Source organism: Mirounga leonina, unplaced genomic scaffold (genome assembly GCF_011800145.1).
Source record: "Mirounga leonina isolate KUSES-001 unplaced genomic scaffold, KU_Mleo_1.0 Mir_125, whole genome shotgun sequence".
NCBI lineage: Eukaryota > Metazoa > Chordata > Mammalia > Carnivora > Phocidae > Mirounga > Mirounga leonina.
Genome location: NW_023270305.1, coordinates 77,174,583 through 77,318,761, shown reverse-complemented (window position 1 = coordinate 77,318,761; position 144,179 = coordinate 77,174,583). Strand labels below are relative to the sequence as shown.

At 42.5% G+C, this 144,179-nt stretch overlaps 1 protein-coding gene across 1 annotated transcript; it reads left to right on the top strand.

Annotated features, from left to right (window-relative positions):
- The first annotated feature begins 43,957 nt into the window (after positions 1-43,957).
- Positions 43,958-122,681, top strand: ST6GAL2 (ST6 beta-galactoside alpha-2,6-sialyltransferase 2). Its single transcript, XM_035001899.1, has 6 exons — positions 43,958-44,319; positions 89,363-90,364; positions 99,497-99,594; positions 101,011-101,112; positions 103,434-103,608; positions 122,170-122,681. Exons 2-6 carry the CDS (start codon positions 89,419-89,421, stop codon positions 122,439-122,441), a joined length of 1,593 nt encoding a protein of 530 aa, XP_034857790.1. The 5' UTR covers positions 43,958-44,319; positions 89,363-89,418; the 3' UTR covers positions 122,442-122,681.
- The last annotated feature ends 21,498 nt before the right edge of the window (positions 122,682-144,179 follow it).

The window sequence follows — 144,179 nt, the reverse complement described above, 5'->3', positions numbered from 1 at the left end:
AAATAATAATAAATAATAAATAAATAAATAAATAAATAATTGTTTTAATTAAATGGAAATGCATCAGAGAGCACCTATGTGGGACATGACACTTGACCTGCCACTTACAGGATGCGTGAGAAGTTAACGAGCAGAGTAATACTGGGCTCAATGCAAAGAATGTGAGCCTATACCTTCTTGCATGGAGCTCTAAAGATGTCACAGTTACAAGAGAGTTACTGAACATGCAAATGATATTTCACCATAGAGCCAGAATCCCCTGCATCGACTTGCACCAGAATGTCCCTTCCTCCTTCTCTGCACCTTTCCATCCCACCCACCCTCAATTTCTTTTTTTTTTAAGATTTTATTTATTTATTTGACAGAGAGAGACACAGCGAGAGAGGGAACACAAGCAGAGGGCATGGGAGAGGGAGAAGCAGGCCCCCCGCTGAGCAGGGAGCCCGATGCGGGGCTCGATCCCAGGCCCCGGGGATCATGACCTGAGACGAAGGCAGATGCTTAACGACTGAGCCACCCAGGTGCCCCCCACCCTCAATTTCTACATAGCTTTAATACTCAGTATTCCTAGGCAGATTTAAATCACACTTCCTTTCAGGCAAATCCTACTATAACCCAATATCCTACTATATTATAATTGTTTCTTTCCATCTCCATCTGCTCTACTGGATTGTGCACTCATATTTTCCTTGCCCAAGTGCCTAGCTCTCCCCCATTCCAGTGCCTCACAGCCACTGAGTAGGTGGTTAAGGGGAAGCTTTGGTTCAGAATAGAGCCCAACCTCCTTCATGCTCAGAGAAGTTGAACTTGTCCTAAAACATGTCAGTAGTAAGAATCAGGGCTAGGATTTAGATCTTTAGCTCTCTGGCCTAGTTTTCTCTTCATCACAACATGCTGTCCCCAAATTGAGCAGAGAGTGCTTAACTGACCCATGAATACAGAGCTAATAATGTGAAGAATTGGAACTCTGATTCAAGTCTGTTGAGTCCAGATTTAATAATCATCACAGAAAATCAGCTAGGATTTCTTGGCAAAAATTTAAGGTTATATATTGCAGTGACAGTTGTTAGAGCATGATGTGGGGACATGCAGGAAGCAGCTAGCAGGGCAGGGATGACATTATCCGTGATCAAATTAAAAACCAGCTAGGGGCGCCTGGGTGGCCCAGTCGGTTAAGCATACAACTTTTTATTTCAGCTCAGGTCATGATCTCCGGGTGGTGGTATCGAACCCTGCATCAGGCTCCTTGCTGGGCGTGGAGCCTGTTTAAGATTTTCTCTCTCTCTTTCTCCCCCTGCCACTCCCCACTCCTTCTCCAAACAAACAAACAAACAAAACAAACAAACATCAAACAAACAAAAACCCTAAGAACCAGCTAGGTGATGGAAATCAAGGCATTATATGGGTGACTACTCCAGAAATCAAAGATCCATGACAGATCCTCATACTTGACTCTGCCTTCAAGCTCCCACATTTCTAGGTTAGTCTTGGCTGGTCTTTTCCTAAGCTAACAAAGCTCTTCTGTCTCTTAAAATCCTTACAGAGGAGCGGTACCTGGGTGGCTCAGTCCATTAAGCTTCTGCCTTCAGCTCAGGTCATGATCCCAGGGTCCTAGGTTCAAGTCCCGCAACAGGCTCCCTGCTCAGTGGGGAGCCTGCTTCTCCCTCTGCCTCTGCTCACTCACTCTCTCTCTCACATAAAGAAAAGAAAAGAAAAATCTTAAAAAAAAAAAAAAATCCTTACAGAGGCAACTTAAGATCTCAGCACCAAAAGAAGGTAAAGGAGTTTCCATGTCCTGGTCCAACATGTAAAGAGGTTGAAAGTTATCCCTCCCATTCACACAACAATGAAGAGCTACAAACTGAAAATCAACAACTCTTTTTAGATCCACCTCCCCAAAACTGGAGAGACAGACAAGGAAATACAGAGCCTCACAGCTTAGTGGAAGCAGAAGTTCCTGGAACCACAAAGTGATAGGAAAACTGAAACTGTAATTGATGAATTGTTACAGGCTCAGTGTGGACAAGCTTGAGAGATAAATGTGGAGGACCCGCGTGCATTTGTCAGTTCTAGTTCCAGAAACCTCATCAGATTCTCAGGGTGGAGATCAGAGAAAAATCTCCTCCTTCTTCTGGCAGGTGAAAGGGGAAAGTAACCATTATTTTGAACTATACCCAGAGCAATGTTATCCTTAATAAAGACCCAACTCAAGAGAAACTATTTTACCAGAGCCTAATATATTTCAGTTTTACTAGAATCCAAGAGAAGGAAAATACCCAAATCCAGCCCTCAGAAGACTTCTTGTCCCATCTAAGAGGGAAAGGATGCTGAGAAGTACTCATCATGAAAGCTACAGCCCAAGGGCACAAACTCACTAAAATACTGAGACCTGATCATAGGACTATAGAACACTTCCTCTCCTCTGGACATCTGCACCGTATCTATAGATGTTGAGAGTTTAGCATCCATGTAGTTTGGCCAAGTGGCCTGCAAGGACTTTAAACTGACACTAGCACCTTATGCAAGTGCATGCCCTAGAGAGTAGACCACAGAGTCACAAATAACTAGTCTTTGATATGATTTCCCCACAACCCTTGTGATCAAAAGTCTCCTCCACCTTATAGGGCCTTCCTCTTGTGCACCTCCTAGATAAGACCCCTAAGGGGCTTACCAATACCCTACTCCTTTGGTTTGAATTGACCAGTCCAGCCCTGGCCTAGGAACCACAAAGCACTCAGCCCAGGAACCCTAATAAAGGTATGCACTCCAGGTCCTACCACTCTGTCTGCACTGCACCTTGACCTTCCCATGTAGCCCCTCAAGGCATTCCCCATACTTCTTCCAGGACTCATGAGTGATAAACTTCTCTATTTCAGTTTCTCCTGTGGTTTGTCATTGAACTGTAGTCCACCATCCAGTACACTGTGCTTCCCTGACAAATGTTAACCTAACAAAGTCGAAACAATAGTATAACAATGGATACAGATAAGAGAACTGCAAGTCTCAGACCTTATTTAAGAAGAAGTTTCTAGGAGCGCGCCTGGGTGGCTCCATCGTTAAGCGTCTGCCTTCGGCTCAGGTCATGGTCCCAGGGTCCTGGGATCGAGCCCCACATCGGGCTCCCTGCTCTGCAGGAAGCCTGCTTCTCCTTCTCCCACTCCCCCTGCTTGTGTACCTCTCTCACTGCCTCTCTCTCTGTCAAATAAATAAATAAAATCTTTAAAAAAAAAAGTTTCTAGGAAGACAAAAAGACAATAGAGAAGACAAAAGCAAGGATACTAGAGGAAATTTTAGTCACTAACACTAGAGCTAGAACACAGAGTAAACACAATCAAACTCCCAGCCACAAACCATAAACCCTCACACTAAAGGCCTATTATCTCAGTTCCTTTCACCCAATACACCATTTCTCACATTCAACAACAAATTACAAAGCATGTTAACAAGCAAAACCATAGTTTGCAGAAACAGAGCAGACAACAGAACCAGTATGACAGTTGGGGCGTCTGGGTGGCTCAGTCCGTTGCACATCTGACTCTTAGCTCAGATCATGGTTTTGGGTGGTGACATCAAGCCCTGCTTTGGGCTCTACACTCTATGTGGAGTCTGGTTGGGATTGCCTCTCTCCCTCTCCCTCTGCCCCTCCCTCTGCTCTCTCTCTCTCTCTCAGAAAAAAAGAATCAGTATGACAAAGATTTTGGAATTATCAGATTAAGAATTTAAAATAACTATGATTGATATGCTAAGAATCAAATGGAAAAAAGTGGACATGTGAGGACAGAAAAGTAATATATCTGTTATCTATAACAGATGGAAACTTTAGAATCAAAAGGAAATCAAAAACACTAGAAGAGAAATAGAAAATGCCTTTAATAGGCTCTCAGTAAACTAGATACAGCTGACAAAAGAATCTGTGAACTTGAAGATATAGCAGTAGAAATTTTGCAAACTGAAACTTAAAGAGAAAAAAAAAATGAAATCAAATAAACAAAATATCCAAAAACTGAAGGACAATTACAAAAGGACTACATGTATAATGTATATGTATGATAGAAATATCAGAAGGAGGAGAAAGAAGGGAATATAGGAAATATTTGAATGACTGATGGTTGAGAATCATCTAAAATTAATGACAGGCAGGATACCACATCTCTAGGCTGCTTAGAGAACCCTGAATGGAATAAATAGCAAAAAATATACACCTAGGAATATCATATTCAAACTTACAAAAAATCAAAGAGAAAAAGAAAATCTTGAATAAATCTACAGGGGGAAAATATCTAAGCTGTAAAGAAACAAAAATGAAAATTACATTAGATTTCCCTTCAGAAACCATATAAGCAAGAAGAGAGGGAAATGAAATATTTAAAATGTTGGAATGAAACCACACCAACTTAGAATTCTGCCTTCAGCAAAATTATCTTGCAAAAACAAAGGAGAAATAGAGATTTTCACACACAAAAACTGAAGAAATTTGTCACCAGTAGACTTAACTTGCAAGAAATGTTAAAGCTCTTCAGAGAGAATGAAAATTATATAGATCAGAAACTCAGATATACATAAAGTTTGTTCAAAATAATAGCAGCAATGTATCAAGTGATTGTAACTTGTAGATGATGAAATGAATGACATCATTGTCATACAGGATGGGAGAGAGAAATTGAGAAGACTGAGTTATAAAGTACTTGCACTAACTGTGAAGTGGTATATTGTTATTTGAAAGTGAATTTAGTTGTAAGTGTATACTGCCAACTTTAGGCAGCCACTAACAAATTTTTAAAAGAACTATAATTGAAATCCAAAGAGAACAGAGGAAATGGAGTCAAATAAAATGCTCATTCAAAACAAGAGAGGGCAGAAAAACAGTGTAAGACCAAAAAAAGAAAGAAACAAGGAAACAAAGAGCAAGAGCAATAGAGTTAAAAATAGAGTAGATATTAATCCAGCTGTATTTATAATCACTTTAAAAGTGAATGGTCTAAATACATCAGTTAAAACACAGAGACTGACAAAGTATAAAAAAAAGCAAGACCCAAATATATGTTGTCTACAAGAAACTCATTTTAAACATAAAGGCACAGATAGATTAAAAGCAAAGGAATAAGACAGATACACTATGCTAACAGTAATCAAAACAAAGCTGGAGTAACTGTATTAATTTCAGACAAAGCAGACTTCAGAGTAAGAAAAATTATCAGGGATAAAAAGAAAGATAGCATAACGATAAAGACATTAACCCCAAGGAAAACATAACAGTCTTTAATACACTTAATGGAAAAGCATCAAAATACATGAGACAAAAAGTGATAGAACCACAAGAAGAAACAGACAAATCCACTATTAAAGTTGAAGCCTTCAACACATGTCTGTGAGTAATTGACAAATCCAGCAGACAAAAAAATCAGTAAGGATACCAATGACTTTAATAACACCATCAACTGGCTAGATTTAACTGGCATTTATACAATATTTCATCTAATGATAACAGAATATACTTTTTCTCAAACTCACATGGAACATTCCCCCAAACAGAATAGATCTTAGGACATAAAGTACACTTTTAAAAAATTTTTGTATTATGTTATGTTAGTCACTATACAGTACATCATTAGTTAATAAAGGGCACTTTAATAGCAAATTTTAAAGAATAGAAATTATACAAAGTATGCTCTCATAGCACAGTGGAATTAAACTAGAAATCAACAACAGAGAAATAGCTAGAAATCCCCAAAATATTTAGAAATCAACAGTCCACTTCTAAAAAATGCATAGGTCAAAAAATCCCAAAAGAAATTTAAAAACATTTTGAACTAAATGAAACGAAAATGCAACTCATCAAAATGTGTTGTATAAGGGGGTGGAGCAAGATGGCGGAGGAGTAGGAGACCTGGATTTCGTCTCCTCTCAGGAATTCAGCTGGATAGGGATCAAACCATTCTGAACACCTACAAACCCAACAGGAGATCGAAGAAAAGAAGAGCAACAACTCTCTCATCAGAAAAGCGACCACTTTCTGGAAGGTAGGACGTGCGGAGAAGTGAATCCGAGGTGATATTCGGGAGGATAGACAGCGGGGGAGGGGCCTCCGTCGGCCGCTTCTGGCAAGTGATAGAGCCGCGGAGCAGAAAATCAGAACTCTTAAAAGTCTGCTCCGCTGAGGGACGTCACTCTGGTGGCTAAGCGGGGGGTGGAACCCTCCGGGACAGTGTGGTCTCAGGACCCTCGGGGTCACAGAAAGACCGGGGGTGCCTGAGTGCGGCAGAGCTCCCAGGTATGGAGCAGGGAAGCCGGCTGCAGAGGCGGAGCCCAGGCGCGGGCTCTCAGCTCGGGGTGGCCATAAACCATGATCTGGGGCACAGTCGGGCCCCTGCTCCTCCAGCAGGGACCCAACAAGCGGCAGATCCGGGGAGACTCACCTTCCTCCCCCAGGAGGAGTGGCGCGGGAGTCCACCGCAGGGATCTGCTGGGTTTGGAGACTCCACCCGGGGTCGGGGGCCAGAGATAGAAACGCGCGGTCACAGGCCGGTTGAGCACGGAGTGCGGCCGGAGACCGGGGAGATGGGAGTGACTGACGGCTTTTCTCTGGGGGCTCACTGAGGAGCGGGGCCCCGAGTTCTCGGCTCCTCTGGGGTGGAGATTGGAGGCCGCCATTTTCACTCTCCGCCTCCAAAGCTGTAGGGAAAGCTCGCAGGGAACAAAAGCCGCGGAGAGCAAACCCGAGCAGATAACTTAGCCGGGAGGGGGCAAGGGCGGGGCAATTCCGCCTCCAGCAGAGACATTTGGAAACCACGGCAACAGGCCCCTCCCCAGAAGATCAGCGAGAACAGCCAGCCAAGACCAAGTTTACCGATCAATGAGAACGGCAGAACTCCAGCGCTAAGGGACTACTGCACATAGAATTCACGGCTTTTTTACCATGATTCCTTAGTCTTTTAAAGTTAATTTTTTTTTAACTGTCTTTTTGTCTTTTTATTTCTTTTTGAATTTTTCTTTTTCCCTTTTTCAACCAACATCTTATCAATCCCTTTTTTTAAAAAACACATTTTTATTTTTCATTTTTAGAGTCATATTCTATCCCTTCATAGTAGTTACCCATATTTTTGGCTTATATATATAAGTTGTTATCTCTTTAAAATTTTGAGATAGTTTCTTCTAACAGATTAAAATATACCCTAAATCTCTAGTATATGGTGTTTTCTATTCCCCTGCCTGATCACATCCTCTCCCTTTTTTTTTCCTTTTCTTTTTTCTTTTTTTAAATCCTCTTTCTTTTTTCAAACAACTTCTTATCAATTCCTTTTATAAAATTTTTTATAATTTCCATTTTTACAGTCATTTTCCATCCCTTCATCATATCAACCCTTATTTTTGTACATATATAAGTTTTTCTTTCTTTAAAATTTTGGGAGACACTTTCTTCTAAAAGACCAAAACACACCCCAAATCTAGTGTGTGGCACTGATCTATATACCATATAGATCATATTTGATCACATTCTGGTTTTTCTTTTGTTGTTGTTGTTTTGTTTTGTTTGTTTTTGTTTTTATCTTTATCTTTTTCTTTTTTTTTCTTTTTCTTTTTTCTCTCTTTCCCCTTCTTATCCCACTGCTTCAGGTCTTTTCTGATTTGTTTAGAGTATATTTTCTGGGGACATGGTTACTCTGCTAGCATTTTGTTCTCTCATTAATCTATTCTCCTCTGCACAAAATGACGAGACGGAAAAAATCACCTCAACAAAAAGAACAAGAGGCAGTACCGACTGCCAGGGACCTACTCAATACGGACATTAGTACGATGTCAGATCTAGAGTTCAGAATCATCACTTTAAAGATACTAGCTGGGCTTGAAAAAAATATGGAAGTTATTAGAGAAACTCTTTCTGGAGAAGTAAAAGAGCTAAAATCCAACCAAGTAGAAATCAAAAAGGCTATTAATGAGGTGCAATCAAAAATGGGGGCGCTAACTGCTAGAATAAATGAGGCAGAAGAGAGAATCAGTAATATAGAAGATGAAATGCTGGAAAATAAAGAAGCTGAGAAAAAGAGAGATAAACAACTACTGGATCATGAGGGCAGAATTCAAGAGATAAGCGATACCATAAGACGAAACAACATTAGAGTAATTGGGATCCCAGAAGAAGAAGAAAGAGAGAGAGGGGCAGAAGGTATAATGGAGCAAATTATAGCAGAGAACTTCCCTAATTTGGGGAAAGAAACAGGCATGAAAATCCAGGAAGCACAGAGAACCCCTCTCAAAATCAATAAAAATAGGTCAACTCCCCGACATCTAATAGTAAAACTTACGATACTCAGAGACAAAGAGAAAATCCTGAAAGCAGCTCGGGAGAAGAGATATGTAACCTAAAATGGTAGAAACATTAGATTGGCAACTGACCTATCCACAGAGACCTGGCAGGCCAGAAAGGACTGGCAGGATATATTCAGAGCACTAAATGAGAAAAATATGCAGCCAAGAATACTCTATCCAGCTAGGCTGTCATTGAAAATTGAAGGAGAGATAAAAAGCTTCCAGGACAAACAAAAACTAAAGGAATTTGCAAACACAAAACCAGCCCTACAGGAAATCTTGAAAGGGGTCCTCTAAGCAAAGAGAGAGCCTAAAAGCAACATAGACCAGAAAGGAACACAGACAATATACGGTAACAGTCACCTTACAGGCAATACAATGGCACTAAATTCATATCTTTCAATAGTTACCTTGAATGTAAATGGGCTAAATGCCCCAATCAAAAGACACAGGCTAACAGACTGGATTAAAAAACAAGATCCATCGATATGCTGTCCGCAAGAGACTCATTTTAGACCCAAAGACACCCCCAGATTGAAAGTGAGGGGGTGGAAAACCATTTACCATGCTAATGGACACCAAAAGAAAGCTGGGGTGGCAATCCTTATATCAGACAAATTAGATTTTAAACCAAAGACTGTAATAAGAGATGAGGAAGGACACTATATCATACTTAAAGGGTCTATCCAACAAGAAGATCTAACAATTGTAAATATCTATGCCCCTAACATGGGAGCAGCCAATTATATAAGGCTATTAATAACAAAAGCAAAGAAACACATCAACAACAATACAATAATAGTGGGGGACTTTAACATCCCCCTCACTGAAATGGAGAGATCGTCTAAGCAAAAGATCAACAAGGAAATAAAGACTTTAAATGACACACTGGACCAAATGGACTTCACAGACATATTCAGAACATTCCACCCCAAAGCAACGGAATACACATTCTTCTCTAGTGCCCATGGAACATTCTCCAGAATCGATCACATCCTAGGTCATAAATCAGGTCTCAACCGGTACCAAAAGATTGGGATCATTCCCTGCCTATTTTCAGACCACAATGCTTTGAAACTAGAACTCAATCCCAAGAGGAAAGTCAGAAAGAACTCAAATACATGGAGGCTAAAGAGCATCCTACTGAAGAATGAATGGGTCAACCAGGAAATTAAAGAAGAATTAAAAAAATACATGGAAACCAATGAAAATGAAAACACAACTGTTCAAAATCTTTGGGATGCAACAAAGGCAGTCCTAAGAGGAAAGTATAGAGCAATACAAGCCTTTCTCAAGAAACAAGAAAGGTCTCAAGTACACAACCTAACCCTCCACCTAAAGGAGCTGGAGAAAGAACAGCAAATAAAGCCTAAACCCAGCAGGAGAAGAGAAATCATAAAGATCAGAGCAGAAATCAATGAAATAGAAACTAAAAGAACAGTAGAACAGATCAACGAAACTAGGAGCTGGTTCTTTGAAAGAATTAACAAGATTGATAAACCCCTGGCCAGACTTATCAAAAAGAAAAGAGAAATGACCCAAATCAACAAAATCATGAATGAAAGAGGAGAGATCACAACCAACACCAAAGAAATACAAACAATTATAAGAACATATTATGAGCAACTCTATGCCAGCAAATTAGATAATCTGGAAGAGATGGATGCATTCCTAGAGATGTATCAACTACCAAAACTGAACCAGGATGAAATAGAAAACCTGAACAGACCTATAACCACTAAGGAAATTGAAGCAGTCATCAAAAATCTCCCAACAAACAAAAGCCCAGGGCCAGATGGCTTCCCAGGGGAATTCTACCAAACATTTCAAGAAGAATTAATACCTATTCTTCTGAAACTGTTCCAAAAAATCGAAACGGAAGGAAAACTTCCAAACTCATTTTATGAGGCCAGCATTACCTTGATCCCCAAACCAGACAAAGACCCCATCAAAAAGGAGAATTACAGACCAATATCCCTGATGAACATGGATGCAAAAATTCTCACCAAAATACTAGCCAATAGGATCCAACAGTACATTAAAAGGATTATTCACCATGACCAAGTGGGATTTATCCCTGGGCTGCAAGGTTGGTTCAACATCCGCTAATCAATCAATGTGATACAGTACATTAACAAAGGAAAGAACAAGAATCATATGATCCTCTCAATAGATGCAGAAAAAGCTTTTGACAAATTACAGCATCCTTTCTTGATCAAAACTCTTCAGAGTACAGGGATAGAGGGTACATACCTCAATATCATAAAAGCCATCTATGAAAAACCTACAGCAAATATTATTCTCAATGGGGAAAAACTGAGAGCTTTCCCCCTAAGGTCAGGAACGCGGCAGGGATGTCCACTATCACCACTGCTATTCAACATAGTATTGGAAGTCCTAGCCACAGCAATCAGACAACAAAAAGAAATCAAAGGCATCCAAATTGGCAAAGAAGAAGTCAAACTCTCACTCTTTGCAGATGATATGATACTTTATGTGGAAAACCCAAAAGACTCCACCCCAAAACTGCTAGAACTCATACAGGAATTCAGTCAAGTGGCAGGATATAAAATCAATGCACAGAAGTCAGTGGCATTCCTATACACCAACAACAAGACAGAAGAAAGAGAAATTAAGGAGTCGATCCCATTTACAATTGCACCCAAAACCATAAGATACCTAGGAATAAATCTAACCAAAGAGACAAAGGATCTGTACTCAGAAAACTATAAAATACTCATGAAAGAAATTGAGGAAGACACAAAGAAATGGAAAAACGTTCCATGCTCATGGATTGGAAGAACAAATATTGTGAAGATGTCAATGCTACCTAGAGCAATCTACACATTCAATGCAATCCCCATCAAAATTCCATCCACTTTTTTCAAAGAAATGGAACAAATAATCCTAAAATTTGTATGGAACCAGAAAAGACCCCGCATAGCCAGAGGAATATTGAAAAAGAAAAGCAAAGCCGGTGGCATCACAATTCCGGACTTCAAGCTCTATTACAAAGCTGTCATCATCAAGACAGCATGGTACTGGCACAAAAACAGACACATAGATCAATGGAACAGAATAGAGAGCCCAGAAATGGACCCTGAACTCTATGGCCAACTAATCTTCGACAAAGCAGGAAAGAATGTCCAATGGAACAAAGACAGTCTCTTCAACAAATGGTGTTGGGAAAATTGGATAGACACATGCAGAAGAATGAAACTGGACCACTTCCTTACACCACACACAAAAATAGACTCCAAATGGTTGAAAGACCTCAATGTGAGACAGGAGTCCATCAAAATCCTAAAGGAGAACACAGGCAACAACCTCTTTGACCTCAGCCGAAGCAACTTCTTCCTAGAAACATCGCCAAAGGCAAGGGAAGCAAGGGCAAAAATGAACTATTGGGACTTCATCAAGATAAAAAGCTTTTGCAAAGCAAAGGAAACAGTTAACAAAACCAAAAGACAACCGACAGAATGGTAGAAGATATTTGCAAATGACATATCAGATAAAGGGCTAGTATCCAAAATCTATAAAGAACTCATCAAACTCAACACCCAAAGAACAAAGAATCCAATTAAGAAATGGGCAGAAGACATGAACAGACATTTTTCCAAAGAAGACATCCAAATGGCCAACAGACACATGAAAAAGTGCTCAATATCGCTCGGCATCAGGGAAATCCAAATCAAAACCTCAATGAGATATCATCTCACACCAGTCAGAATGGCTAAAATTAACAAGTCAGGACACGACAGATGTTGGCGGGGATGCGGAGAAAGGGGAACCCTCCTACACTGTTGGTGGGAATGCAAACTGGTGCAGGCACTCTGGGAAACTGTATGGAGGTTCCTCAAAAAGTTGAAAATAGAGCTACCATATGATCCAGCAATTGCACTACTGGGTATTTACCCCAAAGATACAAAAGTAGGGATCCGAAGGGGTACGTGCACCCCAATGTTTATAGCAGCAATGTCCACAATAGCCAAACTGTGGAAAGAGTCAAGATGTCCATCAACAGATGAATGGATAAAGAAGAGGTGGTATATATATACAATGGAATATTATGCAGCCATCAAAAGGAATGAGATCTTGCCGTTTGCAACGACGTGGATGGAACTGGAGGGTTTTATGTTGAGTGAAATAAGTCAAACAGAGAAAGACATGTATCATATGATCTCACTGATATGAGGAATTCTTAATTGCAGGAAACAAACTGAGTGTTGTTGGAGTGGGGGGTGGGGTGGGAGGGATGGGGGGACTGGGTGATAGACACTGGGGAGTGTATGTGCTCTGGTAAGCGCTGTGAATTGTGCAAGACTGTTGAATCTCAGATCTGTACCTCTGAAACAAATAATGCAATATATGTTAAGAAAAAAAAAAAAGAAGAAGAAGAAGAAGAAGAAGAAGAAGGTAGCGGGACGGGAAGAATGAGGCGGGGGAAATCGGAGGGGTAGACGAACCATGAGAGACGATGGACTCTGAAAAACAAACAGGGTTCTAGAGGGGAGGGGGGTGGGAGGATGGGTCAGCCTGGTGGTGGGTATTTAGGAGGGCACATTCTGTATGGAGCACTGGGTGTTGTGCACAAACAATGAATCATGGAACACTTCATCTAAAACTAATGTTGTAATGTAAGGGGATTAACATAAGAATAAAAAAATTTAAAAAAAAATTTAAAAAAAAATTTAAAAAATTAAAAAAATAAAAAAAAGTAAACAAAAAAAAGACAAAAAATGTGTTGTATACACGAAAAGCAGTGCTTAAAGTGAAATTTATAGCATTTAATGCACATAAATGAAAAAACAAAGATACAAAATCAATAATCAAAGCTTCCATCTTACAATATAGGAAAGGAAGATCATGTCAAATCTAAACATGCAGAAGAAAAGAAATAATAAAAATTAGAGCAGAAATAGATGAAACTGAAAACAAGAAAACAATAGGAAAAAATCAATCAAATTGAAACCTGATTCTATGAAAAGATCAATAAAATTGATAAACTATCTAGCCAGGCTAACTATGAAAAAAAGAGAGAGAGAGAGAGGGAGGACATAAAATTCTAGTATCAGAAATGAACTAAAGGTGATATCCACCAATACCATGGACATTAAAAAGATAATAAAGGAATATTTTGAAAGCCTCTTTGCCTCAAAATCTGATTACTTAGATGAAGTAGAGCAATTCTTTGAAAGACAAAATATACCAAACTAACACAAGGAGAAACAGATCATCTAAATAGACTTATATCTGTTAAAGAAATTAAATCAATAATTAATTAATAACCTTAACCAATGAATAATTAATAATCTTCCAAACAACAAATGCCAGACCAAGATGGGTTCACTGATGGATTCTAGGAAATATTAAGGAAAGAATTGACATCAATATGTTGCTCATAATTAGAGAGAGAATGCTTCCTAAGTCATTCTATGAGGTCATCATTATCCTCAGACCAAAACCAGACAAAGAAGTTACAAGAAAGGAAAACTACAGATCAATACCTCTCATGGATGCAAAATTCCTATGAAACATGAGGAATGAAACATGAGAGAATTGAATCCAACAATGTATAAAGGTAATTATGCACTGTAAGCATAACTTATTCCAGGTATGGAAGCTGGCTCAGCATTTAAAAATCAATTAATGTGGGGTGCCTGGGTGGCTCAGTCTGTTAAGCATCTGCCTTTGGCTCAGGTCATGAACTCAGGGTCCTGGGATGGAGCCCTGCTTCTCCTGCTCCCGCTCCCCCTGCCTGTGTGCACGCTCTCTCTCTCTCTCTCTCTCTCTCTCTCTCTGTCAAATAAATAAAAAAAAAAAATCTTTAATAATATAAAATAAAAAATAAAAATCAATTAATGTAATCTATCACATCAACGTATTAAAAGAGAAAAAACATATACAAATAGGTGTAGAAAAGTATTTGACAAAATCCAACACACATTTATGATAAAAACCCTAAGCAAACTAGGAATAAAAGTGAATTTCCACAACTTGACAAAGTACATCAATGAAATGCCTACAGGTAACAACTTACTCAGTGGTGAGAAACTTTCCCCCAGAGATCAGGAATGAGTCAGGGATATCTCTTTTGCCACTTCCTATTGAAAGTCCTAGCTAATGCAATCAGATAAAAAAAAAAGAAAAGATATACAGATTGAGAAGGAATATATAAGCTTTGTACACAGACAAGATTGTTTTTGTAGAAAATCCCTAAGAACCAACAAAAAAAATCCTGGAACTAATAAGTGATTATAGCAAAATTTCAGGATACGAAGTTAACATACAAAAGTCAATTGTTCATATACCAACAATAAATTACTTTATTGTAATTTAAAATTAAATTTAAAATTAAAAACACAATACCATTTACAATAGTTGTCTCCTCATGGCTGCAAGGTGGCTGGAAAAGGTCTGAGCATCTCATCTTCATATAGCAATGTCCAAGACCTAGGGAAAGAACGGTCCTTATTTGCATCACTTTTTAATAAAGAAGAAAACCTTTTTAGAGACAAGAACCTACCCCCCTGCAACACACACACACACCACTACCACCAATGATGAATTCTGTTCAAATCTTTGACCCATTTTTTAATCGGATTCAGTGTTGTCTTATTATTGAATTTTTAAAGTTCTTTGAATATTTTGGATACCAATCCTTTATCAGACATGTTTTCGCAGAGATTTTCTCTCAGGCAGTGAATATCTTTACATTCTCTTTCACAAAGCTGAAGATTTAAATTTTAATGAAGTCCAACTTATTAATTTTTTTTTCTTTCACAGATCATGCTTTTAGTGTTGTATCTAAAAAAATCATTACCAGGGGTGTCTGGGTGGCTCAGTTGGTTAAGCATCTGTCTTTGGCTCAGGTCATGATCCTGGGATCCAGCCCCATCGGGCTCCCTGCTCAGCAGGGAGTCTGCTTCTCCCTCTTTCTCTGCTGCTCACCCTGCTTGTACTCTTTCTTGCTTACTCTCTCTCTCTCTCAGATAAATAAACAAAATATTTTTTAAAAAATAGAAAATAAAATAAAAAATAAAAAATCATCACCAAACCCATCTAGAATTTCTGCAGTCTTATCCTTGGGAAATTTTATAAGTTTGCATTTTGCAATTATTGTTATTCCATTCCTTCTACCAGTGATTGTTGCGGCAACAGGCAGAAGGACATTTGCATTCTTACAGCAATCTCTGCTAAGAGGAATGGAATAATTCTAATTGGTTTTGACTATTGATTTTCAAACTTCTTTCACCATTGGAATCATCTGGTATATTAGGCAAGTCAGGGTTCTCCAGAGAAACAAAACCAATGAGGGGTGTGTGTGTGTGTGTGTATGTGTGTGTGCGCACACGTGCACATGTGTGCATGTATGTGCATGTGTAATGAGGAATAGGGTCTCACATTTATGAAGGTAGGTGAGTGCAAAATCTGCAGTATGGGTTAGCAGGCTGGAGACCCAAGGTGGTACACTTCTAGGCCAAAGGCCTTCTGATGGAGAATTTCCCTAAGCAGTTCATTTGGTTCTATTCAAGCCTTCATCTGATTGGATGAGACCCATCCGCATTATGGGAAGCAATCTGCTTATTCAAATTTCACTGATTTAAAAGCTAATCTCATACCCAAACACCCTCCAACTTGACACATAAAATTAACCATCACGAGTTAGCCCCCTGTCAAATTGACACTCCTTAAACCATTGTTAATCTCCAAGTAGAGACACCAGCAAGGTCTTACTTCCACTTGACATTCCTGCAATAACCAAAAACTCACAAAAGTCTTTCCCCAGAGAGGATTCGAAGTCCTTGCATGATGTTTACTCTTCTCACTGATATGCCATAACTTAAACACTATGATATAAAGCTACAATATTTAAATAATGTTATATAAAATCAATATAACATAGTTACATACTGAAGGAATAAGAGAGGGAAGAAAAATTGTCAAAACTCATGACAATTACATCTCTCATTTCTCTAAGTGGTCACATGGTCTCAGTTGGTATCTATAACTACCTTCTTCCACCACTCAGTCTGTATTCTCTTTGCTTTCATCAAGCACTTTTTTATTTTTTTAAGATTTTATTTATTTATCTGACAGAGAGAGAGACAGTTTTTTAAGACTTTATTTATTTATTTGACAGAGAGAGAGACAGTGAGAGAGGGAACACAAGCAGGGGAGTGGGAGAGGGAGAAGCAGGCTTCCTGCCGAGCAGGAAGCCCGATGCAAGGCTCTCTCCCAGGACCCTGGGATCATGACCTGAGCCGAAGGTAGATATTTAATGACTGAGCCACCCAGGCACCCCTCATCAAGCACTTTAGCCAGTTGTGGTTCTTTACCCAATGGGATGACCCAAGCTGTCATCCCTAAAAAGTCCTGGCCATTATTAGTCCTGCCTGAATTGTGTTGTTGTAGTTATCCATGACTTCAATCACAGGGAATGGTGATATTTAGAGATGCCTGAAGGATCTCCCGTATTCCAGACATACTCTTCCTTACCTTTACTGTGGAATAGCAGTCCAATCTCCCAATCAAGATGAGTCACTGCAGCCTGCACTGTAACTCCCTTCTTTGCATGTTAAATCAGAAGCATGAGGATTTCCAATTGGCTGGGTAGCAGACTTAACTTCCAGTTCAAAGAAATCATTGCTGTGCCTCCTGGAGGAAACATTCCTCCCTTTAGAAATAAATCCTTTTGGGGGTGCCTGGCAGGCTTAGTCAGTAGACCATGTGACTCTTGATCTCGGGCTTGTTAGTTTGAGCCCCACGTTGGTTGTAGAGGTTACTTAAAAATAAGATCTTTGAAAAAAATTTAGAAATAAGTCCTCTAGGCCAGCAGAACCTAATATCACAGGGATAGGAAACAAAAATTTTGCTAGTGAGTCAATAAGAGTAACAGTGAGTGATACCACTCGCTTTTCCACCCCTCGATTCCTGGACCCATGGATCCTGGCTATGGACGAAACAGCACCATCTATTAGATGCTAATTTAGACCACACATAGCCTTCTAGAGAATCTTGTCCCAGCTTTGCTAGGTATTTCCACCTAGTTGGCACAGTAAACAAATTTTCAAAGGCCATTTCTCCATTTTATCTAGCCAGCTGTTTCAGGATGGTGGGGAGCATGGTAAGACCAGTAAATTTCATGAGCATGGGCCCATCGCCACGCTTCATTTGCTGTGTGATGAGTTCCTTGACCAGAAGTGATGCTGTGTGGAAAAGTATGATGATGGATAAGGCATTCTGTAAGTCCACAGATGATAGTTTTGGCAGAAACAATGCACACAGGGAAAGCAAATCCATACCCAGAGTAAATGTCTATTTCAGTAAGAACAAAATGCTGCCCCTTCCATGATGGAAGCAATCCAATGTAATCAGGTACTGGCTAATCACCCTGGGGAATGGTGCCATATCTGGGACTCGGGGCTGGTCTCTGCTGCTGGCAGATAGGGCATTCAGCAGTGGCCAAAGCCAGGTTGGACTTAGTGAGTGGAAGTCCATGTTGCTGAGCCCATGCATAACCTCCACCCTGCTACCATGGCCACTTTGTTCACCACTGGATAACAAGAGTGGCTGAGGAAAGAGGTTGACTATTATTTACAGAAAGTGTCATCCTGTCCATTCCATTATTAACATCCTCCTCTGCTGAGGTCACCTTTTGGTAAGCATTCTCATGGAACAAAAATATTGTCATATTGTTTTGTTTTCCATTCAGAGAGGTCTATACACATAAATCATCCCCAAATTTCTTTGTTATCAATTTTTCATTCATGTTCCTTCTAAGTCCCTGACCATCTAGTCAAACCATTGGCCAGAGCCTGTGAATCAGTATATATTCACATGCCTGGCCATTTCTCCCAAGCAAAGTGAACCACCAGGTGCACTGCTCAAATTTTTGGACACTGGGAGGATTTCCCTTCACCACTCCCCCAAGGATATCCCAGAAAAGGGCTAGGGCACTGCAGCTCTCCACTTTTGAATGGCACCTGTATATCATGCAGAGCCATCCATAAACCAGGTCTGAGTAGTCTTTTCTTTGTTAACTGATCATAAGGAAATCCCCATGAGATCATAGGCGCAGGCTGGGGAAGAGAGCGCAGTGTGCCACTTCTTCATGGACTTGCTTCGGCCTTAGGACCTACTTGGGCTTGATCATGTATATACCACCTCCATTTGATGATGGAGTGCTGCTGTGCCCCCCCAACTTTATAGTTTTGTGAATCAGGTAACACCCACTTCCTGTTGGGCAACTCAGACCACATGGTAACTTGGTGGCCCAGGTTTAAATATTCAGTCTCTGCTAAGGCCCAGTAGCAGACCAAGAGTTGTTTCTCAAAAGAAGAGTAGTTATCTAAGGAAAATGACTGGACTTTGCCCCAGATCCTAAAGGCCTGCTCCACAATTCACCTATAAGGACTGCCAAAGATTCCAAATAGCATCCTTTTCTGCCATTGACACTTCTAGCACCAGTGGATCTGCTGGATCAGACAACCCAAGGTGCCGAACAACTGGAAGGTAGCTTCAACCTATTGCAGAGCCTTCTCTTGCTCTAGACCCCAGGTGAAAGCAAATAATTCTGATGGTCTTTATGAACAGGTATGGAGAAAAAAGCATTTGCATGGTCAATAGCTGTATACCAGGTACCAGGCGATGTGTTAATTTGCTCAAGCAAGGAAACCACATCTGGTACAGCAGCTGCAATTAGAGTTAATAGCTGGTAGAATTTAAAATAATCCACTGTCATTCTCCAAGATCTATTTGTCTTCAGCACAGGCCAAATAGGAGAGTTGAATGGGGATGTTGTGGGAATCACCACCCCTGCATCCTTCCAGTTCTTAATGATAGCATTAATCTCTGCAGTGTCCCCAGGAATGTGATATTTCATTGGGTTTACTATTTTCCTGGGTAGAGGCAGTTCTAGTGGCTTCCACTTGGCCTTTACTACCATAATAGCCCTCACTCCATGGGTCAAGGAATGAATGTGAGATTCTGCTGGCTGCTGAGTATGTCTATCCTAATTATGCACTCCATAGCTGGGGAAATAGCCATAAGATATTTTCAGGGACACACTGGACCTACATTGAGATAGATCTGAGCTAAAACTCCATTGGTCACCTGACCTCCATTAGCCCCTACTCTGGTGAACTATAAAGACATTTTGGGTCTCTTGATACGCATATTATCTCAGAGACAGTATCCAGAGTTTCCCATCCCCCAAAGGTCTGACTATCTCCTTTTCCCCACTGCACAGTTACCCTGGTAAAAGGCATAGGTCCATTTGGGGAAAGCTATGAGAAAGATTTATAGTATAAATTTTCAGTAGTATGCCAGGAGTCTTTTCTCAAGAGCATGGCCTCCCTACGCTACATTCAAAGGGTTCTGTATCTGTAAATTGGCTCAAATCTGGGAATTATTGAGAGGCTGCTGATTCTCAGTTTTTATGATTCAGCTTAGGCTTTTTTTCATTTTACCTAGAAGTTTCCTGCTTAAATAAGGCGAGTAAAAATCTAGCAGTCTTCCTCTTTATTTCGCTTCTAGGAACACCATCATCAACTACTCACCACCAGAGGTCCGTGTGAGCCTGACTCTTCTGAGTGCTACAGTGATTCTGCTGAATGCTACAGTAGCTGTGCCCACTCTGCCTCTGATGGTTGATGCTGCCATTTGGATCCTCCCACACCCTAGAATGGGCCACCTTTTGGTTTATGTTTCAGTCAACTAACCGAACAAACTGTTGGAACCTTTTATAACCCCCAAGCTACAATATTAAAAGAAGAAATCTCTGTTTAATGGCCCCATATCTATAAATTCAGCCAAATTAATGTTCCCTTAACTATTATCCCACACCTGTATCCATCCCCACACATATTCCTTGGATTTTGTGTCTGCATAAATTAGATAAGTCAACCTTTAGAAGACAGCACACCTTCCCATGGGTCACAATTTGTACCTCACCTTTAGAGGCCTGCCACAACTCAAGTCTAGGTGCAGGTCTGGCTAGGGTCCTGAGGAAAATCAGCAGTGTCCTGGATGGCAACTGTCTCAAGGGAGGCCAGTGCAGTGTCCTTAAGCAAGGCAGGGTCAATCCACTCAGAGGGAGATGGAGAGCCTGCTTCTACTGACAAAGAAGATTCACCAGAATTTAAGGGCTCAATGTCTCCAACTTCATTTGGGTCTTCTCACATATCCCCATTCCAACTTTTAGGATCCAGTTCCTTCTCAATTAATGCTCTCACTTTAACCCTAGACATCCTGCAAGATTTTGTAACTCAGAAAACTTGCACAACGACATTCTGGGTTTGGTTTTCAGCAATGTGCCCAGTGGTTACAGGAAGTAACTTTCCTCCTTCAGCAAAGACATGGAAGCTCTTGGGTCATTGATGTCATGCATGAGCTGGGATCCAAGTCCTTGGGCTCATCTTTTTCTCTTCTCACTTTGTCCAGCAACATTAGAAGAAACCAGCTATACCATTATACTAATTCATTTGATGAAAGAAAATGTTTGAAAATAACATACGCATGGTCTCTCAGATCCTTTATTCTTACAACTGCTTGATTGGGGGTATCCAGTGGTGGTATTTTGAGTATCTCTACTGTCAGATCATACCATGGACTGTGTGCTCTCTTTAGGACTTGAAATCAAGTCATCGTTGTCTTTAAATCTAATCAGATTACAGAGCTAATTCCAGAAATCCCAGAATAAATTCTGAAGATTTATCCTTAAGATTCTGTTCCTTGAGAACCTCTCAGGACCAAAATCTGTATTAGTCAGTGTTCTCCAGAGATACAGCACCAAAAGGATGTTATTTGCATGAGATTGCAACTGACTCATGAGATTATGCAAGCTGGAAATTCAAATTCTGTAGTGTGGGCTGGCAGACTGGAGACCCAGAAGGACCAATGGTGCAGTTCCTGTTTGAAGGTGGTCTTCTGGAGAATTTTCTCTTGCTTGGAAAGCCAGTTTTTTGTTTTGTTTTATTTGGCCCTTCAACTGATTGGTGAGGCCCACCCACATAATGGAGAGCAATCTGCTTATTTGAAGTTTATCAATGTAAATGTTAATCTAATTGAAAAACACCCTCTAAGTTGACACATAAAATTTGCATATACTTGGGGAACTTTACAAAATATGATGCCTAAGTCTCATCCCCAGTGATTTTAATTTCACTGGTCTTGCATGAATTCTGAGCATCCAGATGCTTGGAAGTCCCCCAAGTGATTCTATTGTGCTGTCAAAGTTAAGAAACTCTGGATTAGATCAATTAAGATCTGTATTGCTGGGGCTAGAGAAGAGCCCTAGAAGCAGAGGACCTCTCAATGGCTGAACAAAATTAGAGTTAGCAAGAAATAAGCAGGTGGGAGTATTAGAACAACTAGTTTGGGATTAGGAGCCTATCATATCTGCCACAAAGTGTAAAAATGAATTATTTTTCTAATTGCCTTTATTATTCATTAATACCCTCTTTCCTTCTTGTTTTATATGTAGTCTTTCTTTTTTATTTTTTTTAAGACTTTATTTATTTATTTATTTGATAAGGAGAATCTCAAGCAGACTCCATGCTGAGCACAGTCCGATGTGGGGCTCAAGCTCATGACCCTGAGATCATGACCTGAACCCAAATCAAGAGTCAGACACTTAACCAACTGAGCCACCCAGGCACCCCTGTATGTGGCCATTTCAATTTCAATTTATATTAATTAAGAATAAATAAATAAAAAGTTTACTTCCATAATCACACTGGTCATTTCCCAAATATTCAGAAGCCACCAATGTCTAGTATCCAGGTCAGGCAGCACAGATAAAGGATATTTCTGTCTTTGCAGAAAGTTCTGTTGGGCATCACTTACCACTTATCTAGAATAACAAACTGAGCAAACTTAGTTGAGCTTTGTGTGTGCCAGAAACTAAAAACAGAGATTATTAAGACACAATCCTGCCCTCACAAAATTTACAGTGAAGTTGAAGAAGCATTGTATATGAATACATAATTATTATAAAATGTTATATTAACAATCATAACATATTCATTGCACAAATTTTTCAGAGGTAAAATGTATCATGAGCCACTGAATTTTTTTAACAATCCACTTTTTAAAATATTTCAGGCCATTTTTCCCTTTAGGTATTAAAACAGTACTTCCATATACTTCTTTTGAAAAAGGAATGTTTATAAGCATAAAAAATAGGAGTATGGAGGTAAAAGAGACAACTTTTAAGATATTTTCCCACCCCACAAAAAACTACCCCCCTGCCATCATTATTAGCGGGTATAGGAGTTGGCCCAGGGCAGCTGTGTCTGACTCTACACTCTCAGCCATCTTTGATAGAACCAGGAAGGACTCAAATTAAATTAATCCTCAAGAATTGTAAATGGAAGTAAGAAGCCTGACTTCTGAAATTCGACCAGAACTGGGGTTGTTGGTTCTCCCTTGAAAGCTCACAAGACACAGAAGCATGCAACCAGAAGGCCAGCTCTTACATTTACAGTCAAGCAGACCATAAAATTATTTCAGCCCTGCTGTTAAATTCTCTCCCAGTAGGCAAGCTACATGGGAAGCCCAGGCATCAAAAGTTTGTTTGTGCACATGGCATCAGAGTTATTCTATTTGAGCATGAAGTGGTAGCAACCCCAGGTGGCCTGGAGTGTCCATGGTCATAAAAAGGAATTACTCGTCAGGCTGTCTAGACATACCAAGGAAATACTTGGAAATGGGGAGCAGATCACTTTTGAAAGTTTAGTTTGGGATCAGCTAAGGAAATATTCTCTCATTCTTTCTCTAGTAACCACCCCCTTCCACTAGAATCTCTAACCGAGAACTGTTTTCAGAAATTGTGGTAATGCCATGCTTTTCCTTGCTTAGCATCCTTGCTCACTAGGCACTCCCTTGCAGAGTTGAGCGGGGGTAGTCATATGACCCTGGCAAATCAGAGTCCTTCTTCCTGACTGGTCTGAGGGAGGTGACCAGAGGTCTCTAACCTCTAAGATCATGGAGCTGACTGAAAGTGAAGTGGTTCAATTCCTGAAGCACTGTCACCTTGTGGAGAATCCTTCTTGTACCAACAGAGGATGGCAGGCATTTGGAGACCTTTAGAGGGATTTGTACACCTTTAAGTGGATTTGTAAACCTTTAAGTAATTTTGTCTTCTCAAAAAGCTGAAATGCTAGAAAGGAAACTGAATAAAGAATGAAAAGGTATTTGCTTTCCTGAGATAGTCCTAATTTTACTACAATTTTAATCCCACGAAAAACATTTTTAAAGAAGAAGATACTGGGGTACCTGGCTGGCTCAGTTGGTAGAACACGCAACTCTTGATCTCAGGCTCATCATAAGTTCGAGCCCCACGTTGGGCGTAGAGTTTACTTAAAAAAAATTAAAAATTAAAAAAGAGATACTCTAATGGATTATATAGTGGTTCCTAAAAGGATGTGTCCAAGTCCTAACCCCCCAAACCTACAAATGTGACTTTATGTGGACAAAAGGTCTTTGCAGATGTAATTAAATTAAGGATCTTCAGAGAAGATCATCCTGGATTCTCTGGGTGGGCCCTAAACCCAATGACGAGTGTCACACAGGAGACACACAGGGAATCAGGCCATGTGAAGGTGGAGGCAGAGATTGAGGTGATGCGGCCACAGATGAAGGAAAGCCTAGAGCTACCAGAAGCTGGGAGAGGTGAGGAAGGATTCTCCCCTAGAACCTTTAGTGGGAAGACAACCCTATCAAAACCTCAATTCTTGGCTTCTGGCGTCCAAAACTGTGAAAGAATACATTTCTTTTGTTGTAACCCACCATATTTATGGTAATTTGTTACAGCAGACCTAAGAAACTAATACAAATGCTAAATAAAAAACCTAGTTTGCTGACTCATTCAAAACTTTGGCTATAGGAGGTATACACCTAAAACCAATTTCTTGTTCATGTTAAATCTTGATCTGACATTAAAAGAATATTAAACAAAATGCTTTGGAGTTCATCCAAAAATATTTTCTTTCAAGCTAAGCCAAATTTGGGGAAAGTCCTGGCCTGATTTCACAGACCGGCTTTGAATCCTATTTCTTAAGTCAAAAGCAATGTCATTTTTGACTACCACAAAAGTGCCAGAGAAATATCATTCAAAAGGGAATCTTTATCTTCAAATAAATTTCATATTTCTTATGTGGGATGGGATGTTTCCAACCGTGTGAGTATTTTGACAGGTACATTTAAGGTATTTAAGAGGGTTTTCATTGTTTGATTCCATATTCTTACATTTTGAGCCTAGATAAAAACATGAAGAAAGGATAAAATTGCTATTATCCTTCAGGAAATAAGGGATATGGTCTCCTCCATACATTTAAATTGGTTTCTTCATATTTTTACATTTCTTTAAGGCTCGAAGCCTCCAAAGAGCAGAAGTGACACTTCCTTCTTATAAAACATCTTAGGGTCCCAGCAAGGAAAGCATCCTATGTGATTATAGGAAAAATTAAACAATTATATTTTCAATTGATTCTTACAATGCCCCACTGAGATAGTTCAATATTATTTCTAATTTCCTGACAGATGAAGAACGAAAGTACTAAATTATTTTCCCCCAAAGCATTTCGTGGCTCAGGAAATGGCAGACCTCTTCCTCCCAGACAGCTGCTTTAGAACACCAGGCCTAGTGTTAATTTACTCGTTCACGTGGCTCCCTTGCCAAACCAAACCTTCAGAGGGGTGCTCCTTGTCCTTAAGCTAAAGCCAGAGGTGAACTGGTTCCAGAAGAGCTGTAGGTGGCAAGCCGACTGCAGTGGCTATTGTGTCCTATCAAGGCCCAAGGAAAGGGCAGTTGGCATGGCCCTCCCACTCTCCCATAGGCAGCCTCTCTTAGAGGCTCAGGTGCCGCAATTGCCCATTAGAAGCTCATTCATTCCCCTGTTGGAGTGCAACTCAAGCTGCAGTGGCACCACCCTCAACTGCCGACCTCTCATCCTGGATTCGCCCAAAACTATCTTAGAGAGATGAGACTCGCAGTCACTAGAGAACACCGACGACTGCTTTTCAAGAAGGCTGGAATAGGGAAAGTTCTTTAAAAAAAGCAGTGAAGGGCGCCTGGGTGGCTCAGTCGTTAAGCGACTGCCTTCAGCTCAGGTCATGATCCCAGGGTCCTGGGATTGAGTCCCACATCGGGCTCCCGCTCAGCGGGGAGCCTGCTTCTCCCTCTGACCCTCTCCTCTCTCATGCTGTTTCTCTCTCGCTCGCTCTCCAATAAATAAATAAAATCTTTAAAAAAAAAATGAGTTTTAAAAAAATAAATAAATAAAATAATTTTAAAAATTAAAAAAAACAGTGAAGATGGTGAAACAAGACACAAGGAGGATAAGCTCCCCTCCTGAACAGTGTTCCTGCAACTTATAAAGAAAAAATCATGGAGAGAAGCCTCCAGCTAAAGGACCCTTTTTTTTTCATCCAGATACCCACCCAGATGTGCTAGTGGAGAATTACAGGCAACTTCCAGTTAACTGCTTAGTTAGTGTTGCTGATACTGTTGGTGCTCTGCCATTCTCCATCAAGCCTCGTCACACTAGCGCACCAGGCTGACTTCCAACTGTCATCATTTAATCTCTGCGCCTGGGGACTTTCTGTGACAGCTGGAGTCCTCTTAGCCGGCATCAAAAAATGAACACCCCCTCCCACCCCCTCCTACACTTCAGGCAGCCCTTGAGCAGAGACTAACAGGAACTAATGTATACAACCCCAGCTCCGTCATACTCTGAGCTGTGTGTCTTATGTTGGTGCCCACAGCACCCCAGCAGGACTGAGCTCTGAGTGCCCATGCTGGTTATTTGCTTCACAAGGCACTCTTTATTGGCTGCCACCACTTACAGTCCTTCTTTCCCCTCCTCCTCCTCCTGATGTTTCTTGGGAGCACCTTCAAACAAACTTGCCCTTATCTCAAGGTTTGCTTCTGGGAAAACCAAACTAAAACAATTTGCAAAGTTAGCAGTAACCAGAACTTTCCTCTGCCTAAATGACTGCTCGTTTTGCATTCACAAAGGCCTCTCCTGCCAGGGGTGCTACCTTATCCTCTCAAAATGAACTAGCCAGAACAGTTATCAGAGCTAAATACATAGTTTCCTTCTTGGCTTATGATTTGATTACTGACAGAGAATACTTTTAGATCTATCATTGTTAATATGTGAAGAAAAGAAAGTATGCCAGGGTGCCAAGGTGGAATCAGCAGAGGCCTAGGGGGCACCTACCCCCCAACCCAGCAATACAAGAGTCCCACCTATTCCCACAGAGGTCAAGTGGAGAACTAAGACTTTTACTGCCACCTGAGAGTAACAAGGCAGTACCCCCCCTTTCCCCCAATGGAGTTGTGTCAGAAGAGCCCTTCCAAAATGCAAGAGTTAAATGAGATTCTGACTCCTCTAATACCCAAAATATCCAGGTTTCAAAAAAAAATCACTTGTCATATAAAACATTAGGAATATCTTAAACTAAATGAGAAAATACAGTCAATAGACACCGAGAGGTTCGAATTATCTGACAAGTGTTTAAAACAGCCATGATAAAAAATGCTTCAGTGATCAAATATAAAAACTTGAAACAAAGTTAAAACTTAGAAAATCTTGGAAAATATATAGAGGATATAAGAAGAACCAAATAAAAAGTTTAGAACTAAAAACTACAATAGTCAAAATAAAAAGCTCAGTGATTGGCTCAATAGCGAAATGGAGAGGAAAGAAGAAAGAAGAAGTGAACTTAAGATGGAATAACAAAGATTACCAATCTGCAACAGAGAGAAAAAATACACACACACACACAAAGATTGAGCAGAATCCCAGGGACATGTGGGATTATAACAAAAGATCACACATTTATGTCATTAAAATCCCAGAAGGAGATCAGAAAAGGGATGAGAATGGAAAAATATTCAAAGAAATAATGACTGAAAACTTGCTAAAATTGGCAAAAGTATAAACCTACAATTCAAGAAATGAGCAATCTCCAAACAGAATAAAACCAAAGAAACCCATTCTAAGATACATAGGCAAACTTTTGAAAACTAAAAACGAATAAAAAAAATCTTAAATGCACTCAGAGAGAAATGACACATTACCAACAGGGTGCAAACAATTCAAACGACAGAATTTCTTTTCTTTTTTTTTTTTTCAGATGACAGAATTTCTGATCATCAGAAACCATGGAGGTCAGAGGGACATGGCACAACAATTTTTCAAATGCTTTAAAAAAAAGGAACTGTCAGCCTATAATTCTGTATCTAGTGAAAACTATTCTTCAGGAATGAAGGGGACATCCAGGCATTCTCAGATAAATGAAGGTGAAGAAAATTTGTCACCAGCATACTTACCCTGAAAAAAAAAAATGCTAACAGAAGTTCTCCAAATGGAAAGGAAATTATTTCAACAAACAAACAAAAGAATCTTGAACATCAGGACAAACAAAGGAAAATAGTAAAAGCAAAAATTTGGGTAACTACAACAAAATTTCCCTCTCCTCTTGAGGTTTCTAAACTATGTTTGATAGGGGAAGCAAAAATTATAACACTGCTTAGTGTTGTTTGCGATAGATGTAGAGGAAATATTTACTACACTTCACTTACACTAATAAAATACTGATACCAGTAGAATTTGATAAGTACCTGTAATATAACATCTAAAGCAACTACTAAATAAGTTATAAATGAGATACACTCAAGAACACTATACACAAATGAAAATAGAATTCTAAGAAAGTGTTGGTGGCTCACAGGAAGTAAGAAAATAGAACCAGAAGTGAAAAACAGAGATAATCAATAAAAAACAAAATATAAAATGTCAGACTTAAATTTTAACATGTAATAATTTCATTAAATGTAAATGAATTTTAAAAGTCAGAGATTGGCAGAGTGGATTAAAACATTACCCAAGAATATGTTTTCTTCAAGAAACTCACTTCAAATATAATGACATACATAGTTTGAAAGTAAAAGGATGAAATATTATATACTATGCAAATATTAATCAAAAGAAACTAAAGATGGCTATATTAATATCAGATAAGATGGCTTTCAGAGAAAAAATTATCAGGGACAGAGAAGGACATCACATAATAATAACAAGGTCAATCCATCAAGAAGACATAACAATCCTAAATGCGTGTGAACCAAACAACAGAGCTACAAAATGTGTGTGAGTGTAACTGAAAGGAGAAACAGAAATCCACTATTAAAGTTGGAAACTTAAGCACCTCTCTCCCGAATTGATGGAACAGTTAAAGAGAAAGTCAGCAAGGACACTGAAGAACTCAACTACTTCATCAACCAACAGAATGTAATTGATATTTTAGAACACTTTACCTAACAATAGCAGAAAACATTATTTTCAAACACCCAGGGAATATATACCAAGTTATACCATATCCTGGAATATAAAAACAACTGCAACAAACCTAAAAGAATTAAAATCATGAAGACCAGTTTCTCTGACTGCAATGGGATCAAACCAGAAATCAGTAACAGGAAGATAACAGAGATATCAACTGAAATTAAAAATTCAAAAATGGTGACAATCCCAAATGCTGGAAAGGATGTAAAAAAACTGGGTCACTCACACATTGCCGGTGGGTATGGTAGAGCAATCCTCAAATACCATGTATTCTTTTGTTTCTGAACTATTTCACTCAATACTGTTTGCAAGACTCAGCCATGTTGTTGCATGTAGCTACAGTTTGTTCAATTTCATTACTGTGTAATACTCCATAGTGAGTAAGACCACAATTTATGTATGTTTTATGGCTGAAGGACTTTGGAATGCTTCCAGATTGGGGTAATAGAAATGATACTGCTACACAAATTCTCTTTTTATTATTGGTATTGTCAGTCTTTTACTAATGTTAGTTATTCTGGGGTAGAGAATAATTACAGATTTAAGCTGTATTTCTCTGATTACTGTAAAAGTTGAACACATTTTCAGATTTATTGGTCATTTATATATCCTGTTTTATGTTCAATTCTGTTCAATTCTCTTTTTTTATTTTCTACAGGGTGCCTATCTATTTCTTGCTGATTTGTAAGTGTTGCAAGTGTTTTCTCCCATTTTGTGAATTTCCCTTTCATTCTCTAAATAATATCTTTGAATCGGGGTGCCTGGGTGGCTCAGTTGTTAAACGTCTGCCTTCGGCTCAGGTCATGATCCCAGGGTCCTGGGATCGAGCCCCGCATCGGGCTCCCTGCTCGGCGGGAAGCCTGCTTCTCCCTCTCCCACTCCCCCTGCTTGTGTTCCCTCTCTCACTGTGTCTCTCTCTGTCAAATAAATAAATAAAATCTTTTAAAAAAATAATATCTTTGAATGAACTTCTTTTAAAACAGAGAAATTTCCTATCCCAAGGTTAGAGAGAGGCCAATATGCTATCTTGTTCCCATGACAATGGCATCATCTGGGGAGAAGAAGGATGAGGTCCCCAAGATAAGGAAGGATGCTGCCACGGTGCTGCGTTGGCACTGGCCGCCTGAGGTATAGCCAGTGCCCAGCGAGGGCTGAAACACAGAAAAGATTTATTTTTGAGCACAAATGAGATCCTACTCCTTCCTTCCTCCATTCCTTCAAACCTAGGGAAACAAAATAAAATGTGAATGACTGTGAGACAATTCACAGTGTCTAGCAATGGAGAACTAGAAAAAGATCTGGCAAAATTCTATTTGTTATTGTTGGCAGAACCAGGACTTTATAGCCTGAGGGTAAAAAAAGGTGGGCAAAGAATGAAATACTTTCCCAGATTTTATAGTTACCAGTCTCATGACAGACACAGATCCTTTGTACTGTGATAAGTGGCATCATGGCACCACTTACCACTTGTGATATCAGAGCCAAAAGAGAAAGTGACTGATGCCAACTGAAGGCAGGGAGGAGTCAGGTAAGAAGAGAGCACCAAGTTGGGATAGGCAAGAAGATCGAACGTCAGTAACCTGGGGAGGGGAAAAGAAAAATAAAAACCAAAACTTCTCAAACTTTCTTAGTTTACAGTGCCCACGGTGTCTCAGAAATTTTTTTCTTTTCTTTTCTTTTAAAGATTTTATTTATTTATTTGAGAGAGAGAGCACCCGTGCAGGGAGAGGAACAGAGTGGGAGGGAGAGGAACAAGCAGACTGCGCTGAGTGCAGAGCCCAACGTGGGGCTCCATCCCAGGACCCCGGGATCAGGACCTGAGCTGAAACCAAGAGCCAGCAGCTCAACCGACTGTTCCAGCCAGGTGCCCCTCAGAAATTTTTCAAGATGCCTCTAGACCAAAAGAAATGTCTAATAGTTTTGATTCATGTATTCATTAATGAGGTACAAACAACTTTCAAAGTATATACAGTCTGACATCTTAGTACAGCCAATCCTCATTATTTGTGGCTTCCATATTTGCATTCACCTACTTGCTCAAATGTATTTGTAACACCCAAATCGATATGCATGGCACTGCCATGGTCATTTGCAGACATACACAGAGCACTGAAAATCTTGAGTCAAAATTTGGAGAATATGTTCCCAGTTTCGGTCAAACAAGGTGATGTTCTGCCTTCATGTTTCAGCTCTCATACTGTAAGCAAGAGTCCTTATCACGGTCTATTAAGTGCCATATTTCTCACAGTTCTGTGCTTTTTTGCTGCTGACATTCTGTTTAAAACACCCCAAGCATAGCACTAAATTTCCTAAGCACAGGAAGGTTCTGAGGTACCTTATGGAGAAAAGACGATGTGTGTTAGATAAACTTCCTTCAGGTATGTCTTATAATGCTGCCAGGTGTGAGTTCAATGTTAAGGACTCAACAATGCGTATTAAATAAGATGCCTTTATTTTTTTAAAAAGATTTTATTTATTTATTTGACAGAGAGAGAGACACAGCGAGAGAGGGAACACAAGCAGGGGGAACACAAGCAGGGGGAGTGGGAGAGGGAGCAGCAGGCTTCCCACCAAGCAGGGAGCCCAATGCGGGGCTCTATCCCAGGACCCTGGGATTATGACCTGAGCTGAAGGCAGATGCTCAACAACTGAGCCACCCAGGCGCCCCTAAAGAAGATGCCTTTAAACAAAAACACTAGTAAACAAGGTTATGAATTGATCAGTTGATGAAAATATTGTGGTCAGGAACTCGCAGCAACCAACCCTGTATTTCTTCTTGGAGCAATGATTCAGTATTTGCAAATTCACTGTTTGCGGGAACATTCTGGAACATAACTACCACAAATAATAAGAATCCACTATAGCTATTTGAAAAGTAATTCATATAAATGGAAGAAAAAACATATTTTTACTTCATTCTGAAATATCCAAAATTATTTAATAATGTGTGTTCCTGTTGAGCACTGCAGAACTTCTCAAACTTGGAATAAGACTGAATGCTGCAGCTTTGGTTTCTGGTTCCACCTTAGTTTTTACATGATACTTACTTTTAATCACAACAAGTGCTGGGAACACAATTTCAAATGATGTGATATCACCAGTAACAATAGAGCACAATCTAATGTCAAGACTGTCAAACTGCCTCATCCTACAGGTGTCAAGTATCACTGTGTTTCCCTTGAAAATCTAAAATATTCTGCAGCATCTAAGGGAGTTTGCTGTGGCATCCTGAGCACCTCTGCACACATTTTAGAACCGTGGGTCTAATTAAAGAAAGACTAAAGACTCAGTGAAATTGAATATTTTTTTCAGGAATAACCAATTTGGTTATTTTTCCAGTATGTATAAAAATTGTATACTTATGAGAAATGGTAGAAAATGAGGCTGGAAAATGAGATTCGAACTAGCAGAGGAAGACTACGAACACGACTTTAAAACTCTTTATCTGTTATTCTCAGGGCATTAGAGAGCCAAAGAAGATTTTAAAGAGGGGAAGGCAGATTGGCAAACCTGTATATAGATATGTTTAAATTATATGTAGATATAGCTATACATAGAGATAGATAAATTCATATATATATATATATATATATATATATACACACACACACATATATATATATGAGAAAGAGAGAGTGTGTGAGTGGGGGGAGGGGCAGGGACAGAAGGAGAGGGAGAAAGAAAAATCTTAAGCAGGCTCCACACTCAGCATGGAGCCCCATGTGGGACTTCATCTCAGGACTCTGAGATCATGACCTGAGCCAAAATCAAGGGTCGGATGCCCAACTGACTGAGCCACCCAGGCTCCCCTCACATATATATTATACATACTTAACATATATGAAAATGTAGGGGCGCCTGGGTGGCTCAGTTGGTTCAGCATCTGACTCTTGGTTTCAGCTCAGGTCATGATCTCAAGGTTGTGGGATGGAGCACCATGTCAGGGTCCACGCTTAGCAGGGAGTCTGCTTGAGACTCTCTCTCTCTCCCTCTGTCTCTGACCACTCCACCCCACCCCGCTTACTCTCTCTCTTAAATAAATAAATAAATCTTTAAAAATATATACATGAAAATATATATTATGTATGTAAATAAATCTAATTATAAAATTATATAAAATTTATGATACAAATAAATGAATAATTATATCATGTATAAATTATAAATATTACATTATAAATTAATAGATATATTTATATGTAATAAATGTATATAAATATATATATGAACACAATATGGTGACTATGAAGGATGTATTGAATTGGGGAGAAATTAAAGGTGGAAAGACCAGACTGTAAGCCTCTTTCAGCACAGGACCATAAGAATCAGACCCAAAGCAATGGAAAAGGAAAGGAACATTTTAATAGGTGATGCAAATTCAGGAGTTAAAGAAGCTAACTATTTATTAGGAATCAAGGGGTGTGTATGTTGTTTAACTTCCAGCTTCCTAGCTCAGGTAACCGGGTGGAGGGTGAGGCCATTAACCAAACTATGTTCAGACTTGAGTTTGCAGTTCTTTTCCCCAGTGTTAGATGAGAAGGATGAATAAACGCTCAGGTTTAGTCCACATACCAGTGATGTTGAACACTGCTGCTGGTCTCCATCACGGTTTCATTTTTCTGTCAATGTTAAATAGCAAGGATTGAGAGAAGGACCCACAGAGATTCCAGGAATAGCAACAGATTTCAGGAACAAGGGGACAGACAGCCTTGTGTTCGGGGGACCCATGGCGGCTGGGGCTGAAGGGTGGGTGGGGGTGAGGAGAGGCAGAGTTAGAACTGTTGATTCAACATACACCTGTCACACATTTGCAGAGCACGGAACACAACAGATGACATCCTTACTCTTACTTATTCAAACAGGGAAAAAGACTCCACAGAAATGAGATAATTGTACTTTAAAACTGTATACTTCCTTATAATATTTTAGAAATGAATAACATCTGTTATCATTGCTACTTGCTGCTCCCTCTTCTACCCTTCTGGAGACTTCTCCAGTTAGGTTTGCTCCTTCCTGTTCTCTGTGAGGCTTTCCCTGATTAGCCTTTTAAAAATAGCAACCCTCATATTCCCAGGATCCTCTATGTTCCTTCCCTGTTTTATTTTTCTCTAGAGCTCCTATTACCTGGCATACTATATAATTTCTGTATTTATTTGCTTATTGCCTGTCTCCTACCACCCTGCACCAGAACGTAAGTTCCTCAAGTCCTGGGACTCTTTTTTATGTCTTTCACTGATGTGTCTCAGCACCTAGAACAGGCCCTGGCATATAGAAGACATTTGATAAATATTTGTTGGATTTGAATGTGATTATAGTTTTGTTATGAGCAACAGAATTAAAGTACTGTGTGCCATGAAGTTGTATTTTATTAGTAAGTTTTTCCTGAGAAAATGAGATTGAAACTGAGATGTATAGGTTAAAAAGTGAGCAAGCAAAGGCCCAGGGGCCAGAAGACCGCTGAGGAGAGGGAGCCAGGAAAGTGTCATGCTAGGAAGAGGGATGTAGCTGGAGAACCAGGTAACGCAAGCCCTGAGGAAACAGCCCAAAGCTGACCGGCTTGGGCCTCACCACATGTCAGAGCATTTTCATGGGCAAATGTGCCCCAAATCTCTAGCTTAGAGGTTCTCGAACTCTTTCATCTCAGGACTTCTTTCCATTTTTAAAAACGACTGAGGACCCCAAAGGCCTTTTCTTTATGTGGGTTATATCTATTGCATAGTTACCAAAATTAAAACAGAAATTTTAAAAATATTGAGTTGATTTAAAAGTAACAATAATATAACTAAAATAAGAAACCCAAGAAACAAGCATTGGAGAGGATGTGGAGGAAAAGGAACACTTTTGCACTGTTGGTGGGAATGCAGACTGGTGCAGCCGCTGTGGCAGCCCTAGTGTCCATGTGTAGATGAGTGGATAAGAAGATTAAGAAGATACACACACACACACACACACGCGTGCACATGCACACACATACAGGAATATTACTCAGCCATAAAAAAGAATGAACTCTTGCCATTTGCAACAACATGGATGGGTCTAGAGAGTACATTGCTAAGCAAAATAAATCAGTCAGAGAAAGACAAATACCATATGCTTTCACTCATATGTAGAATTTAAGAACTGAAACAAACAAAGAAAAAAGAGACAAACCAAAAAACAGACTCGTAACTATAGAGAACAAACTGATAGTTACCAGAGGGGAGGTGGGGGGGGATGGGTTAAGTAGGTGATGGGGATTAAGAGTGCACTTATCATGATGAGCACTGAGTGATGTATGGAAATGCTGCATCACTCTATTGTACCCCTGAAGCTAATACAACACTGTATGTTTATATTGGAATTTTTTTTTTTAAGATTTTATTTATTTATTTGACAGAGAGAGACACAGCGAGAGAGGGAACACAAGCAGGGGAATGGAGGAGGGAGAAGCAGGCTTCCCGCCGAGCAGGGAGCCCGATGCGGGGCTCGATCCCAGGACCCTGGGATCAAGACCTGAACAGAAGGCAGATGCTTAACGACTGAGCCACCCAGGCGCCCCTGGAATTTTTTTTAAGTTAAAAAAGTAGCAATAATATAAAGCTATTACATGTTAACATAAATCACCTTTTGTGAAAAATTAACTGTACTTCTCAAAACAAAACAGAGTGAAATCTAGGAAGAAGAACCACATTGCTACACACTTTTGCAAACTGCTTTCATGTCTGACTGAAAATACAGGTGAATTCTCAGAGCTGCTTCTGCAATCAGTCTGTTGCAATATCACATGTCACACGGCCTCTAGAAAACTCCACTCCACAGTCATGACAGAATGAGAATGAAAAAGGACAATCATATCCAGTATTACTAGGAAAATAGTTTTGACCTCAGGAGCCCCTTCTGAGAGGGTCTTGACGCCCCTAGACCGCTGGCCACACTTAGAAGGGACTCATTCAGGAAGAAAACTGTAGAAGGCGACCCATCTTCGCACCCCCCCCCCCCCCGGGACAACCCCTGCTGACATCTTGGAACTCTGCCTTCAAGTGTGTTCTTAAGGAATTCTCAAAAAAAAAAAAGTAAAATCGTGAATGTGTATTTTTTCCTTTTACCATATCTCAGTCATTCCATAGATAGGAACATCTTCCAGAACCCATATAAACTAGAAAGGAAGGAAGGAAGGGAGGAAGGAAGGAAGGAAGGGAGGGAGGGAGGGAGGGAGGGAGGGAGGGAGGGAGGAAGGGAGGGAGGAAGGAAGTTAGTTGAGATTTCAAAAGGGCTAACCTTTTCAGAAGAATAAATTATTCATTGTATCTCATCAATACTGCCACCATAAGCTCCAACTGAAAGAATAGGGCAAAGGAGCTTTGATTGTTGTCCCTCTGATATTTTTACATGTATGGGATAATTGGTTCTCCTTAGCCAAGTCAATTAAAATGCTTTTAAAAAATTATTTCCTGCATGTAAGAGGATACAGTTTGCTTTGGTGATTCTTTTTTACTTTTGTTGCTTTTTGAATTGAGGAATGTAGGACTGTCTAAAATTGTGCTACTTAATATGTAACTTACAATCAATCCTGGTCATGTGAGAGTTCCTTTGGGAAGCACGCATTGATTTTTTAAGTACGTTAGATGAGAAATATGTTGGAGAGAATAACTTGAACCAAACAAGAGAACTATCAGACAACTTAGCACTTCTTTTGAAAACTAACAGGTAGGTTTTTTAAAAGAAAAATTTGGTCCAAAGTTTCTACTTTGTATTCATGATGTATTCATCAGAAGATGCCTCTTAAATTAGTGCCATTATTATCCATTAGTTTCTATAGCTGAAGCTATTTTGTACCATTTCTAGCATTGACTGAAAAAAATGTAAATTGCTGTAGGATTTAGGCTCTGAAATGGAATGGTGTTTTCAACTCTTTGTAATTGTATGTCGGGACAGGCTGCTTCACCCTAAAATGATTTGTGTTTTGTGAGAGACGTGTAACAAATTGCAAGGCTAATCAATGGGAAAATTACCCAGTAGTTGAGGTAGGTTTTAATTAATTATATTGCTAGTTTGTTAGAAGAGGGGACTTTGAACAGGTAATCAAGGAAACATTGCATATGGCGGTTTGTTCCTATATCACTATGTTTAAAAAGGAAGTTTCTTAGCTAGCCTTGGTCCATCTCCGTATCCTGCCAAGGACTGGGGATGGGATTAGGTGTCCTTCTGGCAACTTGCTGATAGGTCTTCCCTCTTCCTGTGTGCAAATAAATGAAGACCACCCAAATGAGAACCCCCAGTGCTATTTATTCAGAGTTGGCCCTTGCAAGGGAGTCAACCACCATCATATGCATTTGGCAAAGACTCCAAAGCAGGCAGAGGAAGGGGGAACTTTATAATGGAAGAAAAGGATGATTTCAGGTGTGCCCTGAGGGAGACTGTTGGCATGGGGAAGCTGCAGGTAGTGTGTTATCCTGCTAGGGCTACCATAACAAGATACCACAGGGTGGTTTAAACAACAGAAATTAATTTTCTCATAGTTCTGGGGGCTGGAAGTCCCAGATGAAGGTGTTGGTAGGAGCGATTCCTTTGAGGCCTCTCTGTCTGGCCTGCAGGCGGCTGGCTTCTGGCTGTGTTGTCATATGGTCTTTTCTCTGTGAGAGGGTACCCTGGTGTCTCTCTGTGTGTCCTACCTTCTTCTTATAAGGACACCAGTTGGATTGGATTAAGAGCTGCCCTAATGACTTCATTTTAATTTAATCACCCCTTGAAAGGCTCTATTTCTAAATACAGTCATATGCTGAGGTACAGGGTGTTAGGGCTTTAACATACGAATTTGGGGGGGACATAATATAGCCCATAACCATGGGGTAACAACTAGACATGGGACATTCCATGTGATCGGTTAGGGGAGTATATTTGGCTTTCTACATATGCTCTTAAATTGTAAGTGGGGACAAAATTTGAAGAAGATGGCAGTTATTACGCCCCGGTTGGGGTGGACTGTACAAAGGTTTGGCTTCCTGGTTTGGTTGCTGCTGATTGAGTCAGAGTTTCATTGTCATATATGATCTGGCTGTTGTTGGTTTATATGTTCAGTTTCACCTGGAAAAAAGAGAAGGTAGTGAGAGCAAGCAGCTGTTCTGTCATGGACTTCTCTAGCCATAACTCCTAGAACCAAACCTGGTGGATAGCTGGCACTCAAAAAATGGTTGCTGAAGTAGTGGATTCAGGGTCAGAATGTTCCTTGGTAACAAATACTCACGCATCTCTCTTACCCTCAATAAGAAAATCTACAAAATGGGCTTATTCCCATCATTTTAATGACAGTTATTGTTTACCAAATAATTACCATATGTTCAATTGGGGTAAGCACTTTGAGGTCACGATCTCATTTAATTCTCTGAATAACCCCATAATGTGGTTTATTGTTTTAATTTTATAGATGAGGAAAGAGATTCAGAAGCGCTATCTTGCCTGAGTGACAATTACTAGATGTGTGACATCCATCTGCTTCCCCTCTATTACCTGTCATTCCCTCTTCTTTAGAAAGAGGGGGACAAAAATATTCACATCAAAAGCTTGTTATAAAATCAATAATGGGAGAAAGGAAAAGATCTTCCTGTGGCAACATGACAACCACTAAGTGTAAAGAAAAAATGGCGCCATCATTGCCCATAAGAGTCATGAATGGTGGCTAACGCTGGTGAATACAAGTTTGAAGAGAAACAGAATATGTACATGGCCTCATAATATTTCCACACAAATTACTTTGTAATTATAAAGGAAGGAATGGTAACTTCACTGGGAGAAAGGTGGCAGGCACCACCTTAGCCAAGTAATGAAAGTTAAGCCCACCACTATTAGAACAAAGGCACAGAATGCATAACTTTGAAATGATGCTCTGAAAGAGACATTAACACTCTGGTATTCCTGGCCAAAAAGGGGGGAGAAAAAGCATAACCTGAGTCTAATCTTAATTTAATTGTAAGGAAACAATAGAGAAGCCTAAACTGAGGGCATTTGAGGAAATAAATAGTCTGAACTCTGCAAAAATGTTAAGGTTAAAGACACTCTAAGGAAATGTTCCAGATTAAAGAGACTAAAGAGACATAATAACTAAGTATAACAGATGATCCTGGATTGGATTCTGGGCACTATTATTATTATTATTATTATTATTATTATTATTATTATTATCATCATCATCATTCACAAATGCCCTGTGTAAGGGAGCAAGAATACCTTGCCCCCTTCACAGGGAGTAAGAATTTCCTGTCCCTTTCAAGGTCCTTCTAGCTGGACTAAAAATCAAGTCAATGGGAGTCAGATTAACAGAAGAAAATCAAATTTAATAGGCATACGTATGGGGACTCCACATAGACATAGAAATTCCAAAGAGAGTGCAGCAAAATGAGGGATATATGTCATTCTGAACTAAGGAGAATGGGATAGGGTTCTGGGACTTCAAAGGAAAGGAGTGTACTTCACAGGGCAATAAGAAGAGCAGATGTTTGGTAATTAGATGTTTGCCCTGTCATACAGACGGGTCACTCAGATAAAATTTATCTTTGCTAATAACCCTTATTCTGGTAACCTACTCCAATTTAGATTCTTCTGTGTAGTTAAGAAAGGGGCAACATTTTCTCTGGAGCCCGCAGGATCTCCATTGTCTTCGGCTCAAAATAATCCACATGCCAAAGTGGCACATTCTTGGGGGGGGGGGGGGCTGTCCCAAACCCCTTCACCTGTTATAAAGGACATTAGCAGACAATTGGGGAAATGTGGATAAAGTCTGAGATTAGACAACAGTATAACCGATTTTATTATCCTAATTATGATAGCTCTACTCTGGTTAACTAAGAGAATGTCCCTGTTCTTAGGAAAATAAAGGGAAGTATTTAGGTGTCAAAGAACCATGAGGTATGCAATGTACTCTTCAACAGCTCAGGAAAAAACAAGTAGAAGGTAAAGGAATGATAAAGCAAACACAGTAAAGTGTCAATATGTGGGGAATGGTGGGGGAGCGTATTATTTAGCCAATTTTCCTGTAAGTCTGAAATTGTTTCAAAATAAAAGGTTAAAAATGAAAAAAGGTTTTAAAACCCTTGCTATAAGGATTACATGAGTTAATACTTACAGAGAACATAGAACATAGGCTCTAAAATGTTTGTGACTACGTATTCTTACTACCACAGAATCAAGAAGTGACAGGGCCACCTCTCTGTGCGCCTTCATACCCTCCCTTCGTCATTCAGAGTTGTGGAAAATCCAATGAGATAACTGACAGGAAATCCTGCACATAAACTGTGAAGTGCTGTACCGTTGGGAATGTTTCTAAGCTTGTGACATGAGCTCCAATTCTTGTGGATAACTGTGAAATGGGTTAATCAGTCTTGTTGGTGAGGTAATTGAGGTACAGAAAGCTCAACCAACTTCACTAAGGTGACAAGGTCGGAAGTCAAGCCCTGGCTTTCAGTCTTTCCTTTAGATAGCAAGGAAAAGTTTAGGAAAAGGAAACTTTCCCACCCTGACATTTTTCATCCTGCTCTGTCTGAAAGGCTATGAGAGGTCAGGTTGTGACCCCTTGACCCCACCCTGAGGCCAGCTCAGTCACCTTGCCTGGAGCCCAAGGATGGGCTCAAAGTGGTGCGCACTGTGGATGGGGCAAACCTAAGGGCAACCAATTGCATTTGTGTCCTCCCTTCTCTATCTGATGCTGAAAAGACACCTTTCTTAAGCTAGCAAAGATTTTTCTTTTCTCTCCATCTGCAAATATTGAAGGAATGTTGTGTGTTGGGGGGTGAGGGGTGGTGGTGGTACTCCTGCATGCCCAGGATTCTGACCTTTACACGCATCCAAATACCCAAGGTTGTTTCTTCTTCATACTGGTCTGTTTCCTTATTAACATTTCTAAACAGTAAATTAATTAAATTAAAAAAAAATCTATAGGTTGGCTAGAAAACAAATGTTTCTTCCTGATCTTAGCATTGCATAATGGGCTCCAAATGAATGAGTATCTGAAATTCATTTTTTACGCTGACCACATACAGATTTGCTTCACTGATTAAATACGAAGAACGCATCTATAGGTGATTTTCCTCCTTGAGGTGCTCAATGCATTCTACAGAATGGCAATCACAAGTAAGTCAGAAGCAGAAGAGAAAATGCTTAGAGAAAACGGTCCTAAAAAAAAAAAAAAGGTCAACCTCAGTTTCCCCATCTGTAAAGGAATCAGTGGGTTTACTGTCACAGCTGAATGGCAAAATAAACAGGAGAGAAATATTTTCTATGAACAGTACTTAAGTTAAAACAAATACCCCAGATTCAGCAATGGTACAGTTAGGAAATATTTACTTTTCAGTTCCTACCCAATCTCAAATACTTCTCAGCTGGGAGATTCACTGAGCCTCCTGATTTGACTGCTAACCAATAAGAAGTTCCTGAAAACAGTCCTTCTGTTTTCCTTATGTCTCTTGTGAAACATAGCCCAGCATGGGTCAACAGTGGATGGGTCAGTGGGGGAGCCCTGAGTTTAAAAACAGAAAAGGAAATTGAAGTTATTATGAGCAAATGGATAAGAGCAAGCAGGTTTCTGATGCAGGAATTTTCTTATTTGGAGGAATACGTTTAGTTTTTTGTTGTTGTGGTGGTTTGTTTTGTTTAAGGAAAGGGATATTAAAGTGCCAGAACAGCCCAGGAATCTCTTACAAATTGGTAGACTCATAAAAAACATTAATATTCTGCTCCTATTTGGCATTCCTCTAAGCAATTAAACTAAAGGATGTCAAAATATTTTATTTACCATTACACTTCGACAGATATAATCATCGACTGATAGCTTTATGCACATCAACTGGCTTTCTGATTTCTTCAGGAAGCAATAGATTAAGCCACTTCAGTACCACTTCATTTACTACCCCCAATCATAAATAATAAACTCAATCCACTTACAATTTTACAACAATGATTTGCATATTTGCCTTCAGGTGGTAATTTTTCTACAAGCATCAAGTTAATTGTTATTTGGCCACTCTTATTTAACTTCTCATTAAGATTTCTTTAGGGTAGTCAACATGTCAACTTTTGCAGCATTCATGCAAAGAAACAAGAAGTATATAAAATACAAATACACTACAACAAGTATATACAAATTATTTTTTCATTCACCATTAAAGTGCTTTAACACTATTATTTATTAATTACTACAATTTATTAAGCATCAGATTCCAAGCACTAAGGGAGACACTTTTAACCCCTATCTCTACTTCTTACAAGGAACCTTGAAGGTAGGTACCATTATATGCCTTACACAGAAGAGAAAACCAAGGTCCACAGTTGGTGACTGCTCTGAGGCCTCTCAGTTGAAAGGGGGTTACTTTCCCCCTTGCATTTCTTCCTCCCCCCACCCCACAAGCCACTGGACTCTATCGTGTCCCCCCCCCCTTTTTAAACTTACTTTTAGCCCCACTATAATATTTCACATTAGTGGAATATAGTCTTCGTTGTTGTTAAATCCTGTGACACATTATCCCTTCATGCAGTTCTGGACAATTCCAGGTGTCAGAAACCATTAGCATAACAGGGGCAATACTGAGTAAGCTTTTTTGACCCATGCTTTTGATTGAGTACAATGCATTTTGCCCAGTTTTAGTTGGAAGGCCCGTGACGTTTTAAATTTCTGCAAGCCTTTTGAGGGTAGGAAAGAGATTTTATTCACCTTTACATGTCTGCTGCTGGACCCGGGGTCCCCAGCACACAGTAGGCACTTGAGAATACTGAATGAATTGGCTATCTAGGTAATTGTTTTATTCTAAAAATCCTTAATTAGTTAAATGAACGTAATACAAATTTTAAAATGGTATATTTAGTGAAGGCTTTGTGTCTTCAAAATGTTATTAGCCCCTGCAGGGACCTGGGATGGAGAGGACAGCGGGTAACTCGTCCCTCTGGGATGGATGGGCACTATGTGGTAATATCACCCACCTCAACCTAGTTCTACTTGGGGGCTTCCCCACACTTGTACCGCTGTCGGTCAGGGAGAGGAACCATGGAGGGGGCAGCGGGGACCCAGCGCCACCGCACGCACGCGGAGAGCCACGTTGAAGTTCAAAGGAGCGTTTTTATCAGCAAACAAAGGGCGGCGCCGTCTCGGGTCCCGGGACCAGCTGCGGCCGCCCGGGAAGGGCAAGAGGGCCGCGGTGACAAATGGACATTCCGCACGCGAGCAGACGGACACCCGATCTGCGGCTCCCGGCGGCCCCACCCACCGGCTCCAGCTGCCGGGCCCACAGTCGCCACCCGCTCCACGCGCCCAGCGAGCAGCCTGGGGGCGCCACGGTCCCGAGAACTTTCCCATCCTTCGGGGACAGGGGCCGGCGGTGGGGAGGGGCGGGTAGGTGGGGGCCTCTACGGAATTCCTTCCCCGGACTTGGTGGGCTGCCCTTCGCAAGTGGAAGGTGGCTGGTCTCCAAGTCCAATTCCGACCCCGGGGCGCCCCGGAGAAGCTCCCGGGAGCAAGGACCTGGCGGTCGCGCGGGAAGAACAAAGGGAGCCAGCGGGCCCGGGAGGATGTTGCGCTTCCCTGCGCCCCACCCGGCCGGCTCGCGGGCGCTGCCTCCTGCGCAGGTAGCCCGGCCTGCGGCGCGGCGGGAGGGTGTGTTCAAGCGGGGAACACAAAGACTCACTTCCGCGGGGCCAGGCGCCCAGACTCCCCTGCCCGCCACTCACAGCCTGTTCACATTTTTGCATCCCTGCCGCCCGCGGGACCTGCGTGCCCGCCGGCTGCCCCACTCGGTGCCGGTGCAGGTAACCCCCGGAGGAACTAGGGCTGGCGGCAGGCGGCGGCCGGGGAGAGGCATGCCTTTTTAGGCAGCCGCGCCGCCCGCGCCGCCCCACGCAGCCCGAGTCTGCAGTCGCTCTCTGCCAGAGGCCGGGTTCCGCGCGCAGCCAGGGAGCGCCCCGCCGTGCACCCCGCCTGGCGGGCCGGGGGCGCGGGGAGCGGATTGTGCAACTTCCCAGCTCCCGGCGCCCGGCCGCTAGGTGAGCCGAGGCCGGGAAGGGGGAGGACGGAGGCGCAGGCGGAGGGAGGGGGGCCCGAGGCGGGCGGAGGGGCGCGCGGAGCCCGGGGGCGGGGCGCGGCGCGAGCTCAGCGCGGGGGCCGGGAGCCACCGCCTAGCCCCGGGGCTCCGGGCTGCGGTCCCTCCCGCCGCCAGCGCCGCCGCCGCCGCGCTGCCGGGAACAATGAGGCGCGCGGCGCGGGGCTGAGCGCAGCGCAGCGCCGGCCCCGAGGCCGAGCCACCAGCCGCGCCTGCAGCTGCCGCCCGGCGCCGAGCGCCTCTGGCCCCGGGGAGGTGATCCCGCAGGCCTCCCGGGACGCGAGCGCGGGTCGTTCGGGGGTCCCGAGGTGGCGCGGGGAGGCTGCTCCGCGGAGGCGGGGGCGGCCACCAGCAGAAGGATCTGAGCCGCGCGCGCGGCGTCCGCAGCCCCTAAGTTCCGCGGCGCGCCTCCGGCGCCCCCGGCCCCAGGTCCCGGCTCCCGCGAGCGGCCAAGGGAGTGTGGGAGCGCGTGGCGCGCGCGCCCGAGCGGCTGCCGGGGAATAAAATGTGACACGCACGTCTCCGACTCCAGCGCCGCGCGGCCGGGGAGCGCCGAGCACAGCGGGATCGGACGCTGCGAGGCGCGGCGTCCGGAGAAGGTTGGTCCGAGAGGGCAGGGGCTCGGACGGTGGGGCGACGTCTGCCTCGGTGTCGCCGCAGCCTGTGCGCTGCCCTGTAGGGAGTTAGGCTCGCCGACCAGGAGCCAGACCTTTTGGGGGGCGGGGGAACGTTGAGGGTTTTGGGGGAGAAGCAAGACATTCTTCGAGAGGGTGAGCGAACAGGAGGGCTTGAGCTTTTGGGGACGGGCGGACACAGTTGTGCTCCTGTGGTTCAGTCAGTGAAACGGCGATCTTTTATTTTATTTAATTTGGCTCTGGGAGGGAATCGAGATTTTTAATTGCCTTCCTCGACCCCACCCCCATGCAAAACTGCACTTCTTAAAGCGTAAAGTGTGTTCTATTGATCTCTAGTTTGCTGTAGCTATAATGTTTAGGGACAGAAGGTATCCTTAGAATCCCAGATACCCGGGTGTTAATTCTTAACGCACTTGCACGGGGGAAACTCTAGCTTTTAAGTTGTACTTTTCACCATGTATAGAGAAGACCTTTGCTTTGGTTCCTTCTTTTGGGTAAGCAACGTTAACACCCATTTCTTTCGGATTTGACGGTGCTGGGGCACGGAGTGAAGTTAAACTTGTGGCTCGCAGCAAGTGATGCCTTACAAAGCGAGCTGAATAGCTGTGTTTGGAGAAGCCCTGCTTTCCAGGAATTTAAATGAGACTTTTTGTGGTTGCCTTCCAGGTCTCTCCTCCTAGTACCATATTTGTTTTGTCAGGCTGAACTTTCAAAGCTGTTTTATAATCCGAGAAGCACTTTAGGAGAAAAGTAATGCTTGGCTGGTTTTTTGTGAACTTATTTATACAGGGTCATGCTGAAAATTTGACGACAAGCAAACCATATTTGGTTGAAATCTTTGTTTTCTGTGCCTTTTGCGTTCTAACAGCGAAGGGGCTTGCTGATCCTCTGCGCGGGGCACTGGCTGCTTGGGTGAGGGTAATGTTGGAGCACTTGCCACAGATTTTGTGTTAAGTGCTTTGTGCATTGTGCATATTTTAAAAAGCCTCATGCAGGTTACTTGATAATTACTTTTTTTGGAATTGGGCTCAATATGTTTTGCCATTTTGAAGTAATTGTGACTAATGAAGAATTTCAAAAATTGAAATGCTGTATGTGATCATGTTGTTGCAAATTTAGGATTAACACTTCCTTTAAAAGATAAAATGATGTGTGGCCTTGAACTTATTTTTACCCACTTTCCTTCTCCCATTATTTTTCTGAAACTGACAGCCAGAATTTTTGCAGCACTCCAAGGCTTGCATTTCCTACTAAAGCTTGAGAAAAACTGTTGACAATGGTGAATGAATATTATGATCAAAATGGGGACCTAAAACCTATTTTAGGTTTCGCAACCTAAAATAATAGGTGAATTGCCTTGAATTTTACAAGTACGTTAAAAACAGGGGCACTCAAACATGTTGGAATCTTGATCCAGTTTTTATTGTGATTGATGTAAATTTTAGCATTTTACCTCTTTGTTTTGTGCAGTTGGAGCTTCTGGAGTTTTAAGTAAAATCTCTTGGCAAAATTGTGATGTGAGCCTCAGCTCTTAGTGGAATTCTGAGTCCCACAATTTAAACAGAAGGTGGAAACTGTTGGAGAGTGGTCAGAGCAGAGGCCAGCATTTGGTGGGTTTCTTAGGTGGTGCAGTCTATTTAGGAAGTAAAGATAATGAAATGAAGATATGCAGACTGGAGGGTTTAAGGCTGAGATAATTTAACGTCTAAAAATAAGTGAATGGGGGCACCTGGGTGGCACAGTGCGTTAAGCGTTCACTTGACTTTGGCTCAGGTCATGATCTCAGGGTCCTGGGATTGAGCTGTACTCACCGAGGAGTCTGCTTGTCCCTCTCCCTCTGCTCTTCTACCCTATCACACGCTTGCTTTCTCTCTCTCTCCCTCTAAAATAAGTAAATAAATCTTTTTCAAAAATGTATATGTATGAATGGATTTATTAGGCAGAGAAGGGCAATCAATCAACTATGCTCACTTTCTGGTGAGGACAGTTAAGAAAGAAAGGAAGGGTTTATGGGGCGCCTGGGTGGCTCAATCATTAAGTGTCTGCCTTCTGCTCAGGTCATGATCCCAGAACCCTGGGATTAAGCCCCGCATCGGGCTCCCTGCTCCGTGGGAAGCCTGCTTCTCCCTCTCCCACTCCCCCTGCTTGTGTTCCCTCTCTCGCTGTGTCTCTCTCTGTCAAATAAGTAAATAAAATCTTAAAAAAAAAAAAAAAAGAAAGGAAGGGTTTATTTACTCTGGGGGTGAAGACTTAAGTTGGGGCTAGGGGAGGATTTGTGATCAGCCAGCCACATATAGGTTAAATAATGAAGTGGTTGCTGAGAAAGTCCTGGAGGTGCTTGTTTCCAGAGATTTTTCCTGGGATTCTCCTCTTTCTGAGATGATTTAAATGTGTCTCTGATGTATTGCTTATACTAACTGCAGTTGTATACCGTAGGTCCAGAATGTACCCAAGCGTTTGTTTGCCAAGTGCTGCTTAAGTCTTTCCTAAGATGACAAACTCGTCCTGAGGTTTCTGTGTCTAGTGCCTAGATCAAATAAATGATGAGTTCCTTTCCACAAACTTGGAAATATTTGCCCTTTGAGAAACTTGAGTTGATTTTCAGATTTAATGCCTCATTCCCGATATTTCTGAATAAAAATATCTTATGCATTGATAATGGGGACAATCTTTTAAATATTCACCTTCTCTTTAATTGTAATGTGTTTTTCCCCCTCCTGGATCTTCTGTTATATGATCTTAAATTTTGATTGGTTAAGTTAAATGAAATACTTCATTCAACTTGCTTAAATGTCTAAGCATAAATAATAGGTGTATGTTAAGTTTTAAGTTTTTAAGCATTGAAAGCTCCTGCTCAAAAAAGAACTACGGGATGAAGTTTACCACTGACTGTAAGAGAAATAATTACATAGAATCAGATGCTAATTTTGGAATCAGGAAAGTGCAGGTGTACATTTACATAGCAATTTTCAATGTTCTCAACAGGTTGAGGTCAAGGTCAAGGACTGAGTATGCTTTGGAAGTTGACCAGCCACTGTCAGTGGATAAACTTCAGACTTCCAGTTTATTTATCTGCCATTTTTCTGAAAGCCCTCCTTCCTACTTTTGAAAGGTTTGTCTGTAAACATTATTAAGTACACAGGGCACAGACAGGAGTATCAGAGAAATATGGATTTGTTACCAAATCCCATCCTGATCTGAAATTCCATGTCCTCCCCCCACGCTGAATTGATGGGGAACCACTGTAATGCTTGGAACCCACCCAACCTGTGGGCGAAGTGGTGGATTTCAAGGGTATGAGGTGTGAACTGGCAGTCCTAAGGCCTTCCAGACAGCAGTGGTTTGGTCCAGCACTAGCGTGGATCCTAGACCTGCTGCTGGGTAAAAGCGGGTTACTAGCAGTTGCCTGGCCACTGTCTTCACTTGGCCAGTGGCAGGTTCCGGGCCATCTCACAGTGCCACGTCCCTTCTGATTTGGGGAGGAAATGCTCTCTGGATGGAAATGGCATCAGAGAAAGGCTACGCCCCCTCCTCTCCCCGGGATTCCTCTGCACAGAACTGCTCTGTGTCCCTTCTGGGTTCTGCTGCCTCCTGTGGTCTTCCCTAGGAAAGGATTCTGAATTTGAAGTAGACATGGGCTCTAACAAGCTCCTTGGAAGGGTGTGTGGGTTAGGTTTGCAGTTTTGCACTGGACTTTCTCAGAGAGCGAAGAAGCAGCAAGGAAATCTCTTAGCCAGCGCCCCCAAACCTGAATCCTAGGGAGTGCTATCCCTTCAGAGCAAGTCACTGGAGCAAGTCTGAGCCTTAGGAATGCTCAGTTTCCAGGGCTGGGAAATGAAGCCATACACAGATTAAATCATCTCCAAGGTGGCGTCTCTTGCTGGGATTCCATGCCATTGACTATTGTATATTCTTGCATACTTAACAGTGAATTCTCCTGCTCAGAAGCGAATTCCCCTTTAGTTAAACATGCTGGACATCCCTTCAAACACCATGTGGCCCAGCGGAGAGTAGTAACTCAAAGAATAGTAAGAGCAATTGCTTCAGACTGACTATGGACTATACCCTGCCACTTGCTCTTCACAGCTTATCAAAGCACACCTTAGCCACAACCCCAGGGTGGATGGTTATACCCATTTTATAGGGGAGGAGACTGAGCCTCAGAAAGATGAAGTGCCTTCCTCAATATCCCATAGTGGGAGAGTGGCAGAGCTGGGTTTTGGACCTGGGTTTGTGTGTTTGGAAGTCTGTGCTGTGGAGATTGCGCTCAGACTCTGTAGAGGAGCAAGCATGACACCTCTGGTGGTCATTGTCCTGGGGCCAGAGAAGGACTGTGCCCGTGAGCTTTCATGTCTCAGACCATGGCCGAGCTTTCTGGACGAGGAAGATTGTATTGGATGGAAGGGGATGGCAGGGGCACTCATCAGGCAAAGCCCCGCATGGATTCACTGGAACCTGGAAGCAGAAAGGGGCATGAAATGCAACCTAAAAATGGCCCCCACAGGTGAGACTATCTGGGCAGTCGGTATTAGAATGAAAATCAGGCTCCTATGAAGGGTGTCTTTGCAAGTGAAATTTCCAAGGAAAATTTTAAGCTAAGATTTGAGAAAATTATCCCGATGCTCTGAGTTATTAGGTCAGTGAAGAGAGCAAGCTCAGAGAGTAATATCTCGGGACATTTAGAAATATATTGGCTAAAGCATGAGAGAATACATTGTAAAGAAAAATCCTGCGATATCTTGATTATAAGCTGCTGTTTTCAGAAGTTTATAATTCATACATTAAGTTCTACTCGAGGCTGCTCCTAGTATTTGAGCCTGAGAGGGAAATGCGTTATTAAATTTAAAACAATTGGATTTCTGTGTTCAAATTATACAAATTTTTCAAGTAGAGGTTCTTGCATGTTGGTAATTGTGGTTTCTAAAATGACTTAGCTTTAAATTAAATTTGGAAAAGGGTAAATCTCTTAGATAATCTGAGAGCTTTCATTATTCAGAGATAAATTTTAAAAGTAGCTTTCTCGAAAGTGTAGTGATGACTTTTCTGAAAGATAAGTATATTATTATGTGCTCAAAACCTGTATTTGTGCCTCTGACCACGAACCAGTAGAAAAAAAAGTACAGCTAATACTGGATTTGCTTCTTAAATGATGGAGTCAACCCAGTTAAACTATAGAACTATAAGTCCATGATTGAATGGATGGATTTGGTTGAACTATGAGAAGAGGGATCTTGCTGTGTAAATTATATTTTAGAATTAGGAAAACTATATCCCCCATACAGAAAAGAGGACTGTCTTTAAAAAGAACATGCACACACACACGTACGCACATACATGTGCAAATACAGAAGGAATATGTCCCTGCATTAATAAGGTTTGCCTTTCGTAATTAGGAGTGGGAACCTGAGTTAGGATACTTACACATTAATTGTTGGGATTCACAATTGTCGAGTAACAAAATCAGGACTTAGAGCCCTGACTTTCTGACCAAAAGAAGAACATTCTTTTTCCTGTATTCATATCTCTGAGAGAATTGCATGTTCCAAATTATCAGTGGCTTGCTCGAAGGTTATCAAAACATTTAGGGTTTAAACTTTACTTTTGATTTATTATTAATAGGTTAGATATGGGAAAACACACTTATTTATGTGTGTGAGTGTGTGTATCTATAAGTATTTACAACAACAGCATCTTCAAGGTACCTTTGGTGGTTTGCAGAATGTTTTTGACTGTTGACACTAACTCACAAGGGAGGCCTCTTCAGGCAGGGCAGCGGGGAGAACCGATGTGGGGCCCTATACATTAGTTAGCTATTTGCTGGGATGAAAGAAGTGAAGCCATGAAGCCATCTGAAGTTGGCCAAACAGTGTGTGTGACTTAGTCTCCCTCTGAGAGAACAAATCCCTATTTGAAGTTACCCTGAATTGTAATGACCTCTGCTCTTTAAACTTTAGGTAAAATAATTAAGACAATAGCAAGCTCAAGTGTTTAATTTTTTAAAAAAAACATTTGATACCCTCTGGTGCTCAAGATATTTTTTTGGAGCAATTTATGAATAATGGGAAGCTGACCAGTGCAACACGGATTACTTTATATTAGTATATGTGTATCTGTACGTTTATAGTATGTATGTAGGTATCTGATTGACATTTTTCAAAGGGCAGTTTTCTTCCTTGGAATCACAGTGTAGTTACAAACTATAGTCCTCTGCCCTATGTTCAAAATTAGTAGCTGGGAGAGTTGAACCAATTAAGTAATTTGCCCAGCTAAATACTTGATACTTTATAATAACATTCAGAGAGTGCCATTAAATAGATTGCTTCATTAACTATTTGAGGTGGGAGAGTTTCAGAAACTGACTTGATAGTAGTAGGAAAACGTCTAAAATGTGACTCGAAAACAATGGGAGTGCTTCCGTAAGTTAAACCCAAATATGTCTCTACTGGCCATACTCTGTAATTTTCACATAATTAAAACATATCGTTAATATATTATAATCATACCCCAGTAATACCCCACATATTACTGTGTAATGCATACACAGAAAGAGCAGAATTAATTTTTGGTTTGGGGAGTTTTCACGGTTTTCATGACTGGTAGGCATAGTATTAGCTGTAAAACCAGAAGTGGGTAAAAGAAAACCTTAAAATGTGCTTCATGAGGAGTAGTCAAAAACCTCCTGGAACAAGGAGCCCTTGTTGTTCCTAGATGGTGTATATAACCCAATGATAGCATGGAACTTTATGAGTATAATCAGATGTATGATGGGAAGGTTTTACTGGCAAAACTAAACTCCGCTGACCCCAGAGGGCCCCCAGTGGGTCCCTGCTTCTCAGTTGCCCAAATTAGATCTATCTTGAACTCAAGACATTGAATTGAAAATGAAAGGGGAGTAGGGCGCCTGGGTGGCTCAGTCGTTGGGCGTCTGCCTTCGGCTCGGGTCATGATCCCGGGGTCCTGGGATCGAGTCCCGCATCGGGCTCCCTGCTCGGTGGGGGGCCTGCTTCTCCCTCTCCCACTCCCCCGGCTTGTGTTCCCTCTCTCGCTATCTCTCTCTCTGTCAAATAAATAAATTAAAAAATTAAAAAAAAAAAAAGAAAATGAAAGGGGAGTTTATAATATACAAAGTTACCCTGCATCATGGCCCACACATTCGGTCTGGGAATTGCGGTATCCACGTGGTGCATAGCAGCATCCCCGAATGCTTAGTGCATTGGTGGAACCGACAGCCAGGGGCTGCCTTCTGCCAGGTTCAGCCTAGAAGGTTGCATTCCTTAGAATCATCCCTTGTTGAATTGAAAGGCATCCAGAGATCAATTAATTGGCTTTCCAGGATACATATCTCCTATGAACCCACATAGTCTTTTCTCTCAGGAAAATAATTCAAGTTCTGTATGTGAGGAAAGGTAGACAGAGAAAAGAATTATAGGAGGAAGGTCATGTACGTTTTGTTTGCTTTATATTGTGCGGGTTGTTTTTTTTTTATGATAGGGGTAGAAAACAAGGATTGATGATTGCAATTAGGGATTTAAACATTCCCCTTGTTTGTTCTGTGTAGTTGCTAAGCAAATCTTTTTTTCCGAGATAAGGGGAAGTCCCTTGGACTGTTCACTCACGTGTGTACTTCAAAATACAGTTTCCCTGGCTTGGTGCTGATGGCTTGTAGAGGGAGAAAAAGTAGTAACTGGGTCAGCGACTCCAGTGCTTGCACTGGTAGAATGGGAGATACATGTTCACGTTTTACTAAGAGAAGCTAAAGCCACAAGCATTTGCTCAACTCGGGGATCTTGGAAGAGTGACATCATTGCACAGAACAGGTCTGGAGCATGTCTTTTTTTTTTTTTTTTTTTTTTCCAATTCATAGGATTACATTTGCTTGTATGTGACATTATTCTTGTCAGCTACCTTCATGTTCACAAATCAGATATCATCCACCTCAAATACAATAGAAGTGGAACAATGCCCCCAAACCACCTTCTAGGGTCTCAGGAGGATACAGAGAGGCAAATTTAGCTATTCCCTTGCAAACCAAATAGGCCATCAGAGATTTGGCTAAAACATCCAGGGTTCGTAGACACTAATCAGTAAGAACTGGCTCCTGTCATGCTAGTCTTGAAACCAGAGATGGAGGGCATCAGATGGAATCTGGGAGGAGAAAAGAGATAAAAACCTGTCATTTCCACCCTACCCCCCCCCCGCACATGCCACTTATTTATTCCTCCAGAGAGTTCCAATCTCTTGTCTTCTTCTTCTTCGTTCTCTAAACGTGTCTGTGTATGTCATGTACTTCTTGTGTCCATGGGATGCGGGAGGGAAGCGGTGTCACTTCTCCAAGTTCAGTTTTACTCTGACTTTTGGGCAACTACTTTACCTGTCTTGTGTTCTTTTTTTTTTTTTTTTTAAAGATTTTATTTATTTATTCGAGACAGAATGAGAGAGAGAGAGCACATGAGAGGGGGGAGGGTCAGAGGCAGAAGCAGGCTCCCTGCCGAGCAGGGAGCCCGATGCGGGACTCGATCCAGGGACTCCAGGATCATGACCTGAGCCGAAAGCAGTCGCTTAACCAACTGAGCCACCCAGGCGCCCTGTCTTGTGTTCTTCAGCTGTATTCCTAACCAGAGAATTTCTGCATAGACAAGTGAAAAGTTTGATGAATTTTCGTAAACCAAATACACCCATGTAACCAGCTAGATCAAAAATCAAATATTACCAGCCTCCTGAAGCTTCCCGTATCTCCTTCTGGTCACTGTCCTGTGGAAGGTAATCACTATACTGATTTCTCACGAGACAGATTAGTTTTGTGTTACCTGCTTACGTTCAATTTTAAATAAAATAACATTTTAACAATTCGGTATATATTTTTTTAGGGTTAAAGTGACGTTAACCAGCAATGAAATATAGGTTGTGCTTTAAACTAGAGACGTTTAATGTTTGTTCCAGTCATTGAAACTTCCATGCTGCGTAAAGTGCACTTTGTTATTAACAACCAGTTGTTAATAACGTAAGAGCTTAGTTTTGCCGTTTATTGGATGCTATAGATCTCCCTTTCCGTTCGCTACATGACAGGATCAGAAATAAATTTTAAACTGTGTTAAAGGCTAGTAACATTATGTTCTAAATCTCAAAGATACATTTTAATATATTTCAGTTTATGACCGGTCTATGGAAAAAAAACTCAAAATGAAACTCTCTTTACTAACTGAATTTAATTTCATTTGGCAACTCTTAACCTCTTTGGCTTGTAAATTTGGTATACTTCAATACTGCAAGTGGACACTGAAAAATGGATAGCTCTATGAGATATTTTACATAATACAGTTAGACTTTCTTAGGAGATGTTTTTTGAGGAACTAGGTCAGAAAAATTCAGCAGGACATGGAAGATTAAAGTCACATAGATTCTTTAGAGTTTTTGTCTTCATAGAGCTATTCTACATCGCAATTTGGAAGTAATAAGTAAAAATCCATAAACTAAAAAAAACTAAAAAATCTAGGGGTGCCTAGGTGGCTCGGTTGTTAAGCGTCTTTGGCTCAGGTCATGATCCTGGAGTCCCAGGATCGAGCCCAGCTTCAGGCTCCCTGCTCAGCGGGGAGTCTCCTTCTCCCTCTGCCCCTCACCCTGCTCGTGTGTTCTCTCTCTCTCAAATAAATAAATAAAATCTTAAAAAAAAAAAACTAAAAAATCTAAAAACTCAGTTCCAGGCTATCCGTTGCCTGGCCTATACTTGGAGTGGGCACTGACCAACTTGAGGAGAGGTTTTCACTATACCAAGCAACTAATGTTCAAAGGGATATAAAGAAAAGGTAGAATGGTAGCTCAAAGTTTACCAGAAAGGAAAAGAATAAAAATTGGAAATGTGATTTAAAAAGTAAAAAGGTTAACAGGCAGATTGCTTCGTAATGGTCCAATGTCCTCAGATTATGTTGTATCAATTCAGGATTTGCCCAAAGCCAAAGAGATGGGCTTAAACCCAAAGCCAGATGCCAATGGAGCCAGTTGGTAGAGAGCAGGGTATTTTGGCAGCCAAGCTCACACAGCATTACGAGTCTCATGATTTGGTTTCTGTCTCCCGAAGAGGAAGCTGGATCTCTTACCTGCCTCTGAAAATGCTGGCTTTTGTTCAGCATGCCCTTGGGCATATGCTACTGAAGTGGCTCAGAAATCTGTGATTATACTTCCATGTGACCGTCCAGAGTCTCTTTCCTGACATTTACCATTTCTGGGAGGCAAAATGTATTTTGGACTTCAGCGTCTATTGTTTAGTGTGTTCTTCACAGAAAAAAATGGAGGGAAGCCCTGCCCTGTTAGCAGAAGGAGCATATTATAGGAGGAATTCATTTTACAGATGGCTCCATTCACTCTTGCTCGCCTCCTGAACTCCCGTCCATTGTCCTTATTGGCAAAGAGTCATCTTTCCTAACCCTAACCTTGATCATGTGACCCTCTTCTCTCCTTAGATGCTCCAGGGCTGTCCCCCCCCCGCCCCCAACCCGACCTTCCCCCCCCATTGCAAACAGGACACAGCCTGGAATTTTTAGGACATCATGTGCTTCTGAATTGGGCCCCAGTGTTTTGGGCTCTACTTTCCTACTGTGAGGGTCTCTCTGACCATATTGGGCTGAGTCTGAGGATGGACCTGCTTCTTTCTCTTTCTGTCTCTATCTCTGTGTCACATACGTGCACACATGGTGCGTGGTCCTCTCCTGCGCTACAGCACCATCTCTCATCGTCGTACTTATTACTCTGTATGAAAATTAACCTTTTCCTTCTCTCTCCCCTGCTTAACTGTGACGCCCTTGCAGGCAGCCCTGTGGGGCTCTGACCCCAGCTCCTTAGCACATCTCAAGGTACTGAGCTCAGTAGGTGCTTGATCAATGTTTGCTGAATGAATGGAGCTAAAAGTACTATTAGATTTGAAAGGATTACTGACTGCTCTGTAAACTGATTTCTAAAAATGAAGGGGAGAGAGGGGGATCTTTACTGCCTTTTTTTTCCAAGCTGAATCCCCATGTATATAGCTCCCCCAATTCTAACCATCCATTTATAAACAGGACATTCTGAAGACAAGGGACCATGGACCAGGTGGACTGTTCTGTACATACATTATCTTTAGAGTTCCTGTTAATCACTCTGGAAAAGTACATTTACTTGCAATGTTAGGAAATCAGAGTTAAACCATTCAACCTTATAATTTTTATGCCTCTTGTGAATCTCACAGAGAAAACTGGAAATTCACATTTCTTTTCACAAGTATTACAAATGTGGTTGGGCATCTTTGTTCCCCTCTTTAACAAAGCATTCAGAAGTACGGGACACCCGTAATTGGTAAGTGGTTAGTAAATAAACTGGGTAGGATCTGCCCAAGGAGGTTTTATAAAAACGCTCTGTCTAGGATTCGTAAGTGTTGTATCAAATTCTAACAATTAGAGCTACATACGTTAACAGCGCCTGGCGTGATAATAAAGGCTGCTGTGGAGCGAATGGGCTCAGTAGCATTTGGGTGTCGGGCTGCATTATTTTCTGGCTGCCTATGAATCATCTATCCATAGGTGTTAAAACTTGGAAAGGTACTGCTAGACTGGGGACAGTGTTAAATATCAGCTGTCCATTAGGAATTATAAATGCAATCCCTTGATCCTGAGATCAGTCCAACCAGGTGCAAGTGGAAAGGTATGCACACCTTTAGTTGAAAGCCTGGGGAAGGCACTGTGCTGTGCCTTCTTCCTGGTCTGTCAGAGGCGTGGCCCTGATCGTGCTCTGCAGCACTCCCTGCAGGAGACAGCCCCAGGGCTCAGGGGTGCCTTCCCAGGACAGAGGGTCAGTGTGCGGTGCGGCTGAGGTCATTAAAGTTTATGTGGAATGTAGTGTATTTTCACAGTGTCTTCCCAGATGCGCATCCTCTTGAGTGCCAAGTGCTGTGCATTTCTCTCCCCACCATGTAAGAGAGTTTTGTTTTAAAGTTTGCAGTCTCCCAAAAGGTTGAGTAACAGCTAGGGCATGCCTGGAATGAGTCATTTAATTAAAGGGACTCTTTCCCTTACTCTGAACCCATATTAGAATTAAAATAAAAAATGTTACCCATGGTTGAAATTACAGACCTTTGGCAGTTCTCAGTGGCAAATAGAACATTGCAGGCATTTAACAAAAGCACAGGGAATTAAAAAAAGAAATGCATGGAACATTTGAATAAACTATTTCCTTGCTCCATTTACATATGCATAAGATACAAGGGACCACTTGGGAGTAAAGAAAAACCTAAGTGTGGATTTCCTCTCACCCACGGAAATAGCTTTAAATGCCTTTCATAGTCAAGCTAAGTGGATTTTAACGACTTCATGTGTGTTGGCTATTAGCAGTTGTCAGTGCTGCTGACTGTGGCAGTCGGGCAGTTCATTCTGGAGACTCCATCGCCGTCCTTGGCTGTGGGTAAATCTCCACATCATCCACACAGACTCACATCTGTCCCTGCATTCACACACCGGGCAAAAGGAAGCTCTTTAAGAATAAACTCGATCTCCTGGTAGAAGTCTGGTTTAGGTCCCAGAGCATCAGGGCATTGCTGTTATTTAAAGTAATGTATTCAGATTTGAATATCTGTTTAAATTATTTCATTTTTCTTTTTTTTTTTTTTGAAGATTTTATTTATTTATTTGAGAGAGAGAGAATGAGAGACAGAGAGCACGAGCGGGAAGAGGGTCAGAGGGAGAAGCAGACCCCCCGCTGAGCAGGGAGCCCGATGCGGGACTCGATCCCGGGACTCCAGGATCATGACCCGAGCCGAACGCAGTCGCTCAACCAACTGAGCCACCCAGGCGCCCCAGTTTAAATTATTTCATTTTTCTTAATGACCTTAGATCTCTACACACCCCCAAGCCCTTTTAATTTTCCTTATGAGTCATGCTATGCCAGCTTAATAAGGATGCTATGCCAGTGGGTTTCTCTGCACTTTTTAATTATGTTGTTGTCCCGGACATGGTTTTTGATAACTGGATGTGGTTAGAAAATTCTATTACTGTGTTCTGGAAATCTGGTGCCAGCCAGGAAGGCCTACCCCTGCAGTAAAACTACCCCACCAACTTTTGTTGAACCCTCCAGGAAACTCATAATCATTAGATATTGGAACTCTTTTCAGATGGATCCCAGGCTTTTGGGGGAGGCAGTGAACTTGACCTGTGCCTTCACTGATGAGTTTGGTGTCTTCCATATTTATTGGTTTGGTTTTCTTTTTTTTCCCCAACTGCTTTAGACTCCTTGATAAGGTTTACTCTCAGACAGTAAGCTTCAAAGTAAACACAGTTTTGTTGGCTTCCTAGAAACTGGTGATGAATAATACGGATCTAACAAGAAGTACTGCATTTCCTATTTACATTTCATGCATATCTGAAGTAATTCAAAATTTCAACTTTTCAGGCCTCTTAGTGAATTATTATTAAACATTCAGTTTGCAGACGAAAATAATTGTCTTTATTCTTTATTCTTTTTTTTTTTTTTTTGGAAAGCATAGCCTTCTCCCAGGAATGGAAGACTAGCATCCTGCAGGGTGATATGGTTAAGGCCTCCAGCTCTCTCTGCCAAGGGGAAGGTGGAGATGTGACCGTGCAGTGTTCGGGAGAATTCCGTGGCCAAACAGTGGCTAAGTGCAAGGATCCCCCAAGTGACTGCCATACAGACCTGGCTCTCCCCGAACTCCCTTTACTGGCCATTTTGCAGGTGGGCTCCCTAGCAGGTGCCATGGGCGTATCACATGGGCCGCACCAGGTGAAGTGGAACGCGGCTCAACACAGAGGTCAGCCCAATTATAGTCTTCATAAACAGCTGGGCCCACTGTTCAGTCCTGCCATGAGTCAGGAAGGTGTGAGGCGCAGGTATGAGGGGCACCTGGGACCCCCTTGGAGCTGGGGGAGGGGGCTCAGTCCAGGGCTGGACCCCCTGCATGGTTGGACTCCAAGGGAGTCCTCAGCTGTCAGTCAGGTTAATGAGAAGGGCTTAAAAGCAAACAAATCCTTTCTTCCCTCCCCAGGGTTCTTGAGTGTTCTGGAAGGGTCTGACTGACTGCTTTGAAGGCTCCACTCCGGCCCAGAGAGCGGAGGCAGTGGGAGGAGGCTTCTGCACAGTGTCACCTGTCAGCTCTCCCCTCCCTGACCCAGGAAACAGGCAGGAAAGGGGTCCTCAGGCCCCCGTCTCGGGCAGGCTTCCTAGGACAGCAACAGTTATCCTTTAGTTCAAAGGGCAGCTGTTGTTTGGGGGCTTCTGGAGGACAAGGTGAAATGAGGAGATGAAATATGTTTTCTGTTTGCTGAAGGAAATTAACCGAGTTGTCCGGGGTTGGTATTTCCTGGAATATCTGAGGGGAAGAGGTAAGTTCTGTGCACAAGGGAAGCTGCCAGAGATCCAGATCCACTTCCGCTGGCTCGGTGGTTGCACCTGCCGGAGAGGAGCCCTTGCAGTCCCTGATTCCACTGAGGCACGGCTCCCTCCCGGGGAGCTTCTCAGCGTGGCTTACAGCTCCTGAGGTGGCTGTCCTGGACTTCTAGTTACCACCCACCCATCTCCACCCTCCCCCGCCCCAAAAATTCTTCAGTGCGGTGGTTTTCTCACTTACCTTTGAGTCACCAGGGGCTAGCCAGTTCCTTCCATAGACAGTGCTGAATAAAAGAAGCTTCTGCCATGCTAGACATGGCCTTGTTGCAATCTAGAAATGGATCGCCCACCCATCCACTCTGTATCTCACTACAAACCCAGCGTGGACTGTGATGGCATTCCTTCCACGAATAGTGTATTTGATGTGTTTTTTTTTTTCTTTTGCACTCCCTACTTCGTGCTTTTCAGCCATAATGAACACAAGTGGCGATAGAAATTTATAGAAGAAAGGTACATTCTGAGGTTAGAAACTTCCTTCTTGTAAAGGGAAACATGTTGTCTTATTCTAATTGTCTCTTTTTTAAAAAAATTTTTTATTGTTATGTTAATCACCATACATTACATCATTAGTTTTTGATATACTGTTCCATGATTCATTGTTTGTGCATAACACCCAGTGCTCCATGCAGAACGTGCCCTCTTTAATGCCCATCACCAGGCAAACCCATCCTCCCACCCTTCTCCCCTCTAGAACCCTCAGTTTGTTTTTCAGAGTCCATTGTCTCTCATGGTTCATCTCCCCCTCTGGTTTCCCCCCTTCATTCTTCCCCTCTTGCTCTCTTCTTTTTTTTTTTCTTAACATATATTGCATTATTTGTTTCAGAGGTACAAATCTGTGATTCAAAAGTCTTGCACAATTCACAGTGCTTACCAGAGCACATACCCTCCCCAATGTCTATCACCCAGCCACCCCATCCCTCCCATCCCACCCCCCGCTCCAGCAACCCTCAGTTTGTTTCGTGAGATTAAGAATTCCTCATATTAGTGAGGTCATATGATACATGACTTTCTCTGTTTGACTTATTTCGCTCAGCATAACACCCTCCAGTTCTATCCACGTCATTGCAAATGACAAGATCTCATTCCTTTTGATGGCTGCATAATATTCCATTGTATATATATACCACATCTTCTTTATCCATTCAACTGTTGATGGGCATCTTGGCTCTTTCCACAGTTTGGCTATTGTGGACATTGCTGCTATAAACATCAGGGTGCACGTACCCCTTCAGATCCCTACATTTGTATCATTGGGGTAAATACCCAGTAGTGCAATTGCTGGACCACAGGATAGCTCTATTTTCAACTTTTGGAGGAAACTCCATACTGTTTTCCAGAGTGGCTGCACCAGCTTGCATTCCCGCCAACAGTGTAGGAGGGTTCCCCTTTCTCCGCATCCCCGCCAACATCTGTCATTTCCTGACTTGTTAATTTTAGCCATTCTGACTGGTGTGACGTGGTATCTCATTGAGGTTTTGATCTGGATTTCCCTGATGCTGAGCGATATTGAGCACTTTTTCATGTGTCTGTTGGCCATTTGGATGTCTTCTTTGGAAAAATGTCTGTTCATGTCTTCTGCCCATTTCTTGATTGGATTCTTTGTTCTTTGGGTGTTGAGTTTGATAAGTTCTTTATAGATTTTGGATACTAGCCCTTTATCTGATATGTCATTTGCAAATATCTTCTCCCATTCTGTTGGTTGTCTTTTGGTTTTGTTAACTGTTTCCTTTGCTTTGCAAAAGCTTTTTATCTTGATGAAGTCCCAATAGTTCATTTTCGCCCTTGCTTCCCTTGCCTTTGGCAATGTTTCTAGGAGGAAGTTGCTGCGGCTGAGGTCGAAGAGGTTGCTGCCTGAGTTCTCCTTTAGGATTTTGATGGACTCCTGTCTCACATTATTTGGAGTCTATTTTTGTGTGTGGTGTAAGGAAATGGTCCAGTTTCATTCTTCTGCATGTGGCTGTCCAATTTTCACAACACCATTTGTTGAAGAGACTGTCTTTTTTCCACTGGACATTCTTTCCTGCTTTGTCAAAGATGAGTTGACCATAGAGTTGAGGGTCCATTTCTGGGCTCTCTATTCTGTTCCATTGATCTATGTGTCTGTTTTGGTGCCAGTACCATACTGTCTTGATGATGACAGCTTTGTAATAGAGCTGGAAGTCCAGAATTGTGATGCCACCGGCTTTGCTTTTCTTTTTTAACATTCCTCTGGCTATGCGGGGTCTTTTCTGGTTCCATACAAATTTTAGGATTATTTGTTCCTTTTTTTTGAAAAAAATGGGTGGTATTTTGATGGGGATTGCATTGAATGTGTAGATTGCTCTAGGTAGCATTGACATCTTCACAATATTTGTTCTTCCAATCCATGAGCATAGAACATTTTTCCATTTCTTTGTGTCTTCCTCAGTTTCTTTCATGAGTATTTTATAGTTCTCGGAGTACAGATTCTTTGCCTCTTTGGTTAGATTTATTCCTAGGTATCTTATGGTTTTGGGTGCAATTGTAAATGGGATCGACTCCGTAATTTCTCTTTCTTCTGTCTTGTTGTTGGTGTATAGGAATGCCACTGACTTCTGTGCATTGATTTTATATCCCGCCACTTTACTGAATTCCTGTATGAGTTCTAGCAGTTTTGGGGTGGAGTCTTTTGGGTTTTCCATTTAAAGTATATCATCTACAAAGAGTGAGAGTTTGACTTCTTCTTGGCTGATTTGGATGCCTTTGATTTCTTTTTGTTGTCCGATTGCTGTGGCTAGGACTTCTAATGCTATGTTGAATAGCAGTGGTGATAGTGGACATCCCTGATGCATTCCTGACCTTAGGGGGAAAGCTCTCAGTTTTTCCCCATTGAGAATGATATTCGCTGTGGGTTTTTCATAGATAGCTTTTATGATATTGAGGTATGTATGCTCTATCTCTATACTCTGAAGAGTTTTGATCAAGAAAGGATGCTGTACTTTGTCAAATGCTTTTTCTGCATCTATTGAGAGGATCATATGGTTCTTGTTCTTTCTTTTGTTAATGTATTGTATCACGTTGATTGATTTGCGGATGTTGAACCAACCTTGCAGCCCAGGGATAAATCCCACTTGGTCGTGGTGAATAATCCTCTTAATGTACTGTTGGATCCTATTGGCTAGTATTTTGGTGAGAATTTTTGCATTCATGTTCATCAGGGATATTGGTCTGTAATTCTCCTTTTTGATGGAGACTTTGTCTGGTTTTGGGATCAAGGTGATGGTGGCCTCATAAAACAAGTTTGGAAGTTTTCCTTCCATTTCTATTTTTTGAAACAGTTTCAGAAGAATAGGTATTAATTCTTCTTGAAATGTTTGGTAGAATTCTCCTGGGAAGCCATCTGGCCCTGGGCATTTGTTTGTCGGGAGATTTTTGATGACTGCTTCAATTTCCTTAATGGTTATAGGTCTGTTCAGGTTTTCTATTTCTTCCTGGTTCAGTTTTGGTAGTTGATACATCTCTAGGAATGCCTCCATTTCTTCCACGTTATCTAATTTGCTGGCATAGAGTTGCTCATAATATGTTCTTATAATTGTTTGTATTTCTTTGGTGTTGGTTGTGATCTCTCCTCTTTCATTCATGATTTTGTTGATTTGGGTCATTTCTCTTTTCTTTTTGGTAAGTCTGGCCAGGGGTTTATCAATCTTATTAATTCTTTCAAAGAACCAGCTCCTAGTTTCGTTGATCTGTTCTACTGTTCTTTTAGTTTCTATTTCATTGATTTCTGCTCTGATCTTTATTATTTCTCTTCTCCTGCTAGGTTTAGGCTTTATTTGCTGTTCTTTCTCCAGCTCCTTTAGGTGGAGGGTTAGGTTGTGTACTTGAGACCTTTCTTGTTTCTTAAGAAAGGCTTGTATTGCTATATACTTTCCTCTTAGGACTGCCTTTGCTGCATCCCAAATATTTTGAACAGTTGTGTTTTCATATTTATTTATTTCCATGAATTTTTTTAATTCTTCTTTAATTTCCTGGTTGACCCATTCATTCTTCATTAGGATGCTCTTTAGCCTCCATGTATTTGAGTTCTTTCCGACTTTTCTCTTGTGATTGAGTTCTAGTTTCAAAGCACTGTGGTCTGAAAATAGGCAGGGAATGATCCCAATCTTTTGGTACCGGTTGAGACCTGATTTATGACCTAGGATGTGATCGATTCTGGAGAATGTTCCATGGGCACTGGAGAAGAATGTGTATTCCGTTGCTTTGGGATGGAATGTTCTGAATATGTCTGTGAAGTCCATTTGGTCCAGTGTGTCATTTAAAGTCTTTATTTCCTTGTTGATCTTTTGCTTAGACGATCTGTCCATTTCAGTGAGGGGGGTGTTAAAGTCCCCCACTATTATTGTATTGTTGTCGATGTGTTTCTTTGCTTTTATTATTAATCGCCTTATATAATTGGCTGCTCCCATGTTAGGGTCATAGATATTTACAGTTGTTAGATGTTCTTGTTGGATAGACCCTTTAAGTAGGATATAGTGTCCTTCCTCATCTCCTATTACAGTCTTTGGTTTAAAATCTAATTTGTCTGATAGAAAGATTGCCACCCCAGCTTTCTTTTGGTGTCCATTAGCATGGTAAATTGTTTTCCACCCCCTCACTTCCAATCTGGGGGTGTCTTTGGGTCTAAAATGAGTCTCTTGCAGACAGCCTATCAATGGGTCTTGTTTTTTAATTCAATCTGATAGCCTGTATCTTTTGATTGGGGCATTTAGCCCATTTACATTCAAGGTAACTATTGAAAGATATGAATTTAGTGCCATTGTATTGCCTGTAAGGTGCCTGTTACTGTATATTGTCTGTGTTCCTTTCTGGTCTATGTTGCTTTTAGGCTCTCTCTTTGCTTAGAGGACCCCTTTCTACATTTCTTGTAGGGCTGGTTTCGTGTTTGCAAATTCCTTTAGTTTTTGTTGTCCTGGAAGCTTTTTATCTCTCCTTCTATTTTCAATGACAGCCTAGCTGGATAGAGTATTCTTGGCTGCATATTTTTCCCATTTAGTGCTCTGAATATATCCTGCCAGTCCTTTCTGGCCTGCCAGGTCTCTGTGGATAGGTCTGTTGCCAATCTGATGTTTCTACCATTGTAGGTTACATATCTCTTCTCCCAAGCTGCTTTCAGGATTTTCACTTTGTCTCTGAGACTCGTAAGTTTTACTATTAGATGTCGGGGTGTTGACCTATTTTTATTGATTTTGAGAGGGGTTCTCTGTGCTTCCTGGATTTTCATGCCTGTTTCCTTCCCCAAATTAAGGAAATTCTCTGCTCTAATTTGCTCCAATATACCTTCTGCCCCTCTCTCTCTTTCTTCTTCTTCTGGGATCCCAATTATTCTAATGTTGTTTCGTCTTATGGTATATAGCTTATCTCTCGAATTCTGCCCTCGTGATCCAGTAGTTGTTTATCTCTCTTTTTCTCAGCTTCTTTATTTTCCATCATTTGGTCTTCTATATCACTGATTCGCTCTTCTGCCTCATTTATCCTAGCAGTTAGCGCCCCCATATTTGATTGCACCTCATTAATAGTCTTTTTGATTTTGACTTGGTTAGATTTTAGTTCTTTTACTTCTCCAGAAAGGGTTTCTCTATAACTTCCATGCTTTTTTCAAGCCCAGCTAGTATCTTTAAAGTGATGATTCTGAACTCTAGATCCGACATCGTACTAATGTCCATATTGAGTAGGTCCCTGGCAGTCGGTACTACCTCTTGTTCTTTTTGTTGAGGTGATTTTTTCCGTCTTGTGATTTTGTCCAGAGGAGAATAGGTGAATGAGAGAACAAAATGCTAACAGGGTAACAACATCCCCAGAAAATATACTCTAAACAAATCAGAAAAGACCTTCCAGAAAATGGCCGCTTTTCTGTTCAGAGAGTTGTTGCTATTCCTTTCTTCGATCTCCTGTTTAGTTTGTAGGTGTTCAGAATGGTTTGATCCCTATCCAGCTGAATTCCTGAGACCAGACGAAATCCAGGTCTCCTACTCCTCTGCCATCTTGCTCCGCCCCCCTTCTAATTGTCTCTTAAGCCCCCATCTCTACACTGATGATAGATTGATGACAGTTTTTTGCATGTTGGATTCTCTCCCTACCTCTCTTCCACATCTGGTCCCCCATCCCTTTGCGTGACACATGATGTCAGGACTTGCGCATTAACAGCAGCACTGTTGAACCACGGCTGGAGGTTTTCTGGACAGTTGTCATTGCTTTGGGACTTGTACACAGATATTTCGTTTACTATGGCAGGTTCTAAAAATTTATGACCTGTGAAAAGTTTATTTTCAGTGTAACTGAGGTCAGAATTGGACATTTAATCCAAAATCCATATGGCACTGAGTTGCACAGTGTGTGAAAAGTGCTTTGTAAACCGTAGAGGGCAGCCCGTGGAGAGAGAGGGGCCTGGACTCAATAGACCGAGTCTCACATTGGGGTCCACTTTGGGGGTATGGGGGGTTTATATGAGTTCTTCTTCTTTTCTTTTATTTCTACATTTTTTACATTAAGACTTCCAGAGCAGTTTTAGGTTCACAGCAAAATTGAGCAGAACACACAGAGATTTCCCATCCACCCCCTGCCCCCGCAGGTGCACAGCCTCCCCCACCAGCAGCCCCCACAGTTGATGAACCTACACTGACACATCACTGTCACCCCGAGTCTGTAGTTCACATTGGGGTGCACTCCTGAGGTTGCACCTCCTGGGGGTTTGGACAAATGCATGTCCATGTGTACCCACTTTTGGAGGACCACACAGAGTATTTGTACTGCCCTAAGCATCCTCCCCCAACTCCCACAACCACTGATCTACTGTTTCTATAGTTTTGCCTTTTCCAGAATATCATATAATTGGAATCATACAGTTTGTAACCTTTTTAGACTGGCTTCTTTCATTAGTAGTTGGTGCATTTAAGATTCCTTCCTGTCTTTCTATGCCTTGAGAGTTCCTTTCTTTTTAGTACTGAATAACATTCCATCGTCTGGTTACCATAGTTTATCTGTTCATATTATCCAGTAGATTATTTATGCATTTAGCCAACTGAGGGACACCTTGGTGGTTTCCGAGTTTGGGTAATTGTGAATGAAGTTGCTATAAACATCCTTGTGCAGGCTTTTGTGTGGACTTGAGTTTTCAGTTCCTTCTAATAAATACCAAGGAACGTGATTACTGGAGCATATGGGAAGAGTATGTTTAGTTTTCTAAGAAACGGACAAACTGTCTTCCAGAGTGGCTGTACCACTTGATGAATGGGAGTTCGTGTTGCTCCCCATCCTTGGTGGTGTCAGTGTTCTGGATTCCAGCCATTCTGTGTATGGGTATCTTGTGGTTGTTTTAACTTGCGTTTCCGTGAGGACTTAGGATGTGGAGCATCTTTGCATACACCTATTTGCCATCTGTATATCTTCTTTGATGAGTTGTCTGTTAAGGTTGTTCACTCATCTTTTAATCAGGTTGTTTATTTTCTTATTGTTAGATTTAAGAATTCTTTGTATAATTTTGATCACAGTCCTTCATCAGGTGTGTCTTTTGCAAATATTTTCTCCCAGTCTGTGGCTTATCTTCTCATCCTCTTGAGATTGTTTTTCAGAGAGCAGAAGCTGTTTATTTTAATGAAGCTCAGCTTATCAGCTCTTCCTTTCATAGATCATGCCTTCAGTGTTGTATTTAACAAGTCCCTGCCATACCAAGGTCATCACGATTTTCTCCTGTGTTATCTTTTAGGCATTTTATAGTTCTGCATTTTGGATTTAGGTCTGTGATTTCTTCTGCTTCTTGTTCTTAAGGTTCTTCCCTTGTAAAATGAGAGTAAATCATCTGGGGCTTTTTTGACAAACAGTATGCTTAAGTACCAACCAGCACATCTTTCCTGGGCTGAAGGGGGTCACCTGCGGCTATTATTAGAACCACAACACCGTAGTCAAAGGTAATGGTCTTGCTGCAGGTCTAGCAAATTTTTTTGGCCCTTGCTAAATCAGCCCTCCTAAAGGTTTGGGGATTTTTGTTGTGGTGGTGGTGGTTTTGCTATTGCATTTCCTTCTTATATAATACCTTATTCTTTGAAGTGAGTTTTGGCTGAGGTAACTTAACCTAGTAAATGGTTTGGGCGTCTTAAGGATGCAGAAAGGTCCTGGGATGGAAATTCCCTGACTTTGAGTTCGCCGTGGGACTCAAGCACACAGAATGTTAATCTGCTGCTTCTCATCCGCATTTGATGTTCAACCCAACACTCCATCTCTGCACTGGAATGCCTGTTTAGCAGCCAAGTGCTCATTCCAGTCCCTCCTCCGTCCTAACCAGCCCAGTCCCCTAAAGGATTACACCTGCCATAAAATGCAGCCTCCGGTTATGGAGGTAATTAAGTATTGCGGAAAAGAAGCAGAAAGACTTTGAAGTTACATAAAACTCCTCATTTATTTGTTTTTATTAAGGTTCTTAGAAATGACTTCGCCCTCTTTGTCTCTAAAATTGTACGCTTTGCTGAGACTCTGTTGGATAACAGTTATATGTTCCTGGCTCAGAGTGAATACTTGCTCAGTGAATAGAGAAAATACAGCCTAAATGATTCGGAGAAAACAAGAAGAGAAAAAGAAAAGCCAAAGGGAATAAACAATTAATTGTCAGATGTCCAGATTTCTACCAAGTGGAATAATGACAAAAATGTTCCGAAACTGTGGGAACCCTGTTGCTTTTAATGAGAGGCTGACTAAGATGGTATCAAAGCAGCAGAGCTTTGGAGTCAGCCTGGGTTCGGACCCTGACTCTGTCAGTTACGTGCTACGTGATCCCCAGGGTTGGTGGATGGACTCCATGCAAAATTCAAATGTGGGACCCCTTATTCAAAATGCATGGGGGCGAAAATGCCCTTATCAGCACCAAAACAATACATTTTTTTCCCTCCCTTCCCTTTTTTTCTCTGTCTTGACTTGTCATGGTGTTTTTAATGTTCTAAGTAAAGAAAAATTAAAATTTAATGATCAGCATGAATTTTACCATTCATCTTTCTGTTGCGCAATCCAGTTTTAAATGCAAATATGAGAGCATTCAACACCTGTGCAGAATAACCAAGATTGCACAATGTGCCCTTCATGGCTGGCACACGTTTACATGTTTTATTCCTGCCAGAACAGTGGAAACACAGCTCAGAACAGACTCAGCTGTTTTTATTTCGCCTCGTGACACACGCCCATTCCACCAACTTCAGCTTTCCAAGAAGGAAGGAAGGGCTTTTCTATACGTCATCATTTTTAGCGCATGTGGATGGCTCATCCAGGGAAATAAGAAAGGACATGATAGGGCCTTTGGGCCACTGTGTTTCTTACTTTTGCTTTTGAAGCCAGTTCCAGCTCTAACAAAGCATGGCTGCTCGGGGCTGCCAGATCCCCCTACTTAGTCACAGAGGTAACATGCTTACTGTGTCCGCATTGTGAGTCATGCTAAACTCCTGTGCATTGTGGGCTCGAGGTGCATCACGCATGCTGTGTGTGAATGGCGTGGCAAGGAAGGGGGGGCACCCATATCACACGTGTGTTATACCTACCTGCTCTGCTCACACTCATGCTTCGTTATCCTCTTGTCCCATGTTCCCATCAGATCTTACTTGGGAAACACAGACTCAGAGACAAAGTTATTATTAAGAACTTTAAGACCGGGGCGCCTGGGTGGCTCAGTCGGGTAAGCAGCCGCCTTCCGCTCAGGTCATGGTCCCAGGGTCCTGGGATCGAGCCCCTCATCGGGCTCCCTGCTCAGCGGGGAGCCTGCTTCTCCCTCTCCCTCTGCCTGCAGTTCCCCCTGCTTTTGCTCGCTCTGTGTCTCTCTCAAATAAATAAATAAATCTTAAAAAAAAAAAAAAAAACTTTAAGACCAAGGCAGGAGAAAGTGAATGCAAACCTGGTCCTTCTCAGTGTGGGGACCTATCACACTGCACAAGTCACATGCCTGGGAGGCTGGCCCTGATGGCTGACATCAAATGGATTCTGTCTCTCTCTCTCTCTCTCTTTTTCTTTTTAGATCTTATTTATTTATTTGAGAGAGAGCACAAGCGGGGTGAAGGGCAGAGGGAGAAGCGGGGCTCGATCCCAGGACTCCGGGATCACGACCTGAGCCAAAGACGGATGCTTAACCCGCTGAGCCACCCAAGCGCCCCAATCGAATGGGTTCTTAACCTCAAGGAACCTGTTCCTCATGATAAAATCAAGCAATAATATGACCTAACTCATAGGTTGTATTTATGTTTAAATGAGGCCCTGCTTGTGGGTTATGAAGTCCCACACTTGGTACATAGTATGCCTTTACTAAAAGTTCATTCTTCATCAACTTTGAACTACTGCGCAAATCTTCAAACAAGACAGTTCTATTGTTGGAAAGATAACCTAGTGTGGAGGCAAGCTGGAGTCATGAAATGCCATTTCTAGAATGGAGCAGGCAGAAAAAAAAAATTTTAAGTCACAAATACATTTTATTATCTCCACTGAAATGATTCAGTGTCTGTACAGATGCCTAAGAAAATAAAATGTGCCTTGAGGGCTTTGAAGAGCAAAGTGGTTTTATAAAACTCTGAAACACGGCTTCCAGCCCCACACCTCACCTCTTTCCCTGTGGACAACTTGCTTCCTTCCTCTGTGCCTTCGTTTTCTCCCCTGTAAAGTGAGTGTCAGATGTCCGACATGGATACTAAATCTTGTCACATTGTGGCAGAGTGTCTTACAAATGGAAGGGACCGAAGATAAAAACAAAGACTTGCAAATGTGTGTAATAAGGACAAGATGGAAAGAAGAGTGATAATAAACCCGTTTTGTTACCAGCATGCTGGCTGGGTGCTGGCCCGGCACGATGCATCATCGAGTTTCCTTCTGACTGCCGTGTCCGGTGGAACTCACACACGGGGCACTATATCAGCACCATCTAGACGCATACCGTTCTGTAGCCTGAGTTCACCCTTGTAGGAACTCTAAGCATATACTCGCCACATCTCTTTGAAGGGTCCTGCGTAATTAAAGCTTTCTAGGGCGCCTGGGTGGCTCAGTCAGTTAATCGTCCAACTCTTGATTTTGGCTCAGGTCATGATCTCAGGGTCCTGAGATTGAGCCCCGTGTGGGGCTTCCCACTCAGTAGGGAGCCTGCTTGAGATTCTCTCCCTCTGCCCTTCCCCCACCATGTGTGCACGTGCATGCTCTCTCTCAAAGAAATAAATCTTTAAAAATAGCTAAATAAAGCCCTTTCTATGGTCTGAAAAATCTAATGCCCTTGAGTTAATACCCCTGTAGTCAACTTTTTCTTGATGAGGTAAGATACAGTGGTGTGTGAGAGCTGGCGCGTGAATATTCAGGAATTTTGTGAGCCAGCTGTTAAACTACATTAAAAACAAAGGTGGTCAATTCTCAACACTCATTGTTTCCTAATTATTTCAATTTTACTATCACCCATGCTCTTAAAGTTGTTTACATCTGCTGTGTCTGCATGGTCCTAATACTAGCAAATGCTGAGCTTTTGTGTGTCTCTTACCAGCTCCGTGTTCGGTGATGTCACCTTAGTAGTTTGAAACTGACCATGGCGGAAGTATACACAGCAAGGAAAGGGGTGGATGCCAAAAATCACCTTCTCCTTCTCTTTCTCAAGAGCCAGTTGTCAAACATTTATCAGCACATTACTAAGTAAGAATGAAATTGACCTAGAAGTTTCTTTTGGAAGGTGTGTTACAAGTTCTATAGAGCAGTACAGAACCAATTAGAAAGTGTGCAAAAGGAAAAAGGGAAGGAATGAACATTCTTGAAACATCTGTGTCCGGCGGTACATTAATTGACTTTCATATAGAGGTCAATTAAAACCCTCTTAAAGGCTGGCTAAGCTGTGTGATGTTACCTCAGTCTTGCAGTTGAAGAAACTAGTCGGGGATTTAATAACTTACCCACGTTGATATGGTTAATAACAGAAGAAACTTATATAGAAGTTTTTGAATGTAGGTGTTTGTAATTCAACTCATTATCTTTTCCCCATAGAATGGAAATTCCAATGCCTTTTGTAAAAGGAAATAGTGTTGCTAATGCTACGGTAAGATTTTTGTAACTGTAGTGAATACCGTATTTTTTTTTTTTTTTATTCATTTGTGTGCACATCAAGCATTGAAAGTCAGGTATGTGCCACCCATTGGTCATGAGGAGGTTCTGCCCAAAGGAGAAATGGGTATGTACGAAGTCCTGGGGCAGCGCGGGAAGTGAGGGAGCGTCAGAGAGGGATGCCAAAGCTGGCTCAGAAAAAAGGTGACGCTCTTCAAAGGCATGTAGATGTGTGCGTGTGGCCCCTGGATCTAAGGTGTTTTGGTGCAGGTTGGTTTTGTTAGCAGTAACAGGATTAGGAGATTGTGGTCAAACCAGCATCAGCGGGGAGCCTGGGGAATTCCTACCAAACTGCCTTGGAATGCAGCGGCCCATTCTTCCCAGTCTCCCTGGTTTCTGCTCACCCACCGCTCACCGCTCACTCATTGCAGCCCTGGCAAGGCCAAGGGCAAGGGCGAGTGGACCGAGGGGAAGCATCTACAGTGCAGGCTCCAGGGTCCTGCCCCGCTGATTTTGGTTCAGCAAGTTGGCAGTGGAACCTGGGAAGTGTCCTTTTGAACATGCAGCCCTAGAGACTCCAAGACTGCACCAAGCATTTGTTCTGTAGCTTCTGTGCCATCTCTACCAGTAAGAAGAAAGCTCACGTACATAATAATGACAAAAGTTCTTCTTAGCTTCCCATTGCTTTTATCCCCGGTCTCTGTCTATCCCCACATTTACCCTTTGAGGTGTTCAGAGCAGTTAATTGCTCTTCTTATTCCATAGATGCGAGAAATGAGAATGGCAGAGGTTAATCCAGCACTGCCAGGCCCCACCATCAGCAGGCTGAGGACCCAGACTTCTCGGTACTTGCCAATGTATTCTCCTCGGGTGCACGGTGCCTGTGGGGGGCTGCTGGCCCGGTGCCCAGGATGCCACCTTGTGGTGATCCGCTCTGCAGCCAGCCTCAGAAACGTGCCTTTAATAGGGGACCACCTGTACTCTCCAGAATATTTTGGACTCCATTGGAACAATTCTATAGACACTACAATGTAGGCATATTCTTCAGATTCCTCATTCCCAATTTTGGCAGCATTCTGTTCAGCTACAGAACTTTAAAACACTCTAGAAGTAAAATCCGTGATCCGATCTATTCAGATGACAAGGAATGTATTGTGAGTAGTCTGCCTCCAGCTAGCGTTGCAACACAAGTAATGCGCTTCATTTCCCTGCACCATGGCTTCCTCGTTGGTAAAAAGAGAAAGCTGGCATCCTTGTAATGTCGTCCCAGCTCTTACGAATGCTCTCGAGTCTCCAGCATGGAGCGAGTAAATGTCACCACTGGTTTCATGTTCTTTCGCTTTTCCAAGACAAATAACATTGACCTTGTGAACCATGAACTCATGATTCTGTTATTGTATTCACTCATCGTGGGGTTGGGGGAAAACGGAAATGTATTTCATGCATCACATTAATTAGACTTAAAATAGCTCAATTATTTGTTTTCTCTAATGTGGAGTCACTTTTCTTGACTCTCCTGCCTCCATCTAGAAATGTGGTTTTCTTTTTGTCCTGCCTCTTTTTAGAGCCTGCACCATAAAGCAGGGTGAAATTACACTCCTCTTGGCACATGCCTCTCACTTGTTTCTACGGAGAACTGATATTTTGTTCACTTATAGAATCAGAACTACAATTTTTACTAAAATGAGAGGGGCAACCAAGTCAGAAATGCTTTTCTAGCACATGATGCAGTGTAGACTCACAGTCGTCCACATGGCTTGACCTGAACTTTATATTTTGAGAGACCCAGATCATACTTTAGGGTACATTCTTTTCTTTTTAATTCAAAGTAGTCACTCCACACTGTTCAGGAATGAATTCCTGCTATAGATTTTTATCAAACACATCTGACATTTTAAATAAATTTTAGACTGATGGATTCAGTGTTTCTGTGACAGAGATCATAAACATTTTCCTTTTTCCAAAAGCAATCTGAGGAGCATATATTTGTACTGTAGTTAATGCTGTGTTAAGTCAGTGGAATATAGTTGCTGGAAACATTTGTAGAGCAAAGGAAAAAAAGCCTTTATTTAAATCTTGCCAAGAGCAGAAATAAAATGAGCAAATGCACAGTGGAGTGAGAGAAAACATAAAGATCCATACGGTTTTATTACTGTGGTGCTCTGGTGTTAGCATCTCATTTAAGCCACATGGAGTATATGGTACAATCACTAATAATTTTGTCTGCGTGTGCCTTACAAGAGATGTTTGTTGAGTGAATAAATGTTGGATCAGTCATTTTTTTTTATCAGTTACAGAACTTTAATTTCTTCAGCATGGAAATTAGATAGAGATACCCCAAGTGTAGTACTATTTGTATCTTTTCATAAGGGTAAAAAATAAAAATAGGGCGCCTGGGTGGCTCAGTTGGTTAAGCGACTGCCTTCGGCTCAGGTCATGATCCTGGAGTTCCTGAATCGAGTCCCGCATCGGGCTCCCTGCTTGGCAGGGAGTCTACTTCTCCCTCTGATCCTCCCGACCCTCCCCCCTCTCATGTGCTCTCTCTCTGAGTCTCTCTTTCTCAAATAAATAAATAAAAATCTTTAAAAAAAAAAGAAATAAAAATAAACGAACATATATTCTCTTTAATAGTGAAATGTTCTTGGCTGACAAAGGTACCATGAAGACAACCTTAGTAGTTATTTCCATTAAATTATAGAATCGCGAAGGATAAGACTGAGTTGCATTGTTCTTTTAATCCCCACCACAGTTCCTGAACATATAATAAAGGCTTAAGGTATGCATTTTGTGTGTATGTGTGTGTGTGTGTGTGTGTCCCCATCAAGGGTAGGTGGGCAGCTAATATGCCATGGCTTATTTACAAATTAGATAAAAGAGCTTTTTGCAGACCAGAGAAAAATTACAGCTGGAAAGCAAGGGGGCTGGGGAGGATGGGGTTTAGATACCAGAGCACTTGTTTAGCATAGATATTGCAGCAGAATTCATCAGAACGATTTATGATTCGTGGTGCCATCCCAGAGACACAGACACCATCTTTCATCTGCCTCGATGTGCTGTGTTGTCCTGTGTCATCCTGGTTGCTTTAAGTTCATATTCTGATGATTTCGCCATGACTCTGGACTTCACCCTTCCATCCCTCCTTCCTTTTCTGTCCCTGACATGTCAGGAGTGGGGCTGACCTCTGAGTTTCCAGTGTTGGCGGTGGTTCCTCATCAGCAGTCCTGCCAAGGCCCTGCAAAAGTTTTGTGCAATCCATCAAGGCTGGGTGGATGTCATGCTTCTCTCGTCTTCCTAGTTCCATCCATCACCAAATGAACTTCCAGAACCCATATCCCAACTGTATGTGGTTGGGTTTTAGCTAAAACTCTCTGTGAGAGGTTTTTACTGAGCTCTGATGGGGAGGCTGAAACCCACTGCTTTTTATTTATGTTATTACATATGATAAAGGCATTAAAATTATAGTGTTTCTCACAAGTTCTTGATAGTATATTTCATAGAAGCCAGCATTTCCGTCTCACAGTGTGTTTGCAGATTAAGTAACAAGTGGTTTGATCTTTGTAAAGAGGATTTATTGTGTACCTGTGCACTCAGCCAAATTACAGTACAGACGTGCACATTCCCACCTGCCCTATCGCTCACAGCAACTATTCCTCCACTTGAAATGCACCCGGCCCCCCAGTACCTAACTTCTCACCATCCGTTTGTTCTCAGCTTAAATTTTACTGCCTCCACATGACCTGCCCAGTCTCCCCAGCCTAAATTATGCCCCAAAGTCTTTTGTCTTACAGTCTCTCAATTCCTTCCCCACCTCACTCCTGCAGTGGTCGAGCCCTTACTGTGTGCCAGGCACTATCTAGAGACTGAGGAAAGACGGGTCCCCCTCCTGGAGCTTAGGGTCTGTTGGAGAAGAAAAACATTAAACATACAACATATCAAGTGGTGAACAGTACCAAAAGTGAAGACAAAGGCAGCCGAGAGAGGTCAAGAGGATGAGTGTTGCAGGGAAAGCCCCTCTGAATAGACCGGAGACTTTAATAAAGCTGGAGGACGGCAGGTCAGATTCTGGAGGATGGCTGCAGGCAGCAGGGAGGGCCTGGGCAGGGAGCAGGGAGGGCCCGGGCACGGGCCCTGCAGCGGGTGGGAGCTGAGTGCGCAGGAGGCCGCAGGGACCTGGAGGAGGGGGGAAGGTGAGGGATCAGCGGTGGGAAATGAGGTCCGAGAGATGACTGGGGACACACACCACGTACATGAAGGAAAGGGAAGAAAGAATTGACGGCAGGGACCCGGTGACATTAAATTCCCACTTGAAGGGTTTCACTCTGCCTCCTGGAGCATCCACAGAGGACAGGCAGGATGGAAGCAGGGAGACCGGCCCCAGGGTCATTGCACGGGTACGGGTGAGAGGTGGCTTGGACCACTTCGGGGCAGTAGAGAAGGGCACCAGTTGTGCGAGTGCAGGTATGTTTTAGGGTCAGGGCTGCCTACTTCAGATCAGGGCTGCAGGTTGGGACTGGACATGGAAAGAAGGAGCAAGAATAACACCAAAGTCTTTGACCCAGGCACCTGGGTGAATGGCCGCACCGTTTACCAGATGGAGAAAGGCTAAGGGAGGAAAAGAAAGTAACGAGTGTTTGGTTTGGACACGTGAGGTTTGAGATTGCGAGGAAATACTTAAGAGGAACTGTCACACAAGTAGTTGGTTATATGGGTTTGCAGGTCAGAGGAGAAACCCACACGATGGGTATAAATGTGGGCAGCGTCAGGAGATAGAAAATGTAGCATGTTTCTAGCCATATGCTTACATAGCAGGTGTATATTTTCAGTCCAGAAGTGTTCAAGAAATGCAACTTATCTCAATTCAACTTAAACTGTATTTTGAGACCCTATTCCACTCAGCGTTGGAAAAATCTAACTGCCAATTCAGCTAACCTTTTCTAGTTGATTAAAGTAACCAAAGTTGACATTAACATGGGTTCTTAATTTAGGTTCTTTTTTTTCCTCCTCTAACTTAGACAGCTTCATGACCTCAGGGAAACTGTCTAGTCCTTAGCATCAAGGTGCATGCCTTTTGGACTGTCTGGGCACTGAATTAGCTGCCTGGCCTTCTGCCTTATAGTACATTACAGGACAGTCCTCTCTACTGTCCCCTTTAGTCCCCCTGCCCATGCTCCATGTCCCCTCTGTGTCTGTGGATTCTCTCTACTTTGGGGGCCACAGTTGGTTGTTCTTCCCTGCCATTCTGGGTACAGAAAACTTGGGTTCACACAGCCAACCCTGTGCTACCTCCACAGCCTGAGGTTTGAGGCACAGAGTACGGCAAGATCTCTTCTACAAACTTACCTAGAGTTCTGTTGTCCTCTTCCTCTTAGCATTGACTCTACAACCATCTGCAGGGGCCCTGGCCAGGGGCCAGTTGTTCTGTTTCAATTCCCACTCTCCTTTTCCATCAGCTGGGAGATCTTTTCAATCTCCGTTTGGGCAGGAGAAAACTGGGTCAGCAAGTATGCTTCCCAGTTTTTGTCCTGCCCTTTCCCACCCCTTAAAATATAGCTTTGGAACTTTATTTTTATTTATTTACTTATTTATTATAATTTCTTTATTTTAGAGAGAGAGAGCAGGGGGTGGGCAGAAGGGAAGAGAGACCATCTTAAGCAGGCTCCACGCCCAGGGCAGAGCCTGATGCGGGCCTCAACCTCATGACCCCGAGATCATGACCTGAGCCGAAACCAAGAATCGCAGGTTTAACCGACTGAGCCACCCAGGTGCACCAGCTTTTGAACTTTAAAGGCAAGAATTGACATCACCACCTTCTGGTTCCTTTGGGCATGGGAGGTCTCATGTTTATCTTGGTGAATGGAAGAAGGTCATGAATTAAAAGGGAATGTGGTAAAAAAAAAAAAAAAATCAGTTAAGACTGCACAACATCCTGCAAAATTGGTGTACTTGATTTCTGTCTTTCCCATACGGTAAGCTCGATGGGGGCACAGGTAATATTTGATTTGCTCAGCATGGTAGACATAGTAGTATGTAGTAGGTGCCCAGTTATCTGTAGAATGAATGAATGAGTGAAGTGACAGAAGACCAGCACTGTGCTCCTAGGTACAGAAAGTATCTCTGCTGTTGTTCGTGACTCAGTGGTCGTGACTGCAGTGTGCTGGCGCTTGGAAGATATTCTAAGGGTGAGCCAATCCTCAGAATTAGAAACCTCAGAAATTATTTCATAATCTGGAATTTTTCTACAGGCTTTGAAAAATGCAAACCAGAGAAGCATACCAGAGAGGAAACATTTGAACTTTTCCTAGGTTAGTCTTCGGTGTGCTAGGGCCCTCCTGCTTGGGTCTCATCCCAGCTGCTCAGACCTTTCCAGTAGGGCAAAGGACATTCAGCTTTGAAGTTCAGAGGGCAGCACTGAAAGCTCCGTACCGAGAAATTTCTTTGAAGTCTCATGTTTTCTATTAAATCTTCAAGTTGGTTTTACATTTGACTCCATAATGCGTGTTTGTATGTGTTTTAATATAAAAGTTAACGCATGTTGAAGACATGGCTGCCTTATCCTATTACTTCAGTGGAAAATGTGTCCTATAGTAAGGAACTTGGTGTTAGGGCATTAACAACTTGACACTTTCTCTTAATGTTTTAAAAGTTTCATTCTTAAAACCAAATTTCAGCAGTGTTAAGGCTGTATTACTAAAGCCACTAAATAGCCTTACAAGGCAAACTATTACCATTTTTACTTGCTCAGAAAAATATTCACCATCTATGATTTTCCCTGGCACCTCTACATCTGCCAAGGTGATTTTTTTAATGTATATATAATGGGATCATCTTTTTAATTTACACACATTTTATAGGCCAAAAAAAATCAACTAAAATAACTCTGATACAATAATGGAATCTAAATATTTATAATTACGTCATGAAAACTGAATGAATTTGTAGGACATCTAATTTTAAGTGTCCCTACTAATGCATTTTTCTTGGGTATTTTCAACAACCCTGGGAGGTAAGGAGAGCAAGCATTATCATTGTCCTCACTTTGACTGGCTACAGTTTTACCAGGTACTATCCTAGCTCCAACACATGCTAATGGTGGGACTTTTAAGTAACTTCACTGTGACTCATATTTCTCATCTATATTATGGGCTTCACCATAGTTCCTAGATCATAGGTTTTGAGAGACACTGAAATAACAACTGTTCAGTACTTTAGAAGATACCACGAATGTCAGACAGATGGAGGTTAAATTATTACATGCATTACTGATGGCCATGCATAATTTGTGCCTGGTGTGGGGAATACATTGGATTGCCAATCCCCCACCTTTCTTCCTGCAATTAACAAATCTAGACTTAGGGCCAACTCAGTTTGGTTCTACAGAGATTCATACCATGATCCTTATTTGTCAGTGGACTGGGAACTCCTAGTATGTGGGAGAATTAAGAGGTGGAGCAGAGACCAAAGATGTTCCTCTGGAGACGTCCCTCAATTTAGCCAACACAGGACTCAGAGAGACTCCATCTTCCCGGGTAGTTAGGAGTAAACAAGATAGCACCCATCAGTGCTTAACACAGAGCCTGGGGCCACATGCAATAGCTATTTTTAGATACTACTTACGGTAGCAATAATAGAAACTTTATTTGCCTTTTCTCATTAAAATATGTTATTCTGTATCAACCTGTTAAAGTTGGGGTTATTTTCATCTTCATATGATGAAGCTGATGATCCAAAATGCAAAGTAACTTGCCCAAATCGCATAGAGTGAGGGCCAGAATCTCAGTGCGTTTCTGTGCTTTCATAAATCAGTATAGCTATAAGTTATTCTTTTCTGGATTGATGATGGTGTCACATGAGAGTCTTAACCAAGCTGGAATCCAGTGTAGAATCTAAATGTTAGATTTATATTTTGTGCTAAGAAAGTAAGCAGGAATTATTGGCCAAAGAGATTAGGAAATAGAGATGTAATATAAACACAATTAATGATTTCTCTTTCTTATTTTTCCAAGTCTTATAACAACTTTTATTTTTCAACTTTTGTTGTATGTAAAATTGTTATGTTTAAATCTGTTCAGAGAGAGAGAGAGAGAACACAGGGGCACCTGGGTGGCCCAGTTGGTTAAGCATCTGACTCTTGATTTCAGGTCATGATCTCAGGGATGTGAGCTCGAGCCCCATGTTGGCCTCTGCACTAGGTGTGGAGTCTGCTGGAGATTCTCTGCCTCTCCCTCTCTGTCTGCCCCTCCCCACCCCCCGTGTACGCTCTCTCTCTTTCTCTCTCTCTCTCTCAAATAAATAAAATCTTTTAAAAACACAGAGAATACATAAGAAGTGAGTTTATATACTCAGATTTAGAATCTATTAATATTCTGCCTTGCTACTTTGGATCTTTTCTTTATAAGAAAGGACATTTTTAAAAAACAAACTGAAGGTTCCAGAGGGGAGGGTGTGGGGGGATGGGTTAGCCCGGTGGTGGGTATTAAGGAGGGCATGTTCTGCATGGAGCACTGGGTGTTATACGCAAACAATGAATCATGGAACACTACATCAAAAACCAATGATGTATGTATGGTGATTAACATAACATAATAAAAATTAAAAAAATATATATATATACTAAAAAAAAATAAGAAAGGACATTTTTGAGCAATGATGCGAGTGTCCTCTGTCCCTTCCACTCATCCAAGTCTCAGTCCTTCTTCCTCAGAGGTAGCTACTAGCTGAGGTTTGTACTGGCCTTTTAAAATCTTACATAAATGGTACAACTCTTGTGAGTTTGCTTCTGCAGCTTCTGTTTTTTCCCCCAGCTTTCCACTTGAGATCTACTGGTGCGGATCTATGGAGATAGATCTAAAGCAGTTAGCCTTTTTTATTTCTGTGATTTGTTAAGATGTGGCTCTTGCCACAGAAAACACTTTCTTTCCCTTGATGGGTGAAACAAGTGGCCCGCAGGGCCTTTGAAGTTTTCTGAAAGGGGGTTCTTCTAAGCGCTCTTTCTTCCTGGGCTCTTGTGAGAGCCCCATTGTCTGGACTGAAGAGACATGTTGGACTTTGAATCTACCCCATGCTTTTCAATCGTTCACTCTTGGTGTTCAGGAATTCAAATCTTAATTTCCCCAAGAACTTCATTCAGTTCCCCCGAGGGTAAAGTATCATAGGATATATAGTCAGCCTGACATTAGGTCTAATAAATATTTGTTGAATTATAGCAACATAAAATAAAGTAACACGATGAACCATTAGAAGATACTTCTCAGGCATCCAGTTCCTGACAGGTTCTGCTTTTTGTGACTGCGACACCAGAGAGAGACCATTACTGAAGCGGGGTTTATTCCACACTTACTAGCTTGAGTCAGGTGCTAGGGTTTATCTAAACAAGGGCACATCCATTTGGGACCATATAAAGAGAGGGATGCCTACTGGTGAACCTTCAAGTGTATATACATGGGGCCAATACTCATACAGCGAAATCCATGCTGGTTACACCACCTTTTTACTTTTACAGACTCTCAAAACTGGGATTAAAAAATTGTATTTTTAAATACATTTAAAATGTAGCTTTCACTTTGGGCCAGGCACTGGGCCAGTCACGTCACATGCGGTGCCTTACTCATTCATTTCACAGAGCCGTGAGGATCTCGGCAGTGTTATGACTCACACTGGATAAAGAAACTGAGGCTCAAAGGATTTATCCAGGACAACACAGCTGGCGAGCTCTGAACAGGCTGTCTGACCACAGGGCTTCCCGGTTAACCATACATTGCCTTTCTTCCTCATAGGTAATGTCATCACTATCACTCTGCAACACTGGGTAGGCCACGGAAGGTGGCTCTGACTTGTCCCCCGAATGGTGCCGGCACTCCCTTGCCATCACACATGTGTCCCTGCCAGCCCCCACTGATGCTCTGGACCCCTCTCGGGCTGGGGTGGAGTGGCTCCATCTGGTACAGAGGCCTCCCTGTAAGAGCCACTTGCTGATCACTAACTGTGATCTAGTTAGTGCAGAAAGACAAGGGTTTTGGAACAATGTACATGAAGCGGACCACTTAGAGCTTCAGTTTCTCCATGTACCGAATAAGAATAATAGTATTTACTATGGTATTGGATGTAAAGATTACACTGGGAATGAAGAATTAAAATGAGCCTTTTATCCAGAAGCCCACTTATGTTTGCAGGAACAGAGTAGAACTTTCAAATCTCAGTGGCAGGTAGGCAACATTTCATCTTCTTGACTATTAAACATCGCGGCTGAAGCTAATTTACAGCTTCAGTCATGAGCCTTGGCATATTATTGGTGTAAAGTGTAAATATTTGAATGTTAATTATCGTAAAACAAACAGGCCGCTGTGTCCAAAGCAGATGAATGCTGTTTCAGGAAGCCAGCAGACCTAGCTAGTCGGCAGCTTGTGTTGTCTGTACAACCAGTAATAGACGTCTGGAATCATGTCCACCTCCCTCTGCCCCAACAGCACCTGGCACCTCATTGCAGAAAGTTCTGAAAGCTAAAAGCTGCCCAGAGTGGCTCACATATGTGAGTCCTTGCCTTTTAAACTATTTCCCATCGGCCCTGCCGCTTGAGGAAAAATCTCTATTGCTGCAATTATGCGCCCAGAAAGAGAATACCATAGTCTTCCTAAGATTGGCCCTCCTTGTCCAGCCTGAGCCCTCCATTCCTTGTCACCTGTCTTTGCAGCATGCAAATTCCCACCCCAGGCACACTTAGCCCAGTTGTTCCACTGGCTAGAAATGACTAACTCCCTTCCATACCAATGTGGGCCTCAGTGTCCAACCCTCGTCTCCCCCGCCCCCCGCCGCCACTTTAAAGTAACCCACGATTACTTTAATGTGTATCGTTCCTCTGTACACCCACCTATCCTGGGACAGAGAACCAAGCAGTCAGAATTGTGGTCTTCCTACCTATATAACAAATTCCTTGAGACTCTTGGACCTTCACACCTGTAGCCTCCCTGGAAATGTTAATGAATTGGGATCCCGTTCTGACTGGGCAAAATCCACTCAGTTGGCAGGCCGAGGCTAAGCTGTCTCCGATGATTGCCGAGCAGGTGGATTCTGGGGAGGTGTGGATTCCAAGGCCTGACTAGGAAGACCAGTTTCTCCAGCAGACAAAAACATGTTAGGGAAAACGGGATGTTAGGGGATCACACGGCCCAGTCAGTGTCGGGAGCTAGCCTGAAATTTGGCAAAGTACTTTGTGGCAGAGAGGAAAATATCTCATTAAAATTTCAAGCATGGTGCAGCATCCCCTGGTTTTGTGATCTAGTTAGTGCAGAAAGACAGGGGTTTTGGAACAATGTACATGAAGCGGACCACTTAGAGCTTCAGTTTCTCCATGTACTGAATGAGAATAATAATGTTTACTATGGTGTTTGATGTAAAGATTACACTGGGAACGAAGAATTAAAATGAGCCAGTGCAGATGAGGGGCTTGGTGTAGTGCCTGGCCCATGGTAGGCATCTGATAAATGGTGGCATCTGCTACCACTGCTGCTGGTTCATTCCATCTCCCCGACCACTCCTGACTGGTGTTCATCATGCTAACCTAACCATATGGCAACAGGTTACATGTGCAGGATGCCCCCCGCACACTCCTGCTGGCCTGGGAAGGCCCGCAAGCAGTGCATCCCCTCCCTTTGACCCCAGCCAGGAGCCCCAGCCGGTCAGTCTATTTTGTTTTATGAATTGTAGTCATTCAAGTTTCATTGATTTAAAATATTCATCAGGAACCTTCCATGGGACCACCTACACTGTTCGCTGGGAGTACGAGACTGAATGTGATGTGGTCCCACCCTCAAGTAGTCCCCACTGTTCCCCACTGAGATTATTCAAGCGTCTAAGTTTTGCATCAACCCGAAGCTGTGGCACTGGGGTTTTAAACTCAGGCCGTTGCCAAGCAAGCTCATTCGAGTTGGCCAGCCCTCATGGAACAGTGTCCTTCCTCACACAGGGGATGGCCACCTCCATGATGGAGCCCGGCGGCTCCTGGTCCCAAGGAGACATGGCCTGAGCCGAGCCGCCTCGCCCTCGGGGCTCACAACGGGCCAGCCGGGCCGCCCTCGTAGGACAATGAAGCTGCCGCTCCGCCAGGACCCATTAGAAGGCGGGCAGCCCTCCCGCCACCCGGCCCTACTGACCGGGCTGACCTTCTTCTTTCTGTTCTTCTGGACATTAGCTTAAGAATGGGCTGAGATCTGAGCGGGAAAGAATTAGAGAGGGCCCCCCCCCCCCCCCCCCCCCCCCCCCCGCCCCCGGCATCCTGCATGCGGCAGTCTGGAGGCTTGCTCACATTTACAGAAAATGAGAAAAGGAAAGAAAAGGGATTATTTGTGAAAGGAGCCGATGGGGCTGTGAAGAGTAGAGGCATTCCAGCTGGGGGTGGTACCTCCCCTCTTCTGCAGCCTTGATGTTTTCTTGGGTGTGTGACAAGAGCTAATTTTAGGAAAATGAATCTGGGAAGAAAATGACTCCTGAAGGCTATTAAGACACATGAGTGTCTCACTATAGCTCACAGACTAAATCTTCTTTATTATATCAATGTTAACGTAAATACTTAGGTTTAAGATCCTTTAGACAACTTCTACACCAAGAACAGACACGAGTGTTTCTCAGAGCAACAGAAAACCCGGCCAGATGGTGGCTGTAACACACACATCCATCAAAGTGGATTAAAAAAATACTCTCCATTCAGGAAAACCGGTGAGCCAGCCTGTCAACCTCCGGGCATTAGAGGGACATCGTTCAAGTGGCAAAGGCCAGAATTAACTTCTCTTTACCCTTGAACAAAATGAGACGCTGGCCGTATTAACCCTTCGCTGCATTGTCATCAGGTTCATCTGTGGCTTGCCCTTCCCTAATTTCATCTGACTACTTGTAATGAATGGTACCTTTTGGAAAATGTGATGTCTCTCTGAACGATTTCAAGGAGAATTAACACTTTTGTATTATTTTGGACATCCATGCAGAAAAGTGACTCATTTCTTTGAGAATGAGTGCCTAAGAGGCACCGAAATTCCTGAGCAAGTGGGACAATCAAAATAATTTCGGGCCGTGGGTCATTTTTTCATTGTGTCTGGGATCATTGCTTTAGTGTTCCCATACAGGTTTCCTAGAGGCTTGTCTAGAAAGGCCACAGAAAATGGAAGAAAAGTGGGGATGGACAAACAGTCGTTCAAGTGGGCAGAGAACACCCATCTACTTGGAATGCAAACCTCAGCGCGTGGCCAGGTAATGTTAGCATTGCTATGGAGAGAAGAGAAGGCCACAGCACACAGACTGTGCTTCTTATCCTGCCAGTTCTCTTCCCAGGGGAAAACTGGCAGGAACTCAACCGCCTCAGTCACTTAAACTAGCCCCAACGAAGCACATGTGAGCATGAGATCCGGGAACACTCTGTCATTGGCACCTGGGGACAGATGATTCGCCTGATGCACCTCTTATGTCTCCCTGATGCAATTTATATCACACCAGCTAATGATACAATAGAGCAATGAGTATACATTACTTTGCTTAAGCTATATCATTATAATATTTCAGATATATCACATTAGAGGGGAAAAAATATGGTTTTTTGTTTTTCCTTTTTCTGTTGCTTAGCTGAACCTTTCTTCCTATTAGGCTGTATGGTCCTTTTAAGGACAAGAATGACCAATGGATATAGCATTGACGATATCCTCCATCTCTCTCTCACCTGGATTTTTATAAAGATGCTGATGACCGCACCCGTGATACGTAAAATGATTTCTGTAGCATTTTGCTGGCAGAGGATTTGCTCTTGCCTTGCGATTTAATCATTTTGGAGAATGTTCCCTTAATTGGCAGCAGAAGGTTTGCCGTGACAGAGGTTGCGGGGAAGGCTTTTGGATTATTAAAAGTTCAGCCTAATCATGAGTTGAGACAGTGATCCCACTCCTTTCTATTATTACTGTGCATCAAAAGCCACAAAATCTTACCTAGTGAAAAATCCTCCTTATTGCATTGGGATCCCTAGTGCTTTCACGGTGCTCAGAGAGCTTCACAAATCCCACCCTTCTACTTCCCAAAAAAGTGGGCAGAGAGAACAAAATCTGCCTCAGGCTCCTGGCCCCACCACAGCTCCTTCTCTCCTGCTTTTCCCTTTTAGGCTCTTCTTTTCTCGAGACCTGCTCTCCCTCCCTTCCATGTCTGTCATTTCCCCACAGAGAAAAAAAAAGTCTTCGCTTGCTTCAGTTGGGAACTGGGCGTTTCTGTATAATGAAGTCTGTATGTCTGATACTCCCACTCTGAAGTTCCGAAGCAGCTAAGGGTCATCTGTCATCTGGCATGGGGGGAGGGGAGGCAGGACCCTCAGCTCTGAACCCCAGGCCCAGAGGTTTCTAGGTCCTCCCCAAAGGATCAAGGCTTCCTCTTCATCATTTCCCCCACAGTAATCCTGTGCACACCCCTCCCCTTCTGACTCTGTGTTTTAAAAATAGTCTCTCAAGCAAATGCTGAACAAAGAACCTCCACTCCCCATTCTTTAATAATCCACCAAGTAAGCGCCCAGAGCTGTTGTTCAGTATGGGACAACCAAGTAATGAGGATTTCCAGCCAGAAGCAAAAAGACTGCATTTTAAATTAGCAGCTACAGCCTTATTGTGGTATAATAATTTGTCTGGTCTTTTTCCTTGGTTCCTGGCATGGGGCTTCTAAAACCCTGGCAATTTCCTGAGTGACAGGAGTGTCTTTGTTATGTTCATGAGGTGACTCTTTACAGTCAAAGTGGGTCCCTGCATAGCTTCAGGATGGGGGCTGGTCACCAGCAAGACCTTGGGCCAGCCTGACCTCTGGGGGCAGAAAGCAGACTGGGGACTGAATTCCATCACATGCTTAAATCAGTGATTCAATCAGGCATGCCTAGCAAATGAAACCCCAGGAAAATCTCTGGATGCCAGGGCTTGGTGGAGCTTCATGGTTAATGAGCACAGTGACGTTGGGAGAAGGTGATGTTCTCCAACACCGCAGACAGAGGGGAGAGAATCTGTTTGGGACCCACCCCCCAAGACCTCGAACTACGTGTATACCTTACAAAAAACCCTGTAGCCATTAGTATAGGGCCTTTCTGAGTTCATTCCAGCTAATTATGGAACCTGAGGGGTGTCATGGGAACCTCCCAGATTGCTGGCCAAGCGCTCATAATTATGCACAGGTGGCCTGGGGTTCCCACTTAAGGCTGCGGTCTGAAGCACAGGCAGTCTTTTGGGACTGAGTCCTTAACTCGTGGACCGGTGCTAACTCCAGAGGTTAGCGTCGGAGTTGTACTGTGTGCTCAGTTGGGGTGAAGACAGAATAACTGTCATTGAGGGTGATTTTCTGATTTCTAATAGAAATGTAGAAATCCTGGAAACAGCTTCTAGATCTTCAGGTTAGGTGTTACAGTTTGAAGCATGCGCTCCGGGGTGGGACAGGTTTAGAAAGATCATTTAGTGGATTCTTCCTCAAAGTGTGGTCCCAAGACTGTGCACGTCTGCAAACTGTTCATTACCAGCTCCTGATGAGATGTGTACGGAACTTGGTAGTAAGCATTTAGCATCTCTTACAGCAATCGGGCCTTGCCAAGACATTCAGGAATGGAAATATAAAAGTATCAGATTGTGACAGTTTGGAGGGGTAAAAATGATCCTTCCCCACAGATAGTTTAAGGAGCCTTATTTGTAGCTTCCGTTGGTATGATCAAATGGAGTCAGAACTTAGTGTTAAAAGTGTGAGGGCTGGAGTCAAGCCGACGGCTGGCTACCTCTGTGGTTTTGGGCAAGTTACTCAATCTCTCTGAGCTTTTGTTTCCTCATTTACAAAATGGAGATAGCAGTATTTCCCACCTCGCTAGATGCTGGGAGGAGCAAATGAGGTACTGGAGGAAGAGTGCTAAGCATGGGGTGTGGCACATAGGTTAACTGCTGGCATTGTTTCCTCTATGTAAATTTCTTGGCATCAGCATGTCTGGCTTGGTGAATGCATGTTCCGTACATGTGTGTTTGATTTTTGACTGTAAATGAAACTGACGGCCTTGCCTTTATGCAAATACAAGGGAAAGCAAACACTTTTTATTTTATTTTTTTTTTAAGATTTTATTTATTTATTTGAGAGAGAGAATGAGATAGAGAGAGCATGAGAGGGAGGAGGGTCAGAGGGAGAAGCAGACTCCCTGCAGAGCAGGGAGCCCAATGCGGGACTCGATCCCGGGACTCCAGGATCGTGACCTGAGCCGAAAGCAGTTGCTTAACCAACTGAGCCACCCAGGCGCCCCGCAAACACTTTTTAAAAGCCACAACTTATACATGTAATTGAATATAGCTTTTCAAATCGTCTCTGAGAAGCTAGACTCTCATTTCAAGGATGCCCCAGTGTTGGAAGCATCTGGGGCACTTCTCATTTCACATTTCTGTTAGCGCCTGTCACAGTGGTCTATGCTGATGTAATAACAAATCGCCTCAAAACCTAGCGGCTTAGAGCCACCATCTATCAGTATCACTCTGGTTCTGTGGGCAGACTGGGCTCGGCCGGGTTCTCACTGGGGGTCTTCCCTGCAGTTGCAGTCAGAGGTTGGCCAGGGCTAGGTCATCTGAAAGCTCAACTCGCCTAGACATGCAACAGGGCGTCTTCACTCTTCACGTTTGGTGCGGGGGCTGGACAGCTGGAACAGCTCGGTGCGTCTGGGCATCGCTCAGTCCATGTGGCCTTTCCACATGGCGAGCTTGGGTTTCCTGGCTGCATGGTGGACTCAGGTCAGAGAGATGTCTTTGTTGGTGGCTAGCTTCCCCCTGTGAATGAGCATTTTAAGAAGCAGGCAGTGGAAGCTGCTGGACCTGAGCCCAGTAACTGATCAGAGCAGTTACAGAGTCTTCCCCAAAATGCAAGGACAGGAGCCGTAGACCCCACCTCTCAATGGGAAGAGAGTCAACGAATCTGTGTCCATATTTAATCGGCTACAGAGCCACAAAGCAAATGTGGTTTTCTTACACTGGCGTATCTTTTTAACCACCAAAGACAGTGTGTAGCTTCCACGGTAACTAGGTTTATGTCGGTATCACTCACTTTGATAGGAGTTACCTGAGTGCAAACCCCAGCTGTTGGATTTTGGTCACACCTCACATGCCTTTGAGTTTTAGTAGCATCCATCAGCCTATGCTAAGGAAGGAGTACCCCTCTGAGTTCCTCCCCATCTACTTTGAGTGTCTGATTTCTGCTAATGACCCCCTTGAGCCCTGTGTTGCCTCCCTACACTCCTCCCTGTCCCCCTTACCTGCTACACAGAAATCTGAAAGTCCATGCAACCAGCACGGTATGCCCTTGCTCAGAAAACTTCACTCCTCCCCATTTCTCACAGAACCTGTGGCTCTGACATCCAGATAGGTCTGTGAGGTCTCCCATGGCTGGAATGGCATCACTGTTCAGTTAAGTTTTCCCTACTTCCAATCCCATCACCCAAACACACAGCCTCCAGCCCCCAACACACACACACACACACACACACACACACAGAGGCTCATGTCATTCTTTTAGCCAGTATTTATTCAGTGTCTGCCTGCGTTGGGCCCTGTGCTCATTGTTAGGCTCCAGTAAGCTCCAGTATTATTACACATGCCTTATATTTTTCCTCTTTGGGGGGCTTTGCTTACATTCCTGAAGTTTAGGTACATTTCTTATTACTGTCTTATCCCACACAGCAATGTAGCAATAAACATGGGTTGCAGTAGTGTATGAAGGAGAGGTTCCTTCTGTCTTACATTTTATCTTATACTTTTCATCTCCGCCTCCATTGTCATCCTTTCCCTGTTGGAGGCTCATCTAGAAACAGCAAGCTCTCTCCTCATCTCCTCCTTTATTTGAAATGTTAACATACTTCCCTCCTATTCCATCAGAGACTCATGATGGGGATGAAGTAGGAGGGCATTTATCTGAGTGTAGTTTTGAAGTCCACAGGCACTCTGGTATAACACTGGCCCACGGCCACAGTCTCTGAAGCATTGCTTATTCAGGATCATAGGTGGTCTTCTGGTATGTTCCTGGCAGCCTCCAGGGCCTGGGGGAGACCATGAAGAATCTGATGTGGTTGTCAGCCCTTAGAAACTGAACCTTTGGCGTTCTGATAAAGCAGGGAAGAGAGGGCCAACTCTACTTCTTAATTCAGCTGCCTTGTTTTACCAAATGGAATTCTATAAAGGCAATTGCAGAGAGAGGTTGTTGGGATGGGCCCCAATTAAGCAGCTGTCAGGGTGGGGAGGTGGTTATACCTCCAGAGGTTTTCCAAATATACAGCCACTCCTCCACCTCTCTCCCAAGACTCTCCGTGGGACCCCTCCTCTTGCAGAGAGGTCCGGTCTGGGGAAGGGGGGTGGGAGGGGATGTGACACTTGAATTTAGTCAAAATTCTCAGATGATCCTGGTTTCTGATGCCCCTTTTAACCCTCCCCCGCAGAAGCTCTGCTCAGGCCAGACTGTCCCCAGCGCCCGCACCATCGGAGCAGGTGACTTCAGGTGGCTAACTGTAGACCTGGCTGTTTTTCAGGTTCATTCGGACTCCCACCGCTTTAGGACACAAGGTGCTGACCCCAGGGACCTGCCATGAAACCACACTTGAAGCAATGGAGACAACGAATGCTTTGCGGGATATTCGCTTGGGGGCTCCTCTTCGTGGTGATGTTCATTTACTTCACCGACAGCAACCCAGCTGAGCCTGCACCCAGCTCCTTCTCCTTCCTGGAGACCAGGAGGCTCCTGCCCATGCAGGGGAAGCAGAGGGCCATCATGGGCGCCGCGCAGGAGCCCTCCTTGCTCCAGAGCGTGGGTGCACACAAGGGCCTGCTGGACGGACGCCCGTCGGGCCCCTTCCACAGGGCGCCGGGCGACCTGTCGCAGTGGGCCCAGGTGCAGGATGGGTTTGAAAGTGACGAAGAGTTCTTTTCATCCCCGATCGGGAGGAAATCGCAAAGTGCTTTCTACCCGGAGGACGACGACTACTTTTTTGCCGCGGGTCAGCCAGGGTTGCAGAGCCACACTCAGGGCACGCCGGGAGCCCTCTCCCCCCGGGACCAAGGCCGGTCAGAGGGGGCTGCACCAGCCCGCCAGGCGCAGAGAAGGCGGGCGGGGAAGAGGCAGCGGAAAGCCGGCGGGAGCCTGGTGCTGGAGGACGGCGACGACGGGGACAGGCTGTACTCGTCCATGTCCAGGGCCTTCCTCCACCGGCTCTGGAAGGGAAACGTCTCGTCCAAGATGCTCAACCCGCGGCTGCAGAAGGCCATGCAGGACTATCTGAGCGCCAACAAGCACGGCGTGCGCTTCCGCGGGCGGCGGGCGGCGGGGCTGAGCCGCGCCGAGCTGCTGTGCGCGCTGCGGAGCCGGGTGCGGGTGCGCACGCTGGACGGCAAGGAGGCGCCCTTCTCGGCGCTCGGCTGGCAGAAGCTGGTTCCCGCCGTGCCGCTGAGCCAGCTGCACCCGCGCGGCCTCCGGAGCTGCGCCGTGGTCATGTCGGCCGGCGCCATCCTCAACTCCTCCCTGGGCGAGGAGATAGGTGGGTCTCGCCACCGTGCGCACGCGGGCTGGTGGCTGCGCCGGTCGGGCTCAGCGCCCGAGGTTTCGGACGCCAGCCGGGGAGTCTCCCTGGGGCAGAATGAGCCTGTTGGAGGTGCCAGCGGAGGTCTTTTTTTTGGGCGGGGGGAGTGGAGATTAGAGCAGAGGTGTTTCCCCTTCCAGCTGGGTGTTAGAGTGGGAGGCCGGCGCTGCTCAGAATTCGTCTCCTGCAGACCCTATGTTCTACGTGGATAGGCTCCCAACCTCGCCCACAGAGGCCTGATGAACCCATACGTGGTAGGATCATGGGAGAGGAGCAAGAGGACCAGAGAGGCAGCGACAGTTCTCCAAAGAGAAGTACAAATGATGGTAATTTTAGTTAGCCCAGGGACTCAATGGATGTTATGGGTTCAGAGGAGAGCCCTTCAGGTCGGAACAAGGAGTTCTGACCTCGCACCGGTTGGCGCAATCCACCCTTTGGGTGAGGGCCAGTGCACTTCACAGGGCCCTTCTCCAAGATGGTAAATCACAGGACCACACCTCGGCGTCTATCTTTCCTTCTGAACTCTGCCTTCAGAGCCATGTCAAGAGCCCAGGAGAACATCTGGGTCACAGTTCCTGTATTAGGCCTCTCCAGAGAAACAAACTGATGGGAATTAGAGAGAAAGATTTATTTTAACGACTTGCTCCTGCAGTTGTGGGGACTGGCAAGTCTGAGATTTGTAGGGCAGATGAGTAGGCTGGAAACTCAGGTAAGAGTTGAGATTGCAGTCTGGAGCCTGAAGTCTGTAGGGCAGGCCAGCAGGTGGAAAATTGAGGCAGGACTCTCTGTTGCACTGGAAACAGAATTCCTTCTTCCCCAGGAAACTTCAGTCTTTGCTGTAAGGCCTTAGACATCCCTCTGTTCCCAGGCTCATTCCATTGCCACACCATTGAGCGAGCATTTTGACCCTTCAGACTCATTCACTCATTTAATAAACACGTGTTTAGTCCCTACTGCAGTGACAGTTCTCCAAAGAGAAGTACAAATGATGGTAATTTTAGTTAGCCCAGGGACTCAATGGATGTTGTGGGCTCAGAGGAGAGCCCTTCCGGTTGGAACAAGGAGTTCTGACCTCGCACCGGTTAGCGAGGTGCCAAGAAAAGAAAAATGAATCAGACACAGCCTTGGCCTCAAGTCCCAGTGTAAAACAACTGTGTCTACTACATTCTCACAGTAGATGGTGTTAGTTATAGCTCATAACTCACCTGGAAGTGAGAGTCAGGGGCATTGCCCACTTGTTCGAAAGGAATAACCATTGTTTCTTGGGTCCATTAGTGTTATGTGTTCCAGAGGAATGGCTGATAAGCCAGAGACGTCTTGAAATGGGGTGATGCCATTGTAATCAACTCCACAACCCAGACCTCCTCTCAGATGTTCTTGGGAATGAAGCTGAATGTGAAATTTTTAAAAAGTCAAAAAAAAAGTAGGCACTAGTATGGGCTTGAGGTCTAGGGTCCCAGTATCCCCATGCTGACATTACAGCGGGCTCGTAATAACACTGTCCACGCGTCACATGCCGCCAGAGCTGGAGCGGAACAGTCTGCAATTGATTAGGGAAGAACAGTGTTTTTAAGCTCCCTGGGGTGAAGTTCTTCCCCGTTTCCGAGGACCATTATTAATAACGTAAGAAGGAATTTAAGTATTACGCTTTAAAGCAGGCAGTAACTTGCTTCTGGTTTTGTTTTGCCTTATTTTAAACACCTCTGCGTAGTAGTTGCATATTTGGATTACTCTTGCACGTCAGGGAGATTTCTCTTGCTCTTTGTTCTGGCATAAATATCCCTGACCAGAGTCTTGGAAACTATTCAGAATTTGGAAGAGAGCGTGAAAGAAACCAGGAATTAACGTTTCCAGGGAGCGGGAAATGTCACTTATATCTTTATTAGTTTCTAGCATCCAAATTTAATTTATATTGTCTGCACTTAGGTGAAGCTTCATGATTAGAGTTATAGACTCATAATTGAAGAACACACTCAGAAATTTTAAGCAATTCTCTTTATTGTTTTGCCTTGGTTCCTTTGAATCCAATTTTGTACTACCATCTTAAGGATACGTAATCAGGGGCTCCTGGGTGGCTCCGTCGGTTAAGCAGTCAACTCTTGTTTTCAGCTCCGGTCATGACCTCAGGGTCCTGGGATCGAGCCCGCCCTGGCTCCACGCTCAGTGGGGAGGAGTTGGCTTCAGGATTCTCTTTTTCTCCCTTCCTCTGCCCCTTCCACCACTCGTGTGCTCTCTGTCTCTAAAATAAAGATTTTTTTTTTAAAGGATACATAATTAGAGCATAGTTCAATGTGAGAAAACAAAGAAGTCTTTCCTTTTTATAAGCTAGAGTGTCTCTTCATCTCAGCACTTGTGCCTGCCAGGTGCTGACATATCTCCTTCCTACTCTCCTGATACATACGTGCTTATTAACAGAGTTGTTAATGGCCCTCTTGATAAAAACAAATTCATGCCGTGGACTCCTTCAGGGAACTAGGAATATTGGGGCTTGCTCTGCTAGTTAGCTGAAATCATCCTGGTCCCTAGAAATCTACTTGTGAAATTGGCTAAGTGAAGATCAAAGGACTTACAAAAGGTCATGGTCTCATGAAAATCTGAGGAAGAAGCTAGGGAAGTACCGGAGGCTAGCTCCCTGCCAGGAGGCCCCTCCCGGCTGTACTGTCCATAAATACTCCGCCACCAGGGGTCTCTGAGAGGAAGAGCCAGTTCCTCCTCAGGTTTGCTTATCGGCTGCCCTCTAGCACCCCTTGCTGGTGGCTCAGGCGGGCCGTGCAGTCCTCTTTCCCGGCCCTATTAGACTTGAGTCACACCGTATAACTGTTTCTGAAAACGGTGCAGCAGTTGTAAACACCTCCACTTTGAATGTTACTGAAAAGCAAACTGAACTGTTTTTGTGTAGGGGCATATAGTAGTTGATGGTAAGAGCTTGGGGTTTAGCATATCCTGATACCTTAAAGGGTAAGAAAAGGTAAGAAAGCAGATCATATAGTCATTTAAAAAGCATCGATTATTTATTGATTCCCCAACTCACCAAAGCCTGATACTATGTTAGGCCTACTAGTGATGCAAAGATGAATAAGACACAGAGCTAGACCTCAGATCCTCTGCAGTCTACGGGGGGAGAATGACTCTAATGGGCAATTCCAGTTCCATGGTTAGAAGGACAGAGTGATATGCAGACTGACAGGGAAGAAATGACAACAGAACCCTAACCCACTGTGAGGGCTGATGGCCGGTAGGGAGAGGAGGTTAAGAAGAACTGCCCAGAAGAGGGAAATCCAAGCCAAAGGCCAGGATAACAAGGAGGTGAGACAACACAAGGAGCGCTGGGGGTGGGAGGTGGGGGTACATAGAAGGGCACAGGGGAAGGGGAGATGGGGGGTGTGTGAGAGCTACAGGCAGCACGAGGGGCCGGGAGTGGGGAGGGACCTGAATAGATAAGCGGCAGGCGGGCAGCTCATGATGTCCTCGTGCATCATTCTTCAGAAATCAGACTTCACGTAATAATTGTAATAAAAGGTGCCACTTACCGGGCATCTACTGCAGCCAAGTCCTGTTTCTAAATGCTCTTGTGTTCAGTGTTGCAAGCCAAGGATATGATGACTCCTGTTTTATGGAGGCACCTAGAGGCACAGGGGGTGGAGCCTGGACTCCATTAAACCCCACTCTCCCTCTCCAGAAACTCCAACTCTGACCCCTGCACTCGTGGTGCAGAGAGAGGCATTGAGATCTTTGAAGCAGGGAAGTGATGGGTCAGCTTTTCATTTGAGAGAGAGTGTTCCAGAGCCTGGACCTGAGGGCACAAAGGAAGTCCGTCACATTGCAGCAGTCCCAGGGAGAAGTGAGACAGGCCAGGGTGGCAGAGTCTCGAGAGGGATGAATCATCTGTTTGGCAGGCAGCTCCCTAAAGACTGGAGGCTTTTGCTCCCTTGCCATTTCCGATTTTGTGCTCTGGAGGAGCGCAGGAAAGAGGGAGGGAACCGTGGGGCCAGTGCCCGAGGCAGGGTAGTGACTCAGTGCTCGTGCCCTCCTGGCTGGCTGCTCCTTAAAGGGTGTTTTTAATCTTCCTTCAGTGAATGCATGTAGCCTGGCTTGGTTCTCAAGGTCAACACGAAATGGCTCTACCCTGGAAATGCCTTCTCCAGAAATGAGGCTTTACTTTATTCCCCGTGTGCTTGTTGTCTGATCCATTCCTCCTTTTGTAAATATGAATGGACAGCTTAGTTTTTCAGGCACATTGTCAAGGAGATGCACAGCGAGGCAGATATTTACAAAACATGTCTGCATGATAGACACACTCTGGGCTTGCCCCCCCCACACCTGCTCCCCCCGCCCATCCTGATCCTACTGGCAGCTCTGAGGAGGTTCACTCTCCATCCATAGCAGCCTCCCTCTGTCTCTACCTCCCTGCCTCCTCCCCGAAAATTGACCTTTTAACTCTTTAGACTCCCACCACTTCCAGAGGAGTTAAGCCAGATTCCATTTCTGTGCCCTGTGCCCTGTGCAATTGCTGGAAGGCTTGACACACCTCAGTGTAGCATTCTGGCATTTCAAAGCTGTGACATTTTCAGGGGCGATACAGTTGATTTGGAATTTCTACCTAATTAATCTGAAATACACCCCTGCTTGGGAGCCTTGGCTTGTTCACCTTCGCTGTAGACAGAGGCTGTGTCCAAGGGCAGCATGGTTTAGTGGGAGGACTGTGGTTCAGGAGTGTGGGCCTCACACTTCTCATCCTCATGTTGTCCTGATTATCTTAGTTCCTGAGGGTCACCTCACTGTCTGGAGCCTCTTGTCACTGCCTCAGGAGAAGGTTGCCCCAGGTCAGCAGTTCACATAGTGTGTGTGGTTCACATTTGGGGTCCCCAAGACCCTTTCAGGGGCTCATGAGGTGAAAACTTCTTTATAATAATGCACAGGGATCTTCTGGACTGTTTGACATTCACACTGGTGATGCAGAGACAGAGGTGAGTAAACTGCTGGTTAGTGTAAATGAGGCATTCCTACCCAACAGTACTAGTTGTCTTGCTGGTTTGCACGGCCATGCTCAGCAGGAAGAGAATCGAGTGCCTGTTTCACTTATGGATGTCCTTGATGAAACAGGAAAAAAATGAAAAGAATGTTGGTTTTATTTAATATCCATCTTTGACTACATGTGTTTTTAAGACAAAATGGGCAATAAAGTGAAAACGCACTTCTGCATACCAACACAGTGGACAAGCCCCTGTGTGGTTGGAGTCTTGAGCAGCACTAGCGTCATGAAATGCAATTTTTACTTGAAACAAATGACTGATAGACATACTTTATTCAGACCTGGATATTTGGTAGATATTTTCTCATAAAGGATCTGAGTGAACCTGTCACTTGTAGGAAAAGAGCTGACAGTATTTTTTGCCAGTGATAAAATGCAAGCTTTCAACCATGAACTTGGAACTGAACCCACGTTCCTCTATCTGATGCACAGCAAAGCCATCACTGAGACATCAGGTATGCAGCAAGGGAAGGGTTTATTTATGCAGGCAAACCAGGAGAGGAGAGGACAAGCCTCAAATCTGCCTCCCCAAAGGGAGAGAGAATGAGTTTTTTATAATCACAGGGGTTGAAATTGCATACATATTGATGAAAAGATCAGGGAAACTTACGACAGCTCATAAGGAGAGATGGAACATGCACATTGAACAAACGTACATGTAACATACATCCCGTGTTCACTTTGGGTGTAGACTTAACATCAGAATGAGGCAGCATTCAGCCCCTGACGTCAGGAGGTTATCTTCAGGCAAGGAGAAGGGGCTATGGGTTTGCTCCAAGAGACATTTTAAACTGGATGGGGTCTTGGGCTTATTATCTTGAGTAAGGAATGTGGGGCCTCCTTTGTTCATAGGCTGGAACCGTATCAGTTGACCTTGAGTCCAGGCTTCTGCAGAGACAGACAGTGGGCTTGTTAGTGGGGTCTGAAAAGACACAATAGCTGATTAGGGGGAAACAATTTTCTGAAAAACAAGCTTTAAACTTTCTGCCAGTTTCAACCTCATCAATCCTATGGACACATGGTTTCAAACTTGGAAGCCTCCCATACTCCAGACTGATGAGATGCATGGTGATTTAACTGATGTGATTTGGGGGGATACTTTATAGTGAAATGCATCAATATTTGGAAGATCTGCATAACTGATTGAACTGATAGCTCCAAATGATCATTGCTCAATGCTACAAAATCGTGCCTGGGTGAATCCTCCCATTTTGAGAGCAAGAAGAAGTATTTGGTTGGATTTCAATGGAACAGAGCATGGAAAGTTCATTTATATTGTTTCACATTCCATATTACAAAAGATTTTTTTTTTAAAGAAACTAGCATTTGTCAAGTTTTGATGAAGTATCAAAGAATATTCCCAGTAGTCTGGAAAGACTTAAAGTACTCCTTACATTTTCAACAATATATCTAAGTCTTGACATAATTCAAGTAAATCAATATATTGCAGCAGATAGAATGCAGAAGCAGATAAGAAAAACCAACTGTCTTCTGATAAGCCAGGCATTAGAGAAATTTGCAAACATTTAAACCAGTGCCAGTCTTCTATTTTTTTTAAATATGGTTATTTTTCATAAAAATATTTTATTTTTAAATAAATAAACGTCTTCTAATTTTGCTTTCTAAGGTGACATACATTGAAAAATATAATCCAAATAAACAAAAGAACTTTGGGTTTTCGATAATTTTCAGAGTGTAAAAGTGTTCTAACACCCAAAAGTAAGAACCACTGCTTTGGGTAATCTAATTTTTCTAGTGCAAATATTATTTGAATTTTTATGACAAAGTACTATTCAATAAAAATAAATAATAAAACATTCATTATAAAAAATGTGTGAACAAGTACTTATAAAGAAAATAAGAAGTGTTCATGTTTTTTGACATCATATATGCAAAGCATGGATCACCTAGGACGTAAAGATTGGCAAGCTTCTTTCTTTTTCTTTCTTTTTTTTTAAAGAGCCAAGTAGTAAATATTTTAGGCTTTGTGAGTCATGGGGTCACTGTCACAACTCACCTCTGCCATTACAGACAATAGATAAACAAATGAGTATGTCTGTGTCATCATACAGCTTTATTTACTAAAACAGGTGACAGGTCATAGCTTGCTGACACCTTCAGCGGTTACCCTAAAAGAACACTGTAGAATTCTTAAAAAAATATTTTATTTATTTATTTGACACACAGAGAGAGAGAACACAAGCAGGGGGAGGGCAGAGGGAGAGGGAGAAGCAGATTCCCTGCTGAGCAAGGAGCCCTATGTGGGACTCGATCCAGGACCCTGGGATCATGACCTAAGCTGAAGGCAGATGCTTAACTGACTGAGCCACCTAGGCATCCCCAACACTGTAGAAGTTTTTAATGGCATAGCCAGGAATCCTTTATGCATTCTTTGTGTTCTATTTAATTTTGGTGCTCGAAACTGGAACATAAATTCTGAGCTCAGAGCTCAGAAGCTCAAGAAAGGTACCTAATGTAACATTGTTTTAATGGTGACATGTGTGCCGAGTCTCTGCTACTTAGGGAATAGGAAGGTCTCTCCCAAGGAGACTACTCAAGAGGGGATAGCAGGACTCAAATGAAGAAGATGGGCTGCTTTAGGGACTCGCATGGGGTATAGTCACAGTAAATGCAGGCTACATCCACAGGCTCTTTGGCAAATCAGAAATACGTAATCTTACCTCTCTCTCTCTCTCCCACATACACAGGCATTGTTGTTGTTCCAACCAAGTTAAACTTGAAATGTGCATGGAATTTTTGAAGCTAAAGATAGCCCACAGAAATTCCCTTATTGCTGATTAACTCTGGTTTCTGGGCAATACAGTAGCTGGCTCAGGAAATTCCCAGACATATGTATGCATATAGACTGCTTTGTGGGAAGGGAACATGTCCCCATTCCCATCCCTTAATCGGATAGACAGGTGACCCCACTCTCCTCTACCTGTAGCTCTTTGTGTCCTTGTCGGCCTCCAGGAGATGGGAGCTTTGTTTTCACCCAGGATCTCCGAGAACTAAAAAAGTGTCAAGTTGAATGAAGAGAGACATAGATTTATGTTGTAGTTGAGGCTCGGTGAACCAAGGTGTGCCCTGACAGAAGACAAAGTGCCTTGGCAGCCAGTACCATCGGTGGTGCTTCCATCCGGCAGGGCTGCGGCGGGACGTCATACCAGTGCTGGGAACGCAGAACGCTCTCGGTTGCTCCCCCGTGGGTCTTCTGGCCAGCAGCAGCAGTATGTGAAGCACAGAAATCCTGGCCAGGTTTTTTGGGGTTTTTTTAAGTTTTCAGTTTTAATTCCAGTATAGTTAACATACGGTGTTATAGAGGGCTCTTTCTTTTTTTTTTTTTAAGATTTTTATTTATTTATTCATGAGAGAGAGAGAGGCAGAGGCAGAGGGAGAAGCAGTCTCCCTGCTTCCCGCGGAGCAGGGAGCCCCACAAGGGGGCTCAATCCCAGGACCCCGGGATCACAACCTGAGCCGAAGGCAGACGCCTAACAGACTGAGCCTCCCAGGCGCCCGAGGGCTGGTTTTCTTTTTAAGCACAAACCAGTACCCCAAGGTATAGAAATCGCATTAAAGGCTGTGGCTCTTTCTGTGTGAGAGATGCCCTTGGTCTTGGCACCGGCCGCGGTCTTAGAGGCACCATGAGCAGCCTCCATGCTCCAAGCAGTAAGAACCACACAAGCAGCCCATGTGCAGTATCCTTACATGCTCCCACAGATTCCATCTTTGAAATATTCTGGAATCTTTCAGAGAATGGCTGCATAAAGCATGTCACCTTTAAAGAATGTGAACACATAACAAGTACCTAAATATAGCTTAACATTTGGATGACATAGGACCACTTGTAATGGTCCTATGTTTCCATGTTGATTTGTCCCCTAGCCGGGATCCCATTCTAAATAGACACTATACTGAAAAATATATGTATGGGTATCTTAACTTTATTGGTTGTTTCTATTAGCTTCAGGTATTGAAAATTTTGCTTTAATGCTTTTTTAAATTATGTCGATTCGACAGCAAAAAGTACAGTAAGTTTGTCATTTATGTGTCCTTAGATTCTCATGACGCAGTTTTGAGATTTAACTCTGCTCCTACACGCGGCTATGAGAAAGATGTTGGAAATAAAACCACTGTGCGCATCATTAATTCCCAGGTAAGATGGATGGTGTGTTCTCATGGAAGTACATCTTATAGGTAAATAGTTTAACTGGATGAGTGAAGAGAAATTACCCATTTATTCATGACTATGGTCTTGCTTATTTCTATGGGTCTTGTAATTAAAAAGAACAGAGAAAAAAATGCAGATAAATAGAACTTATGTGTGACATGAATAGGAAGAAATGAGTAAATAAGATTAAAAGGAAAAATCAGTGTACATATGGAAATATGTGTGTCTATCCATACACAGGGGTACATACATAATCATAGATTTAGCATGTTGCATTTTATGAATGGAGGAAAAGACAGTTAAATTTAAAAGAAATCGCAGTGGTGAGAAAGGCCAGCAATGAAGGGGAGAAAAGCAAAGGTTACAAAATCCAAGGGTCAGTAAGGTGGCTTGCAAACTTTAGTCCATCATTTGAAAAATTAAAAAAAAAAAAAAATGGATTGTTTTGTTAAGTATTTCTCTTCCTGGTGTTCTTCATAAGAATACTTTCCAAGTTCAAAGCAAAATTACTCTCAAAACCACAGCAGTTCCCAGAGTTTCAAACTATATAGAAAGAACATGAGGTGATGGATGATTTATGACAGGTTGCTTGCAGAAGGAAAGATTAGCTTTCTGCATGGTACCCTGAAACAATCGTCATATTTCCTTACTTCACAGATGCCATCGATTGTAAGAGCCACCATTCATTCAGTCACAGCTTCCCAGCTTTTCAACATTATCAACCCCACCAAATTGAAATACGTGTCCCCTGTAAGATACGCCCTGGCTTGTGAAATCTTCAAATATGAAGAAAGAAAGTATATCTCGAAAACTGAAAAATTGCCCCTGAAAACTGATGAAAACCAATACTTTTTTCCCTCCAAAACTGTAGTTTAAAAAGACGATTGGCAGGTATCTCCTGGTCTCCTCCAGGACCAGATAGGGACACAGAGGGAGGAAGTCACATCGCGGCTGCCATCCGTCCGCCGGCTGTCTGTGTTCCGTTTGTCCCGAGCCTGGCCCTCTGGAGGCGCCTTCATAAGGCAGGTCATCCACAATTGCACCTCCCTCTCCAATCACCTGTGAAAGTAACTGGAGATGATGCTGGGGTGCCGAATTAGCTAGGGCATTGCATCTTTCAGAAGTTGATTCGATGCCATCAGCTATGAAGATGGTGCTGGTGAAAATGGAGGAGACAGTGGATTTTATTTTTAACCTTCATTTCCCCAGACATTTCTTTACACACATAAGTGTGCGATGCTCACCTCTCTCCATCCCCTGGAGGAAAAGACAAAGTCTGAACAACTTTTTTTTTTTTTTTTTGCTCTGATTCTTTTTTTTTTTACATTTTCATCTTTTTTTAAGATGTAATTTTGAAGAACCAAACACTTATTTTAAAATGACTTTTGTTTGTATTTGCAGATTCTGACCAACCCCAACCATCACTTCATTGACAGCTCATTATATAAAGATGTCATTTTGGTGGCCTGGGACCCTGCTCCTTATTCTGCAAATCTTAATCTGGTAAGTGTTTTCTTTAGGGTAAGTGCCCCTACCCTAACAGTCAGACAGTGCCTTTGACTGATTAATAATGGGAGCAAGTCAAGGATTAAGCTTTCACAGAATGAAACCACTCACGGGCGCTACTTAAATAACATGTGTATTCATACCATTTTGATACCCGGTTCCCAGGGCATACTTGGTGAACATGATCTATCTAATGAAAAAGGGCTTTTGCTCTCGAGGATTTAAAAACCAAAAAAAATTACAGTGTCTAAATATTCAGACATTCCTAATTTCACTAGAGATTGGGTGGAGTAAACTCAGAATGTTTCCATTGTGATAGGGTTACTTTAACTTCTAAGCAGTTACAAGACCTTCTGAAATAAATTCAAAGTGCTTGTCAAGAGAATTTAAACTTTGTGAATCAGCAGCTCATTATTCTTTAAGTGTAACCTGTTACAGCCTTTCCTGGAGTGTGCCACTCTTTGGCTTCTGCCTCTAAACCCTTTTTTACTTTACATGGTGTAGTGTAAACCAGATTATTACTAGCCATCAAAATATAAGCAAGTTATATTCATGGCGTTCTGGCAAATCATTGCCTATCTAAAGGAGCAGCTAGTTACTTTGGTGAAAACTTGGAAGAAAAGCCAGTGCAGTTTTTAAGGAGGGCTGGGAAATATGTATGACGGTTTAGCCTCGTGAAAGGTGCTGTCAGCTGTGCCGAAGAGTGTCTTTCAACTTGTTCTGCCATGACCTAGGAGAATGCATCCTTCTTAAGATAAAGGTGGGGGAGCTCTTGGCTCCACCAAGAGGTAACTTTCCAAGAGAGCAGCTGTCCAAGGTCACATGGGTCCCTCTGGGGGTGTTTGGTCACTGTTCATCTTGAGACCAAGCTGGACGTTTACCTAGCACGATTGCTAACTGGTTGTTAACTAGGAGTACAAACCAGAATCACCTGGAGAGGATTTTTCAGATGTATCTGTCAGAGCCCCATTTCCAGACATGTAGCCTGCAACCTGAGTGTGTATTTTTTTGAGAAAGCTCTCCAGCTGATTCTCACAGGTACCGTCTACCAAGAATCAAGTGTGAAATGCATGTTGGAACTCTTCAGCTTCCTTTCCAGACTGAAGTTCTCTAGCTTTAAGTTCTGACCTATCTCTTGCTGTTTGTGGACAGACTCAGACCTCTAGCTGTTGGTCCTTGTTTCTTCCTCCTTTGGAAGCAGCCAAGCCCAGGGCACAGAGCTGTCAAACCCAAAGGACATGGGCATGACTGTGCCAAAGTCCAGGCAGCAGGGCTGCTTTCTGTGTGGCCTGTGCTCTGGAGGAGGAAGGGCTGAGGAAACTGAGGCCCATACTCCTCTTGCTTCCCTCCTGCTGCCTCTCGGCTTGGGGGCAAAGTGTACTACAGATGATTGGGCCTAGTCCTTCTCAAAACTGTTAAAGCCACAGAACCCATCCAACCAGGGAATATTACTTGGGATTGATATATACCTCCTATCTCCCCAAGGTGTCAGTTCGAAGGGATAATGGGGCCCTCAGAGCCTTACGAGCTAAGTATCTCCCCCACAGACCTCCAAATCCCATTTCATGACGGCACCCGAGACATTCTAAAGACATTTACAAAACAATCAACCTTATTGTGCATTTTTTCATACAATAATGTATGTATAATCAGTAGAGGTATACATTTTGATGAGTGTTAGCAAATTTATATAGCCGTGTATCCACCACCACAGTTAAGAAATGGAATATTTTCATCACTCCAAAGAGTTCCTGGCGCCCCACCTGGGGTCTTCCAGGCCCCAGACCTAGGCAACAACTGGCATGCTTTCTGTCACTATACATTAGATAAGGAAAATATGTTTTTGAAATACACTGATTGAGCCCAGGGGTCAGCAAACTACAGCCATCAGCCAAATGTGGCCCTGTTTTGTAAATAAAGTTTTATTGGAATACAGTAATGCCCATTCGTGCTCTCTCTGCTGTGCCTTTGTCAGTACAACAGAAGAATTGACTAGTTGAAGAAGACCGTGTGGCTCACAAAGCCTCAAGTGTTTACTGTCTGGGCCTTTACAGAAGAGTCCGGCACCCCTGCCCTACCTCATCTCCCATATTTCACTAAAGAACAAAGTACCATCCTCCAGGGCTGGAACCCTATCTTTCTTTGTTCTGGTTCCCTCTTCCAGTGAGGCAGTGCCTAAAGACGCGACAGTCACCACCTCATTCCCCTCCTGTTCCCTCAGCCTGGAAGGAGCTTCTGCCCCCACCTGGGTGCTGCCCTGTTTCCTTTTCGCACTGTGGTGCTCTGTACTTGATTGTGTTGATTTTTTTTTTTCTTAGTGGTACAAGAAGCCAGATTACAACCTGTTCACTCCATATGTTCAGCACCGTCAGAGAAACCCAAATCAGCCATTTTATATTCTTCATCCAAAATTTATATGGCAGCTTTGGGACATTATCCAGGAGAACACCAAGGAGAAGATTCAGCCCAACCCACCATCTTCCGGCTTCATTGGTAGGTGTATATAAGAACGGATGATCAGGCCGGCAGGATTAGGCTTCGTATCTAGTAAATGTACAGTTACGTTATTTAATCGGAACAGTTAGAAGGTGGTTTTAGAGGAAGCATAGATTAGCTGAAGATAGTAGAAATACTCTGTTCTGATTATCTATTGGTGCATAACAAAGTACCCCCCAAATTTCAGGGTGTAAAGCAAGAAGTATTTTATTTTCTGTCATGATTTTGTGGGTCTTGATTTTGGTGGGCTTGGCTGGGTGATTCTTCTGTTCCATGGGCATCGATGAGAGTCACTTGGTGGTACTCATCTGCTTCCTGGGATGGCTTCCCTCCCATGGTTGGCCCCCTTGGTGCAGATGGCTGGGAGGGTGGGCTCAGCCGGGAATGTTGACTCTGTGCCTGCACGTGGTCTCTTATATGGTGGTCTCAGGGTAATTGGGCCTCTTAAATGGACACTCGGGGATCCCGGCAAGCTTCTTATGACTGAGGCCTAGAGACCTGCACAGTGCCACTTGCACTGTATTCTGTGGGTCAGAATAGTTAAGGACCCATGGGATTCAAGGGGAGGACACATAGACCCCACCTGGGTCATCTATGAGCCACCATCCACTTACCCATTCACATTGTTCACATGATGCCAGATTGAGGAGGTGAATTTGTGACCGTACGATAGTGTCATGTGCTGCAAGAGAAGAGGTGCAGGCTTTGATGAGAATAATTCTAGAACCTTCTACAGCTCTTGCTACCAGAGTGCACTAGCTCTAATCTAAAAAATGGATTGTTTTATCTAACAGGATCATCACACTTGGCTTATTATATATATTTTTTGCAACCATACTTTGATCCTCAAAATTTGTGGTCTTACCCCATTTCCTTACCTATGCCTCAGCTAATCATCCCATTATCTCTTTGATTTTACCCAAGTAGGGTAATATTAAGAAATAGCTTCGATCCCCTTGGCAATATGAAAGCTGTAATAGAACCAAAGGATATTAGTTTTGTCCACAAAAAACTGTGATGTTCTCCACCCTAATTTCAATGAATTTACAACACTGCATCTTAATTTGGGCTGTGCTGTGGGTCTCTGTGAATAAAGGAGAGATTTATGGAGATAGTAGTGGTTTGGTTATGGATACAGGACCTTCAAGTATCTGAACTGAGGCTTGTGGATTTTGGAGTGAGTTTCTGGTATTACAATAATGTGAAATATTTTACATAGAATTCAAGACAGAATTTACAATATGACTGCAGATTATTTTCCTCAGGCATAGCTAACCACCCTTTTAAAGTCATGCCTTTGACACTCTATTTCCAAATCAGTCCTGAAATGCTAGGTACTTTATCTTTTGTGCAATTTTATGGGACCCTGTTGATTTAGGAAAGAAAGTATAATCTAGTTTGTCAGCAAAGGTTAAGTGGGATAAAATCACGCTTAGACAGCATAATAGGATGTGGCAGAAGTTTAATAAAATCTTTTTCGTATTATTGCCTTCTCACGAATTCATGGGGCTACCACTTGCTTGGAGCAAAAGTTTTCGAGCACAGTGGGGGCTGTCAGATATACTTACCACAAAGTATAGTTTGAAAGATTCAAGTTGGATCCTCATAGCTGGAGAGAAACAATTTCCCATGTGTTTTTGTTGGACGGAATCCTGCCGCATATGGCTAGCTTCCTTTCATACCTATTTACTGAGAATTTGGAGTTTTCAGAGACTGATGCTTGCCTTTGAGGCGTCTTTTACGTGAAGAAGGGGAAATGCAGTCTGATGGCGTTGCAGGAGTGCTGACTGGGGCGGACAGGTGAAGCGTGACTTGTTCTCTGCCATTTACCACCTTTTTGATCGTGGGCAAGTCAATCACTCCTGTGGGCCTCCCTGTTCTCTTAGAAGAGATGAGAATGATAAAATCTTCTTCAAGATGAGTTGGTGCACCCATTTGCCATGATTACTGTTTTCTACCACTTTCCTGCCCAGATTGGCAGCTGCAAGCCACGGGGGGCTATTTACATTTAAATTAATTAGGATTGAATAAGAGGGAAGCTCCAGGAAGCACTGGCTTCCTTTCTAGCTCTTAGTAGCCACGTGCTCTGGCAGTGCAGAGGGAGACCATCTCCATCATCACACGCAGTTGTATAGGATGGCACTGTGAAGTTCTGCTAGTCACAGAAGAATGAGAAAGAGCAAGCGGGTAATTATGGAAGTCTCAGTTCCCACTGGGTGGGCTCTGCTCTGCGACTGGAGACACCGATATTGCAGAAGCCACAGCCCGCCATCATCACCTTTGTTTGCTGCTCTTGTCCCCGGCCAGATTTCAGCGTTAGCCCTCACGAAGGATGGGCAGGAGAGGCAGCTTGTGTGAGCTGTGCTCAGCAGAGCACCATTCGCCCTCTGAAGACCCCGCGGACGTTGTAATTGGCCTGCCTCCTCTTGAATCTTGCTCAGAAATATGCTGAGAGCCAGAGTCTGTTTTATAACCTCTCTGATGTTCCTAAGTATTGGTAAAATGATGTCACTCACATCTCAAACTTTCTGCCATAAGAATTTTTAAAAATCAGTGAGTTATTTTCTCTTATCAAAAAGTGTTCTCCAGGGGGGCCCGGGTGGCTCAGTCGGTTAAGCATTTGATTCTTGATCTCAGCTCAGGTCTCAATCTCAGGGTCATGAATTCAAACCCTGCGTTGGGCTCTCCATGCAAGGTGTGGAGCCTACATTTAAAAAAAAAAAAAAAAAGTGTTCTCTAAATACTCCTTCGTGTTCTAAGGTCATGTTGAAAAAAAAACTATTGACTTCTTATCTCACCACCTTATCATTTCCAACACTAACCTCTCCTGTCCCTTACTGAACAGAAGAACCCATCATAGAGCTCGTCAGTGAGATCAGGATGTTTCTGGGTGCACAGCAGAGGGTTCTGCGCAAGTATGGAGGTCAGCAGGACATCCTCTATCAGAGAAGAGTAATTTCCTGATATTCTGCTTTCCTCATCAGCCCAGGGCTCCACCCGGAGGTAAAGCAAGATGAGTTCCTGTGCTTTATTGAAGTGCGCATCTGTACAGGAAAATAGTCTCACATTTAATTACTTCTATTACTAAACCCACTGCATATATTTTCCTTGTATGTGTTTATGAATCTGCATGTGTAAAATAGAAGGACTCTAAAAGTTGACCGTTTTGAACACACAAGACATTTCTTTCTATGGAAATTTATAGCCAATGGCCGTTAGATTCCCAGGGGAACACACCTAGAACCCCTTAAATGTATTGTGATTGGTTGCTATTCAGAGGCCTATTCCTGGGGCCTCAGTTCATCATATTGGAGGAAGGTGGGGAAGATGGAAGGGAAAAGCCACTAGGTGGATATTAATTAAGTACCTCCTATGTAGCAGGCACAGGGCAAGGCCCAGGGGTAGTGGGAAAGAAACCAGGCAAAGGTCCTGCTCACCACGAACTCACGGTGCAGTGGGTGACCCACATTACAGAAATGTGTGTTCCCTAAATAAAATAAAATCACAAACTGTGCAATGAAGGAAAAGAACAGGCTGCCTCGAGGGCTGGGAAGTGTCTATTTTGCCCATCATGTTCATGCTCATAGCCCAGCACATAGGAAGTACAAGAAATAATTATTTGGAGAATGAATGAATGTTTTAGCTCAGTGGTTCTCAAGTTCAGCATATGTCAGAATCACCTGGAGGATTTGTGTATTAGTTAGCTAAGGCCATGAAGTAAAGTACCCCAAGACTCACCTCCTGGAAGGAATCAGCATTTATTATTTTGTGGTTTCTGTAGTCAGTATGTGGGAGCAGATTGGCTGGATGGCTCAGCATGCTCTTTCATGAGGTCGCATTCCAGCTGTCCGGACATAGGTTGGCTGCTCTGTTTTCTAAGTGGCTCACTCACAAGATGGCTGGTGGCCAAAGGCCTCAAATCCTCACCACAGGGACCTCTCTAGGTGTACTTGGAAGTCCTCACAACCTGGCAGCCAGCTTCCCTACAGCAAGCGATCTGAGAGAGCAAAGAGGAGGCCACGGTACTTTTTATGGTGTCGTACATTATCCCCGTGGCTACATTCTGTTTGTTACATCAGTCAGTCCCATTGTTGTGGGATGGAACTACCCCAAGATGGGAACACCAGGTAGGGATCCTGGGGGCCCTGCTGAAGCCTGGCTCCCACACCTTTCTAACACACAGACACCTGGGCCCATCCTAGAGTTTCTGAGGAGGTGGAAGGGGCGAGAATTTGCATTTCTGCCGGTTCTTAAGTGATGCTAATGCTGCTGGTCCTTGTTCTGTGCTTCGAGAACCACCTTTCTAGCGTTTTAGAATCTTAAAGTTATAAGGAACTTTAGAAATCTGGTCTGCAGATCCTGTATTGATAGACGTGCCATCAAGGTGATAAGCATTTGGCTCAGGAGAACACAGGATGCGACCAATACATTATTCTTTTTGTTTCTTTGAAGACATAGCTAAAAAATTTACTCTTATCATTACTGATGGACCTCTTTCATGTCTTGAAAACTCGTGAAATGTCATACATAACAGCTGGCTGTAAATGTCTTCTTAAAAGTGGATTTTTGTTTGGTTGGTTGGTTGACTCTATCATCTTGGGACCCAGATTCTTTACATATACTGATTGTTTGGGTATAAGTTTTGGCACCAATAAGCAAGGTCCCAACTCCAATTGATTGCAGGAAACCATCCTCAGGAATATTCAAGCAGATGGTTCAGCCAACATCTCCCATTCTAGAAGCATGACATCATTTTTGGACCTTCATTAGGAACCCCTAACCCTGGACCAGCTATCTCCTTGATGGAACATAAATCTCGAGGGCTTGGCTGGTAGATAGGAGCTATGGTGGGTATGTGTGTTTTCTGTGGGGAAAAGAGAGCAAGAAATACATAGTCCCTCCCCCCCAACCTTATCTGCAGAGGATACATTCCAAGACCCCCAGTGGATGCCTAAAACCTCAGATAGTCCCAAACCCTATTTAGACTGTTTTTTCCTGTACATATATACTGATGAAGAAGTTGAATTCATAAATTATAAATTATTTATAACAGTGTATCCCAAGAAAAGTTATGTGAATACAGTCTATCAAACTCTGTTATTGTACTGTACTCACCTTTCTTCTTGTGCTGCTGTGAGATTTGATAAAATGCCCACATGCTGAAGTGAGGGGAATGATGTGGGCATTGGGACTTGGCGTTTGGCCACTTACTGACCCTCTGATGGTATGTCAGGAGGATCTGCTTCCAGACTGCAGGTGATTGTAAGTAACTGAATCTGCAGGATTAGGGGAGACTACAGTGTTGAAGGGAAGAAGAGTCTAGAAGCTACTTCTGTCCACTGCACCATTCTGAATATTCCTTAGAGCAAGCTTGGAAATATTTCTGTATCAGCATTGTCTTTGATCATAATACCCGAGTATGCATTGTAATTTTTCCTGGGTTCTGTGGGATCTGTGTATTATCAGCTCTTATGGAGAAGTTTTCTTATGGGCAAGATGTCCTAGTAAGATCAGATTCAGGCACAGATATTTCATTTGCACCTAAATAAATTCTTCTTGTTTTATCTACAAATAATAGGAACTGCCTTTTCTGATTATAAAGAAAGAGCAGTAAGTTGTGTAAGACTTGACAAACACATTGACCTAGCATTGAAGAAAACAAACTCTGAGAGCTTCTTCACTGAAACTCATTTTATTGCTGGAAAAGCATCCCAGAAGTTTCTTTTTCGGTTTGTTTGTTTGTTTAAAGATTTATTTATTTTAGGGAGAGAGAGAGTGCAAGTGGAGGGAGGGACAGAGGGAGAGGGAGAGAGAGAATCTCAAACAGACTCCCTGCTGAGCACGGAGCCTGATGTGGGGCTCGATCTCAGGACCCTGAGATCAGGACCTGAACTGAAACCAAGAGGCAGACACTCAACAGACTGAGCCACCCAGGCACCCCCAGAAACTTCTAATTCACATACATAAAGGACTTATCAAAGCTAATAATTTTAATATGCTTTCTTTATAATTAAACTAAATTAGAGAACATATGTGAACAGTTTTTATAATATTGACACAATGTAAATACATTTTAAGATCAAGTGAATTAAACTATACTTTCATTGCAAGCTTTATTTAATAAGATACTTATTAAAGATTTAATATCTATGATATATACTGAAGGTAGTACTCTCATATTTCTAAATGAATATTTTAAACTATGATTTCCCCTTTTTTATAACATCAAACCGATATTACTACCAAACTACTCTACCAAACAAAATATTTTGAAGAGTCACTGCTAAAGAAATGAATATTCACTGCAATTAAACATGAAAACTAACTCAAAGTTGGACATTGATTAGTGATAATTATCTTTCAAAATATTTTAGTGTAACTGTGTAAATATATTCTCACTTTTGTTAACAAGATCATTATGTGAAAATCAGTGAAAACTTGACTAACTTCTCAAGAAATCTCATTATTAACATATATAAGTCTAAGGAGATTTAGATATTATTTATCCCAACATAGATATTGGTCCAAAGCTTTCACGAAACCTGAAGGAAGAGACTGGCTGTCTTGCTTTATGAGATTTTTCATTGTAACAGAAAAGTCTCCTTAGTGGGCCCTTATACAAAGGGGAAAATAACATTATAACTAAATATTTAAACAGTTTTTTAAAGCACCAGATAATCCCACCACCACCTCCAGTACTGCCATCTGGTTGTATTTTAGTCTATACTCTTCCAAATCATGACCACAGAGTTCTGTTTTCTTAACATTGTTTAATGAGGGGTGCCTGGGCGACGCAGTCAGTTAAGCATCTGACTCTTGATTTTGACTCAGATCATGATCTCAGGATCCTGGGATCAAGCCCTCCATCGGGCTCCACACTCACCAGGGAGTCTGCTTGAGATTCTCTCTCTCTCTCTCCCTCTGCACCTCCCTCCGCTGGTGCACACACTCTCTCTCTCTCTCAAATAAATAAATAAATCTTAGAAAAAAATTGTTGTAATGAATGAGCTTCCATCAGTGTGTGGTACCATGCAACAGGTGCACAGTAAATGTTTGCTCAAAGAATGAAGGGATGAACAAATGAATGAGAAGTTGTGATTTATGCCACCTTAAAGACTCTCACCTCTGATTCAGCTGGTCTCACATGTAGAAGGATGCCCACGTCTTCTCCTGTCACTAGATGTGTGTGCTGTGTCCTGTCGTTAAGACCTTGGGCTCTGCAGAGACCAACACCAACCCTTGGTTCTACCAGTCAACTAAGTATGTGATCTTGAGCAAGTTACTCCAAACCTCCAAGCCTCAGTTCTTTCAACGAGAAAATGAAGATCCAGGTGGTGCCTTTATGTTTGAAGTACCATATGTGAATTATCATGTGCTTAGCCCAATAGCTAATGTTTTCTGTTCACTGTTACTGTGATGTTTCTCATCTAAAACGTTATGCTCGGTCAAATAAGACCATATTCGCAAATATAAAAATGCTGTTCTTTTGTTAAGATACGTAATCAAGGGGCGCCTGTGTGGCTCAGTTGTTAAGTGTCTGCTTTCGGCTTGGGTCATGATTCCGGGGTCCTGGGATCGAGCCCCACATCGGGCTCCCTGCTCCTCGGGAAGCCTGCTTCTCCCTCTCCCTCTCCCCCTCCTTGTGTTCCCTCTCTCGCTGTGTCTCTCTCTCAAATAAATAAATAAAATCTTTAAAAAAAAAGATACATAATCAAACAAATAGACTTGTTCTCTTTGATATTACAGAGGCCATATCAGTACATCAAATAGAAATATCATAACTTATGCCTCTCTTTAGTTGTTGAGTATTTAAGTTGTTTCAGAGTATTTGATATTCTCAAACAATTATATTAATGAGTCATCATTGTATCTATGTACAAAAAATACTAGAGCTTATTCTGTATGTGAATACATAGACTTTGCTTCCTTTAAACCATTTCCTAAGATAGATTCCCAAGAGTATTAGTGCCGAGCAAAGAGTATGTATGATATTTTGATGTCAGTTTGTTACACACTGACATACTGCTTTTTCTTTGACTTTCTGATTGGAGCCTTACAGTTCACAGAAAGAGGCACACTGGTAGATACACTGGGAATGTGGTACATGAACCATCCTCTTCTCTAGAGAAGCAGTAAAGGGATTCTTGGCCCTGGTGGACAGCACATGCATTTTTTAAATTAAAAGGAAGTAACATGGATCAAACTAATTTTGAGGATCCATAAGGACTTCTTTCTTTGGAACAACTTTTTTATCTAATTAGGTTCCTTACCTTCAGCCCACTGGGCAGCTATTCATGCACATGTGAGTAGCATTTCTCTCTTTCATCCCTAGTTGGATACTAGAGATTTACCTTGTTATTTGGTACTTGGAAGTCGTTTTGACTGTACCTTAGCCTGACTGAGGATAAGGAATAATTTACTTGGAATCCCACGGCTTCCATTTTGTTCTCATAAAGAGAGATATTTTTATAGAAGGTCAGTGAACTCACCTGGGGTCATAAAGCATGGCTGGATTGGTTTGTCACTTACATGCAGTAGGGCATCCAGCCAAGCCAGGAGGCACCAGCTTCACCATCCCTGGCTCATAGCCTGAGGACCAGCAGACAGACAAGCCTGGCAGCACAGGTCCCAACCAGTGGCACAGAGAGGGGAGACTCTCTACTTAAATCTACAATTGACCAATTGACATTATTTTTATTGTACAAACCACCAGCACATCCTGCCACTTTTTAAAAGGCAGCCACTACTGATTATAATTATAACTAATATTTCTGGAATTCATAAATGCAGACACTATAATTTCAGGCTATTTAAATATGCACAAGAGGGGCGCCTGGGTGGCTCAGTCGTTAGGCGTCTGCCTTCGGCTCAGGTCATGATCCCAGGGTCCTGGGATTGAGCCCCACATTGGGCTCCCTGCTCTGTGGGAAGCCTGCTTCTCCCACTCCCCCTGCTTGTGTTCTCTCTCTTGCTGTGTCTCTATCAAATAAATAAATGAAATCTTAAATATGCATAAGAATAATAGGCTTAAATGCAAGTCATAACTTTCTTTTCCATTTTGTATTGCTTTTGGGGGTTCTAATTTTCCAGTATATCACCCAAACTCAGATGTTTAGCACAAAATAATCAGCCATTTAATATTCATATATATGATTGTGTAAAATACGTCACAATTATATTGATTAGGAACAACTTTTGCATTTCCTTATGAATAGTGAATCCTGAATGTGTATTACCATCAAATAATACAATATAAATCAGTGAAAAATTGGCCTTCAAGTATTACACCTGCATGATATGATTTTATCTAATAAGGTAGATGCTTCTTAAACTATTGCTATAGTACATCAAGTTTAAGTCTCCAAACCACCTTTTAATTACAAATATTTTCTGGAGTTCTCCCCTGAAGAGTTGCTTTTGCTCTTAAATAATCCTAAGTATAGTTCTCACGATTTCCTATTTCATGATGAATTTATGGGGAAACCTGACAGAGCTGCTAGATTTCCATTAGACTGGCATATTCCATACACTTAGGTTTTCTTTCACTCTAACCTTTCCTTCGGAAATATGTTTTGCAGTGTTGTATTGGTCATTCTCAGAAATTCCTAATTTACCTTACATATGATGTATGTTCAAATGTTAACTGGAACTGATGTAGGCCAGTATTTTGTCTGTCACTTACATTGTGTTTTTTATATCCATAGCTTCTGTGCCATGTGTTGAAAGGATATATTCGTTAAGGAGAAAATTCTATCATTCTGAACGATTTTGGATGTTACTTTAAATATTTTGCCAGGTGAAAGCAAGAGAATTTTAATCACAGTTAAAGTCAAGGCTATAAATGATTACACTATACTAGATGGGGAAACACATCAAATGCAAAGCTAGATACGCAAAGTAGAGTTTTATAGGGGAAACCTAATTCAGAATTTGTTGATACTCTGCACATGGGTTGCAGTTTGCTTTTTATGCTGATTTTGGAGCAAATAAGTGTTTATACTGCTAGTCATATAATGTGACATTTTATTAAGACCAGTTGAAATGCTTTTTAATTGGTTTGATAATTACATTGCATTATAATACTTAAAGACATATAATTTGGCAAATGAATGCTTCTTGAGACATAATTGCCCAGAAAAAAATGTGCGCCTTTTTTTTTTTCTTTAGATGAATCCCTAGTATGGACTCATTGATAAAAACTGGCCAAAGAAACTGAATGTTAATTGAATTATATTTAAAGATTTTAAAAAGCTGACTACATGCCCAGCTGATTGGCTTAGAAAAATACATTAAAAAGTTTCTAAATACTCATCTGCCTATCTAAAAGTCTGGCTTCATGTTAAAAGCAGGAATTTTTTATATTGAGGTTTAATTGATGTACAACATTATATTAGTTTCAGGTGTAGATCAAGATGATTTGATTGTTTCTATTGCAAAATGATCACCACAGTAAGTTTAGTTAACATCCATCACCATGCCTGGTTTGCAGAATTTTTTCTTATGATGAGAACTTTTAAGATCTACTCTCTTAGCAACTTTCCAATATGTAGTAGAGTGTTATTAACTACAGTCTCAATGCTGTATGTTATATCCCATGACATATTTATTGTATAACGGGAAGTTTGTACCTTTTGACCCCCTTCACCTGTTTTGCCCACCCTCCCACCTCTGGCAGCCACCAATCTGTTCTCTGTATTTATGAGGGTGTTTTTTGTTTCTTGTTTGTTTGTTTGTTTGTTTTTATTCCACATATAAATGAGATCACATGGCATTTGTCATTTTCTGTCTAACTTATTTCATGCAGCGTAATACCTTCTAGGTCTGCCTTTCTTCACTTAGTAATGCCTTCAAGGACACATAAGCTGTTTCCATATCTTGGCTATTGTAAATAATGCTGCAGTGAACATAGGGGTGCAGATATTTTTCCAGGTGGCTTCATTTTCTTTGGGTAAATAATGAGAAGTGGAATTGCTGGATCATAATGTAATTCTATTTTTAATTTTTTGAGGAATCGCCATACTGTTCTCCATAGTGGCTGCATCAATTTACATTCCCACCAACAGTGCACAAGGGTTTCTTTTTCTCCGCATCCTTGCCAAAACTTGTTATTTCTTGTCTTTTTGTTGATAGCCATTCTAACAGGTGTGACATAATATCTCATTGTGGTTTTGATTTGCATTTCCCTGATGATGAGTGATGTTGAGCATCTTTTCGTGTACCTCTTGGCCATCTGTATGTTTTCTTTAGAAAAATGTCTATTCAGTCTTCTGCCCATTTTTTAATTGGATTGTTGGGGGGTTTTCCTATTAAGTTGTATGAGTTCTTTATGTATTTTGGATATTAACCCCTTTTCAGGTATGTGATTTACAAATATTTTCTCCTGTCCAGTAGGTTGTCTTTTCATTTTGTTGATGGTTTCCTTTGCTTTGAAGAAGTTTTTTAGTTTGATGTAATCCTACTTGTTTCTTTTTGGTTTTGGTGTCAAATCCAAAAATTCATTGCCAAGACCCAGGTTAAGGAGCTCATACCTGTTTTCTTCTAGGAGTTTTATGGGTTCAGGTTTTACGTTCAAGTCTTTAATCTATTTTGAGTTAATTTTTGTGTATGGTATAAGATAGCACTCCAATTTCATCTTTTGCATGTGGCTGTCCAGTTTTCCCAATGCCATTTATTGAAGAGACTTTCCTTCCTCCATTGCATATTCTTGGCTCTTTTGTTGGAATTTATTTGACCATATAAGTTTGGGTTTATTTCTGGGTTCTCTATTCTGTTCCATTGACCTATGTGTCCGATTTTATGCCAGTACCATACTGTTTTGATTACTATACCTTTGTAACATAGTTTGAAATCAAGGGAGGGTGTTGCCCCCAGCTCTGTTCTTCTTTTTCAAAATTGTTTTGGCTATTTGGGGTCTTTTGTGGTTCCACACAAATTTTCAGAACTTTTTGTTCTATTTCTGTGGAAAAAAATGCTACTGGGATTTTGATATGGACTGCATTGAATCTGCAGATTGCTTTGGGTAGTATGGATATTTTAACAATATTAGTTCTTCCAGTCCATGAGCATGGAACATCTTTCCATTTATTTGTGTCTTCTTCAGTTTATTTCATCAGTATCTTACAGGTTTCAGTGTGCAGATCTTTCACCTTCTTAGTTAAATTTATTCCTAGGTATTTTATTGTTTATAATGCAATTGTAAATAGGATTGTTACCTTAATTTTTCTTTCTGATAGCTTGTTATTAGTGTAGGGAAACAACAAATTTTTTTGTATATTGATTTTATATCCTGCAAATTTACTGAATTCATTTATTAGTTCTAACAGATTTTGGTCTAGTCTTCAGAGTTTTGTATATCTAGTATCATGTCATCTGCAAATAGTGACAGTTTTACTTCTTCCTTTCCAATCCGAATCCCTTTTATTTCTTTTTCTTGCCTAATTGCTCTGGCTAAGACTTTGTACTATGCTGGATAAAAGTGGCAAAAGTGGACATTCTTGTCTTGTTCCTGATCTCAGAAGGAAAACTTTCAGCTTTCCATCATTGGGTATGATGTAGCTGTGGGCTAGTCATATATGGCCTTTATTATGTTGAGGTACATTTCCTCTATACCCATTTTGTTGAGAACTTTGATCATAAATGGATGTTGAATTTTATCAAATGCTTTCCTACATCTACTGTGATGATCATATGATTTTTATCCTTCATTTTGTTAAAGTGGCCTATCATATTGATTGATTGATTGATGCTGAATCATCCTTATATCCCTAGAACAAATCCCACTTGATTGTGGTGTATGATCCTTTTAATGTATTGTTGAATTTGGTTTACTGATATTTTGTTGAGCATGTGTATACTTATGTTCATCAGGGATATTGGCCTGTGATTTTCTTTTATTGCAGTGTCCTTGTCTGGTTTTGGTATCAGGGTAATGCTGGCCTCGTAAAATGAATTTGGAAGTGTTCCGATCTTCTCTGTGTTTTGGAAGAGTTTGAGAAGGATTGGTATTAATTCTTCTTTGAATGCTAGGTGAAAGCAGTAAAATTTTATTAGTGATGAAAGCAGTTACTTTCTGGTAGTCCTTAAAATTACTTAACATAAAAGTTTAAGTGATTTTTTTTTAGAAATTCTTTACCAAGTAGCATAGCATTAAATTATTTATATTCTTTTTGATTTTTAGGTAATCCTGAGCAGTCCTAAGAGAGGAAATGAAAAAAAGAATAAAAACATTTTTAGCATAACCAGATGTGAATTCCCCATATTGGTCTGGCATGGAGAACTGATTATGAAGTAACATGATACTTTGAATTTATCCATTTTTGGTATCTTTGCAGAAAAGATTTAACCTGGCAGGCTTGACTGCTGATCTTTAGCAAGGCATGCTTACAAAGTTGGCCCTTGGCTGGCATCTGGGATCTTTGATTTGGGAAGGTTCCCAACCCCATAACTGTAAGAGTAGTTCACCATGCCTAGACTGTTTATGTAAGCAGTATGGTTTATGCTGAACACCTGCTTTCATTCTGGAAGTCTGGAATTTTGGTATGTGCCAAGCAGAGACTGCCTACACGACCAGTTCCCAGCAAAAATCTTGAGTAATGAGTCTCTCAAAAACTTCCCTGATTGGCAGCATTTCACGTGTTGCTAGGGGTATTAAGCAAATCCCATGTGACTCAATTGGGAGTAGAAACTTGGCCTTAGTTTCCCCTTGAACTTTGGCTGATTTTGCCTTGTATCCTTTTGCTTTAATAAATCATAGCTGAATATCACTAAATATTGGGACCTGTGGGTCCTCCTAGTGAATCATCAAACCTGGGGGTGGGCTGGGGACCCTCAACACGGTACTCTATTGGTAGTAATTCAGAGGATGTCTGAGGACCATGTGTTGCCAGCGGATAATAGGGCTCAGCCTCACAACACTTACAGAAGCAATGTTGGTGGTAGGGCTCAAACATTTTTTCCCAGTACAGTCTGTAAAACACTTTCTTCAGGTCATCCAAAGAATTGTAGGTTGGTGCTCACTACCTCTTTTTAAAATTTAAAGGTTAGTTCTTTAATTTACTTTCTTTCTTTCCTTAAAGAAACTTTCTCTTAATCCCCCAATGATTAGCACTGTGCCCAGTTTAATAAATGTTGAATTTAATTGAAGAGGCCTCCAGCAGAATGTGAAGGCTTTGATCTTTCCCAGCCCTGTCCCAACCTTGCCTCACTGCGGTGTCTCCACCCACATGCCCTGTTCCCTAACACACACCCTGTGAACTGTACCAGGGCTATTCTAGAACTCCAAATATTGATGTCTGCCTAGTTCCTTTTTGCAAAACAAGAAGAAATTTCGTCTTTGGGATTTTGTGTGTGGCTATTCACTCATTGGATAACTGATGTATAGATTTGACCACATTTAGTAATAGTGATTTTCAGTATTTATTATATGACAGAGTCTGAATCTAAACTCAAAATGATGTGTAATAATGGCCTGAATAAATGGAAAAGCAGAGTATGCATATGCCAAAAGAACTGACCATGCTGTCTGAAAAAAGTTCAAAATAAGAAAAGTATTCTGCAGCTTTGGTTCCATCGGTCTGGTCCACTTTTCACATGTGCCCAACAAATTGTAAATTAATGTTCCCTTCCCTTTGAAGGGGTTGCCGTACCAGTTGTGATGTTAACACTACAGCTAGCTGCCATTTAAACATGTAGAGCATATTCTGCCAGTAAGTCTTAGGATGCTCTAGGCTCACGGTTACCGGAAGCCACAAGTTCATATGAGCGCACGATGGGATGGACAACTGCTATTGTTAAGTCTGTATCAGATAGGGAAAAGATCAGGAGGAATTGTGCAGATAACTCAAGGCAAGAACCCACACTTTCTTAACCTCTCTTGGCATCCATTTTGGACTATCATGAACTAACTGCCAAGTTTCTGCATTTCTGAAGCTCTAGAAGTTATTTTCAAATACAAGGTATTTATATATGAGAACACTAAAATGTACCTATTTACTTGCAGTGAAACTAACTTCTTGCCTAGTCTTCTGAAAAAATTTATATTGTATATCTAGCAAACGCATGGCTTAAAATGTAATAATTAGGGGCACCTGGATGGCTCAGTCAGTTAAGCGTCTATCTTCAGCTTAGGTCATGATCCCGGAGTCCTGGGATCGAGCTCTGAGTCAGCTCCCTGCTTGGCGGGGAGTCTGCCTCTCCTTCTGCCCCTCACCCTGCTTGTGCTTATTCACCCTTGCTCTCTCTCTCAAATAAATAAATAAAATCTTTAAAAAAATGTAATAATTAACCAGCAGCAAGAGTGAAAATTTTCTCTCGGAAACATCTATTAAGATTCAAAGAACTTGGGGTGCCTGGGTGGCTCAGTCGTTAAGCGTCTGCCTTTGGCTCAGGTCATGATCCCAGGGTCCTGGGATCGAGCCCCACATCGGGCTCCCCGCTCCGCGGGAAGCCTGCTTCTCCCTCTCCCACTCCCCCTGCTTATGTTCCCTCTCTCGCTGTGCCTCTCTCTGTCAAATAAATAAATAAAATCTTTAAAAAAAAAGATTCAAAGATCTTAATAGATGCTCTTTTTTTTTTCTTTTTTTTAGAGAGAGAGCATGAGCAGGGAGGAGCAGAGGGAGAGGGAGAGGAAGAGAATCTTAAGCAGGCTCCATGCCTAGCACAGAGCCCAATGTGGGGCTTGATCTCATGATCCTGAGATCACGATCTGAGCCAAAATCAAGAGTTGGGACGCTAACCAAATGAGCCACCCAGGTGCCCCTTAGTAGTTGCTTTTTGAGACCAAGACAATAGCAAGGACTAGAGAAACTACCCAAGGATTTTCTCACTTGGGTGTGGGTGGCAATTCAGCTCTAGATTTAATCTAACATGTAGAATGTCTAGCTACTTAGTAAATAGCATGGGAATCCCTTAGAGCAGACTTCTTCAAAGAATATTGTATTAGACCAGCATGGTCCTCAAAGATTGTCCTCAAAGCATGGGAAGTGGACCAGCATTGGTCTGGAAACATTAGTCATTGGTCTACAAGTAGATCATTGTAGAAATTGGAAGTATTTACAAACTTCTGTAGTAACTTGACATAGAATGACATGCAAATATGTGATAATTTTTCTAGTAAATCATTGTACTGTATTTTACAAAAGTAATGGTCTATGATAGATTGGACTTCCTCCACCCACCCCCAAATGGCCCTTCACCACAAATAGCTTAGGAACATCTGTTAAAAAATGCAGTTTCTTAGACCCCAGCATAAACCAGAGGAACCCAAATCTCTGGAAATGGGGACAAGTCCCAGGAATGGACATTTAGCGAGCTGCCCGGATCATTCTTTTTCGTGCCAAAGTTTGAGAACTGCTTTAGGAGGAAGGCCAATAATGTGGCTAATACATTTCTGAAGTATAAGGTTAACTTCTGAAAGCCATCCACTCTAAGGACCAGAGTCGCAAGGTGACAGCTCTTACACGTTTGACTTCAGCCCTCAGGGAGGAGGTTGTGTCCTTGGCTCACAACACAGCCCAGCTAACAGAGACCTGTGGTTTCTACGTACAGTTCCATTGCTAGCTTTTGAGATGCCTTTGTGCAAGACACCCTTGAAACCTCTTCAACTGAAAGTTGTTTTTATTAATTGTATTAATGGAAAGCGTCTAAGTATGCAAGGGGTGTCTAGGATCCTTTGATGTGGTTCCTCCGCACATCACACCATGCCCTGGGGAGGGAGGGCTGCCTGCTTCAGGGCAATGCCATACAAGACCTTGTTCCATAGCTCCTGCTTAGAAAACCCCGACGCCCTCCTCAGCTCCATAGACACGGGCCCTGTGACGCTCATCGAGAAAGAACACACACATCAAAGGGGTTCTTGTTTGTTGCAAGTGTAAAGTAACCGGGATCAAAGGGGCAATTTTAATGCTCCCTGGGCACATGGCTTTCTCATTCACCATGTGAATCAGTAGATGATTTTATGAGGAGGAGGGAAAAAATATTTCTAGAGCAGTAATTGCTCATCAGAAGGAAAGAGACTTCTTTATCGCCTGTGCTGCATGTTTAGGTGTTGAAAACCACTCTCCTCGGTGACTTCAGGAGTGAAGTGCTGGTCCTTGGCTCCCCCTGAATCGCTGTCACCTTCGGTCATCCCAAGGAAGGGGCCTCAACCCAGCAGTAGGTCAGCCAGTGAAGAGGAGGAGGAAATAGATTGTGGGAGGAAAAGGAAAGGAACAGACCAGTAATTTGAAGTTTTGACAGAGCTCTTGAGGACAGTTTTGCTTCTTAGAATTTGAACTGAAGCACCTCCTTCTCTCTGTTAGGAATGTGTTTTATTTTCAGCCCCAATACTGTGTCCTGGCTCTCAAGTCACACCTTTTAAGGCTTCTAAACAGGATGCCATTGTTACCTGTGGACCAGCACCCCTTCTCCTGTTTCTCTCCCTTCCCTTGTCTGCCAGGCAGCCGAGGAGGTTCAGGCTGACCTCCTTGAGCAACTCCTCTGGATCCCCAGGCAAAATTCAGCCCCTTCCCTCTTCTCTCCCGGTGGCCCTTATGCATGACTTTCTCTGGTTGTGAGGATTTTCATGGTTTATTAATTAGAAATATGATTGTCCTCTGCAGATAGATGTTGCCATTTAACAGGATCTAACTGTTGTGACTATGTTTTTTCATAAGAAAGGATCCTTCTTTCATAAAAGGGATAAGCATATATTTTTTTAAAGTTTAAAGGATATCAACAAAGATATTGGTGGTGCTGGGGAGAAAGAAAGCCATTTAGCCCTTCTAGATCAAGAACTAGATTTGCTCAGTGAGGATAAGGTTTGATGGGTCTCTATTTGAAACATGAAAGAAAGAAAGAAAAGAAAGAAAGAAAGGAAGGAAGGAAGGAAGGAAGGAAGGAAGGAAGGAAGGAAGGAAGGAAGAAAGAAAGAAAGAAAGAAAGAAAGAAAGAAAGAAAGAAAGAAAGGAAAGAAAGAAAGAAAGAAAGAAAGAAAGAAAGAAAGAAAAGAAAGAAAGAAGGAAGGGAAGAAAGTTAGTTAAAGCAACTTTAATACTGACAGTTCCAGGGAGATAAATAATTTTGATAATATGAATCTTAACATCTGCATCCCCAATCCCATCTCTTTCTTTTCAAACAACTGTCTTATAATCTGTTATAATCAAGCAACTATTTTATAGTCAGTTTTTTCTAACCTGTTTCTTTGGAAACTACTCTCGCAAATGAGAACAGGACCTGCGTGTGGACTGTGACGCATGGTAGTCCAATTTGGGGAATTCAGACCTGTCACTCACTAGACTGCCGTCTTGTTCAGTTCAGTACCTCTGTCTCCTCCTCTCTCGCTGCCCCGCCCACGATAATCAACCGGACCTGTGAATGTGTGTCACATCTCCGTAGGCCCCCGCACCCCATGAACCGCAGACAGGCCACCTGCTGGAGGTTCCAACACTGCAAATGTGTAAGTAACAGGAAACGAGTGCAGAGCAAGTGTGCATCCTGCAGTCACTCCCACCACCACGCTCCAAAACATCCTCGCTCCCGCTTGGAGTTGTTCAGCGGCTTCTAATTTTCTCCCCGCCGCAGGAATCCTCATCATGATGTCCCTGTGCAGCGAAGTGCACGTGTACGAGTACATCCCGTCCGTCCGGCAGACGGAGCTGTGCCACTACCACGAGCTGTACTACGACGCGGCGTGCACGCTCGGCGCCTACCACCCGCTGCTCTACGAGAAGCTGCTGGTGCAGCGGCTGAACACCGGCGCCCTGGGCGACCTGCACCGCAAGGGCAAGGTGGTCCTGCCCGGGCTCCGGGCCGTGCGCTGCCCCGCGCCCAACCCCGCCGGGCCGCCCTCCTGAAGAGGGGCTCTTGAGAAGCGATGTGCAATAAGGTACTACTGTTGTGCTCTGAGTCACAGGAGAATACTTGAAGATCTCTTTTAGGCAATGTAGGCTTCAGCCTTTAGACTGTAACGCAGCGGTGGCCACGAGAATTCTTCTTTTTCTAAGCCATTGAGTATTTATTACTGCTTTGAATACAGAAATGGAATTTAAAAGGAAAAAATGCTCAAGAAAGATGCAAAAAAAATGCTAAAAAGGAGGGGGGGCAAACGAATGACAAATGGGTATTGTACCTCCAGAAATGTTAACCTTTTCTTATGCCGTGGGCATCCCTGATGAGGGTTGGTTTGGGCTACAGGTTTCCGTGATGTACCTGATGTTATGAAGTGGTTTATACACTCTTGTTGAGGTACAGTATCTGTAGCACCTACTGTGTTACTTGTACATTCATTCGTTATTAAAGATCCTAGCTTTTATGACAAGCATCTGAATTATCACTCAGATGTGTTTATTTTAACATCAAAATCCCCCATATATGTTGAGAGATGCGCATGTTTGCAAACTGTTGCATTCCCCCACTGTTTCCCATTGCCCACCAAAGCTTTGTTCTTTGTGTATCAGGACAGATTTCTAAAACCAGAAAGCATCCATCTCGAGCAGTCCAAGAAAAAGCCAACCCTGGGATAGCACTACAGAGGAGAAACTTTGTTTTCCTGCAGTATTTTCTTGCTCTGGCAAGTAAATACAGAATCACCCAGCTGCAGGGTGGCCCGGGGCCAGAATGTTCCCAGCTCCAGATTTCCTGCATTGTACCTCCTCAGCTGCCAGTCCTCCCCACAGACCTTACACTGTTACACCCAGGGACACTTGTGACCCCCTCCCCCGGGGGGAGGGCTCTTTCCTTCCGATCTAGAAGGAGGGAACGCAGTCTAGAAGGAGGGAATGCGGAGCCTTCACTCTGTGCTTCTAGGGATGCACACCTATCTCTCTTGAGATTTCTTTCAGGTCCATATCAGCTGCTGGAACCCCAGCAATGATGGACTGGATTTTCACTAATTCTCTCTGCAGACAGATATTGAGGAACCCTGTCCCTGTTTTCACAGATGTATTTTATGTCGGCCACATACAAGCCATATAATTAAATAAAATTGTGTGAAAACATTGCTCTTTAACAACAAGGTAAATACCTATATGCTTAAGAGGCAAAGCCAGCTAGAAGGGAGGAAGTTATCACCCCAAAACATTGGCTATATTCAGATCTGTTTTGTTCTGTTTTTAATCTCAACTTTTATCACTGATGCATTGAAATACAATTTTTTTGCTATGAATGTGGTGAAACAAACATTTTGGGATACATTAATTGAACATGCTCTCTCTCTATGTAACCAAAACACAGCAGTACAGGTAAGACTTTTTAAATTAAATGTGTTCTCCCTTGCAAGTGCATGAATGTCAGGAGAGTTTAGTGGGAAAGTTTTTTTGTTCCAGGATTGGTTTTTTCCTGAGTGCTCTCAAAACTACTTTCTTGAGCAAGAATGGTTTACAGAAATTGACAGCTTCTGTTTGGTGAGTCTAACTCCCCAGAAATCGTGTTGGGTAATAGGCATCTCCTATGGCTTATTATAATAGTGAAGTAGAGGAGTAATAAAAAAGTTTCAATCATGACAGCATCCACTAGAAGCCCATTTTGAGAGCTTTCTTTCCAGATCTATGAGAAGAAATCAATAATTTTGTCCTACACATTAGCTTATCTGTGAGCTGACATAGTCAAGCCACTTTTTTCTCTGGTTTCCTGAAAGACCTTAGTCTTGTCCCCACGTGTAGTGAGTAAGGAGTTCAGATCATGAGGTCAATCTGAGCACGGTGAGCAGTGCTTCCATGGCCTTGGTTCTCCCTGGACCTTCCAGCTCTGCCTTCAAATGTCCATGACACTGAAGTTCCTCTGACAGTCTTCCTGGGGGATTTCCTTCCGACCTTATTACCCAGGACATTCCCCTTTGGTGACATAAGAGCTTGGTGAGAGGAAAATTCATTGGGGGTCAATATAAATATTCAAGTTCAAAAGCCCCAGAAAACACTTCAAACACTTCAAAGATTTTTAAATAGCATTTTGTTATAACGCATGTACTTTTAAAAGGTCCTTTCAGTCTCACTGATGTTATAAGAAAGACTGAAGAGCATAAAGGAAATCTAATTAAAATTTTTGAATTTATTATGGCCTTAAAGACTCTTGGGAATCAGGGTCTGTTAAACATTCAGAAAATGTGGTACACATATTAATATAGCGTGGCTGGGCATTCTTCTATTTGAAAGTTTAAATTGTTTAGCCTCCCAAAAATATCAGGCTATTGTAGTTAACATGATGACTGCATCTAGTATTAGCTAAATTGGTCCTAAGTGGCAGTATTTTGCCAGACATTGATTAAGTCCTTCTAGGCAACATTTACTGAACTGCTGTAAACACACAGCTCTTCCGTGGAGTGGTGGACAATAAATGCTATCCTAGTACATTTCTCCCAGGCTCTGTCCCTCCCAAAACGCTCCATCCCCTTCTGGAGGGGACGCTGATACAGTTTTTAAGGTGCAACCTGAAGCCATTAGGTGTCTCAAGATAATTTCACTCCATCTTTTGTTGTGGTTGCTGTTATCACAAAGAAACAAATGTTGACCAAGAATGACAACTCACTTTTATCTAGGTTCTTGCTAACTAGTTCCCCAGTCCCTCTACCAGCTATGAGGGTGGGTTTAACAGGTGTCCGATGCTCACTGTCCACAGGGAATACCCGTGCTGGCCCCGTGTACCTGACCTTCCCCACTAAGTCCTTACAGGGCTGCTTTTATCCAGAACTGTGTGCATAGGCCAAGAGACGATCAATTAAAATTTGCATATATGCATCATGCAACATCAAGGGCATGTATTACGCCACGTGAGGGACTTTGGTGTATGTTTCAATTACTGGGTCTTTTCTTTCTGCCTGGATGCAGAGTTCTGGGAGCCCTGCTTCAGTCACAGCCCTTCGCATGTCTCGTGCCCTCGTTCTCTAAGCCAGACATTTAATCAATCCTGAACTCACCAGTAATCATCTGTCATTGTAGCTGTAGCATCTGGACAAAGCAATGCTGAAATAATCGTTAGTATTTTCAAAATTGGGAAATAAAAGTAACTGTTTAAAGCTACCACGGGGTTGCTCCATTACATGTTTATGAGCCAGTTCATTCTGGTGGAACAGATTAATACCTTATGTGGTTGGCTGACCCTTCCAGGCAGGAGCACTTACAACCAGCGAATTAATTAGGTCCTGTTTGGCTGCATTAAGTGGGATCAGTCTCATGTGAGTAATGGCATATGATGGAAGCATTTTCTGTGCACAAATGACATGATGAAAGTTCTCTCTCCAGCCTCTCTTAGAGATCAACACACAGTGCGTGTTTGAGGCTGGTAGGCAAAGTGACCTGGTCCCATTTCTGCTTAGCTATGGGAAGAGACAGAGAAAGGGAGGAGGAAATTATCAAGAAATCCATGACAGGCCAGATAGTCTCTATATTCTGTCATGTTGTCTGATTCGACTTCCCACTTTCTGATAGCTTGGAGCTCTTACTCATCAGTTATTACAGCCAATGAAGGCAGCTGCATTTAGAGATCAATTGCTTAGGTAAAATGTGCCTGAGTTCAAACTCTTTTTTTTGTACTCTGGACATTTCCGTTGTGAAAATATCCTGCATGTCCTTGTCACTTGGGCATTATTTACACAATTGGTAAATGAAAGGTATCTCTCTGTGAATTCAAGGATAAAATATAAGTTCTGATTCTTGTTTTATTAAATGAATGAAGCCTTTTAGTAAGAAATAATAGTCCAGCATAGTCCTCTACAAGCTTGGAATAATAGAATTTAAAGAATTAAAGGCACTGCTCTAGTTCTTTCTTTTGTTATGAAAGTGTGCATGTAGATATAGTTATATAACTGTATATATACATATCTACACACATGGTTGGTTTTATATTGTCTTTTTTCATCAAACTTTATTCCTGAAGACTTTACAGTAAATTTTATTTTAATTATGCAAATGCCAATTTTTTAATAGAAGAAAGCAAATATTAGATGTCCTATTAAAAAAAATTCCGTCTTCCCACACACTGGTATTCTACACACCCTGGGTGTGTATAAAATATGGCAGAAATATTTAAAAGGCACTGAGCAGGTAGAACGACTACCTGAACATCATAGCTTCATTGGAAGCCTAATGGAACACTGAACATTGACGAAAAGGTTATTTATTATAGCTCATGGCTTTTACGAGGTTAGGGGGAAAAACTGAATATTGGTTCTGTGGAGAACAGTCTTCTTACCAGGTAGGTTTCAAACAAATTAACTGCACTGGTAATGCTAAAAACCTAACATATTTGATACCACACATCTTGTTTTATGCTAGCTAAAATACTTACGAAATTTTTCCGGTGGGAACCAGTGAACTTTTTTTAACAGCTTTGGGAATTTTTTTGTATGGTAATTTTTAAACCTCAGTGTGTACTCTTCAAATTAATTAAGGCCTGAGGTTTTTCCAGGAGTCACATTTTAAAAAGTGTTTGTATACATTTTAACACCTTTGATATTTTCTATTTTGGTTTTGTATATTTTTATGTATACACAGTGTACAGACTTTTTTCTTGTAAATAAAACATGTTTTCATTTGTCTAGAAGTTTCTCTGTTTTCATTTGTAAAAGTTGCAGATACAAATGAGCGAGTGGCAGGAAAACGATCCATCCTAGGAGAACATGGCACAAAGCCGAAAGCTAATTAGGAAATTGTAAATGAAGTAGCAGCAGCTGGCCCTCGAACTGTGAGTATGGACACGGCCTGGGCCTGAGACCAGAGGCAGCCTCAGTCTTCTTCACCCAAGGACTCATTGCCAAAGATCAAGATCCACAGTGGCAAAAACAAGCAGGAAAAGCATATTTAGGCTACCATATCCCTATGTTGAGTTAGTAGCCCAGCATTTCGGTTAATTTATTGCCTTGGGAGACTCATCCCCAGCTTGACAGGGCTTCAGGTCTTAGAAAACACCCATAAGTTACTAGAGGAAGGACTAGGGACTGTGAAATCGCCTTACCCTGCTACAGTGTCAGATCAGCCCTGGGATCTTCATGCTTGCGTGTGAAGGGAAAATTGGTTCATTAGGTTCCTCGAAAGAAGTTCCCAGTCATTCGTGCCTTCTGGGTACAGTGCAAAGGAAGCCTTGAAAGGAGGCGCTCGGGGTGTTTGAGGTGAGGACTGCTGTGAGCAGCTGGGGATTTCGGGAGACATAAATCACGCTGGGCAGCTGGGCTGCATCCGAGAGTCCTCCCACCACCTTTGGGTTCCTGTCCTTTTTCTTTCCCCACAAGATGACTGCCTGCTTCCAGATGATTAAAACGCAGGCCTGGCTCCGAGGGCCCTGATTAGAAGGCTGTTCCCCCCCCCCCACTGAGAGAGCAGCAGGGGAAGAGATGCCTCCCCAGGGGGCTGGCTGGCGGCTTCTCGGGCCTGCATGCTCCTGGCAGGACTGCCAGGGAAGACCAGGAATTACTTCTGTGCCAGGTAGCAGGCACAGAGATGAAGGAAGAACAGGGGGAAGGAGATGGGGAGGAAGGTCAGGGTAGTGAAAGGGAGAGGGAGGGAAATCTAAGTGCCAGGGATCTTCAACACCATTTGCATAACAAAGCATCCATTCAGAAACAAAACTGCCTCCTGGCTAAAGGCTCAAAGGGTTAAGGGAGCCCTATTACTGAAATGTTGTGTTCAAGAAAGCCTGGAGCACAGAACCCTGCGGGAGGAAGGCCCTCCTGCACTCAACCTCTGCTGGCCCCTCTGGGAGCAGGGATTGGCAAAATGTGGCCCACAGCCTATTTTTGTAAATAAAGTTTTATTGGCACACAGCCATGCTCCCTTGTTTACGTCTTGTCTATGCTGCCACATATAAAGAGACCTTATAGTCCGCCTGCCAAGCCTAAAACATGAATTATCTGTCCCTTTACAGAAAAGGTTTGCCCACCTCCCATTATAAATACAGTGGTCCCAGCTTTATCTGTGGTTTTGCTTTCCATGATTCAGTTACCCAAAGTCAGCCACCGTCCAGAACCAGATGATCCTCCTTCTGACCTACCACCAGGAGGTCAAGAGTAACGCTATGTCCCAGTGCCTACATCATTCCCTTCATTTCATCTCGGCCCATAGGTATTTTATCACCCCATGTCATCACAAGAAGAAGGGTGAGTAGAGCACAATCATATACTTAGACCACATTCATATAACTTTTATTGCTGTATATTGTTATAATTGTTCTATTTGATTATTCGTTATTGTTAATCTCTTACTGTGCCTAATTTATAAATTAAGCTTTATCATAGATATGTATAAAAAAATATAGTATTTATAGGGGTGTGTACTATCTTTGGTTCCAGGCATCCACTGGGGTCTTGGAATATATCCCCTGGGGATCAGGGGGACCACTGCACAATTTACCAAGAACAATTTAGGCAAGCCTTGTGGTAGATGGTTGTATTTAGGCCTCACAAAATCACCTTCTAAGGTAGATATCTTATTAGCCCCAGAAAGTTGGGACTCAGGTTGACTCATCGGCCTATAATCACACAGCCAGCAGATGACAGAGGCAGGCTTGCAATCCTTGTCTGACTTCACAGTTCATGCTTGGAACCATTATGGTAGGTTTTTTAAAGAAGCCTCTAGTACCTAGAGATACTGCTTTAATACTCAAGTATCCCATATCCCAATACTCCAAGGTCTCAGTTCTGGAGGACAATTATATTTTGAATATTTTGAGAAACTGTGCTATGAAAGTTATGGAGATTAACAGAGGACCCAGGCTTTTCACGTTCTCTAAATCCTCAGAACACTGAAATGCATCTGAACTACATGTATCAGTCAAGTACAACTTTTATTTTGTTATTAGAAGCCAGTCTCTGTGTGTGTCCCACCCAGCAAGTAGAGTGTCTCTTATGTGGGGTAGAGAAAGCAGGCATGGAGGACTGGCATTTCGTCGACTATTCCCAGCTACTGTCCTAACTCAATTGCATCATACTGGAGAAACAACAATACTTAACCTGGAAAATGAGATGCCAGCTGAGAAGCTGATCACAAAAGTAAAAGTAAAAGAAAAAACCAATGACTTTGAAAAATACTTTCCTGTCGTTGATTTCCTGATCCTCACACGGCTGGGGTGGCGGTGGAGGGTGGGGGGATTAGAACAACAGCATGCCCCTTGACTATTTTAGAAAAAAACGATGCTGGCCTGAAGCCATTGGGGAGGGTACTTTTTGAACTGCGCTTCTTGTCATTTATGAAGCCTGTTTGAGTGAGCCCTGCACGGAGCTTCTAGGGGGAGACATGCAGACACCTTGGCAGCCATGTTGGGTGGCAGTAATGAAGACCCAGCAGCCATGATACCGAGGCAGCCTCACCAGAGGGGCTCTGAGAGGTGGACTCAGCTGACCTAGGAATCCCGAGCCAACAATGGCGTCCCGGACAGCTCTCATCTAACCTACATGGCAGGTGTGTCTAAGAACCGTAACTTTATTTTCTCCATCACTAAATTTAATTTCTGTCTTGAATCCCCTTCCCAGCGCAAGGGAAAAACCACCATATTTCATCTCATCGAAAACATCCTTAAGTATAAGATGCACCACTACAGAGAAAAATGCTGTAATTAAATTAGTGAAAACTCAGGTGTGTGCTGACCAACACAGCAGCCATAAGCCGCATAAGGATATTGAACAGCTGAAATGGGGCTCATCAGACTTGAGATGTGAAGTGTAAAGTACACCCTAAATGCCTAAGACTTACTGTGAAAAGATGAATGTAAAATATCTCAATCATTGTGTTATATTGATGACATTGAAATGGTATCTTAGACATTTGGGGTTAAATAAAAATACATGAAAATTAATTTTATTTGTTCCTTTATACCTTTTTAACATGCTTACTAGAAGATCTGCAGCATCTGTGCTCACATTAAATCTCCAGAAAACAATACTTACTTTGAACTTGTAAATTGGTTGAAAAGGCTTTTAGGCTTATTTAGACAAATTTTTATTATATTATCATGCTTGTACATACAGAAAAGGTAAATATAAGTGAAACAGATTATTTAAGATATTCTTTTTTTTTAAGATTTTATTTATTTATTTGACAGAGAGAGAGCGATTGAGAGAGAGCACAAGCAGGGGGAGAGGCAGAGGGAGAAGCTGGCTCCCTGCCGAGCAGAGAGCCTGATGCGGGTCTCGATCCCAGGACCCTGGGATCAGGACATAAGCCAAAGGCAGATGCTAAACTGACTGAGCCACCCAGGCACCCCTATTTAAGGTATCCTTAAAACATTCATATTCAGAGGCTCTCTTCTTAATCACTTTTTGGATAAGAGTCATTAATTTCTACTATGATTTTCTGACCCACAGTCGTTCTCTGCACCATCAGAAGTAATGTTGAATACACCACTTTTTAGGGGCACCTGGGTGGCATTAGTTAAGCATCTGCCTTCAGCTCAGGTCATGATCCTGGAGTCCTCGGATTGGGGCCCCGCATTGGGCTTCCTGCTCAGCGGGGAGCCTGCTTCTCCTTCTCCCTCTGCCTGCTGCTCCCCTGCTTGTGCTCTCTCTCCCTCTCTTTGTCAAATAAATAAATAAAATCTTTAAAAAATAATAAAAATAAAGGGAGCTCTACTATCATCTTTAGGATTTTCTTCTGAGCTACTGATGCATTCTGCAATTTTAATGTCCACAAGGAGACAAGAACAAATTCTTAGGACTCCTAGCTGGCAAATAGTGATTGCAAACTGTGTTTCAACTTCTGCGACGTTAAAATATGAGGGGAAAAACTCTTGGAATTATGAAAAGCGGTATTTCTAATCTCTCTTGGATTTAATCCCATTCTTTCCCCAAGATTGTGTTTAAATTCTGGACTGCGGAAGAGCACTTCTGATATGGCAGTGTAAGGCCCTCCAGAAATCCACTCCCTCCATAAAAGCAACAAGAACTGGAAGAAATTGTAGGAATCACATTTTTCAGACACTAGGACATTAAGTAAGGGTTGACAATAATCCAAGGACTGTTTATTCAAGAAGAATGTCTAAATCTCAGTAAGAATAGTGAACTTTGTGGCATTTTTACCTTGCCCTATTCTCTTCCCTTTCACTCCAGCTCCCTGAGAGTCTTGAACAACAGCCTCACAACTATGGTAGCTGTGAAAACCAGAATGCTAGCAGCCACTCAAGGGTCAGAACAGCTTTTGAGCTTCCGGAAAGTCCTAGAAAACCATCACTATTTGACCTTTCTTGCAACTGTAAAATACCTTTCTCAGAGATTGTAGTACTTTTCCTGACTCAGAGCCATCTGGGGCTAACAACCTTATCACTAGGGTGTTTGTTGAAAACAACCAGCAGCAATTCTTTAACATGGCAGCTGTCTGAGATAGTGATACCAGTTGGGGCTAACAAGAGGCTGACCAAAGTCTTATAATAAAAAAACTGGGAATGAGTTGTCTGTAGCAGGCTTTGAAAAAGCTCTGACATCTTCCTGTGAATCTGGAAGACTATGTACATGTGCAGGGATGTGTGAATGCCCAGAAAAAAACCCGAGATTCAAGTGTTGAAGACATGCTTCAGTACACACACAGACCCCTTGGCAAAGGCTAGGTGACTTATTGGTTCAAGGCACTGAAGAAAAGCACTGCCCAATCACTAGCTGAACACTTAAACTGAGCAGAGACCTCAATGGCTGTGTACAACAAGGAATACAGAATTTACGTAATTAATCCAGAGAAGTCACTAAACAATTAGCAAAAATAAATAACCATGGAGAAGGCAGAAGAATCCAATTTCCAGAATTGCCATATTATATAATTCAAAATGTCCAGTTTTTAACAAAAGATTATGAGACATAAGACAAACAAGAAAGTATAGCCCAAAGATGGAAAAAAGAAAAAGAAGAAAGCCATGAGCCAGAGACTATGGGCAACCTCTGGAAGCTGAGAAGGGCAAGGAAGGGAGAGCCTCCAGGAGGGAATGAAGCTCTGTTGACATCTTGATTTTAGTCCAATGAGATGAATTTCAGACTTCTAAACTATGGAACTGTAAGATAATAAATTTTTGTTATAAGCCAGTATTGGTGGTAATTTGTTGTAATAAGCATAGAAAATGAATGAAAAGCTCAAAAAATTATAAACATATATCCACACAAAAATTTATACATGAATATACATAGCAGCCTTATTCATAATAGCCAAAAAGTACAAAAATTCAAATATCCATATTGATGAATGGATAAAGAAAATGTGGTATATCCATACAAGGTAATGTTGTTGTTATTGTTGTTGTTTTTGCCATAAAAAATGATGAAGGGGTCATATATGTCACAACATGGATGAAACCAAAAACATTGTATCAAGTGAAAGAAGTTAGTCACAGAAGGACAAATATTTTATGTTTCCTTTTATATGACATGTCCAGAATTAGGTAAATCCATAGAGACAGAAAGTAGACTGGAGATTGTTCCTGGAGATTGGGGTAAGGGGGGAGTAGAGAGTGCCTGTTATTCTATGCCATCTCAGTTGTAGGGGGTGCCTTACATCTTGCTTCCTCCCATGGTTCCCCAGGACAAGCAAGTCGTGTGTTCCCTCTCTCTGGGGATATTCAAACCCACCTTGGGATTCTTTCACTGCCCTGATCTGGAGTCAGCCTAGGGAGGGAGGAGCAGGGAAATGGCTCTTGGTGCTGGGCCACCAGTGTCTACCTCTTTGGTTCTACTCTAGCTTCTCCCTCACCCGCACTTTAGAGAACCTTCAGCCAATCTAGATATAGATATAAACTAGCTCTTTGTATGGTATAGTCTTCTGAATCTTCTGTCTTAAAACCAACTGTGGCTAAAGAAAATCAGAAGCCAAATATCTGACTCTTCATTTCTCTATATTTTACAGTTACATTCCATCTTTGAGGAAAGATGGCAACATGCCCTTACCCCCTGAGCTGAGTACTAGGAATTATGGGGGGAGAACCTTAAATTACTGTTTCATGCTTTTATCACCACATACCAAATTTGCAAAATGGCCAAGTTTTGAATGAAACACAAATCAGAAATAGTCATGGTTCAGGGACTTGGTCCCTCTTCAGGGCATGCTTTAACTGAATGATTCTACCACACCTGAAGGCTTTTGTGAAACCTTAAAATATCAATATGTACATTCATCTGATATACTAGAAAAGCTTTCTTTCTTCAGAAAGTCTGTCTCTCATATGTGTTCAATACAAAATTATAACCACGGGCATACCTGAAGAACAATAAAACAAATTGCTGAGCTATGAATGAAAATGTATATCTTAGGTTTACAATTGATCTTCCTTCACTTCTTGTTTATTTGTTTGCTCATCTGCTGGCATCATTAGCTGACGAGCAATACTCGGTGCCAAAGACTGAAGAGAAGAACATGGATGATGCACTTTACTTAGAGGAGAGTACCAGTAACCATTGCTTCTCCCTGTAAATTAGGGATGACTGCTCTATTTATTGGCTGGAACAACTCCCAATATCAGATTTGAATTTTGCTTAGGTGAAAGTTCCACAGGCTGTTTGTCTGACATCCTTCCTCATGGTGAAAGGGACATAGGTCGCTCTGACTTGAGGCTCTTCCATCCCCTGAGGGCTTCAGAGCACTCCACGCATTCTCTTCATGTCCCCACAGGATGAGAGAAGACTGTGCTGGCAGGATGCCATGGGACATTTTAGTGGCCTCAACATGGTGTGTCTTACTTCTGCCCACAGTCCCCAGACCCTAAATCAATCACATGCCCTGTGCCTGATTGCAGGCATTGGGGTTGTAGTCTAGCTGTGTGCTCCCAGGAAGACAGCAGCCTTGTAATGTCTCTGGCTCAACAGCTGTTAATTCAGAGTGGTATCAGGATTTTAGAAAATGTAATTTGACGAACTACTTACACCAAAGTGTTAACCAGACCAGACAGAAAAGAAACTATAAAGATTCGTTGGAACTATGGAAGCCAACTGAAATGGGCACCAAATAGGAAGTTCTGGATCAAAGGAAGGTTCTGGAAGCACCTTAGGTGGAGATACTGTATACAGGCATTGAAAATGCAGCAGCATGTGCTAGCCAAACACGGGTCAATGAATGATTGCCACCATGACCAACACCAGGGACATGAGGTCTAAGGGCAGTATTTCTTGTATTTTTCACATGGAGAAGGTACAGAGCACTCGTAAAGAAAAAAATTCTCTTGGATTCCCACCCTCAGCTCAATTTATCCTTAGTATAATAATGCCGTGATGTGCCTCAATATAAAACTAGGCAAATTCCTGTGTTTGTAGTTTTCATACAACTATACATCAGAAACATTTTTTAGTTAAATAGAAATAAGCTATTAAATGAATTAAATCCCTGTTAGTGGCATTAATGTGACATAATATTGTTTTGTTAAAGCTGAATCACACAAACTGGATATGGACTGCAATAGGGCAGATTCCTTTAAAATTCCTGTATCCATCCCATTATAGACCAAGTCTCCTGTCACTTTCTTCTATGTAAAATTTATTTATATAGTGTATTTTTACATCTTAGCATTAAATTGCATTCTTGTCTCGATAACCCACATTTCATTTAGTGCTACATGATGCCAGTTTGAATATTAACAGAAAAAAAAAAAAAGAGCAAATACTGAAATATGACAGTGCTTGGCCAGCAAAGGATGTTCTGCAGCTAAATCCAGCTTGCTGTCTGTTTTTGTAAATAAAGTTTTCTTGGTACATAGCCAGGCTCATTAATTAACATATTGCCCATGGCTGCTTTAATGATACAATAGGAGAACTGAATAATTATATCAGAGACTATGTGTCTCTCAAAGTCTAAAATATTTGCTATCTTGTTGCTTACCAAAAATGTTTGTAGATCTGGATTGAGATGATTTAGAATAAATGTGTACTACTGGGCTAGTTATCTATTTAGCTGCCTAAGAATTAACTTTCAGAGAGTTAAGCCCAGCCATTTTATTAAATCTTGTAATTTCATCAGTCACGTATTCATGCAGCACTTGGCTGATGGTTCTTCTGCTCTGTGTACTCAGCTTGTGGATGGGCTGCTCCAGGGGCTCCGAGGTGACTTCGTTCACACACCTGCCACTTTGTAAGGATGATTGGAAGGCTGAGCTCAGCTGGGACTGTCGGCCGGAGGGTCTCCATGGGGTGTCTCCAGCATAGCGGTCGGAGGGTTGGCAGACTTCATCAAAGCCGCCCACAGCCCCCGAGGAGAATACACCAAGAGGCCAGGGTTGGAAGGTGAGGGCCTCATATGCTCTATCTTCAGAAGCCTCAAAATGTCACTTCTGCTAACTGCTATTGGTCAAGCAAGTCACTAAAGCAGGTTCAAGGGGAGGAGAATTAGACCCCACCCCTCAATGGGAAGAACACCAAGGAATTTGCAGGCACCTTCCATCTACCACACCTATTTCTTGACCATCAGCGAAATGAAAGCGATACAACTTAAAATACACATACAGCAAACGCAAAACCCTGAAAATACATCTGAGGAGGCTGATGAGTCTGTGATCCCAGTTTGAAAAAAACTGCACAAGATCGTAGGCAAAAGACAAGAACATAAGGGTGAGGGGATCTAAGCGATCGCTTTAATTTCCAATCCAGAGGGTCTGCGCCTGCATTATGGATACATCTGTATATACGTGTATATATGTGTACATATGTTTGCACGTATATATTACGCTATGCGTGTGTAGTCTAGCGGAAAGAGCATAGGTTTTGTGGTATGGGTTGTCAGAAAGGAAAAATCCACACCCTGCTTTTTGTTTCTCCATTTATATGATCCAAGTGCGTTGGAAATTAGAGCCCCCAAATATCCACAGTCTTACAGGCTAGCACTGCACCCAGCTCTCCGGCAATGTCACCAGCAACAACAGCCACACCTTGTGACAAGCACCTGGAATCACATTATTGATTAGAAAGGCAAGGTTCGGGGCACCTGGGTGGCTCAGTCGTTGGGCGCCTGCCTTCGGCTCAGGTCATGATCCCAGGGTCCTGGGATCGAGCCCCGCATCGGGCTCGCTGCTCAGCAGGAAGCCTGCTTCTCCCTCTCCCACTCACCCTGCTTGTGTTCCCTCTCTCGCTGTGTCTGTCAAATAAATAAATAAAATCTTTAAAAAAAAAAAAAAAAAGAAAGGCAAGGTTCAGTCCCTGCCGCCCACACTGGATAGGTGACCTTGCATAAATTACTTACTCTCTCAAGTTCAGTTCCCTCACGTGTAAAATAGAGATAACAGTACCTACTCACTGATTTATTGCAATTATGAAGTTAGACAGTGCATGTAGATTATTTAGCACAGAGCCTAACACCTAGTGAATATGAATTTGTGGTGGTGGTATTACCATTATTATATTTTGATCTCTTCAGTCTAATACATCTAAATCATTAATAGAAAACACTGATGGACACTAGATATTGAAGATGGCCACTTTTTAAGAGAGGTTTCATCTGTTTAAACTTCAAAAGTAGGAATAAAACTAAGTCTTTGTGGTGATGATTTGTTTTCAAGGTGATCTAAACAAAATTGCAGGAATCTTCTTTCATGAAATGAGAAAATACAGGTAAATATGGTTCTGAACTGTTTTTCTTGTTTCTGTCTTCTTGGTGTCCAGCTAGCCCCCTGGTCATCATGGAGAAGGAAGGGATGTAGGATTCTCCACTGGAATTCTCACCCTCACAGAATATGGATTTGCACTCCCTGTTGCAATAGTCTGCCAGTGCCTCTATCTGTGAACTTTTCTAAAAACCTCGTCTGCTGTCTAATGGATGCAGGCTGGCTGGCTGGGTCGGAGGACCCAGAGTGATGTCCCAAAGGACCAGCCAAGAGGATCTCTGGCGTCTCACAGTATAAAAATCAAACTCGAGCAGAGAGGAAGTAAGAGCAGAGTTTATTAAAGATATAGGAAGAGTACACATACAGACAGAGCATCTGGGAGACTCAGAAAGGAAAGGAGAGTGAGTCTCATTTTTGCTTGGGGCCTGGGGTTTTTATTGAGGACAGTGGTCTGGTGGTCTGGTGGTCTGATACATGTGTCTTCCAAGTAGTCTGGAAACAAAGACGAGTGTTTAGGGGTCTTCTATAAGTCACTTGTGCCCTGGAGCCAGGGGTCTTGATGAGTCAGGGGTTTTAGAAAACATTCATGACAACCCCACGTGGTCACTCCTTAGATGTTATCTGTTGTGCTGGAAGACTCCCAAGAAATCATTAACTCCTTGACCTTTACAAGGAGGACATACATTATCTGTTCTATAAGGTGTGTGTAAGGCAGGGGTGTAGGTCCTAGCAACCATAGAAGTAGGAAAAAGAGCCAAAAAAAGCAGTTTTTCATGGGGTCCTTTTAGTTTCTCTGTCTCAATACCACTTCACAGGGCAAGGCTTCTGACCAGGTAACTCATTTTATGTGCAGGAAGCTTAGTTATACTCAAAATCCTTTGGTTTCACCAGTTTCCCTGTGGTTACAGATGGCAGGATCAGTAAGGTAACAGCAATGTAGCATATGCTCTGACCCGGAATTAGCACAGGTGGGTCGAGGAACCCTTCATAAACCACAAGCAAAATACTGGCACCCCTTTTCAGCTCACTGACTGCGGGCTTCAGTCACATGACTCACGTAGACCAATGGAACATGAACGTATGTGTGCTGGCCCAAGATATGCATTTTTCCAACCTCATTTCTTTGATTAGAGCAATTCTGCTTTTAAAGGCTAGACCAGAATTTAAATTCTTATTACTGAAAAGCTATTCTTCTATCCAAAAGAAGCGTAGATGATTTACCAGAATCTGAATTTGGATTTGATTGATGTTCTCTCCTTAGACTAGGGTCTTGGCAGTGGGTCCTGGCATGTCACTGAGAAATAACTTCAAATCCTTCAAGGCTGATGACCACAATCCATGCCTTGTCCATGTTCCTTCCCTCCCCAGCTGTCCCACTGGAGTCTCCAAGTGCATAGTCTGCCATGATTCACGCTAAAACATTCATTGTACTCAATTACATGCTTATCAAGAATGATGAAGGTGTTAATGAGATGCGCATGCAGGATCAGACCTCAACATTTTGATTTGGTGCTTGGGGTGGGGGCACTCTAGGAGGTTAAAGAGTTCAATGTGCCATCACAGCTCCCAGAGAGGTCACTGGGATAGTGACACTGCCAACTGACCAAGAAGTTTCCAAAAGGCAGCACTTGGGATTTAAAGAATTCTTGTCAAGTTTATCATTCCTTTCCCAAAGGAGAGGGTTGATGATTTATGAAGGTCCCCCAGCTTGCGGTGCAGGCAGTGCAGAGGAGTACCTAAGTACACGTGAGATGCCTCTGGAGAGAATAAACTCCTCTCCCCAGCCTTCATCCCACTAAGCCAAAGACAAAAACAATACCCCAAAGCTCTAGGGAGATCAAAAGTTGCTCCTCTGATGTCCTGAGGCCCGTCCAAATGTAGTGAGAACAAACTTCTTTTTCTAGGTGTAGCAAACATTGTTAGATGTTCTCCAAAATCCACATTCTTCTCTTCTCCAGGCATTTACAAAATTTACTCTGAGACTAAAACATGAACTTCAGTCTTCATCTGTCAGGTAGGAAGGAGCTGCTCCAGTCCCTGCTGTGCAGAGGGAGCACATTCAGCCCAGGTACTCAACTCGAGCATACATCCATTAGGGAGGGGCAAGGTTGACCTGAATTCTGACACAGGATGAAGATGTGCTCCTGAGGCTAAAAGGTGGTCAGACTCAGATGTTAGTGGATTGAGCAGGAAGTCACTGGGCATGAGTCATTTTCCAGGGACCCTGACACAGAGCGCTTGGCTAGCTTTCATCACCCAATGTCCCCAGCATTTGTGTGTGGTCACAGGACTGAGGGTAGCCAATGGCGTGTGAGTGGTGGCGATGCCCACCACATCCCAGCCTGGTCATTACAAGCCTCCCATAAGCATTCTTCCTCCCCCTTTTACAACCAGCTGGAGAAGTCCTGTGAAAACAACAGAACTGGGATGCCTGGGTGGCTCAGTTGGTTGAGCGTCTGCCTTCGGCTCAGGTCATGATCCCAGGATCCTGGGATCTAGCCCTGCATTGGGCTCCCTGCTCAGCAGGGAGCCAGCTTCTCCTTCTCCCTCTCCCTCTGTTGCTCTCCCTGCTTGTGCTCTCTCTCTCTCTCTCTGACAAATAAATAAATAAAAATCTTAAAAAAGGAAAAGAAAATAGCAGAACTGCTATCAGTCTGAGCTCCACAACGATATAGATCCTGTCAGTTCAAGACAAAACATTTGGTAAAATTATTGCCTAACGAGACTTGATAAAGTTGGCTGAGGACTTCTAGAGCCTGTGACCCTATGGAAAGTGGTGGGAAAGAGCTAGAACACTCGTGGGTGCTGCTTGTTTCTCACTGCATTTAGCAATGTGTTGCAAGAAAGAGATTAATTTAGTAAAGTCTGGCCAGTTTGCAAGCCAAATGAAAGAGAGGAGAGTATGTGAATAAATATAGGGTCTCAACAGGGTGAAAAACAGCTGATAACATCTAGACTCCAAACTTTTAGAAGAAAGACCAAGAAATGCTTTGGGCAATAATAATTCGTTAAGCCTTAGTTAAATAAAGTGAGTCATCCCTGTGGCAAGTATCAGATCAAGGATGTGGCCTGGCCCCAAGCAATTGCTTCAGTGGCCTTGCCATGATATTGAAAGAGGTATGGAACCCAGAAAGAAAAAAAACAATGCAGTCTTGAGAATTATATCTAGGAAGTGTCCTGGGGCTCCTGACATGTGGAACAAAGTGGGCTCACACAGATCGTAAGGATTAGAAGAATTACCTTGCCAAGGATAATAGACAAAATAACAAAGTTCCGAAACCAAAAGCCTTTGAACCTTAAAGAAATCTTGGCCTCCCAACTTGCAGAAAGTGGGCCATGAAAGCTCACAGTCCTACTGAAAGAGACCAGAACATGCTGTCCCAAAATATGCCACTGTGGCATAAGAATTGTTTGAGCTCAAGGCCATTAAGAAGCAGTGAATATAGAAAAAGATCTCTGCAGTCTCTCTGTCTGCTTAAAAGCAGGGCATAAACTTCCGTTTGTGAAGGGGTTTCTCCTCTTCTCCCATATCAGGAAGAGAACAACCATCACCATCCCTGGAGACAGAAAGTTGGCGCCAAGTTGGATCTGCATAGCAAACTTTCCTAAAATAATCCTCACCTTCCATTAGTTTCACCCTTGTATTCACCTTCCCACAATGTACCATCCCTTAAAGCCCAAACCCCTTTCCTTTGTCTTGTCACTTTTCCAGAATTTATCACTCTTTGTTAAAATGGAATATAAGCCCCTGGGTCTGACTGCTTCTTTGAGTCTACATTCCTTTTCTATGAAAGCCTCTGTATGCATACATAATAGACCTTTCCTCCTCTTCATCTGTCTCTTGTCAGTTTAATTTGTGGGCCCCAGTCACTGAAAGATAAAAGAGGAGAGGAAAAAGTGTTGTTTTCCTCCCCTCCACTGTCTGATACCCTGAAGTTCCCTTCCATTGTGAACACATAAAATAGGGGATAAGAAAAACCCATATAGAAGCAGAATCACAGAACTCAGGGGGCAAGGCATTTCTTTCTAGACTAGAGAGGAGAAATGGTGTTGAATCAAAGAACTTTGCCCCATGCTAAGGCAGAGGGACCTTGTAATGCCTGCCTGAAAGGATTTATTTCATCATCTCAGCAAATGCTGTGTGTGTCAGATTTTTCCCTTTTCCAAATGGGACGTTTTTGTTGTGGTTATCTTGTCCCTCCTTCGGCATTAGGAGTGAGTGTGGCAGAGGTGACGAGGGGTAGTAAAAGTCTTTAAGTTAGTCAAACCATATGGAACTACATTCAGATCTACTGGAGTGGGCTGGATGCACCCTGAGAACTTGGACTTTAAGCCTGATGCAGGGCAGGATAGGACTTAAATTGTCTCCATTAGAGAGGAGAAGGGGTGTGTTCTATAGAAGGACAAGATATGAACGACATCTGGGGAGTAGGAAGAGGGACTGGGACAGAGACGGCCAGCTTCACACCTAACTTGTTCTGTCCTGCCTTTTGGATATTCAGCTAGTCAAGATTTACCAGTTTCCTTTACAAATAGGTAGGGCAATGTGACTGAGTTCCAGCCAACGGATTAGGACAGGAAGTGACGGGACCCAACCCTTCTCTTGTGTGATGCTCCAGATTCTGTCCTCTTCCGTGATTGGATAGAGATGATCAGGGCAATTTTGAAAGTTGAAGAGAGCAGAGCCGCACTCAGCCTGGGCCCCTGAGTGGCTGCATGGAGCCAAGCTCCCCGGTGACCAGAACCACTCAGAACTGGAGCATGAGCAAGAAATAAACTCAGGTTGTTGTAAGCCATTATGTATCTGGGGGTTGATTTTTAAATTCCAGCTAACACTCCCTTCAGTAATATACTGATTGTCTCCTTATGCTTTCCTGACTTCCGGGGCCACTAATCAAGGTTGAACTTATGAGTCAGCTGTCAATGACAATTTTGCTCATACTTGGAAGGCTTCTTCTGCCTCCAAATAGCCCCTTTGTGTTCCAGTGCCTAAAACTGCTCTGCTGGAGACACTTCCTTCAGTTTGCTACTTCCTTGAAGTTGGACAAAGCAATGAAGGTCTCTGAACCTCAAAGCCCTCAGTTGTAATGTGGGGACAGTGACAGAGCTACCTCACATGGCCATGTGAAGAAGAAACAAGGTAACAACACAGGGCCTGACACAGTGGGTATTCAATAAATGCTCACATTAATGTTACTGGTATTATATTTATGGTATTATAGTGTTTTTATTATCTTAAAGAGATCCATGTTCATGTGAAAATCTTTTTGATTTGCATTCTTCAAACACCTTCCAAGGGAGAAAGGAAGGTGTAATCCCCAGTGCCTGAATGGAGTGGCTTGGTACTAGCTGAGAAACCAGGCAGGTGGGGGAGCTTTGAGTGAGGGAGTAGGCTGCGAGCTAAACCTGTGATTCCCAAGGAGGCCAGGGGACACCGTAAGTGAGGGCATCTGTGTCTGGATCCCATTGCAGTCCAGGCCAGCTGTGAGGCCATGGTCACTCCTGACACCTTGGCTTCACATAATGCAAACAGTTCACAGCAGAGGGAATGAAGGTACTAGGTTTTAGAAATAAAAGGAGTCTTAAAGGAGTAAGGGAAGAAGCACCAGTTTGAGAAGTAGAAACTATGCTGAGGGCACCTAGAGAATCAGGAGCTAGTCTCTTGGGGCAAGGCCAGAGTCAATTTGGTTAATAGCTGCGGGGGGACAAAGTGTTTTTCGTAATATTTTCAGGCCACTCACATCATAATTCAGTTCCCAGGCCAGCTCGCTGGACCTTCTGAATCACAACCTCTGGGGGCAGAGCCCAGGAATCTGCATTGTTTAGAAGTCTCTCTGTGATCCTTATCACTATCATTCATGAGCTAGTAGTTGCTCAATAAATGTTAATTTTCTTTCTCCATGCTGGTAAAGGACAATGAAAAGATTCATGCACCCAGAAAATTATCTCCCAGCTCCCACAAAGCCACATATCAGAAAGAAATTAAAATTGATTATTTGCATAGAAATACTTCTGCCCTAGGCGCCTGGGTGGCTCAGTTGGTTAAGCGACTGCCTTCGGCTCAGGTCATGATCCTGAAGTCCCGGGATCGAGTCCCGCATCGGGCTCCCTGCTCAGCGGGGAGTCTGCTTCTCCCTCTGACCCTCTCTCCCCTCGTGTTCTCTCTCTCATTCTCTCTCTCTCTCTCAGATCAATAAATAAAATCTTTAAAAAAAAAAAAAATACTTCTGCCTTGGTTGTGTTTCAAAAGATCTATGTTCAAACAGCTATCTCTTTTCTTTTATGTAACCCTGATCTGTAAATAATGTTGGAAAGTGTAAGGTCTAAGCATCCTGAGGGTTTTATTCATGGTGTTATTGACGGTATCTCCAGTGCCCAGCACACAAAAGGTCTATGGTGAGTTCTTATTGTGGTGTATTGAATTTTAAAATAAGACTCAAACTAGAAACTCAGCTTAGTTTCTTGGTAAAATTCTATTCACATCATTCATCAGAAGTTCTATAGAGAAAGTTAAGCAGCTTTATTCTCTATCATGAAATAGCATTGTTCTTGATGTTCTTTCCATGCATTTCATTAATCATGATGGCTCAGTAATATGCAATTATAAGGCCAAGCTTTGCATTCATAAGAGCACTAACTGCATATATGCATACCTATTAAGAAATGCCACAATTTATAACAATAGGTGGTAAAATATTAAAATTATTGGTGAGGTATTATTTTCTGTTGTTTATGAAATGTGCCCCAATTAAGACCACCGGTTTTGAATTCATTTTTGATCATTTTACTCTTCCCACACTCTTTAAAAAAAAAAAAAATTCTTGAATAGAATGCTGGTTTTCATCACCTAGCCATGGAAAGGGAACATACCAGAAAAGAAAAAGAAAAGAATCATCAGCATTTAACAAACCAAAAAATTTCAAGTGAATTTTTGTGTGATGTATTCACACAAGAAAAAAAGTATTAAGCATGCACTGTGTACCAGGTATTATTCTAGCTAATAAAGAAGAGATAAAGCTGATAAAGAAGAGAAACACAAAGTTACTCCTCTTTGGAGGTCTTACAGGAGAGATATAAATATGTGTAAACAAAAAGTTGTTCAGTGGACACCATCT

Bases quoted from the DNA above. Each gene is read 5' to 3' on its own strand.
- ST6GAL2 (XM_035001899.1), top strand. From the start codon at position 89,419: ATGAAACCACACTTGAAGCAATGGAGACAACGAATGCTTTGCGGGATA. The intron at 90,365-99,496 runs GTGGGTCTCGCC...ATGTGTCCTTAG, and splicing joins CTCCCTGGGCGAGGAGATAG to ATTCTCATGACGCAGTTTTG. The intron at 99,595-101,010 runs GTAAGATGGATG...TTGTATTTGCAG, and splicing joins TGCGCATCATTAATTCCCAG to ATTCTGACCAACCCCAACCA.